At 42.9% G+C, this 123081-nt stretch overlaps 2 protein-coding genes and 1 non-coding gene across 3 annotated transcripts; 1 reads left to right on the plus strand and 2 right to left on the minus strand.

Moving 5' to 3' along the window:
• Positions 1 to 14884: 14884 nt before the first annotated feature.
• On the minus strand, positions 14885 to 15796 carry LOC145394683 (protein Star-like). The gene has a single exon (XM_080268459.1). The coding sequence runs from the start codon at positions 15794 to 15796 to the stop codon at positions 14885 to 14887; it is 912 nt and encodes a 303-aa protein (XP_080124585.1).
• A 16331-nt stretch (positions 15797 to 32127) lies between these two features.
• MED14 (mediator complex subunit 14) lies at positions 32128 to 101126 on the minus strand. The gene is made up of 25 exons (XM_080268609.1): positions 100939 to 101126; positions 99676 to 99808; positions 90674 to 90815; positions 78461 to 78618; positions 76582 to 76743; positions 74384 to 74515; positions 73108 to 73305; positions 72076 to 72223; positions 71683 to 71890; positions 70552 to 70711; positions 68048 to 68252; positions 59280 to 59443; positions 55795 to 55968; positions 55320 to 55551; positions 55017 to 55205; positions 52805 to 52992; positions 52078 to 52272; positions 48323 to 48532; positions 43967 to 44258; positions 43251 to 43360; positions 43034 to 43138; positions 42373 to 42531; positions 42029 to 42163; positions 34572 to 34706; positions 32128 to 34068 (listed from the first exon to the last, which is right to left on the minus strand). The coding sequence occupies exons 1-25, from the start codon at positions 101124 to 101126 to the stop codon at positions 33121 to 33123; spliced, it is 5070 nt and encodes a 1689-aa protein (XP_080124735.1). The 3' UTR covers positions 32128 to 33120.
• Positions 83242 to 83360, plus strand: LOC145394867 (5S ribosomal RNA). The gene has a single exon (XR_013896511.1). It is a non-coding gene; the product is annotated as a 5S ribosomal RNA (ribosomal RNA).
• Positions 101127 to 123081: the final 21955 nt, after the last annotated feature.

Below are 123081 nucleotides of genomic sequence, written 5' to 3' on the forward strand. Positions count from 1 at the left end.
CATCTTATTGTTCATTCCAGTTTGGTTGTGAGGTGTTTGGTAGCTGTGTGAGTGAAGATGATGATGATGATGATGGAGTAGTAGTAGTTGTAGTAGTAGTAGCAGTGGTAGTGGTAGTAGCAGCAGCAGTAGTAGTAGTAGTAGTGGTAGTACTAGTAGTAATAGTAGTAGTAGTTGTTGTTGTTGCTGTTGTTGTAGCAGTAGTAGTAGTGGTAGTAGGAAAAGGAGGAGGAGGAGAAATAGTAGTGGTAGAAGTCGTAGTAGTAGTAATAGGAGGAGGAGGAGGAGGAGGAGGAGGAGGAGAAGAAGAAGAAGAAGAAAGAAAAAAAAAGAAAGAGAAGAAGAAGAAAAGGAAGAAATGGAAGAAGACAGAAAAGAAGAGAGAGAGGAAGGCACAAAACACCATTCCAACACACGACTGAGGCACCGGATATGTGTGCGGCCCCGGGTGCTCCTCCACTGCCTTTGATCTGATAACAATTGTAAAATGAAATAATATCTGTATGGACTGACTTCACCCTTCCCCCCCCCCACCGACTGTCACCACCAGAGAATGTGTATTGATCAAAAGACATTACTACTACTACTACCACTACTACTACTACTACTACTGCTACTACTACTACTACTACTACTACCGCCAGTGTCACCATCACCATTACTACTACTACTACTACTACTATGACCGATAGTGTCAGCATCACTATTACTACTACTACTACTACAACTACTACCGCCAGTGTCTCCACCACCACTATCATTATTAATATTATTATTATTATTATTACTACTACTACCTCCCGTGACACCACCACTTTTATTATTATTATTATTACTACTACTGCTACTACTAATAGTACTACTACTACTACTACTGCTACCGCCAGTGTCACCATCAATATTACTGCTACTACTAGTATTACTACTACTATTACTACCGCCGGTGTCACCACCACTATTACTACTACTACTACAACTACTATTAATACTGCCAGTGTCACCATCACCACAACTGTTACTACTACTACAACTACTACTACTGCTACTATCATCATAATGACTACTGATACCATTGCCATCACTACCACCCTCTCTCTCTCTCTCTCTCTCTCTCTCTCTCTCTGAAGAAGGTACTTGACAAGTCGATAAGTATGTAAAGAAAACTACCGAATCATGTGTGTGTGTGTGTGTGTGTGTGTGTGTGTGTGTGTGTGCTTCTAACCTACCACCGTCCCAACTCCCAACATTCAGTGGACACAGTGCGTGGGTGGGAACAGGGATGTCTTTACGAAGTGTCAGAGGGCAGTCAAGTGGTGATGTGAGAGGCACTCGCTGAAAAGGCTACAGCACGGTAAAAAAAAAAAAAAAAAAAAAAAAAAGATTTTACTATGAGTTACAGTTTGTTGTTTGCTCAGCCGTCCTCATATGTACCGTTTTCTGCGACAGATGGCGTCCAATTGAGGCAGGACTATTCTACAACGCGGATTATATTTTTGAGCATATGGGTGGTTGAAATGTATCTTTGGGGAGGTGCTGGTGGTCATATGGTTAGAGTAGTGATCCGCTGTCTGAAAGAACGTGAGCTCCATCCCAGGCTGGGGCAAGGAACATTTTGATTATTTCAGTTTCAGTGGAATATGATTTACCGATATACAACCCGCTAATACCATCACGTCGTTTGCGAATGACAGCCCTAACTTGTGTTCAGTAGGGACGGTGGGTATTGGGTCGAAGTGGTGACACGTCAAGGTGTGGGGCAGCAAAGAGAACTTCCCGGCCAGAGGCAACACCATCAAATCTACACTCAGTCCGACCCACCCACCCCACAAAAAAAAAAGTGTTGCCAAATAACGTAACCTGTAAAGAAGAGATCTCAACATGGTCCGCCATGTATATACTATCTATCTATCTATGCATATATATGTATGTATGTATATGAGAGAGAGAGAGAGAGAGAGAGAGAGAGAGAGAGAGAGAGAGAGAGACAGACAGACAGACAGACAGACAGACAGACACAGAGACAGACAGACAGACAGACACAGACAGAGATCCCTATTCTTCCCTCCCCTTCCCCAGCTTCACTTGTTATTCATCTCTTCGTCCCTGGCCAAGGCAAAACATGAACATTACCCTCACCTCCCTGTCCTGCCTTACCCTCCCTTTCTTCCTTCCCCTCCTTTTCTTCTCCCACTTCCTTCCCTCCCTCCGCTCTCCCACTCATTTTACTCTCCCCCTCCCCTCTCCCCTACCCTCCCCCCCGTCCTTCCCCTCCCCTCTCTTTCCCTTGTTCTCCCCTTTCCCCCTCCCCCTCTCCCCCCAGTATTCCTGCACCCCCTCCGTCTCCCCAGCACAGAAGCGGCTACCGTTTGCCAATCTCGGTCGCATCTTATCACACACATCTCTCAACCTACACCCCCTAGCATTAAGTTTTTTCCCAGAAATCTTGGCGTTACCGTTCTCTCTCTCTCTCTCTCTCTCTCTCTCTCTCCCTCTCTCTAACCTTCGAGAATACAGGCATGGTCTCCCCCTATCTCTGTGTCTATCTCTCCCACTCTTTACCAGGCGATACAATTAAGCCGCCTCTCCACAGAACAAGGGGTCGTCAGCCTGGCATTCAGTAGGTGTTTGGCCTGAGGTGCCCTTGGAGGAGGAGGAGGTCAGGGTGGCGGTGTGGCGGAAAGGGAAGGCGGGTTAGTGTCATTAGGGTTCAATGGTAAAGTGTTATTATCGGGGACCAGCCTCGTCACGCACCAATGCACCATCCCTCCCACCACCATCACCACACACGCTCTCTCTCTCTCTCTCTCTCTCTCTCTCTCTCTCTCCTGCGTGTGCTGCGCTATGCTGATGTCAACAAAAGGAAAGTGCTATAACACTTACTGGACGTTTGAAATGGCCAACCCAAACCCTAAATTACACTGGGTTGGGTTAGGTTAGTACTGGCAGGCTATATACAGTACTGTTTATGATTCGTAATATCGTTCAGTGCGAGTTATGAGGTGTGGTGAGATGAGGTGAGGTGAGACGAGGTGTGGTGAGGTGATGTAAGGTGAAGTAAGGTGAGGTGATGTAAAGCGAGGCGATGTAAGGCGAGGTGAGAAGAGGTGAAGTAAGGTGAGGTGAGGTGATGTAAAGTTGATTTGATTAATTTATTACGCCCGAAGGCGACAAACCTGTTACAGTGCCATGTAGATGAGGTGAGGTGATGAAAGGTGAGGTGAGATGAGGTGAGGTGAAGTAAGGTGAGGTAAGATGAGGTGACGTGAAGTAAGGTGAGGTGAGGTGAGGCGAGGGGAAGTAAGGTGAGGTGAAGTGAGGCGAGGGGAAGTAGGGTGAGGTGAGGTCATGTGGAGAGACATCTCGAGACACCTGTCCCGTCTGACCAAACATGTAAACAACCCGCCTCCTTACACACACACACACACACACACACAAGCTACAGTAACTACCTTTAATCACTGCGTTACAGCCGATAATAATGCAGCCTTTAAATCACATAGTCAATACGCACCTAAACAACACTTGGCCTACGTGTAAATGCCGCTGTGGTGAGGCTGAGAGGCGTGGGAACGGGACGCGTCGCAACAGGTCACACATCACCTGCCGCCTCCCCCGCCACAAACACAGCACTCACAAACATACAGCCTCCACCCACCACAGCCGCCCACCACCACAGCACGCCACACGATCTTACTTGCCACTGTGTAAACTCCCAAGGCACGACGGGAAAGTTTAGATTTGGGTTAGATTTCGCAAGTTTATTATTATTATTTAGACAAGAGTGAGAAGTGTTGATCCTCTGAGTACTAGAATCCACTGCCACAATGCACAAGCGATCAGGATGTGGACTATACACTATCTGCTCCATACTCGTTGAACTTCGGCTGTGGATTTTAAGTTGCATTCATTAACAGCATAAATTTCAGATACTGTAAGATGTATTAGCTAGCAAAATACGTGTACGAAATGACTCTTACTAACTCTGAGAAGAAATCAGGGTTGCATTTTGGTCAATAAACGAATCTTTCCAGTATCTCTTCCTTGCCAGTTTGCATATTCTGTGTGTGTGTGTGTGTGTGTGTGTGTGTGTGTGTGTGTGTCAAATACTATCATGAATGACATAAATAAAACAAGAAGGAGCATTCAGAGAGTACAACACCCACGCCCACCAACTGGCAGAAGGACCAAACATTTGCCTCTGCTCTGTGACAAAGTACTCTCAAAATGGAATCACTTGCTTTCTTGCCTGACCCCTAACACTTCCACCGGCTTGGCTTCAAACGAGATAAGAACCTGTCTGAACCGATTTTGCCCAGTAAGAGAATCGAATCCCTCTCTCCTTGCTTTGTCCTGAACCCTTCCACAAAGTTTAGTGTAGTAAGGATAAAAGCTGTCTGGGTTGATCTTCCTGTGTGACCTTGATCTTTGACCTATTTTAAAAAAATAATAGGTCAGCCTCGCGGGTCATCCTCAACACATCCACCAAGTTCGCTCCAAATCAGGTCAAAACGGCTTTAGTTATTTTGATCACACACAAACACACGGATTGAACTTTGACCTTGCCCTGTGACCCTGACCTTTGACCGCTTGTTCTCATGATCGGGTCGTCTTATTCCTGCCTTTTCTTAGACTCTGACACAAAGTTTGGTTTAAATCGGATAAAAACTCATTAGGTAGACCTTCCCCTGCGACCCTGATCATAGACTTATTGTCCTATATATATATATATATATATATATATATATATATATATATATATATATATATATATATATATATATATATATATATATATTTACTCCTTGGCTGATCCTGAACCCTTCCACCAAGTTTGGTTAAAACTGGATCAAATCTGTCTGAGTTCTTTTGCTACAATACAGACACACGGGTCAAACTTTGATCTTACCCTGTGACCTTGACCTTTGACTGTTTTCAAAACTAAATAAATCCATTCTGTAATTCCCCTTAATTCTACCCCAAATTATGGTCTAAATTGAATCAAAGCTTTGTAAGACAATTTTGCTAGGTCAGCTTTTGACCCTGACATATGACCTATTGTTTTCAAAACAATAGGTTTATTCATGGGCTGGTCCTCAACCCATCCACCAAGCCTGGTTAAATCGGATATACCTGTGTGAGTTATCTTGTTAAAACACACACACACACACACACACACACACACACACACACACACACACACACACACACACACACACTGCAAGAGGAATTAAATAAATTTCATGAATGGAGCAATAAATGGTAAATGGAATTTAATGTGGACAAATGGCATGTAATTAAGTTTGGCAAAAGTGAAAAAAAACCCAGCAGATTGGGATTATAAGTTAGGAAGTAAAACCCTACACATATCAGAAAGGGAGGACATAAGGGTGATTAGCAATAACAGATGATCTCCGGCTGACCACATCAGTGAGAAGGTACATAACATGTATACATTGCTTGCAAATATAAGAACAACATTCACATATATAAATGAAGACATGCTGAGAAAGACAATAACACCATTCATCAGACCAACCCTGGAGTATGCATCAGTAGTTTGGAATCCGCATCTCAAAAAACGCATAGATAAGACTGAAAACCTACAAAGGGCAGCTACAAGTTGGGTACCAAGCTTAAGTGATCTAAGCTACGAAAAAAGACTAGAAAAAATGAATCTACCAACACTACAGGAGAGAAGGAAAAGAGCAGACATGATTATGCTATATAAGTGTGTCTCAGGGAAAGACAAAATTGACATAAATGAACATACTGTATAACCTATGGGGAAGCATCAGCAAGAGGACACTGCAAAAAACTGCATAAAAAGAGAGGCGATAAAGACGTAAGGAAATTCGGTTTCCTAGATAGGGCAATTGGTCAGTGGAGTACACTACCGAATGAAATAGTGTGTGCCAAAACTATTCACAAATTTAAGGATATGTACGATAAAAATGGTTTAATACACGGGACAGTACGAGCTTGACTCATTCCTGTGAAGATACAATTAGGCAAGAACAATTAGGTAGGTAAGAACACACACACACACACACACATACATAGCACCCGCGTTCGGTCGGGTAGCGTGGAGTGTAATGGTATATGCGTAAATCCAATGACAGGGGATATGTGTTAGGAAACCTGCTTAATAGACGAGAATACGACTCACAGCACCATATTCAAGGCGCTTAAGTATCCTCCCTGACACCCCACCCTTAGCGATTAATTTGTAACGTGTGTGTGTGTGTGTGTAATTCACCGGGTCGGTCAGGATCACTTGATGGTCGTGATGGTCAGCTTTTACCCTCCCGGAAGGGAGCTGAGAGCTCATATAGTCCGATCTAAGGGCAAAGCTGTGACCTTCACACACGCACACACCCGTCCCCTTGCTCCAGGGGGACAATAACCACCCACTTCGTCAGTGAAACTTTTCGCAACCTGAACGAGGCGCGAACTCCCGTCCACCAGTTGGCAAGTGAGAACGTTACCACTGCACCAGCGAGCGGTGTGTGTGTGTGTGTGTGTGTGTGTAGACGCAAGCTTGTGAAGTAAGTGCGTGAGTAAGGCTGTTGTGGTGTTAGTGAGTAAATGGATGAGTGAGTGAGCAGGTGAATGAGTGGGTAAGAGTGCTGTGGCCTCCGTACCGCACCCCTCAAAACAGCCCCTTCCTCCCACCTGCTCTGGCCCCAGGCAAGGGATCACTGAGCTTCCTTACACACGTGGCCCACTCATACCACACAGCGGCAATATGGTCGAGTTTTACACACACACACACACACACACACCGGCAAGTCAAAACAAATGGCTGTTAAATGTCAAAAAACACACGGTAATAAAATAGGGAATAGACATGTTGAAGGCTGCTTGTAACTATGAAATGGAATTGTATAGAAAACGTATAATATATTGTGAGAGGCGCCCATCATCCACTCACTCGATGTGGTGAAGCCTGCATGTGATTCTGCTCTGAGTAACCGGTTTCTTGTAATTCTGGAAACCGTTTACTACAACTTTGGGTGATAACCATATAACTCAATGGACGCCTGGTGGTCTAGAGAGTTACGGTGCTCCAAGAGGATGGGGTTCGTGAGGGTTTACATCGGCAAGAAGCTTGTGGTTTACTCGAACTGGCCACATGATATCACTCAAGAGGCTTCCAGGCGCGTCACCCTCACCTTAAATGTTGGGACCAAATACAGTGGCCTAGACCCGGACCTGATGGGCACTGATACCATGATAAATAGATAGATTAATACACAGGCTGATAGAAAAGTTCACATATTCGTTGTTAACATTGGCCAAGTCTGATGCTGCCTGTCTCTGAGAAAAGCACGATTTAGGATGAACGACAAAAATATCCGTAAATTTGTGATGGTGGGCGTGACTAGTGTGGGAGAGAGATGAGGCTTGTGTGTGTGTGTGTGTGTGTGTGTGTGTGTGTGTGTTTACCCCATACAAAAATGTCACACACAAACATCATCACCACCACCTGCCCTTAGCCCAACACACCACAACCTGTCGTTTTGTTTACCACGTCTTTCCCACCGCCTCGGCCACGTGTCAGCCAAGCACGCTCATTGGCTCGCCTCAGAGGTGGGCGAGGCTTCGCTACATGTTGCCAGGCTTCACATTCTTCATTATAAAGCAAATATTACAATCATGAAATAGTACATGTTTTCGAACAATAGTGAGTATGAATACGTTTTGAAGCAGTTAAAAGGATAATGTACGATAATTTGTTTATTAATACATTAAGTGTAATGCAGTATATGGCAACAGGCTCGGAGCGGGGTGGTCCAGTAGGTAGCGTTACAACATTCCATATACATAATCTTATTACTGCAAAACAAATACAAATAGCTCTTACGGAGTATAAAAAAAAAACTCCTGTACGATATCCAGGCAGTTGAGACAAATCTTACATCAGTAAAAATGCAATATGCATATATCCTGATTAATAAAAAATAAGGTGTATTTCTTGAGGTGGAGCAACATGGCTGCCTTCTGGCCACACCGCGCGAGGGGCGCGACAGCCGCGACTTAGTGCTCAGTACTCACCAAAAATTTGCCTATAGTGGACGTGCAGGTAGTGAAAGACCTATGGACGTGTAGTGACTATGATAAACGTGATGATACAGGTTGCAGCGGTGCCTCTGTTGACGTGCGGGAAGGTGACAGTCACAGTGCCTCACTGCTGTCTACACGACCACAACACCCTCACATCAATGCACCACCACACCTGCCACAACGGTCAGTAGTATCAGGGGTCGTGTTTATAAGGCTTCGTTAGCTCCCTCTCCCCTTTTTCAGTAAACAAATCTCCACATCAGTTAAATATTACTGCAAATATTTAAGCTTTGCCATATTTGTCCTTACAAGCACAACTTCGCGCCAACGCACCTCTTCATTTGCCGCAGTGGTCAGTATTAACAGGGGTCGTGTTTATAATACTTCGTACATTAGCCAATAGTGTTCCGATAAACAAGGCTCCGTATCATTAACTGTTATCAGAAATATTAACTTATGTCATATTTGCGTTGGATTAGTGTAGTCATCTCTTACATTATTTCATTTGGTCTCGGTTGCTATCATCACAGGCTTCTATGACTCATTCTTAATAAAAATCATCTGACACTGGAATAGAATGCTAGGGTTGACCTGACCACGATAGAGTTATTGGTAAGAGTATTAACTATTGTCAGGCTCCTATGACTCAATCAGTTATATTTAGTGACCGTGCATTAGCTGGAAAAGAAGTCATAGCGCCTGCACTTGACAGATATCCCAAACTCGTTTTTGCTTGGTTGATCACCAAGTGTTGTCTGATTGAGGAGTTGGTTTGGCTAGAGACTCCTTCCTGCATGAAACCTACAGCTCACTGAATTTCATGCAACCACGACTATTTCTCATGAAAAAGTTGTGGGAGTGGGCCAGTCCCATCAAGGGAAGTCAAGCCCACTATAGGGTTGTCCCATGGCTTGCCCCGACTATGAGAGTTAATTCCAAATCGGTACTTATTCTTGCATTAATAATAATTTGAACGTATCTCAAACGCTTAGAGCTCATAAATTTTACACAATATTTTTGAGTCCATATGATGGTTGTTTCCCACACTATGTCCAGCATTACTGGATTTATACTTAAACACAACACTAGACTAGGGGTCGTATTTTAACTGACAGGAGGCTTCGTGCACCTCTTCCTTATCGATTTATCTTGCATATGACACCTTAGCATTCTCTTGCATAATGGTTACTTGCATTAATATATGAGGATATTGACCCTTAATGTGCAGAATAAATTGCTTAAAAAGATGTGCTCAGATGTCTCCGAAGCCACTTGAAATACCACCATGAATCAGATGTCCCAGTACTTACGCACGTACATACGTACCTGCTGACACATACATTCTGATTACTTTTTTTTTTTTTTTTAACAGGAATCCGCCTCCCCGACTTGGTGACCAGCAACTCTCCTCCTCCGTCGCCCTCAGCACGGGTAGGGGAGGGTCACTTCCCCTTGCTGACTCTGCCCCCACCCTCACCCTCCACCGCCACACCACCACCCACCCCTCCACCGCCCACAGACCCCACCATCGGCCTGCACAGAATCCATATCATACAGGACACGCTGCGGGATGGATGCTGTGGTGAGTGTGGTGTTGCTGATGTGGTGGTGGCGCCAGGCTCATTTAAACGTGAACCTGGTAGACTGCAGGCTGAAGTTGCTCACCTGCAGTCTGCCATCCTCCTTACAGGCGATAGAGAAGGAGTTGTGGGACATTCATTTGTATAACCGGGCAGTGAAGCCGCCCGGTTATATCGATGCCATCGCGTGAAGGCGTCCATCTTTAGTAGCGTTACGGATCATTGCTTAGTTCTGATATTTTTAGTTTATTCGTGTGTGTGTGTGTGTGTGTGTGTGTGTGTGAGAGAGAGAGAGAGAGAGAGAGAGAGAGAGAGAGAGAGAGAGTTGTGGTGAGCAGCTAAATCGTTTCAGTGGAGGGTTATTAACGTGTGACTAAATCTGTATCTTAACACAGGGCTGATGGGGCGGCAGCATCACCACCACCAGAGGCTGCGGCTGTGTTGGGACCCCGCCACCTGCCTGCACACCTCCAATCAACACGCCTCCAGGTAAAAAACAAATAAACAAATAATAGTCACATTCCCCCTTTTGATTAGTGGGAGCTCATGACTATTTTTTTTTCTTTTCTTTTCCTTTTTCTTTCTTTTTCTTTTTCCTTTTTCTTTCATGCTTTAATATGGCCTAAAATTGTCACATTTTTAAGTTGTAGCAGTTATTTGATACCAGAACAAGACGCTAATCAGGAAGAAAGGATGTAGAGCCGTAACTCTCTCTCTCTCTCCCCCCCCCTCTCTCTTTCTCTCTCTCTCTCAGCTACGTGAAATAGAGCTGCCAAAGGACGAAAACCTAGGCCAAGTTAAGATGAAAGAATTGTCATCGTAATGTAGTGTATATAAATGCCAGTATATTCAAAGGGATGATATGTTTCCTGAATGCTATGCCCAATTTCCTCTAACTTGACCTCAAACTTGCCACCTCTCACTGTTGAATGCCGAGTTGTGAGATTAACGCTAGATATACGATGCAAGTCACGAAGAAGTGCTATGGGAAGGATGTAGAGCCACAGTATTATCTTATTCTGCCACTTAACAAAAACTTATCCCTTAAACCTTTGCATCGGTGACTTATTTTTCACGTTTGCCAGACCACCAGGGGACAACTTTGACTTCAGGGAGACTACCACAACTACTGCTACTACTACTACTACTCTCTCTATCGCGTAGTCGATACGCATAAAACCCGTATTTGTAGGTGACTAGGAGGGTTCGTAGCACCATTTCGTCTTCACTTTATTTTGCATATCACACCTTAACATCCTCTTGTGTGGTATATGTCATTTTCATATCGGTTTGATTTTGTATCAGTAACATACAATGGGGTACGGAAATAAAATGTGCAAAATACAGGGTGACTCATATATAATGCTCCCGGGTAATTTCTCGTGTGTTGCGGGTACGGCTCAGTGCTATCAGTATCTACCCAGCATACTGAGTCATTTCTTACTCCACATGCCACAGCCACGCCCACACTAGCCGATTGAGCTGTCCCCGCAGCACAGGATGCTACCACGTGTGTTGCGAGTGAAACGCTGTTTATGGTGGGACAGATGTTATGAAGCCTTCTGTGCTACCCAGATTACGGCCCTAAATCTTACCTATCTTACTGGCCAGGGCTGAGCAGGATCGTGATGAAGCCACACGCCGCCACTGGGCAGAGTTTGGAGCTGACCTCAGGCACGCTGCTGATAGTTTCCACCTCACCCACACCCAGTCCACGGTAAGAGCTCAGTCGCCAGCTTATTTACCTTCACTTAAGTAGATACTGTATCGGAGGGATTAAACAATGGTAGATCTCCAAATGCAATGGTTGAAAGGTGGGTTTTACTCCATCACTATGACAGGCCTTCCTCAGGCTGAATAAAAACACCCCATAATTAAGTAGAATGAATAAACAACGTGACTGTAGTAGGTCTAAAGGTTAATATAATGATAATGTTTCAGTAAAAGTTGGTGTCTCTAGTGGACTTAAAAACTGCCGTACGAACTGCTAATGTTTACGTTTCATGTGATGTTTATGCGACATTAACTAAACACTGTACAGGTAAATAGCAGATAAAAATGTTTTTAAAAATGGATACAAAGAGACATTACCACAAATCTTCGTTGTATTCCCCCCCTCCTCCCCTCCTTTCTGGCCGGTACATTAATTATGTAATTACTGGGGACTCCTCATAGGGAAACACCTGCAATATATGGTCACAATCTACGAAGTATAGGTTCCATTTTCATACTAGAATGGTTGCTTCTGTTGTACTGTACAATGACACGTTCCTTGCTGTATGTTTGGCAAGCATCTTCTTCGGTCATCTTTTATAATGACTCATGCAGTTCGTGGTTCAGTATTTTTTTTTTTTAATGACATGTATTGCGACGTACAAAGCATTGCCTTCTCGTGGTGGCATCTATGTAACTGAACACTGGAGCTGCCCGGTTATATAAGCGTCCCTCAAAACCCTCCCTGTGCACACACACCACAAAGCCAGCCAGAAGACAGGGCGTGTGTGCTGGGCAATTCCCAGGCCCTGTCTTCCCCTTTATTATTTTTTAAGTCAACCCACACCCCTCTGACCGGGCGAATGTATGGGACGGCCTGCACCATACTGTAGGTGCAGGAAATCCTTAAACGAACGAACGAACCCTCCCTGTCCCCTGAAACGTGGTGGACTGCAGAAGGGTAACTCCAGCCTGCAGTCCACTGAGTTTACTCCTAGGGGCTGTATGCTAGTACAGTTAGGAAGCTTATTAACACCTAATCGTTACCGCTTTATTTCTGATTCTGCTCCGTTAATTCTATTCTTGTGAGTAATGCTATCTGTGTAGATATTGAAAAGGCAAAAGAACCAGGGGATATTAATGAGTAGTTAGGATAATAAATCGTTAAGGAAGAGGTGTTATGGAGCCTCCCTACCGGACGAGAATACAGGCCTAGATGAGCCTGGTGCCACAAGTGTTAAGTAATATCTAGTCATTTCTTGGCAGGGCAGAGGCGGGTTCAGCGTGAGTCAGGTGTGTGGTGCTGTGGTGGTGCCGGTGGTGTGTGTGGCGCTGCTAACACTGGCATTCAAGTTCTGCCGCACGCCCACCCCGCCATAGCAGCCCGTATACACCCATGCCCAGGAACAACACAGCCGCTCACCCTGCCTGCTCAAGATGTACACCTGATATACGGATATGCCTGAGAGTGAGATTCATCCTAGTCGGTGAAGTGCAAATTCTATGTCACTGATCTACTGTACGGGGTTCAGATTAGCGAACAAACTTAGCATTAATTCCCTGTTGTAATTATATGTTTACAGAAATTACATGGAAAATAGAGTGTAGAGTTTCCCCATATCTCTTGTTACTTCTACAGAAACAAATCTTAGTTCTGAGAGGATTACTATCGTAGGTTACATACATTTTCTGCAGGAACAGCGAGAGAAGTGTTGAATAATCACGTATGTCTACTTCGCCTAGAAATAAATTAATAACAGGGAATATTTGTTCGTTAATCTATAGACAGTGACTTTGTGTTCATCTCCACACCATTCGTCTTTCAAAACGCTAATGCAATATACAGGCTGGCCAGTAACGCTCCCTTTCCACTCCATTAAATGCTTTCTCGTGTGTTGTGGGGACGGCTTAACTTTATTAATTTCCAACGTGTATTTTCATTTCTTATTCTCACTGCCGCACGCACGCCCACACCAGCAGACCTAGCTGTCCCCACAACACAAGCGCTATACCCTGGTCACCCTGTACTGTATTTAACTCTGTACCTGCTAGAGAGTATCACAATCCCTTATCTCCGATGACGTGGTTTGTAGCTTTGTATCCTGTCTTCCTCTACACAATGTTCTTAAGCTTTCCAGACGCCATTTGTAGGATTGCATTGTAGAGATCGTAGCTCCTTTTTCGTGGCGATTTATTATGAATACTCCAAGTTAACTCATTTGTATCTTATACTCTTGACATTAACTGGGCGAGAGAGAAAAAAAATGCCGTCTCTCCATCTTTAATGCTTAAGTTGTAACAGATTAACACCAGAATATTTTACTAGTCACGAAGAAGTGCTATGGAAAGGATGTAGAGCCGTAGTATCGTCGTGTTATGCCACCGAGCAACAGGAGTTAACTGACCTGCTACGCCATCGCTGTGGAGGTGTGCAATCGAGCGTCATGAAGTACAAATATAGGTTAAAATAAGGCTGTGTGACTTCTGTTGTAAATACTATAATTAGAGGGAAAGAAAAAATATATGTAAACATTACTTGATTATTAAACACATGATGAACTTGGTGCCACAACAACAAGCCTAATTATCTCTATTTGTTGTGACAGGCCATACTAATAAGTAAGTTCATTTTGTACAAACCTGTAGATTATAGATTTTGTACGTGCCATCTACAATTAAAGAAAATAATTATACCACAGTTCCCATAATTGTCCATTTTCCCTGTATAATGCTTTAATCTCCTTTCTCTATAAAATTTGAAAGACTGTTGCTGTTGAGGATTTATTATACTGGTGTTGGTAAGTTTCAGTGACAAGGATTTATTTAAGAATTTACTTTTGGAATAAGAGTGCACAGTAATGGAGGTGAATTCATTACCTGTCTCCCCCATGCAGTAAGGATCCTGTTTATTGATTTAGTTATTTATTTATCTGCGGTATTTATTTTGTTGTTTGTTCATTTTTTTTTTTTTTTTTTTTTTTTTTTTTTTAATACTGGCATTGTGGTAGGTGGGGGCACTCACCATCCACTCACTTGATCCAGTGCTGCCCTCAATGTCTGCCCTTTCCTCTCCTCCATCCTGCTTTCCTTCCATCTCTTCTTTCTTTTTTCCCTTCATTCTTTCCTCGTCGTTCTGCCTACGGGTGACTTTACATCCCCTCTTCTGTCTTTCTTTCCTTCATTCTTTCCTCTTCCTTCAGCCTGTGGGTGACTACACTGAGTGACAAGCCAAATGGTTTCCTGTACACCAGGAAACCAGTTACTACGCTGGGTGGTAACCACAAAACCAAATATTGGCGCCTGGTGGTTTAGTGGGTAATTATGGCGCTCCAATTGGATTGAGCCGGTGAAAGTTTATATCCAAGGGGTGGCTGGGGTTCATTGCTCACGTAATGCCACTCAGTGATGAGTGAGTTTGGTCACTCATTTTAAATGTCAGGACCAACTTGCCTAGCCCCGGGCTACTACGCTCCTCACGGGGCAACGTAGGTTTGGATGATGGATGGATGGATGGATATTTACTGGCACTACTTCGTTTGTCGGGATGAATTAGTGGACTGATCTAAGGGTCCGTCTATATATATCGCAATCACTTTCACTCTCCCTATCACGGGATCGCTTTCTCGCACAAACACATAGTCCTCACCACGAAAATAAATGAGCTTGTATCCCTTAGTGCTCATGTACTCCACAAACTCCTTATCAAAACTCTCATGGAAGACGATTTCGGCCACTATAACCCTAATGTTTACTCTCTGCCACGGGATGCTCATAAGGACGGCCCTCTCAGCGCCTTGAATATCGAGGGAGAGGAAGTCGACTGTGGTAACGTTGAGAGCGAGGAGGTAAGACACAAGAGGAAAGCACTGCACGACTGAGTAGGCTTTGTCGGAGTTTTCGAAGATCGGATCGTATATATGGGTGTTCAGAGTGACCCCCAGGAGGTGAGAGGATCCGCGAAAGTCGTGCAATAGCCTCTCTACTTCCATTTCCTTCCGGAACTTCCTACTGAGGGAGACGATGACCTGTTCCTCAGGATAAGGGTTGGGAGAGAGGCACGTGTTGGAGATCCAGGCCTTACGTCTCTTATTTACTAGTTCATTATAGTTATACGGACTTGGCTCTATCAGAAGTCCGCTCCATCCCAGCTCCTGTTCCAGCCATAGCGTGTTTGAAAGTCTCTCGCCGTCAAGGGCTCCAGCCTCTATGAAGAATCCGCCTCGAGTTCCGTCAAAGAGGATTTTCACTTGCGAACGAATAAATCCCCAGCTGCCATAGTGCTTGATTTTCCCGTAGAGGGTGTGCGTGGAGAGATTATATGGTAGTGGTGATGGAGGTGTCAAGTATCGCCGCCGTAACACCTGCGCCACACGCGAGTCTTCCCCTAACACTGGGCCATGCACGCGAGCCTCTATTCCCTCCACGTCTGCACTCGTCATGGTTCCCCGGGTTGTCTGGTTAAAGATAAATACATAAAAATAAATGATAAGGTCACTGTCCTGTCAGGAAAATTAAGCTATTAGATTGCTGTGACGCTTTCATGTGCTGGCACCAATATAACCACCGGGCGCAACTGCCTGATGATACAAACATCCCACTGCACTCCTATCCCTCAAAAGGATGATGATATAATGCAGGGGAGGGGCAGCTAAAGCCTTCATTTCATCGGATTTACAACAACAACAACGATTATTGGATTAGGGCTGTATGTTTTATCTTTTCTATCTGATTGCCTTTGTATAACTGCCTGGTTGTATCGGTACCACCACGTGAAGGCGTCCCCCTCCAGCACAAACGTCCCTCAGCTCCTTCATAATTCCCAGATAGGACAGTGGACAGCTGGGGATAGAACTTCAGCCTGTAGTCCACCGGGTTCGCGCCATGATGAACTGAAGGCCACAATAACACAACACAACAACAACAACAATCTAGCTATGTATATACTTATTTTGTTCTTGTTACCACTGATGATTTTACGTAAGACACACATCCACACCCCTGCCTCTGCCTCTGCTTCTATCTCTGCCTCTGCCTCTGCTTCTACCTCTGCCTCTGCTTCCACCTGTCTCAACTTCTGTCTCTGCCTTTGCCTAAACCTCTGCCTCTACCCCTGCCTCTGCCTCCACCTGTCTCTACCTCTGTCTCTGTCTCTGCCTCTGCCTCTCAACCTTTACTTTTACTTAACTTGGCCCTAAGTCCTTTCCATAGCACCTCTTCGTGACAAGCATCATATTCTGGTATTTCTTATTACAACTAAGCATTCAGGAAGAAGAGATGGCAATGTTAGCTTAAGTTAAAGTGAAAAGAATAGATATACTTCCTGTATTTATCGGTGTCTCCATCTATCTATCTGTCTGTCTATCTATCTATGTCTGTCTATATATACTATCTATCTACCTATATTTATTAAAGTACTTATGTATGTATATGTATGCATGTATGTATGAATGAATGAATCTTTTTTTTATGCAAGGAAAGGGATTAATCCCCGAGCTAGACCTCATCAGATAATATAGCCCTGCTAGGGTTACAGGAGAGCTCTACCCCTCACAGCACAGCAGCCACCGGGCGAGGCGCGAACTCGCAACCTCACGAGTACGAGCCCGACGCCCTACCACCGATCTACCGAACTCCCCATTTATGCAAGGAAGAAGGAACCAAAGGCCAGGAGCCCGCAAGATTGTTCCCTCTAAGAAAAACAAAAACAACAGAGCCAAATTTAAGATCTATCTATTTATATCTACTTATCTATATATATCTATCTGTCTATCTATCTACCGTACAACCAGAAGCCTTAATCCTGATGGGGTGGCCATAAACAAATCACCTCCACATCAGTCTGTCCTCTGCAATCACGTTGTCCTATCTCCAACTCACACCACCGTCCAGTTCAAAACATTTTCACCAACCTGAATAAAATCTTGTGGTAAAGAAAAAAAAAAAAAAAGCACAAAATACACAATAGCGAAAGAGTCATAGCAGTCTCCGTAGCACCTCTTCCTTAGCGATTTATTTTGTACACTGATCTTGGCTCTTACCTTTTTACTGGCTATTTCTATCGGTATCGGTATAATTAGAGGTATGGTGTGAGGAATAAATTGCTAAGAGGTAAGTAACTGAGGTAGGTGACTGAGGTGTAGTGTGAGGAATAAATCGCTAAGAGGTAAGTAACTGAGGTAGGTGATTGAGGTGTAGTGTGAGGAATAAATCGCTAAGAGGTAAGTAACTGAGGTAGGTGACTGAGGGGTGGTGTGAGAAATAAATAGTTAATAGGTAGGTGATGGGCATGGACGCCTTCACGTGGTGGCAGTGATATAATTGGGTGACGCCACTGCCCGGTTATCGTTCCTCAGTATCTTCCCTTCCGCCCCAAAGCAGCACTGTGGGATAAGGGTGAGTTTAGCCTGCAGTCCACTGGGATTACACTTTAAATAAACCTGGAGCTGATACTGCTACTACCACCACCATTACTACCACTACTACCACCACCATTACTACCACTATTACTACCACCGTTACTACCATCATCATTACTACCAATATGACTACCACCACCATCACTACTACTACTACCACCACCATCACTACCACTACTACTACCACCACCATCACTACCACCACTACTACCACCACCATTACTACCACTACTACTACCACCACCATCACTACCACTACTACTACCACCACCATTACTACCACTACTATTACCACCACCATTACTACCACTACTACTACCACCACCATCACTACCACTACCACCACCATCACTACCACTACCACCACCATCACTACCACTACTACTACCACCACCATCACTACCACCATCACTACCACCACCATTACTACCACTACTACTACCACCACCATCACTACCACTACCACCACCATCACTACCACCACTACTACCACCACCATCACTACCACTACTACTACCACCACCATCACTACCACCACTACCACCATCACTACCACTACCATCACCATTACTACCACCACTACTACCACCACCATCACTACCACTACTACTACCACCACCATCACTACCACCATCACTACCACCAATACTACCACCACCATCACTGCCACTACAACCACCACCGCCAGGTACACTCTTCATCACAGGCTTTCAATTCCGCTGCCTGTCTATCCATCTATCTATCTCACTATCTATATATCTATCTGTCTACTAAATAAGCAGACGCCTTAATTCCGGAGGGGATGCCCACAAACAAATCGCCTCAATGTCACCCTGTCTTCCGCCATCAAACTGCCCCCTCTCCAACTCACACCCTTTGACTCCACCCAATCTCTCCATCTCACCCGCGATCTCCCCCTTCGCCCCTTCATCTCTCTCTCTCTCTCTCTCTACTTCTGACACTATCCAACACATCCATATTAGCACCACAGCGCTCCTTCACTTCCTCCTTTGTCTATCTGTCTGTCAGTCTCTACGTAACTCCAAATGCTCCTCTCACGTAACTCCTCTCCATTCCTCTCACACTTGACTTTCTTCCGCCATAACACTAAAGATTCGCATAATTATATACATTTCTATCTATTTATGTCTATCTTATATATCTATCGCCAGACACCTTAATCCCAGAATGAGTGGCCACAAGCGACTCGCCTTCATGTCATCCTGCCTCTGTCATCAGTCTGCCTTCTCTCCACCTCACGCCACTCTTGCTCATATACTGTACTTCACCCCATCCCTCCATCACACCTCCATCTGCTATTACTTCTACCACTACTACTACTACTACTACTACTATTACTACTACTCACCTCCATCTACTACTACTACTACTACTACTTCTGCTGCTACTACTACTACTACTACTACTACTACTATTACTACTACTACTACTAACATCCGTCTACTGCTACTACTACTACTGTACCACTACTACTACTACTACTACTACTACTACTACTACTTCTGCTGCTACTACTACTACTACTACAAAGTGGTAGGTGGTGGCGACCATCATCCACTCACTTGATGTAGTGCTGCCTACTTCTTCCTTACCTTTTATCATTCTTTTTCTGTGCCTGCCCAACTCTATTCCTATTTCTCCCATCTTTTCTGTCACTTCTTATTGCTTTTCTTTCCGTTACAGGTGGCTTTACATTGAGTGACAAGCCAAATGGTTTCCTGTAAGCCATGAAACCATTTACAACGCTGGGTGGTAACCATATAACCAAACCATACGTGCTCCCTACGTGTCAACATTTGGGTTGGTGGAGGGTTAGTGCCCCTCCCCGTAAAACAAATAACTCAGAGTCAAATGGCCACCCCTTACGGGATAGATAGATATAATAATAATAATAATAATAATAATAATAATAATAATAATGATAATAACTTATTTGTTGTTCATTTGGCCCAGCCTGTCTGGTCGACCAGACCCTCCAACCGCCCTTGCAGGTTGTCCCATGCAGTGAACAGATGTTCCCTTATGGCTGACTGTGCCTTATCTCAGCGAGGCGCGGAGAACAGTGTTGAGGTCTGGATTCTGGATGGATGCCGCATTTACGTCTCCACACAGAAAAACAGGGGCACTATAGTAGGCTCCACCTATCCCCACAAGTTAGTTATATGGTTACCACCCAGAGTTGTAAATGATTTCCTGGGTTACAGGAAACTATTAAGTCTGTCACGCAGGGTAGTTAGCTGAATGGAAAAGAAGAGTAATAAACAGTGACAGGAAGGACAAGCAGAAGTAGGAAGAGAGGACAGCAGACACAGAATGAGAAACCTCTGTTGGCATATTCTTCCAACCTCCAGACGATTTTAAGTAACCAGCGGGCAACTTCTCATAGTGAAGGGGTTGTAGTAGTAGTAGGGTTAATGGTAGCAACCCCAGGCTCATCTGGACGTGAACCCTGTGGAGTGCAGGCTGAAGCCGCCCTTCTACCATTCACCATCCTTTTCACGCGTGGCAGGGGATAAGAAGTTGAGGGATGTTTGTATAACCTGGCAGTGGAGCCGCTCAGTTATATCAGTGCCAATACATGAAGGCGTCTTCTCCAGCAGCATGGTGACGGGGTAAATGAAGGCAATATCCGACCCCATCTCTGTTACTTCCAACACTGCAACCCCTTATTCTCTGGCATGCTGTTGATGAAAACTAAGTCGATATTAAAACGATATAAATGAGATAATGTTAACGTGTAATATACAAAATAAATAGCTAAGGAAGAGGTGCAACGAAATTATGCAACTTAGAATGCGGGCTAGGGCTGTAAAGTGTCTGCAATAAGTAGCCTCCTCCTGTAATACAGGCATAAAGGAATAAATAATTGTACTATAAAGCCTCATAAATAAACAAGTAAGGAAGACGTACTACAGTTCTTTGACATTAACTTGGCCCAGAGTTCAGTCTTTGCAGCTTACTTTACAGAGGTTAGAGGGAGATTACGACAATGCTACGGCTCAGCACCTTTTCCATTGCAGTTATTCGTGACCAGCACCATATTCTCCTGTTAATCACTTGTTATAACTCAGCACTTACGGCGGAGAGATGGAAATTTTAGGCCAAGTTAAACTTAAAAGAGTATAGGAAGATTTCTTAACCTACGATGAAGCCTGAGATCGCCAATGGGCCTCCATTTTTCCACAATAATTTCTAAAGCACACGACAATGACAGAACGTATTTCTGCATCAGTACAACGTGGTCCATATGTAGCACGTCCCTTCCTCTCCGCCGAGCGAATTTCTCGTGCATTGTAGGGACGACTCGGCGCTATCAATATTTATCCTGCATCATGTATCAATTTTCTTCTCCCACAGCAACACCCACACCCACACCAGCAGACTCAGCCGTCCCCGCAACACAACATACCACCAGGTGTTTGTAAGAGAGCACTCTTTACGGCTCACCCTATAGGTGCTGACTCCACTCTGTAATGTGGGGTACAGATGGAGGTGTTCCGTCAATGACTAACAAAATCAGAGGCTTGCTTACACCTTTGAGATTTGAGGGTTTATATCACGAAACTACAAGCGCCGTACTGGAATAGCCTTTGTACAGTACAGAAGTTTCGTCTGACTTCTCTATTAACGATTTTGCACAGTACACTCTATCATTCTCTCGTGCGCCATTTATATTGTTTTAATATCAATACAGTCTGCATTAATGGCATACAAGAGGATATTCAAGTGTAATGTACAGAGTAGATCGCTAAGAAAAAGGTGTTACGAAATCTGAAAGGCACTTACAATACGACTCTGACAGCGGAAAAAGGGGCATGTATTATGTTAATCTCCAAATGGCACAGGGGACGCCGCAGCACTCCTTAGCGATTTATTCTGCACATAACACCTAATGAAAAATTAATAGCAAAGAAAATAGTGCTACGAAGTCTGTTATGCCACCTAAAATAGTAGTCTAATTACCTGGGTGAGGAGAATCATGAAGGCAGCCAAAGTCAAAAGCAGCAACAATTTAGCGATGCGGCGGCGGTGACCACGCACTGGAACTGCCTCTCCTCTCATCATTCATGCACCTCTGATATGTAGTGTCCACGACTGATTATGATACTGCGGATAACTGCCTCTCCAGTTATAAGCACAGGTATTCATAGGCGTGGAAATCTGTTATTAAATGATCTAGAGACCAGAAGGAAACATCGGATTTCCAGCTTCAAACAAATTTTCTGTGTGGAAGCTCGTTATTTACCGATTCGAAGCTCCTAGAGACGTCAACAGGTGTGTCTTTAACTCTGCAGTTCTTCATGGGCGTTGACACGTGATTCACTGATAAGATCCACTTGAAGATAAGCTACGAACCTCCAGTTGTGAACACAAATCACTATATCAGCGTGGAAACTAATTATTTGCAGATAAGAGGCGCCTGAAGATAGTCATCCAGGACCTGCTTCGGCAGTTCTGAATAGTTAGGCCTACTTCTTAGGTGTGGAAACTCGTTATTCTTATAGGAATCACACAAGATAATGGACAGCGTTGTTTTTGTTGAGACGTCCGACCGAGTGAAGACGAGAAAGGGTTGTCATTTTAGCGTTTTTTTCTGCTTGGTCTGTTTCATTTCACCTATATTTAGCGGAAAATTTAACAGTTTGTGACAATAGATTTAACTATTCTATAGTTTTCACACGGTAGGCTATGGGGAAGTATTAAACATTCTAACATTTCTAGCGATATGACACTCGACATTTTGGTTTGTTTGTTTGTTTGTTTTTTTGTAACTTTAGCCTTATACGTGAGTGACTGGCTTTGGCAACTCTAGGCGCGAGGTAGTGGCGTGGCGGTCTGGCTAGATGCTTCTGGCACTGATTTTCCATCGTACTTTTCCTGTTACTGTAAACTCGGCAAAACAGTATCCAAACGCATCCGCCTCGGTATGATGTCTTTTTCATAGTCAACTAAACGATTTTCTTTTGCTTAGATTAGGTTTTTCTAACTTGAGTAATAGCATATAGGCCAAAGCCTTTAGTATTCGCTTCAGAGGAAAGAAAAAGTCTGTTATCAGTAAAATAATGCCTCCTCAGCTTTACTACACTGCCTGAGAAGAGATCTTGTATACATCCTATAGTATTCTCTTATGACGATTTTTTTTTTTTTCAGTCTAGCTCATTCTTCTCAGACCACTACGACACTGCAACCAAACTAAGACCTTGACTCATGGCTTCGACCATTGATCGATCTGCACCAAAATCTAATCACTTTTTCCGATCATCACAGTGTATTTGTCAACGTTTAGGTGCAGAGACCAATTATCATACTAGCATGGGTAAACCTTTCCACTTGATTACAGCTCTCCATGAGCCGTTATCGTACTGTCCCCAACCCTTAAAGTCTCTACACGTGACCTCAATCCACATCGTCCTTGATCTGCCTCTAGGCATTCTTCCTGACACATTCATACGGAACCTGGAGCGGTGGCGTCATCGTCGTGGGTCCACCACCCCCCAGAGGCTGTAGAAGCGGAGGAGAAGGACAGCATGGGGGCCAAATCACCGCAAACCCCTCCGGCCCCTCGCGGGACCCGAGAACCTGGGAGTGGCTTCGGTCGCCCGGGCAAGTATCACAACTTCCAACACAGCACACACAACAACACTTTTTTTTACATCGAGAATTGACTCTCCGGCGGTCATTTCTCGAAGACTTTTTCTAGCCGGTGACACTGACAGCAATACAGGATCCATCACCAAATACATGTGTCCAACATCCTCAAAACCCATCACTTGGAGTCGACAGACAAGGGGTTCAGTTCAGCGCTATTCTTGCAAGAACTGAACCCATTTCACCTGCGAAACTTTTTCATCCAGAGAACATTACACAAACACCTGGACCTGCTCCTTGTGCTCATTCGCCCCACCCTCTAACCCCCTTACCAGCCTCTCTCCTACATCCTCCAGACCTCTTCATCCTAATCCACCGATTCCTTCCGCACCATCCAATCCCTCAACCCCGCCCATTCCACCCCAGTCTAATGCACCCCAACCCTTATCTCTATCACAACCTTCTCCTACCCTTTCCCCTCCACCCACACCCCCACCTCCCCCCTCTCCGTGCTACTGCATCCAACATACATCGTACACACAGCATTAACATTCTTCAGATAAACATAGATGGCATAATTATACACACACACAAAAAGAAAAAGAAAAAAAACGAGAACTCACACAATTCATCAAACTACAAAACATATACATTGGCATCTTACAAGAAACAAAACTACGCAGAACACAAAAACCACCTACATTTAATAATTTCACCACCATTAGACAAGACCGTGCCGACGGCGGTGGCGGCGAACTCATCACCCTGGTACACAAATCCATCAACTTTTCAGATACCAGTGCATACACAAAGTTACTTCTCTTCCCACATGACATCACAACAGAAATACAATAATTTCAAATACGCACTGGTAACAAGTCACACATAACAATCGCAAATACATACTGAGCATCCCCCCCCCCCAATCGTCTCCCATAGTACCACACAATTACTCTCCTCAAATACACCACATCACTAACATACCCATCATCATCCTGGGTGGTGATTTCAACACCAAGGCGTCGGCCTGCCATGTCAACAACCCTGACACAGACAGAGGGCTGGTACTACAATCCCAAACAGATAATCTTTTCATACTCAATAATCTCCATCAACATACCCATATCCCACACCAAGCCCTCTTCCTCCCATCATCCCCAGACATCACCTTTTGCTCCCCAAACCGCGCCCCCACAACATCCTGGAGAGTGACCAAAACCCTTGGCTCTGACTACCTCCCATTCATCACTGCCTAAACCAGAATCACCCCAGCTGGTCACAGACACACTTACACTAACTGTAAGAGAGCCAACTGGAAGGCCTTCACAACTGAAACAGAGCAACATTTTGAAACAGTACACCCGTGCACATTTTCAATACAGTTATTCAAAATGCAAACAAAAGACACCTCCCTAGAGGTAACATAAGATACACAACCCCAGCTTCACCCCAGAATTTTCAAGGTCTCATCAGCCAACGCGACACACTACGATACTCCCCAACACCCCATACACAAGACACCGTACAACAAATACAAGAACTCGACACTCAGGGAGACAATAAAATATCAGAGCAGCAAATACTAAATTCAAATAATTATCTCCAAACATTTGATCACAAAACAGACATCATTAAACTCTATAAAGCACTAAACAGCATCACACTCTCTAACAGCAAAACTAAACAATCACACGATGCCATCACAACAACAGACACCATACGCTCAAACAACAAGCAAACACTCATCAATCACTTTTCACACGTCAGTCATCTAACCCCCATTGCGATGACCGATGTGTTATCCGACGCAACAGACAGTTCCCCACAGACGCAGACTTCGCACCCTTCACTTACACCCGGACGAAGCACATCATTAGCAAACTTAAGCACTCATCCGCTTGTGACCCAGACAACATAAGCAACATACACCTTAAACATCTTGGACCAAAAGCACTCACCAAAATATCAAATAACAGCTACTCACACAACATAATACCCAACATCTGGAAGCATGGCACTATCATCACTATCCCCAAACCCAACAAAGACCCCACGTTACCTTCCTCACACCACCCCATCACATTCCTCTGCATCCCCTCCAAAGTCACTGAACAAATGGTATTACAAATAGCAACACCTCACATTCCCCTTGCCCCATCACAACATGGTTTTAGGCCACTACACTCCACAAACACTCTTCTTACAGACCTTACACAGAGTTTTTGCTGGCATCAATTCAGCTGCCACCACACACAACACTCCTAGTCACATTTAAGTGATTAGTCATTAGTAAAGCTTTTGATGCCATCCCCCGCCACAACCTCACAAACAAAATATTCAGCACAAACATGCACAATATCACAAAAAGATGGCTGGCAAACTATTTAGCAGGCAGATGTGCACATGTAACATTTGTCGGTTAGTTATCGAACTTCAGAAACTTCACAAACGGCGTCCCACAAGGATCTGTCTTGTCCTCTACGCTCTTTAACCTATACATGCACAACATACCCACACCCCACACACCACAAATACAGTACATATAGCTTCCTAAGCAGATGACAGAACACTTGCATGTACAGCCGGGGAAAGTTCCGCGTTATACACTCGCTCACCGGTTCACAATAGTAAATGGGAGACAAGTGGTAGCGAATCAGTAACCAACATTCATCTATCTAGTAACTGTGTGAGAAGGATGGGGATAGAAGGGGAGGGGTAGGAACTACCAGCTCCCCCAGCTTCCCTCCTCCCTTAAAATCTCTCCTCCCACTCGGTGGTAAGACATTTGAGTGTCTGGCTACTGCTTCATTAGTGGCTGTCTCATGCATAAAGGTCCGAACTGGCAGGCAGCTGAATAAGGTGGAACTTTCCTCGGGTGTACACACCAAAACGCAAACACAGCCGCACACATCCTCCAACCTTACCTCAACACACTACATGAATGGTTCACCACAAACAGACTCACAATAGCCCCAGCCAAATCCACAGCGACCTTTCTCACAAACTGAACAGCAGAACATTGTCACATTCCACACCTCACCAGAAACAACACTCCCTTACCCGCCCCCCACAAAATCCTTGGTGTAACATACATCAATGTCATTTAAACATCACAAACATTAAAAATATATTAACATCAAAACTCAGTGCCCTAAGGTCACTTGCCCATACAAAATTTGGACACAACAAAGTAATCACCACCACAGTACACAAACAATTATACGTTCAGTGATAAATTATGCAAGCCCTGCTTGGGCTTCTAACCTCACTAAAACACACTACAACACCCTACAGACCATACAGAACAAGGCCCTAAAAATAATCACAGGCTGCATAGCTACTGTACCTACAGACTGCCTACACCAAAAAATCAAAGTCCTCAAAGTCAAGGATCATCTAGACATGAGAAGCACACAAATTCTTGCTACAACCTCTGTAAACCCACACCATCCACTACACTACATGGCAGCACACCAAGGAACGTCAAAACAACACTCAGCACACGATATCAATCATACACATATACTGTCATCTCTCCCCCCTCGCCTGTCTCAAACCAGCTTCCAGAAGCATATCCATGCTAAGATCACTCGCCGCTTCATTCAGTCATTCAAAGACAACACGCAACTGCATGCACGGCCTCCTGATATCCACCCTTCTGAATCCTACCTCCCTCGTGAGGACACGGTCCACCTGGTCAGGCATAGATGTGGGGCTCATCCAGCCCTCTTGAGTTATCAGAAGAGGCTGGATAACTCCGTCGCTGATGCTTGTCCAGGATGCAACACAGCACCCCATAGTATTAGGCACATTATGGAAGACTGCATTGTGCACAATCGCTTGCACCAACAACACAACATACACACCTTGAGAGCTCTGTGGGAAAGCCCGGTATCGGCCATGGCCTTCCTTAGGGACTCGAGGCTGTTCGGCCAGACTGCCTGGGGAACAACTACTACTATTACTACTACTACTACTACGTATTCATACTTTTGACCCTCCTCAGTCATTCTAAATCATATCAGGGATTTGGAACATTGTGCCCTGAACATTGACCTTGACTTCTGATCAAGATGCATCAAAAATTCTTCTTCCCAGACCCACACACAATGTGTTAATTTTGAGTTACATCATATCAGACACTCGGGAGATATTTGTCAACATACAAACACACAGAAACAGACTCATTTACAACAGCTATGCCTTTGGTGTTGTTATAACTGGACAGGAAGGCATCTATATGCAATATAACCACATCCTCAGAGGAATGATCAGAAGCACAAACCCAGTATACAGACCAGCAAGTACTGCATTCATAGAGTGGCCAGGTACACAACCTCAGTAAGGACACTGCATATGGCATCAATTCACCAGACCCAATATGAAAAACTATAACCTATACTAGTGTATGACCTAAAATAACATCCTGTGAGAGGCAGCCTCCAAGTGTTTCCATCCTTGCTAAGCAATAACACTCCTCACACAAAACACCACCATCTATCACTACATCCTGCACATTCTCAGCCATCTCACACTCTCGTACTTCCTAATCAACCTCTCATTCCTGCACAGTACTGTACACTGGGTCACAAAAGTATTGGTGTACAACATGCGTGAAACATTTGGGACTACAGAACGGTCACTGAAATATTAGTATCCGACCTACCACATGCTGGTAGCCCTGATGTCGGGAGGTGTTATATATCACCAACTAGCAATATCCTCTTGCAAACATATAGCAAGTGTGATGTGTATACAGACAGACACTGATGATACACAATGAGACATTGGTAATGTCAGCAGTTGTTCAAACCTTTTCGGTAGGCATTGCACCCCCTGTGCACTGATACTTTTTTGATCGAGTGTACATGTATTGAACACAAGTTCACTCTATTCAGAAAGCAGTTTTAACCACTACCATTGAGAAGTTGATAACACAGCAGACAGATACGGTACCAGGGAGAGTGTAGAAGCGAAGTTGGGGATAATACTGCTACAGACAAAAAAAAAATTAAAAGTAATCCCTCTAATATCCGGACGCCCAATAACCGAACATCCCCACTAACCGAACCTTATCGTCCTGGGATCAAACATTCCCAAAATGGTCCGAAAATCCAAAAAAAATGGAAAAAAAAATCGATTTTTTGCCGTCCGTAATTTGAACTTGCCGCGCGCGCCGCGTGAGAGCATTGTTTTGGTTCGTCATTCCTCCGACGTCCGATAGAGCGCCGCTGCATCCTCCCCACTTCCCGCCTGTCTCTCACCGCGACAAGACCTACGCTCTTCGTCATGGCTGCCCACGTGCTCGCTTTTGTGGTGGTGCCGTACTTGCTGCAAGGCCTCCTGCTGCTCTCTGCCCTACTCTTAGTGTGTGTGATGATGGCCCCGCCTCCTGAGAAAAGGAAGAGAGTGGTGTTGACTCTGGAGAAGAAACGGGAGATATTGGAGAAGGTTGATGCGGGTTGGTCTTCCTCTCGCATTCTCCGCGAGTTCAACCTGGCCCGGTCGACTTTGTTTGATATCAAGCGTTCCCGAGACAAGCTCATGCAGTACACGGCTGACTTCTCGTCGAGAAGCAAACGCAACGTGGAGAGGAAGGTTATGTTTACTCCCAAGTATGCAGAGATCGACCGCTCCACGTTGATTTGGTATCGACAGCAACGTGCAGCTGGTGTGATGGTACATGGAACGGAGCTGAAGGCTGCTGCTGAGAAGTTTGCAAGGCTTCATGACGCCCTAAACTTCAAGGCATCCGAGGGTTGGCTCTTCGCGTTCAAGTTGCGACATGGCCTTACTAACCGTAAAGCACATGGCGAAGCATTGGACGCTAACGAGGATGGAGTGGACGAGTTTCGGCACAAGGTGAAAGGCTTGATCGACAGGGAGGGCCTCACTCTCGGTCAAGTCTATAACGCTGACGAAACTGGCCTATTCTATCGCTCGGTGCCAACGAACACTCTCGCCGATGAGACGGAGAAGCGTGTACCTGGCCGCAAGCTTTCTAAGGAACGGATATCTGCTTTGTGTTGTGCCAATGCTAACGGCATGCACCGGCTTAAGCCCGTTATTGTTGGCCGTGCAAAGCAGCCTCGGTGCCTTCGTGGGGTGATGGATGTCCTTCCTGTCGTATGGTACCATTCTTTGAAAGCATGGTTCACAGCTGTGATTTTCAAAGACTGGTTTCACCATCACTTCGTCAAGGAGGTCATACATTACCAGACGAAGACACTGGGAATTCCTCGCGACCAGGTAAAGGCTCTCCTTCTCCTCGACAATGCACCTGCCCACCCGTGCGACAAGGACTTGGTTGCTGAGAATGGCCGTATTAGGTGCATGTTTCTGCCACCTAATACGACTGCTCTCATTCAACCAATGGACCAAGGAGTGATCGTGGCAACAAAGCGCCTGTACCGTCGGAAGTTCCTGGACGAGGTGATGGTGGTTCTCGAGGACGAGGACGAGCGCAGGGAAGGACGTGACACTCGAGGCAAGCGGACTTTGGAAAACCTTCGCCGCTACAACATCAAGTCTGCGCTGTACAACTGGGCTAGTGCATGGAAGGAAGTCCCTGTGAAAACTCTTGAAAATGGTTGGTCTCGTCTGCTTCTCGGAACAGATGTGGAGTACGATTTCCTAGGGTTTGACGTGGATGACTTCCATGCACGGCTACGTACGCACGGCGACGATGTTGATGTGGACGATGTTCGTGAGTGGTTGGACGACGACGAGGGCGATCCTGGGTATCAGACGTTGTCTGATATCGAGATCGCGTCTTCGGTTGCTGGTGTCAGTCCCGAACTTGAAGATTCCGACGACGAAGGCGATGATGATGCAGACTCCGCCCAGCAGGACACTACTCCAGCCATCCCCAAGCTGAGCGCACTCCGGGAACATCTAGAGTTCGTCCTAGACTACCTGGAACACCCGGACTGCGACAGGGAGATGGGGCCCTTGGGACTCGTGGAGGAAGTGCGTGCTTTCCGGCAGCGCATCATCAATCGCCAGAATCATCGGTCCTTGCGTCAGTCAACGATTGACAGTTTTTTCAGGCCCGTGACCCCCGCTGTGCCAAGCCCTGGTTCCACTCCGTTGCCTCCCCAAGACAGGCCCTCATGCTCCGAGCCACAGCCCAGCACATCAGCTACAGTGGAGTCACCGCTCGACGTGAGTTTGCGGCTGTCTTCAGAGTCTTCTGTAGTCGGTACGCCATCACCACTACCCACCGATGCACCCCTTGGACGCCTGCCAGTGATACTCTCGGGCTCTGACAGTGAATAAACAGCAAGAACTTCTCCACTAGACCACACGGGAATTTTGAGTGTTGTGCAGTGAAAAAAACGGTGTGTTGTGTTAAGGTTTTCAAGTTGGGAGAAAAGACTAAGTTGAAAAGAAATTTAACGTAACTAACCTTCTTTGTTTTGGCTTTGGAAACTTAAAAAAGCTTGGGAAAAGTTAATGTGCAACACTTAAATTTAATGGAACATTATTTGGACTAAAATGAACACTGTGAAAAGAACGGACTTCTGTGTGTTATTGACTAAGTTCAGTGCAAGACTTCAGGAAGAGTGTAGTGCAAGTGCTTCAGGAAATCGTTCTTACTGTCAGAGTCCGAGAGGAGGCGGTTATTCATCGAGGTGGCCAGGGACTTGCTGTAAGTAGCCAAAATGTTTCATGTTGTACTATTTTCCATACTATATTTACCAGAATGTTTCATATTGTATTTTTTCCCATACTATACTTACCAGAAAGTGTCATACTGTACTTCTTTCCATACTAAACTTACCTCATGCATGTGCAGTAGGAATGTGTTTTTCAGAGTTCGGTTAGGTTCGGTTAGGTTAGGTTCGGTTAGAGTCCATAAGTACCAGAATGTTTATTAATGTATGAACATACTTCTAAACCCACATTTTATGTGTCTATTGCATTTATTTCAGTCATTTATGTGCCTTATTGGTGTGATTTGGGTGTTAAATAGGTGCTATGCATGTCCAGAGGGAGTTGTATAGGTGTTTCTCTGTGTTAGGGTCCGTAAGTACAAGTCCATAAGCTGGGGCCCAATATCCGGACAAAACCAATATCCGAACCTACCGATGGCTCTATTGATCCGGATATTGGAGTGATTACTGTAATACACAATTAAGAATGATGAATGGTTGATGTAGGTAAAGATGATGTAAGGACAAAGCACCCTGGAGGCTATCTATCTATTACTCTATTACCTGACACCTCAATCCCATAAGGGGTGGCCACAAACAAATTCCCTCCAAGTCCCCTGTCATTTCACTGCCATTTCTGGAGGTATTTCTGTTTATGCCAACTCCAGTTACAAGTCTCCCAGGCGTTAAGAGATGGTAATGATGTAATGAGATTCTGCATTGTATAAAAATTTATTATACTGCTACAAAAACTGAATACATTAATCTATAAAAAATTATAAAGATTAATACCTCCTTACAGTCTGATACCAATACCAGTCATTAATACTAACACTTTGTTTTTAACCAGTCAATATGAAGCTGGGATTCTATGGGCTTGAATGGTAAAGAGAATGAGTGTGTGGTCCATTTCACTGGGCATGCTGTTGATTTATTCTCCCACTTTCCTTTTTCCTTCTTCCTTACTTTCTCATTCTACTTGTGGGTGAGAAAAAGAGTTGGGATGATACTGATGATGATGATGATGATGATATGGTTTTACATATCATAGCTAGATAGTTAAATGTACAAGGTGATGCATTTACTGTATCCCTTGTCAATTCTCAAGTGCTGCAGGGTCAACTTAGTTGCATTACCAATGTCTACCCTGCATAAATAAAGAAAAACTGCAAATCACTGTTACATATATAATAAGTAGAGGTAACCTGTTACTGGGGGCCTCTCAACAAACTTGCATAACTCATTCCCACATCCACATCAGCAAAGTGAGCTGTTTACACAACACATGAGAACTGATAAGAGGAATACAATAAATGGATCATTGCACTGTGTATGTTAGCCATGTACTGTAATATACAATACAGTTATTTCCCTACTCGGGGAACCTTTTAGTTATTAACTTTTTTCAGTGGCCTCTACAAAATACTGTATACTGTACAGTAGTTATTACCCCACTGTACCCAGGGATAATGTTTTTATTTTATTCATGAAGTTTCCTGACAATTTTATTCAACTCAGGTTAAGCTTTTCAAAATGGAGAGTTCAGATATAGCCATGATAAAGCCCTTCAATATGAGAGGCTATTGGTAAGTTGAATAAACTCATCTGGTAGCATCAAAATTAAATTAAAAAGATCATCATCCTGATTCAGAGGATTATGACCTATAACAGTGGTATTAATGATTAAAATTTACTTGAATCAACTGGTACAACAATGGTATTTCAGTTGCTACCTGTGTTCACTAATAACTAGTACATATTTAGCCTACAGTACCGTGGATTTCAATTTTAACTTTTAAGTTACAAACCAAGGCTCAAAAGCAATTAAGCCTGAAAACATTCCTTCACCAACTGGCCCTAACATACTGCTGTTTTTGTAATGGCCCTACACTCATTTGGACTTAAACCTGGTGGACTCTAGGCTGACGGTGTCCTTCTCCTGCAGTCCACAATCTCCCTTTCAGGGGACAGGGAGGGAGTTGAGGGATGTTTAAACTGGGCAGCTTGGCCACATGATTATGTCAGTGTCACCATGTGAAGGCATCCCTCCCCAGCACCTACCATAAATTTTGCTATCTAGTGCTACTGGGGCATCTGTCTACTGAACTGGCCCATCATATTCCCACCAAATCCACCCTGTCTGCTGCCTGGTCCACTTTGCATTCCACCAGGTCCACCTTGCATCCCTCCTGGCCCTCCCTGCATCCCTCCTGGCCCTCCCTGCATTCCTCCTGGTCCAGCCTGCATACCAGCCTGCATGCCACCTGGCCCTCCTTGCATACCCCCTGGACCAGTCTGCATACCACTTTGCATTCCACCTGGCCCACCTTGCATACTTGGTTGCATGCCACCCGGCCCTATAGTCATCTGTGGTCCTTGCATACCCCGTGGTCCAGGTTGCATCAGTCCACCAGCCATGGAAGTGAGAGGCTGCTGCATGTGGCCTGGACCTGGGCCAAGGCCAGGTCCAGGAGCAAGAGTTCCCATACCAGGCTGCATATGACCAACAGGCTTAGGTCCACCAAAATGTGGACCAGAAGTTGTCATAGGACCACCTGGACCAGCCAATGAGGATACTGTAGTTGTGCCTGTGGATGCTGCAGAAGACATCATAGTGGAGGTAGGTACTCCTCCTGCTCCAGTAGTGGCAACTCCACCTCCAGAGGCACCAGGAGAGGCCATGTGAGGTGAGGCCAGGTGAGGGGAACCCAGGGCTGGGGCAACAGTAGGTGCTGACGACACTGGTGCCTGTGCCTGAGGCTGTGGTGGGGTGGGAAGAGGGGTGCCATCTGGAGCAAGGGTCAGAGTCAACAACAGTTCCCTAATACATGGAAACAGTGACATCTCCCCAGGCTGAACAGGTGTGCGAGCCATGATGTCATTGATAACCTGTGTGAGGGCAGGGGAAGGGGTCTGGTCCCGCCGTTCTGCCATCTGTGTCTTGTTGGTGACACTGTCGTACACTACTGGTAGCATCAGACTCCCTCCCTCACCCTCACTCCCACTACCACGACCACGTGTCAGCTGGAACTGTTCAAACACTTATTATTCACCTGACCTCAATTAAGAACACTGCTAATATTAAAGACCTCATTTAAGCCTGATTCACCTGATATCATAACCTTTAACAGCTGAAATTACAGAACTCTTATCAAAATATTATACAACTTGCATAAAAACATAATTCACATGACACTATATCCAGTACATTGCTGATACAAGCTACAGAACTCATATAAAAGCCTCAGTCATTTGAAATCATATCATGAACACTACTGACATTCCAGAACAAACACAACAAAACTTTACCCACCTGAAATCATACATAAAGTTTTATATCACCTAATATTATCCCTTAAACAAAGTTGCCATTACAGAACTCACATAAAGGCATCATTTTTAACCATCTCATGGTCTGGGCATGTAACCTAAATCCAAAAAGATATAGCTACAGTTTTCAACTGTATCTTCATCTCAGTTTATTCAATACATCACTTACATTTCACTGAAACATAAAATATTAATATACTCACAAAGAAAAGTATTTTGTTTTTTGAGACCATGACAGTGAAGAGACCTGGTGGTGCAATCTGTGAACCCATGGGTGGTTTGGTCAGACACCACTGCAGTGACCACTTCATCTGCTGCTGCTGCTGTGCTGATGGCATCTGTACCAAAGCACGAAACACTAAACACTACAAAACAAAACTTGACTAATAATAATGTGGAAAATACTGTACAGTAGGGTGGGTCAAAAAGGAACCAACTTAGGATTGCCAGGTTGAAACATAGTCAGAATGGTGCTCCATCACAATCCCAATAACATTACGAAAAAATGTTTCGATATATACATGCCCATTCCAGCAACTTGGATCTAAAAACAGAGTTATTTCTTTAAAAAAATTAGAAACACATGCTGTTTTTTCGGATGAACTAAAATGCAATTTGTGTTAAATTTCAATATTAAAAATAAAAGTAACAGTTAAAATATATGTATTCAAATCATATGAAAGGCATTAACTAATGAAAACAAAAAAGAACAGTAGAAATGGCATGAACATTTGAATACATCAAAACCCTTGTTCAATTTCACGATTCGGAAACAAGCTGCGAGATCACTTATGTTGGATGAGCATACCATGATGCGATTCGTGCCCAAATACTTTACTTGTGGTGGATGTGACATCCCTGATGCAGTGTTTCACTCCTTGGGAATGGCAAGGGTACAAGTCCGGTACGATGGGTTGGCTTTCGTCCATTTGGTCCAGTCTGTTCTTCAGCAACAGAACTGTGGCAGAAGAAAGCTCTACCATCTCAGTGTACCTCTTGGCATCGAAGTTTATCATCAGTCGACTTTTCAAATATTCTAACTGAGTCTTGGCCATCATTCTCATTTATCTGTGCTTGTTTCATCAACTTGATCGCCATCGAGCGTACGCCAACATCTTCATCAGCAACAGCCAATAGAAGTAGCTGTTATTGGCAAGCACAGGGCAAATAATTGCCTGATCCTCCAACGGCAGATTTTGAAGAAGCTCCACCATGAAGAAGAAATTTTTGGCTCCATCCTGACACGAGCTGTTGGCTTTCACCCTGAACCACACAGGAGCGTAGTAGTTCACAATGAATGAAACGAAATGTTTTAGGGTTGGTGATGGTTGCTCCTTTGACATGTAAAGTCACAGTATGCAATTAACTTTCGTAAGCCACTTGGCATGATTTAACGGTCCTGGTTGTGCAGATGGTCCCATGCACACCTACATTATTATCTCCACTTGGCAATTGCACTGCCAAACATGCATGGCACAGGTAGCCCTGATCTTTGCTGAGATCACTTACAACTCTTCCTGGTAAAATACAAGTTTTTCCAGCAACACGTTCATAACCAACAACTGAAGATCTTATGGGTCAAATTCAAGTGACTGACCTACTTCTCTGCAGCCTCGTGGACCTGTTGTCGAACCATCAACTGCCTCGAAATACCTTTGGAAAATTATTTCAACAATATGAAACAAACAAACAAGCCACTGTTGTGGTCTGCCACGCTGTGTTTCGAGTTCACGGCTCACTCCATCTCTCTTTTCAGTATTGACATTTGTCCCATCACAGACGATAGCTTGCAACGAATCTGTTGAATCTGTTTCTCGAATGACAGACATGACTTCCTTGGCAATATCTGCTGCTCTTCCACTTTCGGGAAAAACGTGGTCAATATAAACGGCGTCAGGAATAACAACTACTGAGTAGTGATCTTCCTTCATGATTCTCTGACCATATGGGGTTTTCTTGAGCGTTTGATAAATTTTTCCATCGAAACCGATGCAAACGATTTCCTTCGTCATTTTTATGCTGTTACAATGTGACATCTCTCCAGTATTTTCTCTGATGGCAGGGTTTACTGGAATCAACTTTACTTTCTTCACAAAGAATATTCATATCTGTCAGTAGTGCATTCACAATGGAGCAGATGTCTCTATTGCTTACTTGACATCGATCAGCTACACGACTCAGCTCAGGATAGACTAATCTGTTCTGACTGTTTGCTTCCATCTACTTCTGCAGTATCATCAACAACATACTGATCAGATAGTTCATCACAGGCATCACCGTCGCCAATACATGCTGTCATTATCTATGTATCTATATACCTAGGCTGCTTCCCCCAAGGAAAGGGAGGTAGCCAGGACAGGACGACACACTCCCCACTTACTCATCCATTCAAACACATTCATTCGCATCTTAGCCCCAAAGAGGAGAAGAGACAGATCCTCACCGCACCACACTGCACAAGGGTCAACTGCGCAGTGCAATCAGTGACATCCGCAGCAGGGCCCGACAGCAGAGCTGGTTTACCCCTGCCACATCATAATAGACCCATCTCCTTACCCGCACCTGACCTGACTAGCTGATCAGACCGAATGCGGGAGAATATCCCCTCAGGGCTGCGTCATCATTTATTCATTCACAATTTCTCTCCATTTATTTCTGTCACTCACACCCACTCTTCCTTGCTAAACAGACATCCCTCTCGCATTCAGCGCTCTCTTAACACTGTCCATCCATCCAATTTGTGGTCTCCCTCTCAGCCTTACACCTCTCACATCAGATCTAGTTATCTTTTTCACCAATCGCTCATTATCCATTCTCTCAATATGTCCAAACCATCGCAACACCCTCTGCTTAACTCGCTATCTCCCGAACAACTCCAGTTCTCCTTCGCACTTCATCATTTCGCACTTGATCCATACGCGTCACTCCACTCATACTCCTCAGACACCTCATCTCCATTACATTCAAACTTTTCCTCTCTGCTACCCCCATATTCCATGTTTCAGCCCCATATAACACAGTCGGTACCACAACACCCTCATACAGCCTTCTCTTTACATCCATTCTAAGCGAACGACATCTAAACACTTTTTTCATTCCTCCCAGCACCTTTCCTACTTCATTCATTCTAAACTTCACTTCTGCATCTATTCTTCCATCCACAGCAACATGTGACCCTAAATATTTAAAACACTCTACCTCCTCAAGCAACTCACCATTCAAAACTACATTCATCCCCCTACCATTTACCAACCTCGTACAGTTCATCACTTTACTCTTATTCTCATTTACTTCCAATTTCCTCCTTTCACACACCCTTCCAAACTCCTCTACCAACTGTCTCAATCTCTCCTCTGAATCAGCCACCAGTGCAGTATCATCTGCAAACAGCAGCTGCTTCAGATTCCACTCTCCACCATCAACATTCACCAGACTCAAACCTCCACCTAAAACTCTTGCATTCACCTCCCTTACAACACCATCCATGTAAATATTAAACAACCAAGGTGACATCACACATCTCTGTCGCAGCCCCACTCTCACGGGAAACCAATCACTCACAGCATTTCCCGCTCACGCTCTACTATTTACATAAAAACTTTTTACCCCTTTTGGAAACTGCCATCAAGTCCACACAATCTTAAAACAGTCCACAAAGCCTCCCAATCAATTCTATCATATGCTTTCTCTAAATCCATGAATGCCCAAAACACATCCTTGCCTCTTGCTAAATACTTTTCACGCACTTGTCTCACAGCGAACACCTGATCCACGCATCCCCTCCCTCTCCTAAAGCCACACTGCTCATCACCAATCACTCCCTCTGTACCCTCTCTAACTCTCATAATTAACACTACTATACACCTTACCTACAACACTCAACAGACTTATACCCCTAAAGCTAGTACATTCACACTTATCACCCTTGCCTCTATACAACGGAACCACACAAGCACTTGCCCAGTCAATTGGCACCATACCTTTCACAAAGCACACATTCAACAATCTTACTAACCAGTCAACAATAGTCACTCCACCACCCTTCAGGCATTCCACAGCACACTCATCCATACTTGCAGCTTTCCCTGTTTTCATCTCCTTTACTGCCTTCTCCACTTCCTCCTTCGTGATCAAAGAATCATTCAACTCTCTCAACACATTTATTCCTTGCACCTTTCCACCCGCCACAATCTCAGCCTCCCTTTCCTCCTCTACATTTAACAATCTTTCAAAATACTCTGCCCATCTCTTCCTTACTGCATCCATCTCAATTAACATCCTTCCATCCTCTGCTTTTACTCGCTCTTCCTTCCCAGTCTCTCCCTTTCGCACCCTTTTAACCTCCTTCCAGAACATTTCCTTATTCTGTTGAAAATTCTGTCAGTCGCCTACCCCACCTCTCATCTGCTGCCACTTTAGCATCACGCACAGCCCTTCTCACCCTATTCCTCTTTTCCTTATACCTCACATATGACACCTGATCCTTCCTCTGCAGCCACACTTCATATGCACGTCTCTTCTCAGCCACAGCCATACTTACTTCCTCGCACCACCATTCACTTCCTTTTCTTACACCACCACCCACATCTCTTCTCAGCCACAGCCATACTTACTTCCTCGCACCACCATTCACTTCCTTTTCTTACACCACCACCCACACGTCTCACACCACACACCTCTTCTGCATGCCCCACCACAGCACTCTTAAACAATTGCCATTCCTCCTTCACACTGCCATTTTCCTGACCTTTCACTGCATTCCACTCATCTTTCAATTTCTCCTGATACTCTATCATTTTCTCTCTTTTATCCAACTCACTCACTTTCAAAACCTCCCTGCCACACCTAACCCTCCTAGCTCTCATCCATCTCTTACGTACTCTTAAATTTCCCTCCACCAGGTGATGGTCAGACATACCTCCACCCTTCCCTCTCAGAACTCTCACATCCAACAATCTTCCTATTACATTCCTAGACACAACCACATCACCCTCTATCAACTCTATCAATGCTTTACCCACAACCATTCCACCCTCCTGTCTCACCCATGTATACTTATAAATATCTTTCTTCTCGAACAGCGTATTTCCAATCACCATCTCTCGCTCAACACACATCCCTATCATTCGTTCCCCATTTTCATTTCTTCCAGGCACACCATGCATACCAACTACACCTTCAACTGCTACATTTCCCACTCTAGTATTCAGATCTCCCATCATTACCACATTCACATTTACTCCAAAACTCTGCAGACACTCATCAACATCATTCCAGAAAGACTCCCTCTCTTCTTCATCTCTCTCACTACCAGGCCCATATGCACTCACAAACACCCACAACTCACGTTCAAATTTTGCTTTCACCCACATCAGTCTCGATGACACCTCCTTCCATTCAATCACACACTGGGTACTTCCAGACTCACTAACAAGGCCACACCTTCTCTTGCCCTTCTCTATCACCACCTGACAATCTTCCATTCACACTTCCAAACATACACTCACCCTTCCCTTTCATCATTGTTTCACTCAAAGCTAACACATCCAACTTTCTTCTCACAAACATTCTCCCAATCTCCTCCCTTTTAGCCTCAATCATACTACATCCACGCACATTCATAGACCCAATCTTCAGGGTACAGAGATAACTCAATCCCCCATCCCTTTCTCTGGCCTGTCTCTTTTTATTTTGCTTAGTATCTCTAGTGGACTCTTCATAAAGCTGCCTTTTCATCACTCTATTTGCTGCACACTTGTTCTGTGCTGTCTTCTTCCAGTCTATTCCACCAATATACATTTTCCTGCAATTATTTTGGTCAACCCAGAAAGCCCACTCCCCAGGTGATATCTCGTCTGCTCTAGCGCACTGACACTCAGACCTCTCACGTGCATTGAAGTTTTTGAAACATTTGTAACGAATAATGTCAAGTAAGGTGTCAAAGCTGGCGAGTTTCTCTATGTAGGTGTTGGAAGTCCTTTTGCTCACTGGATATTTCCTAAGCTCCTGTGCCTTTGCTATCAGGTGTTTCACACGAATAACAACACTGGCTTAATCAATAGTTGAGACGGAAGCTTTCTCGTAAATTCCTGCTACTTCAAGTGTGGCAGTTTCTGCATGGGCTTGGGTGCTCAATGATGGATTTGTGGATTTATGTTCCAAATACTGTATGCCCTTATGACATCACAGCTAGTGGGCAACTGATTTACCGGAAGACTGCGTGATGAGCCGAAAACAGATTCTTTCATGCTTTCTCATGTGCTGCAACTGGCCATGATTCCGGTAAAATACGCAAACTCATACAAAATTCAAAACTGTAAACCAGTACCAGTTCGTTTAGTTAGTAACAGAAATGCAAAACAATGGGTTATCATTTATAGAGTTGCCAATCACCGGTAATCACTGAATGCTTGGAGAGTCAGTGCTGCAAAAACTAAATTGAAAGTTGCTGGAGTACCACTGACTCATTTTTTAAAATACAGTTGGTTCATGTGAAAACATACTATAGGTCATCAAAATAGCCATGTTTCGTCGAATTTTAAATTTTTGACCCACCCTACTGTACAGTGGGGCACCAAGTTTCATGACAACAGGTTTCGCGAATTCAACTTTCACGGCACTGACCAAATATTCCCAAACTTCCACTTTCACATGAAAAAAATCGAGTTTTGAGCACAAATTTCGGGTTTAGGGCAATATTTTGAACTTTGAATTTTCCGTGCCGCCCACCTGCAACCTGCCGCCATCTTGAATGATGTCATGTCAAAACCCAACCTACCCACTTCTGCCATTGTGTACAAATGCCGCTGGCTCCATTGCGATGGATTCTCATGGTTCAATGGCCTCTACTATACCTGACGGTGTGGGGAAAGGGCCTGATGGTGTAGGGGGAGGGCCAGGAGGTGGTGGTGGTGATAAAAAGTGCCCGGGGCCCTTCAATATTGGGAGGAAAAGCTAAGGCAAAATGACAGTATCGTGTTGGAGTGAAGAAACGGCAGTATGATAATGAAATAAAATGAAAAGCACCTAGCACAAGAGGAAATTCAGCACGAAGTGGAAGTGTTGCGTCGTGGCATCTGAGGAGGCAGAGAGAGAGAGGGAGGGTGGTAGTGAGGCAGAAAGGGGTGACGGTGAGGTGGTTGGCAGTGAGGCAGCGAGAGGTGGTGCTGAGGTGGCTGGCGGGACCCAATAACCCCGCCACGAGTCTTGGATACTTACCCCCAGCATCCATTAAACACCTCAACCTGGTCTCTGTGGTATGTTTCTCCTCATATAATGTGTATTTATTGTTTGTATCTCACAATGCAATGTACAATATTGATCTGATGTACTGTACTGTATTGCAAGTGAAAATGAAAATCTGGTGTTACTTTACGACAGCAAGGAACCAATTGGCATTTTTGCCATAAGGACAATGCCCCAACTTTCGCAATTTCAACTTTCGCACATTATTTTTGGTCCCAATTAGGCGCGAAAGTTGGTGCCCCACTGGACAACAAAACAAAATACAGTCTATCTAACAATAACTGGCTGATTAAGAAAACTGTTCACTGCAGGAATAGTTAGATGTTTTTTTAATAAAGGTTCTTGGGCTGTACTAATGTTCAATGCAGTAATGAATAAAATTTTTGTAAGATGTGAGTATGGTCACATAACATACCAGCTCTAGTTGCATGATGCGTATGCAGTCTCTCAACACTCTGGGAGAAAACTTGAGGATGCTATTGAAAGACTGGGCAGCGTAGGGACGATAAGGCGGTACTGGGACTTTCACACTAAAGAACTTTTCCACAACCTGGTAATGTAAAGGAAGTCCTTGATATCAGAATGGCTGTCCAATGCATACAGGAATAACTGAGTAATATACACCCTATGAAAATAGGTGCTATAGGACTAATGGTTTGAGTAGTGAAGATTTATTCCAAAGTTTTCTCCACCAAGAAAAAGAAGAAACCTTGCACTGCACTCATTATCCGTCTTGTCATACATGTAAAAAGCACCAACCTGGAGCTGTTCTGGACACCATTGGTCTGTGTGGTCTGGCAGTGGTTGCAGCTTCAAACTGAGGGTGTATACTGGGCTGGACTGCACTAACAGTTGGCAGTTCAATGTATCTGTCTTAAACTGTATACTACCTGCCTCAACACCACCCACTGCCTTCATCTGGGAACAACATTAAGACTGTTATCATCACCATCATTACTGTCATCACCACCATCATCATATACACACTGTTCTTCCTTCTCTTGTTCATATTTCTGAAATGATCGAAGAGTTACATTCTCAAACTCCCTACTTCATATTAACAAACTGTTTGCATGATGATGATTAACAATATAGTACAATACTGCAATGAAGCATATTCAACAGATTTAGATTTCATATGAAACATTTATAAAAAAAGTTTATAGCAATAATGCATGTCAAAGTATTGGTAATGAAAGTTCACAACTACAGTCAGTCTGTTTTCACTTGCTGTAACTTAGTCACTTACACAATTTGAATACCAAGTTGTGGTACCATGAAATCCAATGAGCCTTAGATATGAGGTAGGAATGAGTCTCCCTGGTTGCTAATCATAATGACACTCAAACCTGAGTATGTCTGAACCTAAACTGAGCTGAAAGGGGTTAGGTTAGCTTAATAAACCCACTAGAGTACTAACCATCTCACAGCCTTCACACATCTGCTGGAAGTGACGCTTGATGTATGTGATGCCCAAGAATTGCTCCAGTAGGCACTGGGGAGTGCTTTCACTCCCTTCATCACTCTGCCAAGGAAAGGGGATAGAAAATGCAGTACAGTAGGTGCTTGCTATACATGCCAGTTTATTTTTACACTGTTTTTGGTAGTACGTACACCATAAATTGCCTGTGACTAACCGGTGCTGGAGAGCAGAGTGTGAGGAAGGCATCGTGAGTTAGTGTGGTGGGGACGGCAGCAGCGTATGGTCTGTTAGGAAGCACACGACCTCCACCATACCCTCCTCCACCTTCACAAGAAAAAGCATGCATATTCATCATCATCATTATAACTATATATTTTTAGAAACTAAATTTCTGGGTCCACATTATCAATAAGTTTTACTGCAATACAATAAGACTTCATTATAAGCTGGCTTTTAATAATTCTTTTTTGCTATTAAATTCAAAGTTAATTCCCCCCAAAAGGCTTATTATAGTTCCACTGCTACCAATAAAGCTGATTTGTATGTTTCAAACCAAGTGACCACATACATTACCGTAAGGGAAAAAATAAATAAAAACAAACAAAAAATAAAAGGGAATTAGGCCCTTCGAGGCTCTCTGAAACTGACTCTATCGGATATGTTTATGTGAAATTATAGAACATAGTGAATGTTTTTGACGCATCCGATAGAGCTAGGATTCCAGGGACTTGAATGATGAGTGAATGGATGTGTGGCCCATTGGACTGGGCAAATCTGGGCTGTGTGGACACTGCTACTCCTCACCCTGTCCTAGGGTGAGAAAGGAGGTCCGGATGATGATGATGATGATAAAAAGGAATGTCTTTCTGACCTATAACACGGACTGCCTGTATTTTAAACCTAACAGAAAGTACAGACTGGGTGTGGTACCTTGAGAATGTACAAGCATTGAGGCAGGTGAGTGCATGGGTACTGAATGTGGACCAGCTGGCGACGGGACCAGGAACCCACCAGGGCCGGGGGATGCCACACCATGCTGCTGGGCTGCTGAAGGTGAGCTGGATGAGAGAAAACCTCCCCCGGCACCCCCTCCACTGCTGGGTGAGGGGTGGGGCAGGATGGTGGCAGGGGATGGGTTGGGGTTGAGGATGGGAGGTGGGGATGCCAGGGAGAATCCACTGGTGGCTGGGCTGGACACAAAGCCACCATGGCCACCACTACCCTGTTACAAACACAGTCATAAATAACAAAGATACTGAATCCTGATTGCACAGTGCTGTGAACTGTTCAACAACAAGAATTATCATACACAAACAAATAAAAATAATTTATATGAGGCATACAGAACCGTAGGTTCCAAACCCTGTTTTTTCCCACTATCTTGTTCCCACAAGATCCCTCTTTCATAGGTATGTACTGAATGTACTGAAGCTGCCATTAGGTTAATTCTCCAGTTTGTTTACACTCAGTTTTTGCCAACACCTCATGGAAGAGAGGGAAGAGCACAGCTCTGATCCAAAAGATACATTTCCCCATTATTATTACCATTTTTAACAGAATAGATAGCTGATGATGCATGGTGATTTAGTGGGTAATTAAGGCGTTCCAATCGGACTGAGCCTGTGTTTGATTATATCCAAGGGATGGTTGGGGCATATTGCTCAAGTAATGCCACTCACGGATGAGTGAGGCTGGTCACCCTCATCTTAAATGTCAGGGCCAACTTGCCTAGCCCCAGGCTCCTACACTCCTCATGGGGCAACATGGATGGATGGATAGCTGAGTGATGGTAAAGTTTTGTGACAGCCTTAGGAACATTTTTATTAACGTTTTTCCCTTTATTATGCATTTATCATGCCCTGTAGTCTTCCTCTTTACTATCCTTGTCTTATGCTAGTAGTTTAGTTACTCTTGAAGGAGCTGCCAAGCATGGGCTAACTGGCCTGCTGCTGTAATTCTCTCATGATGTTATTCTAATTTATTATTTTGTGTTATTCCTTGACTTTTTGTATTCATCTGTAAATGAATGCAACATTATTAAGCATGAAAAAGAAAGTAACTGCTTATCTGAATGTGAGTCATCTAGACATACTGGTAGTGACACCCAATGCACTTTTTTTTTTTCTTTCTTTTTTTTCCCATCCATCCACCATCCAATCCTATGTTGCCCCACGAGGAGCATAGAAGCCCGGGGTTAGGCAAGTTAGTCCTGACAGTCAAGATGAGAGTGATCAGCCTCACTCATCCCCGAGTGGCATTACATGAGCAATCAACCCCAACCACCCCCTGGATATAAACCTGCACTGGCTCAATCCGATTGGAGCGCCTTAATTACCCACTAAACCACCAGATGCCAAAACTTGGTTATGTGGTTACCATCCAGCACAGTAAATGGTTTCCTGGTGTACAGGAAACCAATTGGCTTGTCACTCAGTGTAGAGTCACCCACAGGCAGAAGGAAGGGGAAATAATGAAGGAGAGAAGACAGAAGAGGGAGTGTAAAGTCACTTGTCAGCAAAAGGATGAGGAAAGAATGAAGGAAAGAAAGACAGAAGAGGAAGGATGGAGGAAAGGAACAGGCAGACACCCAAAGCAGCACTACAACAAGTGAGTGGATGGTGAGTGGGAAAAAATCACATATCACCACAATGTACAGTAGATTCTTTGACTTCAAAGTTCAAGAAACAGATTAAAAATCATATGGCTGGATTAAGAATTATAATGATTTTAATGTTATCTAACTCTTTATCACTATTATTTTTATTTTTTTATTTTTTCTTAAGAAACAATGGAATATACCTTTTGGTACTAAGCACCTCACATATTTATTACTTACCCATATGTGGATATATTTCTTCCACAAAAATATTGTTGCATGAAACAACACATGACACCCTTTTGTGATGAGGATGCTGTTGAAAAAAATCCATCACAAAACAATTTACCATATATCGAGACACTGATAATATACATTCAATTGGGATATATTTGTGGTCAAGGGTCACCCATGCAACGAGAGTCTCCAATTCACCTAAACTGGTAGTTATGTCATTTCACTTGTTGCTTACCACCAAAATTATGTCTAAAAATAAGCTTCCAACGCACCTAAGCTGGTAGTTATTTCATCTCAATGCTGCTTCAATTGCAACAACACACTACCGTTCCATCACTGACACTAACGCACCCAGTAGTGACCATGTTCAAAGGCCATCTTGGAACAAACAAATGACCATAAGCTTGCGTGTTGCCATTCGTAATGGCGAAAATAGCAATCATACATCAACCAGTGAGGCTTCATGCTGGATCATAATATTGTACATCCAAAAAAGGTCCTAACATTTTGGTGATTCATTGCATACCAGTTAACTGTAAAACGAGGGTTCGCTGTATTATACTTCAGACTTCATCACCATTCTCTGGACCTCCTTTCCCACCCTAGGATAGGGTAAGGCCAGACAGCCAAAGTTTGTCCAATTTAATGGGCCATGATTCCATTCATTCATCATTCAAGCCCTTGAAATCCTGGCTCCATCAGTTAGGCCAAAAAAATATTTCACCACGTTCTGTAGTTTCACATATACCTATATGATAGAGCCAAATCCAAATGTTGTCAAGTTAACAAGGGGTGCCAATTCCCTATTCATGTTTCTCCGCACAATATTTATCCATGCAGTCCAGTCTCTTGTCAGTCCCTTAGCCTCACCAACTTCCTTACCTTTCTTCCTCATACATCCATCCACCATATCAGTCCACTTTCTTCTTGGACTGCCTCGCCTCCTCATTCCTTCAGATTCGCTAAGCTATACCATTTTCACCACTCTATTGTCATCCAGTCTCTCCACACGGCCAAATAATCTCAAAACACTCTCTTCGATTTTGGTGTCCACAGACTTCCTCACCCTGCATCTTTCACGTACCACATTATTCTGTATCCTATCCACACTCCATACTCCACATACATTCCTCAGCAGTTGCATCTCCACTGCTCTTAAAATGACTTTTCATTTTCATGCTACACCATAGTCTCACATCCATATGTTAAAGTTGGCACTGACACTCCTCTATGAAAGCCTTGCACAGCTGCAACACTCAAAACTTTGTTTCTTATCAAGGCCTTCATGGCACCAGCTACTTTCCTTCCTTGTGTCACTCAACTTTCCACTTCTTTTGCACATTTTCCTCTCTTTTCTATCACTGCACCCAAGTATTTGAACTCTCTCACCAATTCCAGTCTCTCTCAATTCGCTGTAACATCACATTGGGAGTTGCCTTCTCTCTCAGTAACCATCAATTTACTCTTTTCTACATTTACTCTCAAGGCATGACGCTCACAGACATCTACAAAACTCTGCACTAGTCTACCAAGATCTTGTCAGGTAATTGCAAGTAGCACTGCATTATCAGCCTACAACAAGTTTGAGATATTCCATCCATCACCACTCATTACCAATGCCATCCCCCTCTCCATTACTCGTGTTTTCATTTCTCTCGTCACCCCATATATATGTATATTGAACAACCACAGGCATCACGCAACCTTGTCACACACCTACACTGATCATGAACCATTCACTTTGATGCCCATTTACCCTTACACATCCCTCATTACCATCATAAAAACTCCTAAAGGCACCTAGCAGCTTACCATCTACACCGTACATGCGCAAATCCTTCCACAATCTTCCTCTGTCTACTTAGTCGTATGGTCTTTCCAGATACATAAATGCCATAAACACACTGTCCTTCTCACATGCCTTCTCCACTATCTGTCCCACTGCAAATATTTGATCCACACCTTCTCTGCCACTCCTAAAGACATCCTGTTTGCCACTCACTAGGACTTATATCTCTCTCACTTTATAATTCTTCCATATACCTTCCTTACTACACTCAACAGACTAATGCCACAATAGTTCTTGCACTCACTTCGCCCACTATAATTTTTGTATAGGGGTACAATCACTGCTTTTCCACTCTACTGGCACAGTTTCACTCATCCATGCCTACTTGCCTATCTCCAACAGGCACTTCATTCCACTCTCTCCACTACACTTCATTTCTGCATACACCTCATCAACCCCAGCTGCTTTCCTATTTTTCAGCTGCTTCAGACTTTAAGGTAATAAATGTCTCAATTTCCAAAAAAATAATAATAATAATCCATCCATCCATCCATCATCCAATCCTACATTGCCCCATGAGGAGCATAGGAGCCCTGGGCTAGGCAGTTGGTTCCGATATTTAAGATGAGTGTAATAATAATACAGTAATCCTAAAGATCATCACCTGTGTCATGGCTACGGGATGTGGGCTGGCTGGTGTGTGTGGGTTGGAGGAGATGGGTGGTGTCATGGGGCCAGGTCGTGCTGGTGATGAAGCCTTGTGTGATGGCCAAGGGGGGTCATCCAGTGTGATGGGGGTTGGGGGGTTGTCGTCATCACTCTGGGACCGACGGATGTTTATGGCCGTTTCATCCACATACTTGCTAAGGAATGCCTGAAAAATGGAGATACTGTATGATAAATCCTCTTTCTAGGTAGTCCTTGCCAAAAAGGATGAGTTACAAATTACAACTGTTTGCATGCAATTGCTCCTGTAAATTGGGAAAAGTTGAAAATTCAATTTCAAATGAATAAATGGAACTTTGATAGGCATTTTTCCTTTAATTTACTAATGACTTAACAGCAAAAAATGTCAAAAAGACTCACTTAAAAAAATGACTGTCTTCATATGCTGTCTATTTTTTTTTCTTTTCTTTTTTTTCTAAGAGAAGCAGTCAGGAAAAAAGACTGAAAGTCAAGCACCTAAGGATCAAAGACGTGGCAGATGAATATAGGACCAAAGTACGGGAGGAGTTAGAATCAGTAAGCTGGACTGAAATGGATCTGGACAGCCTGTGGAATGCATATAGGGACTGCTTAGTTAGAAATGCTAAAGCGGTGTGTGGTGTGGCAAGAGTAACAACAAAGATGAAAGGTATGGCATGGTGGGATGAAGAAGTTAAGAGAGCAGTGGAAGAAAAGAGAAAGAAGTGGCTAGAGTGGTTACAGGACAGGAGTTCAACTGAAATATGAACTGAATATTTTGAGAGCAAGAAGCTCGTAAAGAGACTAGTGAAGAAGAAAAAGAAGGAAGTAAACGATGATCTAGGAAGAAAAATGAATGCAAATTACTCTGAAAATAGGAAGTTATTCTGGAAAGAGGTGCAGATGTGTAGAAGCGAAAGCGGAAAGAAATGTGATGGTGTGAAGGACGTAGGTGGTAGATTATTAACCCATGCGGATGGAGTAAGGACCAGATGGAAAGAATATTTTGAAAGCCTGATGAATGGGAATAGAGAGAGCAGAATGGCTGTAAACATGACTGGTTTTGGGGGTGTCCAGAGAAGGAATGCAGTGCCAGGAGAAGTAACACTCACATAGGTGAAACGTGCACTGATGCGGCTGAAAAATGGGAAAGCAGCTGAGGTTGATGAGATGTATGCACAGATGATTAAGTGAAGTGGAGAGTGGAATGAAGTGCTTGTTGGAGATATGTAAGAAGGCATGGATGAGTGAAACTGTGCCAGCTGAATGGAAAAAGGCTGTGACTGTGCCCCAGTACAAATATAATGGTGGGCGAAGTGAGTGCAAGAATTATCGTGGCATAAGTTTACTGAGTGTGGTAGGGAAGGTATATGGAAGAATTATTATAGAGAAAGTATGAGAGATATCAGAATTCCTAGTGAGTGATGAACAGGGTGGCTTTAGGAGTGGCCGAGGATGTGTGGATCAAATATTTGCAGTGAGACTGATCGAGGAGAAGGCTTGCGAGAAGGACCATAAGGTGTTTATGGCAGTCATGGATCTGGAAAAAGCATACAACAAAGTGGACAGAGAAGGATTGTGGAAAGTTTTGTGCATGTACGGTGTAGATCGTAAGTGCTACGTGCCATCAAGAGTTTTGTGATGGTAGTGAAGCATGTGTAATGGTTAATGGGCATCTAAGTGAATGGTTCACAATTGGTGTGGGTGTGCAACAAGGCTGTGTGATGTCCCCATGGCTGTTCAACATATATATATATATATGGATGGGGTGACGAGGGAAGTAAAAACACGAGTAATGGAGAGGGAGATCACGTTGGTAATGAGTGGTGATGGATGGAATATCTCATATTTATTGTATGCTGATGATGCAGTGCTACTTGCAAATACCAGACAAGAACTTGGTAGACTAGTGCAGAGGTTTTCTGATTTCTGTGAGTGTTGTGCCTTGAGAGTATATGTAGAAAAGAGTAAAGTGATGGTTAATGAGAGAGAAGGTGACTCCCAGTGCGATGTTACAGTGAATGAAGAGAGACTGGAATTGGTGAGAGAGTTCAAATACCTGGGTACAGTGATAGAAAATAGAGGAAAATGTGCAAAAGAAGTGGAAAGTAGAGTGACATAGGAAGGAAAGTAGCTGATGCTATGAAGGCTTGATAAGAAGCAGAGGCTTGAGTGTTGCAGCTGCACGAGGCTTACATGAAGAAATGTTACTGCCACCTTTAACATATGGATTTGAGACTATGGTGTGGCATGAAAATGATATGTCAAGAGTGAGAGCAGTGGAGATGGGACTGCTGAGGAATGTATACAGAATGCAAGGAGTGGTAAGGATACGAAATAATGCGATTCGTGAAATATGTGGAGTAAGGAAGTCTGTGGATACCAGAACTGAAGTGTACTGAGATGGTATGGTCATGTGGAGAGAATGGATAACAACAGAGTGGTGAAAAAGGTATATCTGAGTGAATCAGAAAGAAGGAGGAGGCGAGGTAGGCAAAGGAGAAGGTGGAGAGATATGGTGCATTAGCGTGTGAGAAACAGACATTTGGAAGTCAGTGAGGCTTGGGAACTGGAAAGAGATCGACCTGGCTTGATCAATATTGTGAGAAGTGCACGATCAGGGATCTGGCACCCCTTTAAACGTGACAGCATCCGGAATGATTCCATCAGATACTTTTATGTGAGGCTACAGAATGTGGTGAATGTTTTGAGGGTATCAGATAGAGCCAGGATTCCTGGGGCTTGAATGATGAGTGAATGGAAGTGTGGCCCATTGGACTGGGCAAATTTGGGCTGTCTGGACACAGCTACTCCTCACCCTGCCCTAGGATGGGAAAGGAGGTCCAGATGCTGATGATCATGATGATGCAATTATTACAGAAAAATTGCCTATTAAAGTTTGACTGGTATCTATAATAATAATCTGCCAGTTTCCCTCGATGTTTTTTCTGTTTCAACATCATGCTCATCAAGGAATGCCTGCAAAATAGAGATACCATAACCTTTTGTTGTATGATGCCTTTGTTTATAAATGTACTTTTTTGCTGTTAAGTCACTGACCCTGAACAGTATTACATGAGCACAAAAGCCCCAACCACCCCTCAGATTTAAACTGGTTGGAGTACATTAACCACATGAATCTGGAGACATATTTTACCAATTCATTTTGCTAATTCCAGATGACTGTACTCAGCCTGGGGGAGAGACTTCTACTGACGAAGGGTAAATGAAGGCTGTATCTAATACCCCTAGTTTCAAAAGTGTCTCCTAAGCTGAATAAAATCATGTGGTCATTTGGAAAGGGTAAGAAGAGAATAAAAAATGCATCACCAACTTGAATAAGGTTGGTTAACACACTTGACCACAAAGCATCCACTGATCATTAAATATCTATTATCTATCTACTTATCTATCTATAGCTGCATCCCTTCATTCCAGAGGGGGTGGCCAAGATCAAACTGCCTCCATGTCACCCTGTCCTCCTCCATCGGGCTGCCCTCTCTCTAACTCACACCACCCTTCATCATATACCTCTCCTTCCCATCCCTCCACCTTATAATTGTCTTGCTCTCCCCCTCCCCTTTCACCTTATGCACATGCACTCTCCTAAAGCAACCTCTTATTCTCCATTTTCTGCACATGAACAAGGCATCTCAGGATATTTCTCCAACACTTTATAGCACATCCACAACACTCCTTAGCTTCTGCATAAAATAATACACTATACACAATCACCTTAAGTCCGTGTATCTGTATAAACTCATCTATCAGCCTGGATGTGTCAAAGGAACTGTAAGCCCCATCTCGTACAGCCACCAGGCCATGAGGCAACAGGTCCACATTAAGGCAGTAAACGTTGCGATAAATCACTGTCACACGTGTTGCTGACTGCGGCACCAGAGTGAAATTCTTGACTGGCTGGTGTTTATGCTGAAGGCGAAAAAGAGAGCATCATTAGGAAATATGTTTCCATAATATTAACTACCTAATCTCACAGCAGTGATATATACAAACAATACTGTAACATGCTGCTGACTGCCAAACAAGAGCAATATTCCTGAATGGTTAGTGTTTATGCTAAGGGCAGACAAGAGTGTGTAGTACGGAAGAAAAAATTAATAAAATAATGGTACTTACTCAATTTCACAGCAGAAATATAGCTAACTCTCTAGTATTGTACTGTATTCTTAGTGACTGAAATGATGTGCAGTATTCTTAGGAGGCTTATTGCAGCTTTCCTTTAGCACCTTATTTTCCTTTTACACCTTGACATTCTCATATATGTTATTTAAAATATCTTAATACCACCAATCTTAGCATTAATAATATACCAGTACAAATGAATATATGGGGTAATGTGCACAATAAACTGTTATGGAAGAGGTGCTACAAAGCCTCCTATGCTACCTGGAACACATGCTAATAACTACTGATTACCATTCTATTTGTAGCACTTACTCACCTTGTCAATAAGCCCCATATGCAGTGTGGATGACAGCTGACACAAGGCCAGGAGGGGTTGATATGTATGGTGCAGCGTAGTGGCCAGGTCAACTAAGCCCATTGTGCCATTCTGGTTTACTAGGTCCTGCAGCTGCTCGGTCATCATTGTGTGTGGGTTTGTCGCCCACACACCCTCGCCACTCATACCTACACACAAACCACACAGATTTAGGTAGGGTAGGGTAGGGTAGGGTAGGACAGGACAGGATAGGATAGGATAGGATAGGGTAGGGTAGGATAGGGTAGGGTAGGGTAGGGTAGGGTAGGGTAGGGTAGGATAGGATAGGATAGGATAGGGTAGCGTAGGGTAGGGTAGGGTAGGGTAAGGTAAGGTAAAGATAAAAGTAACAGTAAAGGTAAAGGTATAAGAAAAGGTATGGTAAAGTAAGATTAAATACAAAAAAGTAAGGTAAGGTATGGCAAAGTTCAAGCTAAAGTTTAAGTTATGTAAGATATGGTTCAATAGAGAAAATCTATCTCCTCTGGTGCAAAAATAAGAAATCAACACATAAATAAATAAATCCATATATATATATATCTATTTTGAGGGGGTTATACTGGTTCACTGAGAAAATAAATGCTTTAATTTTAAAGTCAATAAGTGCAACAGTTTAGCCATTACAGTGTCCTGCACTCACACATTTTTCTCATCATATACCAATTTTAAGAGTGTAAGATGGATGAGGGGATTCTGAAACATGGGTAGGCAAATATTTACGTTAGCATATGCTAAACATCAGTTGTAATAAAAATAAAGAAAAAGTAGAAAAATCTAATACAATTTGTCTCCCTGAGGTACAGTATGTCACAGTCTAAGAAAGATCCTTTCTAAAGGTAAATCACAGTTTATGGGTTCCAAATGAACAGGATGAGAACAAAATGAAACAGCAACACGAAGGGTCGTTAGGTTAGAACCATTTTGTTTCACTTCATTTTTAAAGGCTCCAACATGCTTGCATGCATCAGCCTTGGTCACCTAATGGTGGCTCTGCATGCTGCTCGATCTCTGGCAGCCTCCCTATTCAGTCACTTATCCCTGAGGTCACACTCAATTACCTCAACCCATGTCTTTTTCAGTCCACCTCTCACAACCCTACCCTTAACGTTAAGATTTCTCATTATCCGCACCCAACCATCGTCCCCAATCCTCTCAACATGCCCAAACCATCTCAATCTACCTCTCCTCATCACAACACCAATACACTCCAGTCCCATCCTACCTCTTAACTCTTCCATCGTAAACCTAGCCCCCCCAGGCCTCGCACTCAAGGACGCACCGCACATCCACCTAATCATTGTCATTTCTGGACATTTGAGCCAGTGAATACCCTCTTCCTTTACTGCTCAGGTCTCACTACCATACAGCATTACTCCTAACACATGCCACATAACAAAGATCCCTTAGCATGGAGGGAGGGCCCTCTCAATGTCAGGATAGGCAACAGCTCCCTGAACTTCTTCAAACCACTCCTCACTCTAGCCACAGAGCTAGCTTGGGTCCCACCTTCAGCACATAACAGGTTTCGCAAATACCAAAGCTCTTCCACACACTCAAGAGACTCTCCAGCAAGATCAATCCTTCACACCTAACAATCTCCACATGCCTTCCCTGACACACCACACACATGAAATCAGCTGAGATTAATTATCAGTCTCACTGTGAGCCAAACTGAGAAAAAAGTACTGCGTGAGATTTAACATAATTATCAAGAGAAATGATGCAAACTGACAGGCACAGTGGGTCTGGATGCTATAAAAGGAGGGAAGTGGATGACTGGCTGAGCATGGTCACAGGAGTGAATGTGGAGGGAAGTGCACCCTGCCTCGCAGAATAAGGACGTACAATAAGGTCCTTCATGGAGACCTCTGGGTTAGGGAACTGAGCATGGAAATTGCTCAAGATCATGAAACACAGAAAGCTGTCATCAGGTATGGGTATTAGTATGAAACTAGACTGGTGTGTAAGTTAAACCTATTATACTGTAAATGCAAGATGAAAGGACCTTCACAGGCTTGCATGGCCAACTAATCATACATATAAGACAGTGAATTATGGGTGCCTGAGACAGTAAAGACAAAAAATTTTCTTCCCTCTTTCTTGTAACTACAGGTACTGGTACTGAGAATCTATGGTGTAACATATTGACACAATAATATACCCTCTAACTTACCAAAACTAAGAACAAATGATTTCTTTTCTGAACTGTAGCGCAGAATGCAATAGGCATCAAAGCTGAGGCCATATGAGAGGGTGATGCTCTTGTAGTTAAAAGAACGCACACGCACCATCTCATTCAGAGTCTTAGGGTTTGGAACGTTGCTGCTGCTACTGCTGCTACTCCCTGCTGATTCAACCCCAGCTGTATAAGGATAAAAAATTAGTCAAGGCTACTCAGCTGAGTAACAACTTACTGGATGAAACAACTTTAAAAGACTGATTTAAAAGTAAAATGCAGTATGATCATAAACCTGACCTCGAGAAGCTGAAAGTTGTGCTGCAAACTGTAGAACAAGCTGGTAGAGCCGTGCAATGGAGTTAAAGTCTGCCAGAATAGCATCCACTGTACTGGCCACTTGGTCTGGAGGAGCCACTTCGTAAGTGTAGTACACGGCCCGACGTGCACCCTGCTCCCTTGGGTGCTGTGACCACACTGGACACTGGCTGAACAAGTACTCCACACCAAGCACACGTGACCCTGTGAATTGCTGGACACAACGTAACACCATTAGTTACACACGCATGCACACACACAAGCAAGCAAGCGAGCGCACACACACACACACACACACACACACACACACACACACACACACATTTTTTCATACTACCATGGATAAGATCTGCCTCTTCCATCATTACCCTTCATCTCACTTTCAATGAATATTTGGCAAATACATGGTAAGAATGACAAAAAAAAGAAGCAACCTTGAAAGAACTGTGAGACTGACCCAGGCCACTGCGACTTGCATACGGATGGTGGCGGAGAGCAGGTGTCTGCGTAGTGTGGTGATGGTGTGTGGGGTGAGCTGGTCGGTGGTGGGTAGGTCAATAAGCCGTAATAACACACCCATCCCTCCCTCCTCTATCTGTTCCCCAGTGTTGAATACCCCTCGCTCACGTAGCTGTCAGAAAAAATTCATCAACATCATCACCTCCATCATCATCATCATCATCCCAACCCCTTTTTCTCACCCAAAGATTGGGTGAGGTTGGGGTCAGAACACAAGTAAAACACAATGGTGGGACAACTAATCAACAGGATACCCACACACTCACTCACTCATCAATCAATAAAAAAATACCGGTAACAAAAATCCATCGACCCATCACAGAATCCTTTTTTGTCTTACAAGATGTTGGAATAAAATATATAAATAAAAATAATATACAGTATATACGACATATATATATACTGTATATATATATATATACAAATACTGTACATATATACACAGTACATACATTCGTTTTCATCATTTTCGTTTTTGAAGACTCCAACATGCTTGCATTCGTCGGTCTTGGTCACCTAATGGCAGCTCTCCATGCTGCTCAATCTCTGGCAGCTTCCCTATTTAGTCCCTTAACCCTGAGGTCACACTCAATGACCTCATCCCAGGTCTTTTTTGATTTACCTCTCATTACCCTATCCCAAACATTAACACTTCTCACTTACTGCACCCAAACCACCTCAATCTACCTCTCCTCATCACAACACCAATACACTCCAATCCCAACCTACCTCTTAACTCTTCCATCATAAACCTAGCCCCCCCATGCCGTGCACTCAAGGACACACTAAACATCCACCTAACCATTGCCATTTCATTACATTTGAGCCTGTGAATATCATCTTCCTTTACTGCCCAGGTCTCACTACCACATAGCATTACACTCCTAACACATGCTGCCTACAAGGATCCCATATCATGGAGAGAGAGCCCTCTCAGTGTCAGGAGAGGCAACAACTCCCTGAACTTCTTCCAACCACTCCTCACTCTAACCACACAGTTAGCTCCTGCCCCACCTCCAGCACATAACATGTCTCCCAAATAACAAAACTCTTCCACACACTCAAGAGACACACCAGCAAGCTCACTCCTTTCATGTCTGGCAATACCCACATGCTCACCCTGACACACTGCAAACATGAAATCAGCATTATCTTGCAGTCTACCTCTAATACCACTACATCACTTATGCACCCACTTATCACAAACACTGCATAAGATGGAATTACTTCCCATGCCCTTGTGAAAAATTGCACACAGTCACTCTCCTTCTTTGACAGTACCCCCCCCCCCTCCCTAGATACCATCACTTTTGTTTTATCTGCATTTAATCTTAAGTCCTTGTGCCCCATTCCATCTCTCCACTTCCTAAATCTTTCCTCTGCCTCCCTTTCATTCTCTGCAACCAACACCAAATCATCATCATCATACATCTCACACAGGAGTCCATTTCTGAATGGGGTGATGAGTGAAGTACTAATACAAGTAATGGAGAGAGGGATGGCATTGGTAATGAATGGTGATGGAGGGAATACCTCAAATCTGCTGTATGCTGATGATGTAGTGGTACTTGCAAATACCAGACAAGAGCTTGGTAGACTAGTGCAGAGTTTTGTAAATGTCTGTGAGCATCGTGCCTTGAGAGTAAATGTAGAAATGAGTAAAATGATGGTTACTGAAAGAAAAGGCAACTCCCAGTGTGATGTTACAGTGAATGGAGAGAGACTGGAATTGGTGAGAGAGTTCAAATACCTGGGTAAAGTGATAGAAAAGAAAGGAGAATGTGTAAAAGAAGTGGAAATAGATTGACACAAGGAAAGAAAGTAGCTGGTGCTATGGAGGCCTTGATAAGAAACAGAGGCTTGAGTGTTGCAGCTGCACGAGGCTTACATGGAGTGTTAGTGCTGACTTTACCATATGGATGTGAGACTATGGTGTGGCATGAAAATGAAAAGTCAAGAGTTAGAGCAGTGGAGATGGAACTGCTGAGGAATGTACGTGGAGTATGTGGAGTACCGAGAGTGGATGGGATATGGAATAATGTTATTCGTGAAAGATGCAGAGTGAAGAAGTCTGTGGACACCAGATGCAAAGACAGTGTACTGAGCTAGTATGGTCATGTGGAGAGAATGGGTAACAACAGAGTGGTGAAAAAGGTATATCTGAGCGAATCTGAAGGAGGGAGGATGAGGGGTAGGCCAAGAAGAAGGTGGAGGGATATGATGGATGAGTGTGTGAGGAAGAGAGGTATGGAAGTTGGTGAGGCAATACGACTGACGAGATTGAGCTGGCTGAATGAATTTTGTGCAGAGAATTGCATGACCAGGGATTTGGCACCCCTTTCAACATGACAGCATTCGGACTGGCTCTATCAGATAGGTATATGTGATGCTACAGAATGTGGTGAATTATTTTTTGGGCCTATCTGGTGGAGCCAGGATTTTGAGGGTTTGAATTATTAGCGAATGGAAGCATGACCCATTGAACTGGGCAAACTTTGGCTGTTAGGGTGCTGCTACTCCTCACTCTGTCCTAGGGTGGGATAGAGTTCTGGATGATGACGATGATGATGAAAATAATAATAAATTTTTTATTATAAGTAAAAAATATCACAACCTTTTTTATACAGTACGGTAGCTATAATAAAGACTTCTTTCTGACCACATCTTCCTCTGACTAAGAGGGAAATACTAAAAAGATTTTGCAACAAATATATAGTTACTGAAAAAAAAAAAAAAAAAAAACAAAAGGCCCTGATATGCCTCCATTTCTTCTTTTTGACTACATCTTCCTCTGACTAAGAGGGAAATAATAAAAAGATTTTGCAACAAATATAAAGTTACTGAGTAGGAGTGGTTTAAAAAAGGCTGTGATATGCCCTCGTTCTAAAAAAAAAAGAGCACACGGAGAGCTCATACTTTGGCCAAGGCAACAACATCTCCTCTTTTGACCTTCATTTTTAACCTATTTCATCCAATCTTACATCTAATCACTTGTCCCTCTGATGGTCATCAGTCATGAATTATTCCAAATTTAGTACAAATGCACAAATTTCTTTTCCCATAATGCTGAAGACAGACAGATGCAGACAGACAAAAAACCAAGCAAACTAATATATTGCCAATACTGTGCCAGGAATCAAACCCAGGACTCTTCAATGGAAGGCTGCCTGCCTCTTATCTGAAAGCCAAGCCAAGAATATAACTTCCTTCACAGATTTAATAAAATGAAGTTAACAGTACAGTAGTCAATCTTATATTAACCTCTTTGAAACTGTACCCTAAATGACAGATGTTTTAGGGGAAGCTTCATGTCACTCACGACCATACACTGGGCCACATCAGGCAGGAAATACACCAGTACCTACATGGATAAATGTATGTCTAGGTATACAGACAGATGAAGACACATAAACAGAACTGCACCTTAAGAGACAGATGTGTGAGAGGCAGCTTCATGTCACTCATGGCCACACACTGGGCCACATCAGGAAGGAAGTAAGCCGGCACTTTGACTCTCTTGCTGGGCGGTTCACCACGCTGTAACACCTTCCTCTTACACCCCAATGCTCGTTCTCCAGGCTCCACAACTGTCAAAGAATATCAAGCAAAACTATTAAAAGTATATTCTTTTCACTTTAATTACAGCATATCTATAACTTGATGCCTTAATCCTGGAAGGAGTGGCCATGAACAAATCACCACGCCATCCAATCCTCTGCCATCAGGCATCTCTCTCTCTCTCTCTCTCTCATATACCACTCCATCTCATCATAGGTGGATCTAGAAGGCTATTCTGGGGTGAGCCAAGCAAGAAAGGGGTGCCATAGTTGGCTATTCTCGGGGGGGTGGGGGGGCAAGCAAGAAAGGGGTACCCGCTAGTAGCCAGCTTATTTAAATTTTCATTACTTATTACGTATGTACCTCATTCTTATAAGTAAGTTTTGGAAGGTTAGGCCAGACATACAGTGAACGTTTTCTATAGGAAAACATTCACTAACATTCCCATTTCCACACATACACAAACACATGTGTTAAAAGATACTTTTCGTGTGTGGCATCTATACGTTTGGGTGAGGGTGAGGTGCCCGACACTTCTACTTGCCTATGGCCCTAAGAGTTGAAAGGAACAAGAGGCACAGCAAACAACTGGAAGGAATTAAAGAGGGACACCAACATACCTCCTGGGGGGGCCACGGCCTCAAAGGCACCACCTTAAATTTGCCAGTGCATCTCATCTCTCTACTTTAACTTGGCTTAAAATTGCTATCACTCTATACCGAATGCTTAGCTGTAACAACAGCTAAACACTAGAATATGATACCATAAACAAAAACCTGCTGTGGAAAAACAGTGGAGCCATATCACTGTGTTTTTTCTGCCAATAAGCAATGGGAACGCTGCACAAAAAAGAAAAAGAGGACCAAGTTAAGTGAATGAGCCACAGCACTACATATCATGCAGTATTTCTACTCTGCCTTGGAGATTTCAGAACACCTCATCCTTATTGACTGACACTGCATTATTACACATAAACATCCTCACAAATGCTACTAATACAAACTACGTTGACAGTCAAGCAATATAAATAGCATACAAGAGAATGTTTAAGTGTAACATGCAAAATAAATCACTAAGGAAGAAACACTACAAAGCTTCCTATGGCTAAAGTGAGACTGGTGATGGTGGGCAAACAAATGGCTTCTTCAGCTGAGTAAGACCTCCAGACAGAGTTCATCCATCCATCCATCATCCAATCCTACATTGCCTCACGAGGAGCACAGGAGCCCAGGGCTAGGCAGTTGGTCTCAACATATAAGATGAGAGTGATCAGACAGAGTTAAGCTAAGTTAATTACCCTCCTTCATCCACCCTCTCATCCATTATTACCCCACCAGAAGTGTAGGGGCCCAGGGCTAAGCTACTTAAAGGAAAGGGTGAGCAGAAGCTAGCCTCTGAAACATATGAGAGCAATAAAACCCATTCACCTCTTGGATGCAAACCTTTATGGGTCTTAACCAGTTCAAATACTTTACCTCAACAGACAATGAATCATTTAAATTTGTTGACTATAAACAATTAAAACTTTCCATCCATTTTTCTCTAGTGTCTAAGTACAAAGGAAAGACTTGAGAGGTTGTACAAGGAGATAGGCACTGACCCATGGATATGACTGATACTATAATCAATCAATCAGTCAGTCAGTCCAATATAATGCAGGGTCCCAACTGTGAAGGAAGGAGTTATGCGGCACACAGTGGTATGCATGCAAATAGGGCTCTGGTAGGGATGTCCACATACCGTCATCATCAGAAATATCTTTAATGCTGCCTTGAAGTACAACCAGGGAGTATAAACTGGTCTTATCCCTTCATCTCATCCTCAGACACCCCCTCTCCCTCCTCCACCTCATTCACACACGCTCTCCTAGCCAATCTCTTACTCTCCACCCCAGTCTTCCATTTCATCCTTGGTCTCCTTCTCCTCCTCCTCTAAACTTTCACTTCACTCACACAATCACTTGATTATCTGAATGCTCCGTATCCGCACATGCTCTATATCCGGGCATTAGGCCTTGGCTCTATTATTTTCATATCCAGTTGTCCGTATCCGAACATAAAATTTCTGACATTACTGGCAGGGTGGCCTACAAATTAAAAAAAAAAACTGGAAGGGAGGCCAGCCAGCCTCTCTTGCCACGCAAGGGTAACAGATCGCAACCCGCCAGCTCAGCAAAAATGGCTGTCCACCACCGAACAGTCAAAGTCCCCCAGCCAACCGGATAACTCAGATGCTACCGGCCGCACACGAGTAATACAGACCCTAACCTACCAGATGAGCAAAAATGGCTGTCTGCCTCTTCACCGAACAGTCAAAGTCTCCCAGCCGCCCAGATTACTCAGACGCTCCCGGGCACACGCAGCCGTCTGCCTCCCTACCACATGGTTAAAGTTGCCTGGCCGGCAGGATTATTCAGACACTCCCTGAGGTCATGAGGTATGGTGAATCCAGTGTTCTTGCCACATGGCAACATTTGCCTGGCCAAGCAAAAATGTCCCTTGTGCTCACAGGTCAGTTTGGTGCTTTTTACTTGTGTGCTCATAGCCAAGTGTGGGTTGAGACATGGTAGCACTGTGTTCACTTGGTGGTACTGAACCTCAGTTCCCGCCTTTGTCTCTCACGAGTGGGGATGTGCTTGGCCATGTTAAAACAATGGCAGCTTCCACTGTTGCATTTGTAGTGGTTCCCTACATTCTTTAGGCCTTGATTTTCCTCTGAGGGATTCCTGTGTGCATGATATGGCCCCACCACCACCTGTGAAATGATAAAGGAAGGTTTTCACTCTGGAGAATCCTGAGATATTGAGCAAGGGACACAGGCTGGACCACTTCACGCATGCTGCAGGAATATGATCTGGTGTTTGACACATGTTAAGTGATTTTGTTAGCCACTAGACCACATGGGATTACTGCACACCAGATGGAGGCCAGAGGGTTACGACGCCTGTCCGCAGTTGCGAGTAGTGTACAGAACACTAATTTATTAACATTCTTTTTGCAACCTTCATCTCCTTCATTTATTTATTTGTGGATATTTATTGTTTCTGCATTGTTTTCTTAGTGTCTAACTTTATACTGGATTTTCCCACATGTGTTTTGATGTCTAAATAACTGAAAGACCAAAGAACACTGCCACAATTAGAAGGGGCACTGTACATATAGGCTGGGTATAGGTAGGTAGGGTACTGCTCTCAACCCAGATTTCGTCCGTATCCGGAGGTACTGATGGCTTTATTACGTCAGATAATCGAGGGATTGCAGTACATTCTCCTAGTCAATCTCTCATTCTCCACCCTGTCTATCTATCCCATCCTCGTCTCCCCCTCACCCTCTAACCTATCCTCATTTTCCCCTCCTCTTCTCCCCTCCATTCTCCACAAACAGAATTAAGTCCATACACCATCATTCAACATGTTGTGGTTATTGTAAACCATGGGTCATTTGGATGTGAGTCCAGCTGACTGCAGGAAGCTAAAGAAGTGGCCAGCACTGCAGCCCATTATCTTTCTTTCAGGACATGGTGGTTGGCAGGGGGATGAATGCAGGGTGAGTGAGGAAATAATGGAGGTGGTTCTTTCATACTTAAACACCTCCATTATTTCCTCACTCACCTCACACTCTAGCTTCACATCTAGTCCTTCCTTAACCACCTTCATTGCATCATCCTTCCCATGTCTCTTAATGCCAAGCATCCACCTTCATGCACAGCCCATGAAAACATAAAGCAGGAGTTCCTAACCTTTTTCCCCTGCAACTTCAAATATACACCTCAAACCATGATTACAACCTCACTGGTGAACTAAATAGGGAAGCTGCCAGAGATCTAGCACTGTAAAAGCTGCCATTATGTGACCAAGGCCAACACATGCAAGCATGTAGGAGCCTTTATAAACAATAAGATATGATATGGTGGGATGCAATGGGAAAAACAATGCGCATACCAGTACTTATTACCATAATTTACTTACCTATTACTGAACAATGTAAAAGATTTGTAAGTTAAGGAGGCTAAATTATCATGGTTCCATTTTCTTCTAGTTAATATCATAACTGTTTTCAATATCTTTAAACAAACTTTGAAAAAAAAAAAAGTCTACCTCAATGATACGCTGAACTAAAATGGTTTTCTTATATTCCATGATGACAAGCAAAAGATGACAATGTTTCTAATTAGCCTTAAAATCAAAGTTGTTAAACTGACCTAATGGAAGCCTCGATCCTGAACCTTGCTGGCAAGTACAGGTAAAAATACATTACAGTAATTTGATAAAAGAGGATAAACAAGTGGGGCACACTTCATATCACTGCACACGAAGCAGTTCGAATGGTGGAGAGACAAGGTGTATGAGTATATAGACTAGGTATATAAATACTTGTTATGATAATGATAGTGTTAGGTTTCCCCCTTGTAGTCAGCCGCTTCATTAGATTACCGTGACCCACTACAAGGGGGAAACTTAACACTATCCGTTCCCACTCACAGTGCCAATCACCAGCCAACGGCCATACCACGTTGAGTGCACCGCTTCTTGTCTGATCAACAAAGTTAAGCAAAGTTGGGTCTAGATAGTACTTAGATGGGTGACGGACTGGGAACACCAGTCTCTTCGTAGGTCTATCTATCTATCTATTGCCAGACACCTCAATCCCATTTGGGGTGGCCACAAACAAATCGCCTCCAAGTCGCCCTGTCCCCTGCCATTTCACTGCCCTGCTCCCAACTCACACCCCCCTCTCTCATATACCTCTCCACCCCATCCCTCCATCTCATCCTCGGCCTCCCCCTCCCTCTTCCCCCCTCCACCTCACTCACATACACTCTCTTCGTCAGTCTTTCACACTCCATCCTCTCCACATGGCCAAACCACCTCAGTGTGTTCCTCATAACGCTACCTATCACATCCACATCAACACCACAACGCTCCTTTATACCCTCATTCGTCAGCCTGTCTCTCCACGTGACTCCACAGGCTCCTCTTAAATAACTCATTTCCACTGCTCTCACTCTTGACTTGTGTCCTTCCAACAATGTCCAAGCTTCACTTCCGTACGTTAGAGTTGGTATCACAATACTGTCATGTAGTAACTTTTTCACTTCCATGCTCACTTCCCTGTTTCTTATCACTGCTTTCAAAGAACCAGCAACCTTTCTTCCCTGTTGTACCCTTTCAAGCACTTCACCCTCCAAACCTCCATCCTTACTCATCACACTACCCAAGTACTTAAACGTACTCACATTTTCCAATTCCTCACAATCCAACCTCGCTGTACATTCACTAACTTCACCTCTCTCAAAGACCATCACTTTACTCTTCCCTACATTCACCTTTAGATTCCGTTTCTTACACACTCTCTCAAACTCATCCACCAAGCCTTGCAGCTCCCCTTCGTCTTCACTCAACAACACAGTATCATCTGCAAACAACAGTACAGGGAGTTTCCAAACACTATCCTCTCTCACCAGGGCCACTCCAACATCCACTACCCTACCTTGTACCTCTTTTATTACCCCATCCATATACAGATTGAACAACCATGGAGACATGACACATCCCTGTTTCAAACCAACTTTCAAAGAGAAAAATTCACTTAGTTCACCATCCACACGCACTGCAGCCTTCGCACCATCGTACATACTCTTCACAGCATTCAACAACTTCCCATCTACTCCATATATTCTTAACACTTTCCACAATCCTTGTCTATCCACCCTGTCATATGCTTTCTCCAAATCCATTCGGAGGTGTGGGTTCAAATCCCACCACAGCCACCAATTTGTTTCATCCCCTCTCGTATCTCCAGTTAGGAGAAATCCAGAGGTCTTGAGTGATATATAATGGAAGTTTATTTGAAGAAGACAACCACAGGTCCAACCTGTTCTATGCCAGCCCCTCAACTGGCTACTGAGACTAGTTAGCGTACAGGCTTGCTTGCTACACAGTTTTTGAAATCAGCTGATACATGCATTGTTGGTCAGGTACACAGGTTTAAGACATTATGAATGTATGGTTATATATACAGTAATCCCTCAACTATCCGATGTAACAGAGCCAAAAGCATGTCCGGAAAGTGGGCCCCTAGCTCCTGGACTGGTACTTAAGGACCCAAAACCCAGCCTAACTTTGAAAGCCACCTAAATAACTCCTTACCAGACACGCACAGCACCTATTTAAGACCCTATTCACACCAATAATGGACATAAAGCATGAAATAAATGAAAAGGAACCAAAGAATGAGGATTTAGAAGTGACTGTACCTCAGCCAGGGTACTTACAGCATGTTTGTGGCCAGCTTTTCTAAGGTTTTGGCAGTGTTGAAAATGCTCTTGAAGCACGTACAGTAATCCATTGTTGTGCTGCACTTAGTTCTTTGCACTGTGAGTTATAATTGTTTAACACTGCACATTGTTCCTAACTGCATCACGCCAGTTTCAACCGCCAATTTGCACTCCACAGTTAATCCTCTGCACTCTAAATTCTAATTTCTTAACACTGTATAACACTGCAAATTCCCGTGTGGTCTACTGGCGAGGTATTGCAGTTTACTCACTGTTTATCCACAAAAAATGAGCACGTGTGGCTTCCATTGCGGTAGGCATCTACTCACCATCGAAGTCAGGCAGTAACTGTTGGAGTGTTGATGAGGAAACAGAGTTGCCAGATCGCAACGACCACATTACCAAACTCCTCAATTTTCATTACCAAATTTAACTTTTCATTACCAAATTTGTAAAGCTAGCATTTATTCTTCACTAATTATATATACAAGTGGAAATACATGTAATCACTCTTCTCATAATTAACAGCATGTTGATTATTTTCACGCTATGTTGGCTAGCAGATTAATCAGAGAGAGCAAACAATCCACCATCTCCATCCTGTGTAACCTCATACATGTGAAAAATCCGTTTGGTAATGTATTATTCTGATTCATTACCAAACGAATTTTTAATTACCAAATTGGCACACATTTGGTAATGAAAAATACCAAATGGCAACCCTGAGAGGGGAGGGGGGAGGAAGGAAGGGGTGAAGGGGCCATGGTGTAAACCAGCTGTTTGCCGCGCAACAATTTCAAATTATGGGTGGGAAAAAATTCGGATTTGGGGGGGATTTTTTTCTTTTTTTGGCCATTTTTGGGTTCCAAAGGTCCAGACCCACAATGTCCGGTAAGTGGGGTGTCCGGAAAGTGGGCGTCTGGAAAGTACAGGGATTACTGTATAGGGTTACAAGGTATGGGTAAATAGTATGGTTAGAGTTACATAGTATGGTTATGATAACATAGGATGGTTACACTATCAAATGCGACACATATTATTCAGTGTTGGATGTTCATCATCATCATCATCATCATCATCAGCATCAGCATCATCATCTGGACCTCCTTTCCCACCCAAGGGCAGGAAGTTCACTAACTCTACACAAATGCATTAGAACAGATACACAAATACAATGTTCCCCAGCTTATCAAGAGTATTATTATACCTCCAAATAACCCTAGACACTGGCTGGCTGTATTTTTATGCAGCTGAATATTCAACAAATACTGGCTTTTAATTCATATAAAATATAAGCTGGCAAAATCTGATTTGTGAATTAAACGTGCTTGATATTTTGAGGGATTGCTGAACCTAGCAGAAATACTTTGCAACCCAGTTTGGGGTCGCCATCCCAAGGTTGAGAACCACTGGTGTAAAGGAAGGATTTGCAATGTGCAAGGTGGCAGACACAACCACAGGACTTTTGTAGGGCTGTTTATATATTTTCATCATCAGGATTACCTCCCACACTGGCTCAGTGCACAACCATGAAGTATAAATTGATTGCTCTTCTCCTCCATCTCACTCATATACTCTCCTATACTTGGTCTCCCTCTCCCACTCACCTCCACTTCACTCATATATACAGTACTCTCCCATCCTTGGCTTCCTCCTTCTCCCTCTTCTCTTTCATTTCATCCTTCATCTCCCTGACATTCACATATATTTTCCTAGCCTAGGTCTCCCTCTCCACTTCAATCACACACACACTCTCCTACTTAAGCTCTCTCTCTCCATTCTGAACAGACAGAGTTGTGAACAATCACCTGTTCTTACAAACCCACACTTATCTGGATGTGACCCCAGATGACTGCAGGAAGAGATTAGTGACCAGCACTGCAGACCACCATCATCATTTCAAGAGATAGGGAGTTGAGAGACAAATGCAACGTGAGTGAGGAAATAATGGAGGTGGTTCCTTATTACTTAAACATTCATTCATCATTCATTCATTCACTCACCTCACATTCTTAACTTGACACACAATGGTAGCCACCTTGATGCACAGTATAACAGTGTAAAGGAAGCAGCTAAGAGGTACGACAAACATTAAAAATAACACACAAGAAAATACTGATGTGAAGAGAGTGGAACTGGTGACAGGATCCCATGTGTCCTCTTAAAGCATCCTCATCTAATAGGTGGACATAGTACAGCTTGAAGCTGAAGCAGGTACCAAAACCAGCTAATTACTTCCATAGAGATGCTAATAATTGGTGATGGTGGACAAAAAGAAAAGACCTGTTTAACTACATCAGGAAAACCTCCAGAAAAAGTGTGGCAAATTATTTACCAAAATGACACATAAAACTTACCATCCACCTTGGTACAAGGTCCATGAGTGCAGAGGAAGGAATCAAGAGGTACAAGGTGGTATGCACGCAGGTAGGACTTTGGTAGGGATGTCTGTACACTGTCATCATCGGGGTTGTCTTCAATGCTGGCTTGGCGCACAACCATGAAGTATAAACTGGTCTCAACCTCACAGGGGTTTCCAGCACGCTCTCGTAACTCTACAATCTGACAATGTGCCAAATAAAACATGTAAATCATCATCACCATTATCATTACTATCACCATAACTATCACCATCCAGACTTTTTTCCCATCTAAAGTTGAGGTGTGGCAGGACAGAGGGAAAACTAATCAACAGCATGCCCAGTGAAATGGGCCAAAAAAATCAAGCACAAACTAGTCTCAATCTCACAGAAGTTCTCATTAAGCCCTCACAACTCTACAATCCAACAAAGCACAAAATACGTAACAAAATCAATACTACAGTACCAATACTTTACACGACAGAAACATATGATAAATGTCACATAATTTTACACCACTGCCTCACAAGTCTACATCTAATGCTGTGGCCATTGTAAAATGTTCTGTTGTTGTGTTTAAGTAGTCCCAGACTCATCTGAACATGAACCCAGTGGACTGCAGGCTGAAGATGTCCTTCTGCAGTTCACTATCCTCTTCCAGGGGATGAGGAAGGACGTGAGGGATGTTTGAGTAATCAGGTGGCAGCAATACATGGTCTGTTCAGAACGTAACCGACCTTAGGCTTTATAAAAATAAATAGCTAATGTGTTGAGCTAGAACACTAATTCCCTTCAAAGAAGGCCCCTTCTGACCTGACATACATAGCCCAGCGTTCTTTCTACTGCCTGAAACATTTTTCAAAAGTGGTTTTCGGTACCTCCTGAAGATGCCTCGTGGCACTCATCATGATCTCTTCCCTTGTCTCAAATGGGAACCCTTCAGCGAAGTTCTGAGTTTGGGGAATAACCAGGAGTCGCATAAAGCAATGTCTGGCGAGTAGGAAGCCTGCCGGTCCTGCGGGATGTTGTGTTTGGACAAAAATTCCTGAATCAAATGAGACAAATGAGCAGGGGCATTGTCATGATGCAGCTTCCAACTTGCCACTTTCCAAAGGTCTCGAAGACGACAGATAAACTCAAGGTAGTAATGTTTGTTGACAGTCTGACCTTCTGGTGCATATTCACGACAACACCATGGCAGATGAAAAACCTGTCAACATGCGAGTGCATTTCACCTTCCTGAAGACCTGTCGTGCTTTTTGGCCGAGGCAACCCTGCATGCTCGCACTGGGATGACTATGCTTTGGTTTCTGGGTCATACCCATACACCCAAGTCTTAACTACTGTGATTTGCACACTCCAACGTGTCTTGAGCAATGTTCATCCAAGAGAAGAGATCATGACAAATACAATAAAGAACCTCCAAGAGATACCGAAAACCGACTTTGAAAAAAGTTTCAAACAGCGGAATGAATGCTGGGCTACGTGTGTCAAGTCAGAAGAGGCCTACTCTAAAGACGATTCGTGTTCTCGCTCAACAGGTTAGGTTTTTTTTTTTTTGAGCCTAAGGTTGGATACTTTCTGAACAGACCTCATACATTACCATCCAAGCTATTCTGGAACTCAAGCATAATATACATGCTCAACAAATCATGCATTCATCATTATCATCAACATTATCATCCAGACACCTTCTTTATCAATGCATGGGGCAAGGTGGGGCCCAAAGGGCAAGAAAATCCTGACAGAAGAACTACCCAGTCTGCACAATTAAATGGGCCACATTCTCAGTCACTCATCAATCATACCCCCAAAATCCTAGCTCAATAAATCAAACAATATACTGTAATAAAGGTAATGTACAGTACACCAGTTCCACACCCACCACTACATATCCCAGATGCTTGTGGACTGTGGTGAAAACCTCATGTTTGCTGAGTGAGGTGCAGGCATACGAGGTGTAGTATATGAGGGTAAGGAAAAGGTGCCGAAAAGCCTCTATGCCACCCAGAATATGACCCAAAGAAAAACCAAGGGTGGGATTCCTGATTATTTTTACAAATGATTCCCTCTTGTATCTCTATTCAGTTTTTGCAAGAACTAGAGATGTGGGAAGCGGTGGCTGAATCAGAAGAGAGGTAGCCTACAGTCCTAATGGGCCCAGGTTCAAATCCCCGCTGGGGCAGGGAACAGTTTAAGGATTTGAATTTCATACAACAGACTTAACTGATCTACCAGAAGACCTGCCAACATGTTGAAAAAATATCCCCGCTAATACCAATACAACAGTCCTGTATAAGACAGCCCTAGCATGTATTGAATATGGACGGTGGGTGATAGCACCAAAGTGGTGACATGTGGAGGTGTGGTGTAAGGTATGTAGGAGGACTACTGGGCCATGGGAGCAGGCTGTAAAGCCTATGCCCAGAGTTATATAAAAAAAAAAAAAAAAAAAAAAAAAAAAAAAAAACTATTTTCTTCGTGCATGCTAAAATACCCACCACGACATATCCTGGGTGCTTGTGGAATGTGATGAAGACCTTGTGCTTGCTGAGTGAGGTGAGGGGATGCGAGGTGTAGTACATGAGGGGAAGGCGTTCATGTGCAGTGGCTGGCAGGTGTTGAAGGGTCTTTTCTGTACGACGCACCATCAGCCAGTATCTGTAAAGAAACTAACTTATCATCATCATCATTACTCTCAGTGTCTTCATTAACATTATCAGCACTGTTGTGCCATCAGACTCATCTGATGTGAACTCGGTGAACTGCAGCTAAAACTGCCCTCCTGCTGCAACCCACCATCCTGTTTTTGAGGGATAAGGAGGGAACTGAGGGATGCTGTATAACTGAGCAGCAGAACCACCAGTTTATCTTTGCCAGTTTATCTTTGTGCCAATGTGTAAAGGCACCCTTCTCTAGCACACATTATCATCATCACCATCATCATTATTATCAACCCAAACTCCTCTTCATCATCACCATCATCATGATCCTACCCATCATCATCATCATCATCTCTGACTCTTTATTCCCTCCCAGGAACCCATTGACAGGGGATGGCCATAACAAAACTGCCTCCAGGATATTTGTCCTCATGTAACACTTTCACTCTCTCTCAAAACATTCCTCTTGCCCTTCCTTCTCTCACACCAATATACTGCTTCACACTCTTTGTAGCACGTAAGGTCAGTTCTTGTTCTTGCTTTAACTAGACTATTTCATCTTGCATGAGGGAACTTACCAGGTTACACCCAACCCTCACTGACCCTTCACAGTGAGAGGTCTCTCAAAAGCTGAGTAAAATGATCTGTAGCTGGCAAGAATAACACAGGCAAAGTATGTCACCAGCTTGGTGGAACTCCATCTACTGGACTAGGCCCCTACACATTGCTGTTGTTTCTGCTGTGGCCCAAGATTTATCTGATAATGTGAATTCGGTGGACTGCAGGCTGAAACTACCCTTCTGCAGTTCACCATCCTCTTTTTGGATGATGAGAAGGAAGCTGATGATGTTTATATAACCAGGCAAAGGAGGTGCCCAGTTATATCAAAGCTACCACAAGAAGGTGGTCTCCAGCACCATATATGCCTCAAAGGAGAGAAAATGGGACAAAGTATCACTTTTTTCATACCTGAGCTCTGAGATGAGGTCATCTAGTTTGGAGTTATCTTGATTGAGGGCCTGCTGGAGATCTGGCATGAGAAGACAATTAGGGTACTGGGGAACATGAGGTAGAAGAACACCTGTGTGAGTGTCAACAGCCACTAAAAGTTGTTCCGAACGCAGGTTGGGCTGTAGCACCGGCACATGTAGCACGGCAGGAGACCCACTTAGCTGGCCTGTGTAAATGCACTGTCATTAATATTTATTATCACTGTCACCATCAACAGCAACATCCACTGCTATCTGATTTGCCAGTTTACCTCAACCTACACTACTGGTACCAGCTGTATTGAGAAAGTTGTGATATTTGGAACACATCCCTGACTTACAAGACAGCCTGTACATGGTAAAAATGACTAACATTTTTCAGCATCAACTCCCAGTTTGGTGTCCATCTCCTGCTTCAGATCTGAGAGGCGGGTCTTGGTGCGAAGGTAGATGGTGTGTACCAGCAGCCGCTCCATGGACAAATGGTCTGTGCGAATGGCTCGTTCAGCTATCTCAGACTCCTGGCAGTTAAGTACCTTTGGTTAGCTTAATCTAATTACATTTTAGCTTGGTTCAAGTAAAGGGCATCATCATTATCTTTACAATTATCTTGATCCCTTTTTCCTACCTAAGGATGGTGTGAGGAAGAGTCCAATAAGTAAGGAAAAAGAAAACATGACATAAGGAGACAGAATTAACCGTATGCCTGGTAAAACAGGCCTCACACTCAATCATTCACAATTTCAAATCCCTGAATCATGGCTCTATCTCACACAATGAAATATCTACAGATATTTTTAAACTAGAGAAGCGAAAGATTACAATATTATAAGTACCATACTACGTTTGCTTCTCAAAGGTCATGGGGCACACCCATTATAGAGTTTCACAGCAAGAGAGCAAGAAGTATCCTCCTCCCCCTATAGCCAGTGACTAGGTGTTGAAGGGAGGGCACAGCCTTGTTGTTGTTGTTGTTATTGTTCTACTTCTTCTCCTTCGTCTTCTCCTTCTCCTCCACTGTCTCCCTTTCTTTCACTTCAATGACAAAGTTTATAAAGTGCTGGCACTGCTAGCCATGATGCTACCAGCCCAATAGTACCTGGGTTCAAATCCTGATGCAGGCAGCTGATGCCACTCCATTCGGGTGTCCACCTACCCATTGTGTACTGGTTTGTAAAATATGGTAAATACCCAGAATAACACCAAGGGAGTAACCTGAATGATGTGTTGGCCTTGTATCCCAGGATGATGGGTGAACAGCCCATCACACACTCAAAGACTTAAATTTCAGGAGTGGGCACCTCACCTACAGGAAGTGCCTCATGGCATCCACCAAACCTATACCTTTGCTTTTTACGTTAAATTCTAATAAAACTTAGTACCGGTAGCTATGAAACATGATTACCTTGTTGCCAAGAGAGGGTGTGTGTAAGACAGTGAGAGGTCGTGAAGGGTGTGTAGGGTCAACCTGCACAGTGAGGCGGTACCCAAGCTGAGAAGCCGGGTCGCGCTGTGTCAGTTCCCGCCAATAGGTCAGCGTTAGAGATCGACCCTGTAGATACTCCTCAACGCGTATGTGTGAGTCCAGGCGTTCCTCCAACAGCTGAAACAGGGAAAGGAAAATAGTTATGGCTGTATCATTAAAAATTAGTGCACTAAGATAAAACAATAACTGCCAATCCCATATTACCCCAGTCAGAGCATAGAGGACCAAGATTTGGCTACCACAGTCCAGAGTATTTATGGATAGGAAACCATCCTATGCCCCTGTATTATCATCACACACTTCAGAAATTACCAAAAAATACTGGCCCATCCACACTTTTGCACAATTACCTTTAATATGTGCATACAATTGTTTTTATTAAAACTGTGATAAATCAACACCTTTTCTTTAATTGAAACTGCTTAATTAGACTAAAAACTCTTATATCCAAAAATCTGGTTTCTGAAAACCTCCACTTTCCAAAATGCTTTTTCATGCTACAGGAGGCTACTGATATACCCTGTCCTCATAAAATCAATGCACATCTAAGTACATTCTTTTTCCTTTTACATATAACAACAGATAACAATCTACTGTTACAAGGTATTCACTATAATTACTCTTAATGGTATCATTGGCTATATACTACTTGATTTTCTCCTCAGTTATCATTATGATTTTACATTCCAAAATCTTTTTAATTTTCCATACACTCCCTCTTCTGTCTTTCTTTCCTTTATCCTTTCCTCTTCCTTCTGCCTGTGGGCGACTCTACACTGAGTGACAAGCCAAATGGATTCCTGTACACCAGGAAACATTTACTACGCTGCATGGTAACCATATAACCAAATTTTGGCACCTGGTGGTTTAGTGAGTACTTGTGGCACTCCAATCAGATTGAGCCGGTGAAGGTTTATGTCCAGGAAATGGTTGGGGCTTGTTGTTCAAGTAATGCCACTCAGGGATGAGTGAGGCTTGTCACTCTCATCTTAAATGTAAGGACCAACTTGCCTAGACCCGGGCTCCTACGCTCCTCATGGGGCAATGTAGGATTGGATGATGAATGAAATTTGAATGATAAAGTCATTGGACATAACCATTTTAGATTTGGGAGTTTGTACTGTAATTAATTATGCTGATGATGAACTAACACCTTTTCCTCAATTTTAATTAAAATGGTGAATTTTAAGCTTACCTTTTGTGTCTGAGCAAAAAGCACCTCCAGCTGAAGGGCCTGACAGAAGGAATGAAGTACCATGTATGTCTCCTGCAGGGGGTTGGGATTGTCCTGTAATCTTGACTGCACTAATTGCTGAATAAATACAATCTGTAATAGAGAAAAAATTAAATAGTACTGTACTGTACTATTTGATATGAAGGGCACCAGGGGAGAGGAAGACCAAGACTGGCAGTGGACAGATAATATGGAGAGGCACAGCATATGAATGAAGGTGGTGTGTTGGAGGGAGGGCAGCGGAGGACAGGGTGATATGGAAGTAATTTTTTCATGGGGACCCCCCCTGGGATTAAAGCATACCAAAACTGACAGAAAGACCTACTGACTATTACTAGCATAATGTTATACATTATGGTGCATGTAACTCTAGTCCACCTATGTGTCATATTTAGAACACGTTTACTTATATAGCAATAATCACTTGATTATCCAGACGTTCCGTATTGGGACGTGTTCCATATCTGAACGTTAGGCCTTGGCTCTATTATTTCCGTATCCAGGTTTCTTTGTCCGTATCCGAACATAAAATTTCTGACATCACCAGTTGGGTGGCCTACAAATTCAAAAAATCAGTTCGGTGGCCGGCCAGCCTCTGGCCACACGCGGGTAATAGACCGCAATCCACCAGCTCAGCAAAAATGGCTGTCCACCTCTTCACTCAACGGTCAAAGTCCCCCAGCCTCCCGGATAACTCAGACGCTACTGGCAACACGCACAGCTGTCCGCCTCCCTACCGAATAGTCAAGGTTGCCTGGCCGGCTGGATTACTCGGATCCTCCTTGAGGCTGTACAGGGATCCGGTGTTGCTACCACATGGCAACATTTGCTTGGCAAAGCGAAAAATGTCTCTTGTGCTCTTAGGTCAGTTTGGTGCTTTTTACTTGTGTGCTCATAGCCAAGCATGGGTTGAGACATGGTAGCACTGTGTTCACTTGGTGGTACCGCACCTCAGTTCCCGCCTTTGTCTCTCATGAGCGGGGATGTGACTGGCAGAGTTGTAACCATGGCAGATTCCACTGTTGCCTTTGTAGTGATTCCCTACAATCTTCAGGCCTTGATTTTCCTCTGAGGGATTCTCATGTGTATACTGCACACCAGCTGGAAGCCAGCGGGTTATGAAACTTGTCCGCAGTTCACTGAGTGGCAAGTAGTGTACAGAACACTAATTTATTAACATTCTTTTTGCAACCTTCGTCTCCTTCATTAATTTATTTGTGGATTTTTATTGTTTCTGCATTGTTTTCTAAGTGTCTAACTTTATACTGGATATTCCCCCGTGTGTTTCGATGTCTAAATAACTGAAAGACCAAAGAACACTGCAATAATTATGAGGGGCACTGTACATAGGCTGGGTAGAGGTAGGCAGGGTACTGCTCTCTATCCAGATTTCATCTGTACCAGGATGTATCGATGACTCTATTACATCAGATAACTGAGGGATTACTGAAGTTGTAACCCCAGGTTAGTCTGAATGTGAGCCTAGTACACCTCAGACCAAAACTGTCCCCCTCCTGCAGTCCCATCCTTTCTCAGGGGACAGGGAGGAAGTTGAGAGGCATTTGCATTACCAGGTAGAGGAGCCACTCAGCTATGTTAGTGCCATCATGTGAAGGTGCCCCTTGCCAGCACAAATAATACAGTAAACCCTAAATTGAAAAAACTAATTGGGGAAAAGGATGATGATAATACATTATATCTGCTGTCCTGTAGAGGGGATATAATGAATCCAATTTCAACATTCTATGGGTTTCAACAGTACCTCGATACTGCACAAGTAAATATTAAATACTTTCTATCTATCTATCAACTGCCAGAAGCCATAATCCAGCAAGGGGTGGCCATCTGTGTTTGAGTTAGTTGTTTTATAGGGAGCAGCACTAACCCACTGCCAACCCACTTGGTAATTAATATACCATATAGTGTAACAGAAAAAAATAAAATAAAAGTAAGCAATTATGTAACTGTCACTCACATGGCCAGTCTGTCAGCTACTGCATCACTTCATTAAACTGACCCTTTTTTCAGTTTCTGTGAAGTCTGTCCGGTAGAAACCAATGGTCATTATTTTCAAAGTTTGGGTCTTTGAGGTTATGTACCGTATAACAAGAGTTTACTGTATGTTGTGCTTGTCCCTTGTGTTCAGTTATATAACTGACCTGCATAGGATGTACAAGAGGTTTGCCATGACCAGTCTCCTTGTCCTCCACCAGCACCTCCACCTCCAGCAGGCGCCAGGGCTCATTTGCACCATCACCCATCAGAGTCAGACTGACCGCAAACTCATGCTCCACTGTGAAACGCACTCGGCCATTCTCAATCTGTAAGGTCACAAAAGAGTTTACAGAGGTGATGTACAGTCTAAGAAAAAGAGGTTACCAAAAATTTAGCCTCTTCTACTTGCTACCTTCCTCTGCTTGATTCCTTTTTTTTTTTTTTTTTTTTTTTTTTTTTTTTTTTAAGGTGAGGGCACTCACCATCCACTCATTCGATGTTGTGCTGCTTTGGGTGTCTGCCCTTTCCTCTCCTCCTTCCTTCCTCTTCTATCTTTCTTTCCTTCATTCTTTCCTCTTCCTTCTGCCTACAGGTGACTCTACACTGAGTGACAAGCCAAATGGTTTCCTGTACACCAGGAAACCATCTACTATGCTGGGTGGTAACCATATAACCAAATTATGAGGCCTGCTGGTTTAGTGGGCAATTAAGGCGCTCCAATCGGATTAAGCCAGTGCAGGTTTATATCCAATAGGTGGTTGGGGCTTACTGCTCGTGTAATGCCACTCAGGGATGAGTGAGGCTAGTCACTCTCATCTTAAATGTCAGGATCAACTGCCTAGACCCGGGCACCTACGCTCCTCATGGGGCAGCATAGGATTGGATAGATGGATGGATCAGAGATACAAAAGCACATTTAATATTTCACCTCTTAGCTTCTAACTTTCCTCTGCTAGCTAATGTTCCTAAGCTGGGAGAGGCTTGGTATATTTCTGTGCCCACAAGTGATTCTCTTTGATATGGTGCATCATGGAAGAAAGTGACAAACATGCCTTAAGTGTGACGTGGAACAGTGGAATATTAAACAAAATTTTATCCATGATAATCAAAAATATTAAAGCATGTTTTTGCTGGAAGTACATTAACCTTTCTTTTTTTTCTACTGTTCTTATACAGGTCTCCCTCGTTTTACAATTGGTATGCGTTCCTAGAAAGGCAATCGTAAACCGAAATATCGTAAAGCGAAATTAAGGTTTAATGGGATAAATAGGGTTGTGTTCCTGGACTCGTGTAGAAGGAACCCCAAGACCCAAACAAGTGATCTAATATGCAATAATATTGATGATGTTTTATGTATTGTTGAGTCGTGCTTGTCTCCCCAGCTTTCTTAATGTTGACACCATGCTTTATAACAGTCGATACAGTCGACTGTGCAAGACTCATGGAACGAGCGATGGAGTTTGCCACCTCACCTGCTTCGTGCTGCTTCACAATATTAAGCTTAGACTCCAGGGTTAAGGACTTTCTTGCTTTCTTTGGCTTCATATCACCTGCACCAGATGTTGCAGGGCGTTTACAAGACATCACGGTGGTGGCACTAGGGGTGCAAAATATGAAGAACAGGAGAAATAGTAATATCATGGGTACTGATGCACACAGATGCACAGAGGTTGTGTGCTGAACAAGCATGAGGGTGAGACTGGCAAAAGCGCGGGAAACTGTGTGGGTGGGGCGGGTATGCAACGCATCTCTCAGCTGATCTGCCTGTGAGTGCAGGATTTCCACATGCCCAATCGTAAATGCGAGGGAGCTCAATCGTAAAATGAACACTTGGTACTAAAGAAGAAGGATCGTAAATGCGAAATATCGTAAAACGATACAATGTAAAACGAGGGAGACCTGTACTTGTTAAAAAGTCCACAATAAACTACAGAAATAGCATCCAAGTTCCAATGCTACCTATAAAGCTGATTTGCCAGTTTCATTCAATTGACAGCAAGTATGCAACTAAAACAAAAAAAATGTACCACTCTCAAAACCTACCCTGCTGGTTCTCATTTGTGGGGGCAGATCTGACGTAACGAGGCGGTGCTGTATGATTTGCTCCAACCGTGTCAGTGTCATGCGTCGCTCAGCAGGTGTTACCAGCTCTGGTGGCAGGATGCGTTGCCGGATGGTCAGAGGCAGCCGGTCATAGCAACCTGTCCATCATCAACCACTGTCATCATCATCATCATCATTTACCATCACCATTATAATCATCAACATCATGTGTATTCATAAAAAAATACAACAGTCAATCTCATATTGCTGCAGTCCAGCATTTCTGGGGGAAGATCAGAGAGATTAAACATGGGGATTTAGGGCTACAGGTAGGTGCAGCAGACATAGCTCTTCAACATTAGAATATGGTATTAGCAACTTGTAATGCCTGAAAAACATCTCTGGGGCCAATGTGGCTACATCAGCAGCAGGACTGCCAATTCTGGAGTTTTATTCTAGACCTGACAGACTTATTAAAGATTTCTTTGGGAGCTTTACAAATCTGAGCAACATTCCAGCAATTTAAACCATTTTCTTAGCATTTTCTAGATACTAGTACTGTACTTCGTGACAACAACTTTTGAGTGCAAGTTTAGCACTCTTTGTCTATCTATCTATCTATTGCCAGACCCCTTAATCCCGTAAGGGGTGGCCACAAACAAATCGCCTCCATGTCGCCCTAACCCCCACCATTTCATTGCCCTGCTCCCAGCTCACATCCCTCTTTCTCATATACCTGTACCTCTCCATTCCATCCCTCCACCTCATCCTTGGCCTCCCCCTCCCTCTCCCCCCCTCCACCTCACTCACATACACTCTCTTTCATTAGTCTCTCATTCTCCATCCTCTCCACGTGTTTTTGTGAAGCTGATTTTTGGTTCCTCTAGTTCACAATGTAAAGGATAATTCTTTAACTACTGATATATATACCAGTATATACAAATAAATACTGTATATATAGACTGTACATAGATAGATAGATACAGATAAATACATATAGATATACTGTATATATACACATATATAGACAGATAGATAGATAGATACATATAATTATGTACATAATATATATATATATATAAATATATATATATATATATATATATATATAAATTGGAATGAAATGGATCTGGACAGCCTGTGGAATGCATATAGGGACTGCTTAGTTAGGAATGCTAAAGCGGTGTGTGGTGTGGCAAGAGTAACAACAAAGAAGAAAGGTACGGCATGGTGGGATGAGGAGGTAAAGAGAGCAGTAGAAGAAAAGAGGTAGAAGTGGCTAAAGTGGTTACAGGATAGGGGTTCAGTTGACATAAGAACTGTATATGTTGAGAGCAAGAAGCACGTAAAGAGACTAGTGAAGAGGAAAAGGGAGGAGGTAAATGATGATCTAGGAAGAAAAATGAATGTGAACTACTCTGAAAATAGAAAGTTATTCTGGAAAGAGGTGCAGAAATGTAGAAGTGAAAGTGGAAAGAAATGGGATGGTGTGAAGGACGCAGGTGGTAGATTATTAACCCATGGAGATGAAGTAAGGACCAGATGGAAAGAATATCTTGAAAGCCTGATGAATGGGGATAGAGAGAGCAGAGCAGCTGTAAACATAACTGGTTTTGGGGGTGCGCAGAGAAGGAATGCAGTGCCAGGAGACGTGACACTCACACATGTGAAGAGTGCTGTGAAGCGGCTGAGAAATGCAAAAGCAGCTGGGGCTGATGAGGTGCACGCAGAGATGCTTAAATGTAGTGGAGAGAATTGAATGAAGTGCTTGCTGGAGATATGTAACAAGGCATGAATGAGTGAAACTGTGCCTGCTGAATGGAAAAAGGCTGTGATTGTACCCCTGTACAAAAATAAAGGTGAACGAAGTGAGTGAAAGAATTATCGTGGCATAAGCTTACTGAGTGTGGTAGGGAAGGTATATGGAAGAATTGTTATAGAGAAAGTAAGAGAGATATCAGAAGCCCTAGTGAGTGATGAACAGGGTGGCTTTAGGAGTGGCAGAGGATGTGTGGATCAAGTATTTGCAGTGAGACAGACAGTAGAGAAGGCTTGTGAGAAGGACCATAAGGTGTTTATGGCAGTCATAGATCTGGAAAAAGCATACAACAAAGTGGACAGAGAAGGATTGTGGAAAGTTTTGCACATGTACGGTGTAGAGGGTAAGCTGCTAGGTGCCGTCAAGGGTTTTTATGACGGTAGTGAAGCATATGTAAAGATTAATGGGCATCTAAGTGAATGGTTCACGATCAGTGTGGGCGTGCGACAAGGTTGTGTGATGTCCCCATGTTTGTTCAATGTATACATGGATGGGGTGATGAGAGAAGTGAAAACACGAGTAATGGAGAGAGGGATGGCATTGGTAATGAATGGTGATGGATGGAACATCTCAAATTTGTTGTATGTTGATGATGCAGTACTGCTTGCAAGTACTGGACAAGAACTTGGCAGGCTAGTGCAGAGTTTTGCTGATGTCTGTAAGCGTTGTTCCTTGTGAGTAACTGTAGAAAAGAGTAAAGTGATGGTTATTGAGAGAGAAGGTGACTCCCAGTACAATGTAACAGTGAATGGAGAGAGACTGGAATTGGTGAGAGAGTTCGAATACCTGGGTACAGTGACAGAAAAGAGAGGAAAATGTGGAAAAGAAGTTGAAAGTAGAGTGACACAAGGAAGAAAAGTAGCTGGTGCAATGAAGGCCTTGATAAGAAACAGAGGCTTGAGTGTTGCAGCTGCACGAAGCTTACATGAAGGAGTGTTACTGCCAACTTTAACATATGGATGTGAGACTATGGTGTGGCATAAAAATGAAAAGTCAAGAGTAAGACAGTGGAGATGGGACTGCTGAGGAATGTATGTGGAGTACAGAGGGTGGATAGGATACGAAATAATGTGATTCGTGAAAGATGCAGAGTGAGGAAGTCGGTGGACACCAGAATTGAAGAAAGTGTACTGAGATGGTAAGGTCATGTGGAAAGAATGGATAACAATAGAATGGTGAAGAAAGTATAACTGAGCGAATTCGAAGGAGGGAGGAGGCGAGGTACGCCATGTAGAAGGTAGAGAGATATGGTGGATGAATGTGAAAGGAAGAGAAGTTTGGAAGCCAGTGAGGCTAGGGAACTGACAGGAGATCAAACTGGCTGGATGAATTTTGTGAGGAGAAGTGCATGATCAAGGATTTTTGGCACCTCTTTTTAATTGGCACCGTCTGGATTGACTCAGTCAGATACGATTGAGTGAAGCTACAGATCCTGGTGAATGCTTTTGGCGTATCCGATAGAGCCAGGATTCCGGGGGTTTGAATGATGAGTGAATGGAAGAGTGGCCCATTGGACTGGGCAATGTTAGGCTGTCTGGACATTGCTACTCCTCACCCTGCCCTTGGGTGGGAAAGGAGGTCCAGATGATGATGATGATGATGATTATATATATATATATATATATATATATCTATTGCCAGACGCCATAATCCCGTAAGGGGTGGCCGTTAGACTTTGAGTTACTTGTTTTACGGAGAGGGGCACTAACCCTCCACCAACCCACTTGTTGACACGTAGGGAGCACGTATGGTTTGGTTATATGGTTACCACCCAGCGTTGTAAATGATTTCTTGGCTTACAGGAAACCATTTGGCTTGTCACTCAATGTAAAGCCACCTGTAAAGGAAAGAAAAGCAATAAGAAGTGACAGGAAAGATGGGAGAAATAAAAGGAGAGGAGGGCAGGCACAGAAAAAGAATGATAAAGACTAAGGAAGAAGTAGGCAGCACTACATCAAGTGAGTGGATGATGGTCGCCACCACCTACCACTAAAATATATATATATATATATATATATATATATATATAGTTTTGTTTATATATATATATATATATATATATATATATATATATATATATATATACACAATATATATAATATATATACTTGTATATATATATAGCGGGTGGAGGTTGTCAGGCGTGGGGGGGTTGAGCTTGCTGGTGAGTCTCTTGAGTGTGTGGAAGAGTTTTGTTATTTGGGAGACATGTTGTGTGCTGGAGGTGGGGCTGGAGCTAGCTCTGTGGCTAAGGTGAGAAGTGGTTGGAAGAAGTTCAGGGAGCTCTTGCCTCTCCTGACATTGAGAGGGCTCTCCCTACGTGCTAAGGGGTCTTTGTATGCAGCACGTGTTAGGAGTGTAATGCTGTATGGCAGTGAGACCTGGGCAGTGAAGGAGGAAGATATTCGCCGGTTCGGACGTACAGAAATGACAATGATTAGGTGGATGTGCAGTGCGTCCCTGTGTCCAAGGCCTGGAGGGGCTGGGTTTACGATGGTAGAGAGGTAGGATGGGACTCGAGTGTATTGGTGTTGTGATGAGGAGAGGTAGATTGAGGTGGTTTGGACAAGTGGAGAGGATGGGGGATGATAATTGGGTGAGGAAGGTGAGAAGTGTTAATATTGGGGATGGGGTTATGAGGGGTAGACCGAGAAAGACATGGGACGAGGTCATTAAGTGTGACCTTAGGGTTAAGGGACTGAACAGGGAGGCTGCAATGGATCGTGCAGCGTGGAGAGCCGACATTAGGTGACCAAGGCCGACACATGCAAGCATGTTGGAGCCTTTAAAAACGAAACGAAACTATATATATATCTATATCTATATCTATATCTATATATATATCTATATAATATATATAATATATATATATATATATATATATATATATATATATATATATATATATATATACATATACATATATATATACATATATATATATATATATATATATATATATATATACGGCCATGCCACGTTGAGTACACCGCTTCCCGTCCGATCAGCGAAGTTAAGCAACGTTGGGTCTGGTTAGTACTTGGATGGGTGACCGCCAGGGAACACCAGATGCTGTTGGCATCCCTACGTGTCAAGTGGGGTTGGTGGAGGATTAGTGCCCCTCCCTGTAAAACAATTAACTCTAAGCCCTTGACCGCCCCGTTTGGGATACGTGGCATCTGGCAATGGATGGATGGATATATATATATCAATCCATCCATCCATCATCCAATCCTAGATTGCCCCATGAGGAGCGTAGGAGCCCGGGGCTAAGCAGTTGGTCCTGACATTTAAGATGAGAATGTATATATATATATATATATATATATATACATACATACAGTAGACTCTCGATCTTTGATTAATCTTACTTCGATATTTCGTACTTCGATCAGACTCGCCTGCTTGTCCAAAATTCGTGCTTCGATTTCAAAAGTCGTGCTTCTATCACTCAAGCCGGGTTGCAAGCGCAAGTCGAAGCTCATCTGTTCATCTGTCATGCCACCTACCGGCCACTTGGTGAAGCTTGCCCTCATTCAAACGTTTGAAATTTTTTTTGTGATGGAAGCAGTGAAAGCATCAACAGCAGTGGCCATGGTGATTGGGAAACGGATTAGGAAGCAGGTGTTCACTAAAGCGGAGTTGGGGCGAGCGCGAGTGATGGCAGCGAGGGTGCCAGTGGTGGCTGGCAACAGTGAATCAACCACCGCCTCGGAACCGGTCGGGACAATTCGCCGTCAACATTTTTGCCATCATAACGATAACAAAATAGTTCGCTGTCATTAACCCCTAAAACGCGGGGCATCACGTTTGCAACGCTCGCCAAAAAGGACATAACGGTGGATCGTCGCATTTGCGATTCGAGTTAATTTTGAATAAACGCGGGCAAGGATGTTCCAGCTGATAGTGTCTATCAGTGCCACCACCCTTTAGCTACAATTAGCATACTTTACCTTTGTACTACTGACCTCCGTTGTTGCCAAGTATCGCGTTTTTTCCCCCCTCCCCCCCCACCACGGCCCAGCCAGCCTGGCTGTGATACGTGGCAGTGCTCTGACTGCTCAGAACTGTAAATCTGCGCTCTCCTCTCACAAGCAGTTTATGCTAATAGGAAACGCTTGTTTCCCCAGTTGTCACACTAGCTTTTTTTCGCACAGTTTGCCGCTGTTTAGCGTCAGTTTACCGCAGGCTTTCAAAGTGACATTATGGCGAGTTCTAGCTCTTCCGAGTAAGTGCGAGTGGCCGACAGGAACGAGAATAAGTGACGGGCATAAGGCAGAATAAAAAGTGCGCTGCGGTGATCTTTTGGGAAGTAATATGATTGAAAATAATGTAGTATACATGTTTTTAGCTGTGAAAATGGAAATGTTTGTTGAGTGACGGGAAGACCGCCGCCGTGCTGCACGTCGGCCGTACGCTTCATTGATTTTAGCCTTATTTTCAGTGCTTATTGTACAAATACGGATTCCAAACTACCTGTACGTTGTAGTATAAAGTTTACTGTGACAGAATGAGGCTGTGGTAGAGGGGAAACCGGGTTGCTGGAGGTGTGAAAGTGAAGATTTTGTTACCCAACTTTGCAAGTCTCCACAAGTCCTTGGGTGGTCCACGAAGGCTCAACACCTGTCTCTGGAGAAAGCTGAATGTAAGTACTATCTGCCATAACAAGTATAATGTTCTAGGGTTAATCTCTGATTTTTGGCTATTTTCCTACAGGTACTCAGACCGCGATCGAACCCCGCCACCCGGGGGGGGGTCCGCCGTCCATTGTCCGTGCATTAGGGGTTAATGAAGACAACTATGAGTGATGCTAGAATATAATTCAAAGGCGACTACAGTGAGGAAGAAACAAGTTAATTACTGACTAAAGGTGCAACTAATAAATACTGTAAAATCCAAAGCCTATGCTATTGAACGTAGACTCTGATGGATCCCCCTGAAATATAGTTACCCCCCCTGGGGGTAGAGAGGTTTCAAGAATACTCCCTCAGTATCCCTGCTTGTTGTACAAGGCGACTAATAGGGTTGGTGGTGGATTAGTGCCCCACCCTGTAAAAAGAACTAACTAAACAAGCGAATAAAGTGCCTCGGACCAGGACGGACCATACGCTGACGACTAAGGAACGGACAAAGCACATTCTGAGGGTGGGAACATGGAATGTGAGAGGAGTAAATGATGAAGTGAAAGAGAGAGAGATTGTTCAGGTGCTTGGGGATGCAAGAGTGGATATATGTGGATTGACTGAAACTAAATGGCAAGGTGAAAGGGTGAGAGAACGGGAATATGGTTTAGGTATAGGTGCAGAGTTAATGAGAATGAGAGGGCAAGAGAGGGAGTATGTCTGATGATAGGCAAGAAGTGGAAGGAGAATATATGAGAGTATGGAACAGTGGGTGCAAGGACTGTATGGGTGAGGATGAAAGTAGGTATACATGCGTGGGCAATTGTATGTGTGTATGCTCCGACAGAGGACAGAGTGGCAAGAGTGAAAGATGAGTTTTAGGCGAGAGTAGAAGCATGTATGGGCAAATCTGAGAGGAGTGAGAGAGTGCTTTTGATTGGAGACATGAATGCCAAAGTTGGGAAGGTACAAGTGGATGGAGTGGTTGGTCAGTGGGGTGTGCCAGCTGAAGTAGATGGGAATGGTAGTGCTTTGGTGGACATCTGTGCTGGTAAGGGGTTGCCAATAGCCAACACCTACTTTTGGCATAAGATGATCCACCGGTATACATGGAGAATAATGAGGAGGATGGATGGTGAACTTGTTGAACGAAAGGCAATGATAGACTACGTGTGTGTGGATGAGCGAATGAGAAGACAAGTGTTGGATGCAAGAGTGTGGAGAGGGTGAGGGAATGGAGTCTCAGACCATCACTTAGTGATGGCCAAGGTAAAGCTGCAAAGAAAATGGTTGAGGAGACGAAGGGGAAGACAGGAGGAAACAGCTCCTGTGAGAAGAGTGGAGAATTTGCAAGACAGTGAGAAAATTGCAGAGTATAAGAGCATAGTGGAAGAAAGATTGGGAAGGTATGAGCTAGAGCAGATGGAAGATGTGGAAGACGTATGTAAGACATTCATGGAAGAGATAGACGCAGCGTGTGAGGTGGTTTGTGGAGTGAGGAGGAGATGCAAGGGTGTGCAAGGGACAGCATGGTGGAATCATGAGGTGAAACGAGCTGTGGAACAAAAGAAGAAGGCATATAGTGAATGGTAGGCAAGTAGAGGTAGGGGAGAAGATGAGAGAGAGAAGAGAGAGGTATATGTGAGCAGGAGAAGGGAGGTGAAGAGACTGGTGAAGGAGAGTAAGAAGAAAGTGGATGAAGAGTTTGGGAGGAATCTGAGAGTGAAATGGAGGGAGAGTAAGAAATTGTTTTGGATGGAGGTAAAGAAAGTAAGGCAGTGTGAAAGGGGAAATAGTAGGGGAGTGAAAGATAGGAATAATAGACTGTTGGTGGAGAAGAGAGAGAAATTGAGGCGATGGAAGGAGCACTTTGAGAATTTGTTGAATGTAGAGAGTGAGAGCAGTGCGAGTATAAGTGGTTGGGGAATGGCTGGGAGAAGAAGAGATGAGAGGAGGGAGGAAGAGATCAGTAGGGCAGAAGTAGTGGAAGCAATGAAGATGATCAAGTTGGGAAAGGCCCCAGGAATTGATGGAGTGTGTGGTGAAATGCTGAGGTATGGGGGTGAGATTGTTGTGGAGTGGATATGGAAGTTGTGTAGATTGGCTTGGGAAGAGGGAAGGGTTCCAGAGGACTGGAAATCAGGTATAATTGTTCCTTTATACAAAGGAAAAGGAGAGAGAGAAGTATGTGGTAACCATAGGGGTATTTGCCTTCTTAGTGTGACTGGTAAAATATATGGTAGAATACTCATTGATAGGGTTAGACATATGACAGATGAGTTAGTTGGAGAAGAACAAGGGGGATTTAGGGAGGGAAAAGGGTGTGTAGATCAGATATTTGTTCTAAGATGTTTAGTGGAGAAGTATCTAAAGAAGGGAAAGAAAGTGTATGCTGCCTTCATGGACATGGAGAAAGCCTATGACAGAATAGATAGGCAAGGTATGTGGAAGGTATTAAGAATATATGGAGTGGAGGGGATATTGTTGAGTGCTGTGAAGAGTATGTACAAAGGAGCTAGGACTACGGTGCAAGTGGATGGTGAGCTGAGTGAGTTCTTTGCTCTCAATGTGGGACTGAAACAGGGTTGTGTGATGTCTCCATGGCTGTTTAATATATACATGGATGGGGTTGTAAAGGAGGTGCAAGATAGGGCAGTGGATGTGAGGGTGGCCCTAATGAATGAGGGTGAGATTTGGAAGATCCCGGTGTTGCGTTTGCTGATGATACAGTATTGTTGAGTGAAGATGAATGGGAGTTGCAAGGTTTGGTGAATGAATTTGGGACACTGTGTAGGAGGAGGAAGCTGGAAGTTAATATAAACAAAAGTAAAGTTATGGTGTTTGAGAGGAATGAAGTCACAGAATATACAATAAGGTTGGATGGCGAGGATATGGAGAGTGTGAGTGCATTCAAGTACTTGGGTAGTGTAATGAGTAAGGATGGAACTTTGGGGGATGAAGTGCATGAAAGAGTACAGCAGGGAAGGAAGGTAATTGGTTCACTGAAAGCAGTGATGAGAAATAGGGAGGTGAGTATGGAAGTTAAGAAGTCACTGCATGATAGTATTGTGATCCCTACCCTGACATATGGAAACGAGGCGTGGACCTTGCAAGAGGGGAACAAGTCAAGAGTGAGAGCAGTGGAAATGAGTTACCTGAGAGGAGCATGTGGAGTGACATGGAGGGACAGGTTGACGAATGAAGAAGTGAAGGAACGTTGTGGGGTGGACGTGGTTGAGAAGATTAAGAGAAATACAACGAGGTAGTTTGGACATGCGGAGAGAATGGAGAATGAAAGACTGACTAAGAGGGTGTATGTAGGTGAGGTGGAGGGAGGGGCTGACCGAAGATGAGGTGGAGGGATGGAGTTGAGAGGTATATGAGAGAGGGGGGGATGAGTTGGGGGGAGGGTGGTCAAATGGTGGGTGACAGAGCAACTTGGAGGCATTTTGTCTCCGGCCACCCTTTGCGGGATTAGGGTGTCGGGCTATAGATAGATAGACAGACAAATATTTATAGAATGACGGGGAATCGTCCAGGGTGTGAATTGTCCTGACGGGGAATCGTCCATGTTTTGACGGCGAATTGACTTGACGGTGAATTGTCTCAGAACCCAACACTCACCACATGAGTTTCATTCTTTCTATATTAAAGTGTGTGCAGCCTGTATTTCTTGCTTTTATTGCTAATAGTAAGTATATACCTGTATGTACTAAATAAAAGCAAATCTATGGCTGTGTTAAGATTTTGGGCGGGTTTAAGTGTATACATAAAAGTTGATGTAGGTTTATCGGCAACACACCGGTCTCATTTATATTTTTATCTATAAGTTTATCAATTCGCACTTCGATAAATTGCATTTCGATTGTTTTTTTTTTCAGTCCCAAAACCGATCGAAGATCAAGAGCTTTCTGTATACTGTGTGTGTGTGTGTATATATATATATATATATATATATATATATATATATATATATATATATATACAGTAATCCCTCTAATATCCGAACGCCCAATATCCGAACATCCCCACTAACCGGACATAATCGTCCTGGGATCCAATATTCCCAAAATGGGCCAAAAACCGCAAAAAATTCGAAAAAAATCTGACTTTTTTCCCTCCCATAATTTGAAATTCCCGCCTGGCGCCAAACAGCTGTTACACCATGGTCCCTTCACCCCTTCCTTCCTCCCCCTCCCCCCTCCCCTGTCAGGTTGCCATTTGGTATTTTTCATTACCAAGTGTGGGCCAATTTGGTAATGAAAAATTCGTTTGGTAATGAATTAGAATAATGCATTACCAAATAGATTTTTCACATGTATGAGGATACACAGGATGGAGATGGTGGATTGTTTGCTCTCTCTGATTAATCTGCTACCCTACATAGTGTGAAAATAATCAACATGGTGTTAGTTATAAGGAGAGTGATTACATGTATTTCCACTTGTATATATAATTAGTGAAGAATATATGCTAGCTTTACGAATTTGGTAATGAAAAGTTATATTTGACAATGAAAGTTGAGGAGATTGGTAATGTGGCTGTTGCGATCTGGCAACTCTGTTACCCCACCAACATCAACAGTCACAGCTTAACTCCGATGGAGAGCAGATACTCATAACAGTGCAAGCCACAGGTGCTTGTTTTTTGTGAATAAACAGTGAATAAACTGCAATACCTTGCCACTAGAACACACGGGAATTTACAGTGTTGTGCAGTGTTAAGAAATTAGAATTTAGAGTGCAGAGGATTAACTGTGGACTGCAAACTGGCGGTTCAAACCAGTCCAAGAGCAAGGGACTTGTAAGTACCCAGAATGTTTAATATTGTATAAACTCACCTCTAAAACCTCATTTTATGGTTCTTTTGCATTTATTTCAGTCTTTTATGTCCCTTATTGGTGTGATTTGGGTCTTAAATAGGTGCAATGCATGTCCAGAGGGAGTTGTATAGGTGTTTTTCAGAGTTAGGGTCCATAAGTACAAGTCCATAAGCTGGGGCCCAATATCCGGACAGGACCACTATCCGGACCTGCCTATGGCTCTATTGATCCGGATATTGGAGGGGTTACTGTATATATATATATATATATATATATATATATATATATATATATATATATATATATATATATATATATATATATATATATATATATATATATATATATATATATATATATATATATATATATATATATATATATATATATATATATATATATATATATATATATATATATATATATATATATATATATATACATATATATATATATATATATATATATATAAACACAATAATATATATATATATATTATATTTATATACACACACACACACACACATCAGTATATGTAAACTCTCAATTATCCAGTGTTATTCAGCCAAGCGCTACGCCAGGTATTGCAACACGCCGGATATTGCATAGTACCCCCCATCAGCTCAGTATTTGGCAGTGAGCCAGATACTGCGTTATTATGTCTCAACTTTCTATCCCAAAAACTTTCCCATGAGTAACAGATGAAAATTAGGTAAAAAATACAATAATGATAAAATACAGTAGTAAAGTGATGGTTGGCTACCATTAACAAGCCAGCTGATATATCTCGATGCTGGATATTGCATAAAAACTCTGGTTACAACCCATTTCGGCAAAGGATATTGCATAATTTTGCCGGATACTGCATTAATAGAGCTGAGCCAGCAGTGCCGGATATTGCGACAACAGGTAACTGAGAGTTTACTGTACATATAAAACTGTATACAAACCAGTAGTGAGTGTCTCAACAGCAGCGGGGATATGGAAGTGAGGCAGGCGGGCTCTCACCAGGCTCTCTTTGGTCATATGATAAAGCTTATCTGCTGTGTCAGTAAACAGGCTGTTCTGCTTCTCTAGGAGTGCCATGATATGCTGAAAATACAATATACACAATATAATTATGTACTGGAATTATGCAAATGGATAATTATCATATCTCATTATACAGGAGAGTGTTGATTAACAGTACAAAATATACTTAAGGCAATGTACTGTACTAGGGTAAACTCGCCAATTCGGATGCAGCTCTCCTATTACCATGCATTTTTGGTAAAACAAACTACCCACAAAAGAATACAATAGTTTGAATACTCAGTTCAGGCTAAAAACCAACCTTAACTATCCTGCTATGTGCCCACAAATATGCTATGCAACAAGTAAGTTCTCATAGTATTGGCACTGGATTTTTTTATCCTCAAAAAAACAGTTTTCGGCTATTTCTTATGAAAAGCTAAGGATGATGGTTCTGGGTGAACCTCAATCTGGGCATGTTTTTAGGACTTATTTTGCCTGTCTTCATTTCAGGTGGACTAGGGAGGTGTGAAACTACTGTCTGCATGAGGTTTGAATGACCTGCCATACTTCATGGGAATGGGAGGGATGGGGGTGTCCTGATTGGTATGCTGTAGACACTAACAACCAACTGGCACGTACTTTTTCAGATCTGTGCTAGAAGGTTGTAACTCACAGATAGTACTATTTCAGTCTCACCCCTATTTGCCTGATATATGGTGGTGAATCTCCTTTGAACCGTTTCTGGGTAAAGCAATTTAGGGTACAACGCCACCAATCAGCACACACATCTGCTCCCAAAAGGATGCACACGTAACCCAATTGGGACGTGTGTGCACGTGCTACATTAGGCAGTGTGTCCTAACTGGTTATAGAGACTAATTCAACTGTTTTCTTTATTAACAGAGGCCAAGGAAGCAATTCTAGTAAACTATATAACCTATCTATCTATCTATTTATCTATTGCCAGACACCCTATTCCCATAAGGGGTGGCCACAAACAAATCACCTCCATGTCAACCTGTCCCCTGCCACTTCATTGCCCTTCTCCCAGCTCACACCCCTCTCTCTCGTATACCTCTCCACTCCAATCACGTAAACTCCAATCACGTAAAAGGGACCACCCAGTTACCAAGACATGGCAACAGTGCATCCCTCTCACATCTGCACATTCCCACAGATGCAGTCAGACATACTAGTGTGAATAGCTGTGGAAATATGAACAACTGTATGTACTACTTACACATGTAAATTATAACAGCAGAGACACAAGATAAAAATTTTATATACTGGTACATATAATGTGTAGTGTTCAAAGCGCACCATGAAGACACAGAACACTGTACAATATAAGACGAAACTATCTTCCCGCAGTTTGACGAACGTATATGGGAAAAACTGAACCATTTGAAATACGCACAAGCAGAGATTGGGTTTTTACTGAATTCTGCCAGGTGGAACTTTTCATCAGACAGAACTGGGAAGATAGTGGTTAGGCTGTCATCATCATCATCATCTCAGGGCTCTTGTTTGGCGAGCCACAGCTCGCAAATGCAAGTACTTTTTCCTTTCGGCAAATAAATTTTACATTCAAGTCGCCTTTTGGCAAGTAGAAAATACATCCACTCCAGTAAACTACAAATTATGTAAACCTCACTGAAAGGAACAAAAAAGCACGTTGTGATTGATAATCAAGTCTTTCCTTGCCACCATTGTGAATGTTTAAAACCTCATTATATGATTCTAATCATCAAAATGTGTAAATAAATAAATATGTTTACTGCATGTAAAATATTTCGGCTCATAGTCAGTTTGGCTACTAAAAATTTATTTGGCTCGTAAGTCTGAAACCTTAGGAGCCAAATGGCTCATAACCATCGGCAGTTAGCAAGAGCCCTGCATCTGGACCTCCTTTCCCAACCTAAGGCAGGGTGGGGAATAGCAACACCCAGACAGCCAAAGACTGACCAATGTAATAGGCCACACTTCCATTCACTCATCATTCAAGCCCACAGAATCCTGACTCCATCAGATAATCACAAAAAAAAAAAAAAAAAAAAAAAGAAAGAAAATCACCATGTTCTGTAGCTTCACATATACCTATCTGACAGAGCCAATCCAAATGCTGTCACATTAAAAAGGGATGCCAAATCCTCAGTTATGCACTTCGCACAATATTCATCCATCCAGCTTGGTCTCTTGTCAATCCCTTACCCTTACCTACTTCCATACCTCTCTTCCTCACACATTCATCCACCATATTCCTCCACCTTCTCCTTGGCCTACTTTGCCTCCTCCCTCCTTCAATTCTGGCGTCCACAGACTTCCTCACTGCACATCTTTCACAAATCACATTAAGGAGAAAAGAAGGCTTTTCCGGGAATGGAAGAAGGGTGGTAGCAAAGAGGAATATTTGGCTGCCAAGCGTAGGGCTAGAAGAGAGGCATACAGGGCAAAGTCTGAGTCACAGAGACTATTACTTGATAACCTAAATCATGGGGAAAGGAAAAATATGATATTTAGGGTGGCAGGTCAAGTGAAGAGGGATAATCAGGATATTATAGGTGAGCAGTGTGTGAAGAATGATGAAGGAAGGGTAGTGGTGAACAGTGAGGATATTAAAGATGCATGGAGAGAGCATTATAACCGGTTGTTGAATGAGGAGTTTGACTGGGACAGGGAAGGTTTGGAGTCACCAGATCCATGTGTGCCCTTGGCCTTTGATTGATACTGCTACTGTGAGTGAGGCAATAGGCAGGATGAGGGTGGGGAAGGCAGCAGGTGTCTAGGTTGACTGCCGAAATGTTGAAGGCCTCAGGCGATATAGGGGTGAGTTTAGTCACTGACCTGATAAATAGGATTATTTATGAGTGTGTTGTCCCAGATGATTGGCTGAAGAGTGTAACTGTAAATGTGTATAGAGGGAAGGGTGATGCCCTGGAAAGAGGAAATTATTGAGGTATAAAGCTTTTAGATCAGATAATGAAGGTAATGGAGAGAGTTTTAGAAGGTATGATTAGAGAAAGAGTGAATACTGATGAGATGCAGTTTGGGTTTACGCCAGGTAGGGGGACCACTGATGCTATATTCATTGTTCGACAGCTTCAGGAAAAATATATTGGTAGGAGAAGGGATCTTTATTTTGTTTTTGTTGATTTGGAAAAGGCCTTTGACAGTCCCTTGAGAGGTGGTGAAGTGGGCAATGAGAAAGCTTGGCTTGGAGGAGTGGCTGGTTAGGGTGGTTATGGCTATGTATGTGGGTGCTCACACCCAGGTAAGAGTGAATGGTGATCTGAGTGATGAGTTTTCCGTGAATGTTGGTGTGCATCAGAGGTCAGTCTTGAGTCCCATGTTGTTTATCATGGTACCTGAAGCCCTTTCACGTGACTTTAGAAACGGACTCCCATGGGAGTTGTTGTATGCTGATGATTTGATGTTGATTGCAGAGAACGAAAGGGAGGCGGAGGAAAGGTTTAGGAAGTGGAGAGATGGTATGGGGCACAAGGGTTTAAGGGTAAATGCAGATACAACAAAAGTGATGATATCTAGGGTTGGTGGCGGTCCTGTCAAAGATGACGGAGAGTGGCCATGTGCAGTTTGCCACAAGGGCGTGGGAAGTAATTCCATATTGTGCGGTGTGTGTGATAAATGGGTGCATAAGAGATGTAGTGGTATCAGAGGTAGACTGCGAGATAATGCTGATTTTATGTGTACGGCGTGTCGGGGCGAGCAGGTGGAGATTGTCAGACGTGAAAGGATTGAACTTGCTGGTGAATCTCTTGAGTGTGTGGAAGAGTTTTGTTATTTGGGAGACATGTTGTGTGCTGGAGGTGGGGCTGGAGCTAGCTCTGTGGCTAGAGTGAGAAGTGGTTGGAAGAAGTTCAGGGAGCTCTTCCCTCTCCTGACATTGAGAGGACTCTCCCTATGTGCTAAGGGGTCTTTGTATGCAGCATGTGTTAGGAGTGTAATGCTGTATGGTAGTGAGACCTGGGCAGAGAAGGAGGAAGATATTCGCCGGCTCAGACAGACAGAAATGACAATGATTAGGTGGATGTGCTGTGCGTCCCTCCGTCCAAGGCCTGGAGGGGCTGGGTTTATGATGGAAGAGTTGAGAGGTAGGATGGGATTGGAGTGTATTGGTGTTGTGATGAGAAGAGGTAGATTGAGATGGTTTGGACATGTGGAGAGGATGGGGGATGATAATTGGGAGAGGAAGGTGAGAAGTGTTAATATTGGGGGTGGGGTTATGAGGGGTAGACCGAGAAAGACATGGGACGAGGTCATTAAGTGTGACCTCAGGGTTAAGGGACTGAACAGGGAGGCTGCAATGGATTGTGCAGCGTGGAGAGCCACCGTTAGGTGACCAAGGCCGACACATGCAAGCATGTTGGAGCCTTTAAAAACGAAAACGAAAATGAATATCCACTCTCTGTACTCCACATACATTCCTCAGCAGGCCTATCTCCACTGCACATTACTGCTGAATTTTCATTTTCATGCCACACCATAGTCTCACATCCATATGTTAAAGTTGGCACTAACACTTCTTCATGTAAGCCTCGCACAGGGCAACACTCAAGCCTCTGTTTTTTTATCAAGGCTTTCATAGCGCCAGCTATTTTCCTTCTGTGTGTCACTCTACTTTCCACTTCTTTTGCACATTTTCCTCTCTTTTCTATCACTATACCTAGGTATTTGAACTCTCTCACCAATTCCAGTCTCTCCCCATTCACTGTAACATCACACTGGGAGTCACCTCTCTCAATAAGCACTGCTTTACTCTTTTCGACATTTACCCTCAAAGCACGATGCTCACAGACATCTACAAAACTGTGCAGTAGTCTTAGATTGCACATAATGTAAAACCAATATTTTTTAATCTGTTGTTACAAATATGAACAGAAAACGAGACTCTCTGCCCGCCTGCTCTCAGCCACCACCCACTGAGAGTGACCTTGACACAATAACACTCTTCTCACTCACCTCTCACCACCACCCGGACCACATGCAATTTGAAGCGAGTAACATTACAATATTTTTTCAGCTGTTCTGATCCATCTATGAATGTTTTCCCGGATGTTACATGAGAAAGTAGCCCACCTTTCAAGGGTTAAATGCCAAGACCTTTAATTTTTTTTTTCCTCTATCATATAAAATACCTATGTTACAAAAGCATTCTGCAAAAGAAACTTTATACACCAAAACAAGTCATGAGAAACAGGCTTGTAACATATTTGTAGGTCACCATGAAATTTAAAATACAAAGGGGATTTAAATGGCTATGCATGCTGTTGGGAGAAGGGGTCATGCTATTCGGGGAGGAAAAAAAAAAAAAAACAGGCACCAGGTTTTAAAAATTCCCCCCCAAAAAATTCATGGATGTATCTTGGTTTCCCTTCTACATGCTAAAGAACAAACATTCCTTAATACTGTTTACTGAGCCTATAACTAATAACCTAGACTTTACTAAGTTCTGCTGATGAACTGTTAAAGCAAAAAAAAAACACTGATTTGTGCATGCTAATTGGCAAGTTTACCCTATACTCCAAGCCAGCTCAGTATATGTAGAGCCGTACCCTCCCAGCCAACAACTGAGCAGTGAAAGAAGGTGTGAAAATTCTAAATAAATATGAATCTATCAAGTGACAGATCACCATTTTATGAACAGTCAGAACTCTGCATTAGCCAATTACAAGCAACTATTAAAATAAGGTATGAATCTCATGTAGGTGGGGGTGCTCACCATCCACTCACTTGATGTAGTGCTGCTCTTGGGTGTTGGCCCTTTCCTCTCTTCCTTTCTTTTTTCCTTCCTTCCTTCCTTCCTATGATGTCTTTATTTCCTTCACTCTTTCCTTATCCTTCTGCCTACGGGTGACTTTACACTCCCTCTTCCGTCTTTCTTTCCTTCATTCTTTCCTCTTCCTTCTGCCTATGGGTGACTCTACAATGAGTGGCAAGCCAAATGATTACCTGTACACCAGGAAATCATTTACTATACTGGGTGGTAACCATATAGCCAAATTATGGCGCCTGGTGATTTAGTGGGTAAATAAGGTGCTTCAATTGGATTGACCCTGCATAAATTTATATCCAAGGGATGGTTGGGGTTTATTGCTCACGTAATGCCACTCAGGGATGAGTGAGGCTGGTCACTCTCATCTTAAATGTCAGGACCATCTTGCCTGGCCCAGGGCTCCTACGCTCCTCAAGGGGCACCATAGGATGATGATGATGATGATGATTGTGATGAATCTCAGGGCAAGCTGGCTGGTGCAGAGTACAATACTGTGCTCAGAGGACAATTAGATGAATGATTAAATGAAGCACTGTACAGTAATTTCTTAGATTCTACATGATAAAGATTCCGAATCATGTTTCGCATGCATATACAATCACATGCTGTCAGTGTCAATGCATTGTAGTTCAAACTTTGGGTCAGGAGCCATCTGAAACATTTACAAAGTCCAAATACAGTTTCCAGTGTCCAGTAAGAATAATGAAGCTGAAAAAGAAGCAGATAAAACTGCAACTAGTAACAGGAAAGAACTGTTTTGACACACATGAATTAATAAATTCAGACACAAGAATATCAAACCCAGCAGCTCTCAACGATATTCCTATAACCACTTACATTCATGGACCTCACAGTCTCTGCACTGTCCAGTATATCTGTCTATTCAACTTACCATCATCATCTTCTACATACAGTACTTCTCTCTTAAATCTCCTTAGAATATTCATCATTCTTGTGAGCTCCTTCCCAATTGATGGTCTCCACTGTCACTGGATTGGTACTGGTCTTTTTGTCCCTTAGTAAGTTCGGAGTCAACTAATGAATTTGGCATATTATACTGAATGAGATGTAGCCCGGGTTTATTTCAGGCAAAGGGACCACTGACACAATTTTCATTACCTGATAGCCTCAGGAAAAATATATAGGAAGATAGAGAGCTGTATTTTGTTTTCCTAACTTGGAGAAGACTTTCAACAGAGTGCCCCGGGAGGCAGTGAACAATGAGAAAGCCTGGTAATACGTAATATAGTAACGTGTGTGGGTGCTAGTACCCAGGTGAGAGTGACCAGCAATCTGGGTGAGGGATGTTTCATGAATGTTGGTGTCCATCAGGAGCCAATTTTAACCTCCTTATTGTTTATTATGGTGCTTGAAGCTCTCTCATGTATACAACTTCAAAACTGGACTCCCAGGGAAGCTGTTGCTTCATGATGACTTGGATTTCATCATCATCATCTAACCCAGCGCTGCCCCATGAGGAGCATAGGAGCCTAGGGCTAGGCAAGTTGGTCCTGACATTTAAGATGAGAGTGACCAGGCTCACTCATCACTGAGTGGCATTACATGGGCAATAAACCCCAACCACCCCTTGGATATAAATCTGCACAGGCTCAATCTGTCTGGAGCGCCTTAATTATCCAGCAAACCACCAGGCGCTATAATCTGGTTATATGGTCACCACCCAGCGCTGTCAATGGTTTCCTTGTGTACAGGAAACCACTTGGCTTGTCACTGAGTGTAGAATCACCCTAGAAAGAATGAAGAAGAAAGTATCAAGGAAAGAAAGACAGAGGAGGAAGGAAGGAAAGAAGGAAGGAAGAGAGGAATGGGCAGTCACTCGAGAGCAGCACTAGCTTAAATCGAGTGAGTGGAGGGTGAATGCCCCCACCTACCACTTGGACTTAATCAATGGAAATACAGGGTAGAAGAGGAAAGATTTAGGATGTGGAGAGATTGTAAGGTGGGTACATGGGTTTAAGAATAAACACAGACAATGCTAAACTGATGATCTCTAATGCAGGTGGTGATACTGTCATAGCAGAAGTATGGTCATATGCAGCTTGCCACAAGAGTGTGGGAAATAACTCCATTTTGTCAAGTATCTGTAATAGGTGGGAGCATCAGAGATGTAGTGATACTAGAGGTAGGTTGCAAAACAATCCTGACTTTGAGAGGTACATAAAGCAGACCAAAAAGAATGAGAGGGGCAGGAAAAAATTAATTGTGCTGAAGAGCCTCTTCAGTGTGAGAAGCTCTGTTATTTGGGGGACATGATATGTGTGCAGGTGGGGTTGGAAATAACTCAATAGCAAGAGCAAGGAGTGGCTGCAAGAAGTTTAGAGAGTTGTTGCCTCTCCTGACACTGAGAGGGCTCTCTCTCTGTGCTATGGAGTCCTAGTATGCAGCATGTGTTAGGAATGTAATGATGCACAATAGTGAAACTTGGGAAGTATAGGTGGTATTAACAGAAATACTGCATTCTGAGACTGTTTGGACATGATATTTTGTGCATTAGGAGAGGATGGAGAATAAGAAACTGACTAGTGGAGAGTTTGTGAATGCGGTGGAGAGAGGGACGGGATGGGGGAGACTGAGGCCGAGCTGGAGGCATGTAATGGAGAGATACTGAATAATGAGCAATTGGGGAATGAGCTGGAGGGAGTGCAGCCAAATGACAGAGGTCAGGGCAACATGAAGGCAATTTGTTTGCAACCACCCCCTACTGGATTAAAATGTCTGGCTACAGATAGACAAACAGCACTGATCTTATCTTATTTGCTTTACTTTTTGTGGTTCACTGCTATATTGCATTAATACACATAACAGTGTCACAAAAGTTGGAAAAATATAGGGCACAAATTATTCAGAAGTTGGGAACCACCTAACTCTAATCAATTTTCTCCATGAGAAGTTCAACTTAAATTTATGCAGATTAAATTACTGTACCAGGTTTTTAAGGGTACCAAATACTGCGAAACATGGGAAACTACGATAGCTAAGATCACTCCCACAGCTCTTGTTAACTTTGAATGCTTTGGCACCCATCTGACAAGGGCAAGAAGACAGTCTCTCCAATAAATTTTCATGTTGAATACATTGTCTGGTGATAGCAAAATGGAAATGAAAGCAGTCAGGATTACTCACACAGCACTTGTCAACTTTGGATGCACTGGCCGCCCATTTAACGAGGGCCAAGAGGCGAACATAAAGCTGTCGGGTTTGTTGGGCATACTGGACAATGTCTACCTTCTTCTCCATGTCACTTTTACGTGGTAAGCTGTCGGAGGAAAACACAAAGATGAACATAAAGTACAACAAATTATAGATAACTTCTCTGACTCATTGCTGCAATTAAGTCTACAGTAAATTACCAAAAAGGGTCTGTTTCAGTACCACTGCTGCCTTTGAACCTGATTTGCTAGTACCCCCAATTTACAGCACCAGTTGTAGGGATAATGTTGTAATGTAATATATTGGAACATATCCGTGACTTATAATGAGGACTGTCTATGCATCCATCATCATCATAATAACCCTCTTTCTCACTTAAAGCAGCCAGTGGGATCCAGAAACAAAACAGGTCCACCAGTCCTCATATTGTAGTATCAATCAGTTCAATCATTCACTGAAATTATGCTATGCATCCTCTTAGGAGAAATCCACACTGAAGTCAACCAAAGTGGAGTTGAGGTTTTCTACGGCCTGGATGTTAAACTGAGTGTCAAATCCAACTCAATGCTGGAAAGTGTCAGGAAAAATAAATAAGATTTGGAACAATGTGTGAATTCACTTTGGATTGACTCTATTTACTTATAACTGCATTTCTAATCTAAGTGATGACAAAAGTTTAATACCATACTATACTGTATTATACTTAAACCTCCTCAGGATGAGGCGATTCAAGTACATCCTCTAACCAGTGTACTTTATGAGAACACTGACTCATACATGGCCCTCTAAACTAGCCACCCATTGAATTTAAATACTCTCCAGTTGGAGCACCTTAACCAAACCATTAGGCATCTTTGCTGTATGAAATTTCAATGCTGCAGCGATCCTATCCAGAATTATGGCATCTGGATGGGGTACATAATCTCGACAGATAAACAAACTAACAGATGCAGAGTCAGTCAGTCTATCAAAGTTTTATTTAGTAAACATTGTACAATCACAAACTTTTGTATAAAGTATACATTTACACATACAAAAGATACAAGCAGAAAATGCATACCAGTATGGCCCTTGCTGCAGGGTGGACAGATGGACAGACAGACTGACAGACACAGATTGATAGACAGACAGACACAGATAGATAGATAGACAGACAGAAAGACAGACAAACAGACACAGATAGATATACAGACAAACATATATAAAAGGAGAGAGAGAGAGAGAGACTATACTCACATCTCTGCCAGGTTGAGTAGATCTGAGTATGTCCTCTGGTTGATGTACTGTATGAGGACACCAAGGGATATAGTGCCCATCTGGCCCCCCAAGCCACCTCCGACCCCATCCATGGCCCCTCCACCCCCTGCCCCGCCCCCACTGCCCCCGCCACTCTCCAGGGGCGTTGGGGCGGGTGTGGGTGTCATATTTACACCCACGCCTCTTTCACGAATTCTCTCCAACTGTGGGAAAAAAAGGAATTATTATATCAGTGAAAGGAAGACAATGTGCTATAAGAGACTGGAATTAAAAGTATTAGAGAAGTGATGTGAACCAGTAGACTGAAATAGTTTGGTCAAGCTGTGAGGAGGGGGGGGGAAGGTAACTGACTGAGGAAGGTAACAGTTCTGTAGTATATGGAGGGAAGAAAGCCAAGTGACAGACTTAAGATGATGTGGGATGAGGTCCTGTGTGGAGACCTCCGGGATATGTGAATGAGGAGGGAAATAGCTCAAAATCACAACATATGGAGAACTGCCATCAACTGACACCTATAAATGCTGGAGCAATCACTGGTATCTAACCATTAATGTACAGTATATTGGGGAAATGCGTCAGTTTTGGCCCAACCTGTGTGCATGAACTCTCTTATGCACCTCCAGTACAGCCTAATTTCAAGTGAATTAAACTGTCTTGTGTTTGCAGGAACAGAATACTAAAATGATCCAAACACTGAGGGGATTCATGTATCATTCCAGGCTTCTGTGACTCACTTTCAACTGAAAAAAATAATCTGGCATTGGACAGAACTGAATACAAATGTGGTCTTGACAGTGACGAGGTTAGCCAAACAATACCAATATCATGATCAGGCTCCTATCAATCACTCTCAGCTGAATCATATCATCTTGTCTTAGATGTAACAAAATAACTACTAGAGTTGCTCTGACCTTAAGTGGGTTAATGGTATCAGTTAGATGAGAATGGGAGTGCATTAGTGGACATTTGTGCTGGGAGGGGGTTGGTGATAGCCAATACCCTCTTCAGGAATAAAATGATCCACAGGTATACATGGCGAGTGATGAGAAGGGTGGGTAGTGAACTGAATGAAAGGAAGGCAATGATTGATTATGTGTGTGTGGATGAAAGGATGCGAAGATGTGTAATGGATGCAAGAGTTTATAGAGGTTGGGGGAGTGGACTTTCTGACCACTACTTGGTGGTGGCCAGAATTAGAATTCAAGTATGATGGAGGAATAGAAGAAGGGAAAGACGAGAGGAAGGAGTAGTTGCAAGGAGAGTGGAAAGGTTACAAGAGGATGAGAAAAAGGCAGAGTATAAGAGAGAAGTGGAGGAACGATTGGGCAAATATGAATTGGAGCAGATGGGAGATGTGGAAGGTGTGTGTAGGATATTTACAGAAGAAATATGTGCAGCATGTGACGTGGTGTGTGGAAGGAAGAGAAGACGGAGGGGGGTGCAAGGAACAGCGTGGTGGACTGAAGAGGTGAAACAGGCTGTGGCACAAAAGATGAAAACATACAATGAATGAATGAGAAATAGGGGCGTGGAAGAAGTTGAGAGGCGGAAGAGAGAGTTATATGTAGAAAGAAAGCCAGAGGTGAAAAGATTAGTAAGAGAGAGTAAGAAGAGAGTGGATGAGGAATTTGGAAGGAATTTGAGTGTAAAGTGGAGGGACTGTACGAAAATGTTCTGGAAAGAGGTGAAAAGAATAAGACAGGGTGGAAGTGAAGTTAGCAGGGGAGTGAAAGATAAAACTGGTAGATTACTAGTGGAGAAGGGAGAAAAAGTGAGCAGATGGAGAGAACACTTTAGGGAACTGTTGAACGTAGAGGATGGAAGTAATGCGAGTATAAGTGGCTGGGGAATGGCTGGGAGAAGGAGGGAGGTGAGAAGACAGGAAGAAATCAGTAGGATAGAAGTTGTGGAAACAATGAAGAAAGTTAAATCGGGGAAAGCCCCAGGAATTGATGGAGTGTGTGGTGAAATGCTGAAGCATGGGGAAGAGATAGTAGTACAATGGATGTGGAAGATGTGCAGATTGGCCTGGGAGGAAGGTAGAGTCCCGGAGGATTGGAAGTCAGGTATAATTATTCCCTTGTACAAAGGAAAAGGGGAAAAAGAAGTGTGTGGTAATCATAGGGGCATTTGTCTTCTTAGTATAATAGGAAAAGTGTATGGTAGGATACTTATTGACAGAGTTAGAGAAAGAACAGAGAAATTAGTTGGAGAAGAACAGGGAGGTTTTAGGAAGGGAAGAGGTTGTGTAGATCAGATATTCATTCTTAGATTTTTAGTGGAAAAGTTTCTAGAGAAGGGAAAGAAGTTGTATGCGGCTTTCATGGATTTGGAGAAAGCATATGACAGGGTGGATAGACAAGGATTGTGGAAAGTGTTAAGAATATATGGAGTAGATGGGAAGTTGTTGAATGCTGTGAAGAGTATGTACAATGGTGCGAAGGCTGCAGTGTGTGTGGATGGTGAACTAAGTGAATTTTTCTCTTTGAAAGTTGGGTTGAAACAGGGATGTGTCATGTCTCCATGGTTGTTCAATCTGTACATGGATGGAGTAATAAAAGAGGTACAAGGTAGGGTAGTGGATGTTGGAGTGGCTCTGGTGAGAGAGGATAGTGTTTGGAAACTCCCTGTAATGTTGTTTGCAGATGATACTGTGTTGTTGAGTGAAGACGAAGGGGAGTTGCAAGGCTTGGTGGATGAGTTTGGGAGAGTGTGTAAGAAACGGAATCTAAAGGTGAATATAGGGAAGAGCAAAGTGATGGTCTTTGAGAGAGGTGAAGTCAGTGAATGTACAGCGAGGTTGGATGGTGAGGAATTGGAAAATGTGAGTACGTTTAAGTACTTGGGTAGTGTGATGAGTAAGGATGGAGGTTTGGAGGGTGAAGTGCTTGAAAGGGTACAGCAGGGAAGAAAGGTTGCTGATTCTTTGAAAGCAGTGATAAGAAACAGGGAAGTGAGCATGGAAGTGAAAAAGTTACTACATGACAGTACAGTATTGTGATACCAACTCTAACGTACGGAAGTGAAGCTTGGACATTGTTGGAAGGACACAAGTCAAGAGTGAGAGCAGTGGAAATGAGTTATTTAAGAGGAGCCTGTGGAGTCACGTGGAGAGACAGGCTGACGAATGAAGATATAAAGGAGCGTTGTGGTGTGGATGTGGATGTGACAGGAAGCGTTATGAGGAACACACTGAGGTGGTTTGGCCATGTGGAGAGGATGGAGGGTGAAAGACTGACGAAGAGAGTGTATGTGAGTGAGGTGGAGGGGGGAAGAGGGAGGGGGAGGCCAAGGATGAGATGGAGAGGTATATGAGAGAGGGGGGTGTGAGTTGGGAGCAGGGCAGTGAAATGGTGGGGGACAGGGCGACTTGGAGGCAATTTGTTTGTGGCCACCCCAAATGGGATTGAGGCGTCTGGCAATAGATAGATAGATAGAACTTTACATAAATGTGAATGACAGCCGTTTTTTTTCAATATAGCATACAGATTGAATTTTTTACAGCATATGAAGCACACTATCCACTGAGTGATATCAGTAACTGCCCTATGAGAAAATGCACATATGAACAATGCTCACTTTCTAGGGTACCATACCGTAGGTATACAACGGCAAATCTCATGTAACAATACAGTACAGTACTGTAGAGAGATGTCTTCATGCGATGGAATCAAAGTAACTGGATGGCTCCACTGCTTGGTTATACAGATGTTCCCCAACTCTCTATCTCCCAAAAGAAGAATGGTTACTGCAGGTGAAGAGCTACTTCAGCGTACAGTCCACTGAGTTCCTGTCCTGATAAATTTTGAGCCCCAACAGTAACTTAAAAACACACATCCAACTGCTACAGGTTATGAATACTGACTACCAAAGGTTTTATTTGGGGATTACACCCAACAGACAAAGACTGAAGTATTGTACAGTAATATGTTCACCGATCAGTTTATACACTATATGCAATTTGAGGCAATTTCTCTTCTGGTCACATCTTTTGCAAATACATTTTCTAGTATATATACTCAGTACCTGACTAGTTGGGGAGCGGACTGTTCAGATACTTTACAATACCATATACTTACAAGTAGGTTAGCCTTAAACTCAACACCAAGACCTAATTCAAAAACAGGTTAGATTAGGTTCCATCTGGTATGGTCAGGTGAGGTTAGGTTAGCTAATTTTGAACATACTGGAAATTCAGTAACACATGGATATAGAAGCTGGGGAATCTCTCAGACCAACTTATTTACCACATGCATAAACAATGCACTTGCAATGGATATTTATGGAAGAGAAACTGGAGTTGTTATTAACAGAATGTCTGCCTCTGATGCCCAAAGGCTGCAGCAGCACGTTAACATATGATATATCTTGCTAACTGCATACCTCAGTGCATCCTAACCTACGCCAACCTATTTGTCTATCTACTGTATCTCTAGCCAGATGCCATAATCCCATAAGGGGTGGCCATTTGACTTTCAGACAGTTGTTTTACAGGGAGGGGCATTAACCCTTCACCAACCTACTTGCTGACATGTAGAGAACACATATAGGTTGATTATATGGTTACCATCCAGCGCCGCAAGTTTATCTAACCGAAGGGTTTCATCTTCACACTCCCCCTAATTTTAACCGCTCAAAATTACCACTAAACCTAAACTTGAAAGCCCTCAGTACCTAGGCAGCATCAGTATTTTTTTTTTACATTAACTCATCATGGTCCCACAGTATTTTCAGGATGTTCTATGACATCTCATCAAATTAGTGGGGTGTTCTCTATGGCATTTCCTTTGTAAATACATCTTTCTGAAGGTGGTATGTTCGCCCTAAAATGAAGTAACTTCTGAGATGGTAAGCGCATCAAAAACTGTAGTGGTTTGCTAGATTACTGGTAGGTTTAGCCTAGTGGCAGTCCAGATGGTTGATGCCATGGGTGGTCTGGGCAGGCATAGTCCCTCTCTGTTAAGTACCAGTATGTGTTTTTCTGATGGTTATTGATGTTTTGATTTTTTTTTTTTTTTTAATGCTTATATTTGTTTGAGATGCCTTATTTTGTTGTGGTGATGGTGGGGGAAGGAGGAAAAGAAAATAACAAATCAGGGCAATACTCATAAAACTGAACATCAGAAACATTCAAAACACATGAAAATACATTAGTAAAATCAATAGAAAATTAAATGACTAAGTATAAAAAAGAAAACTATCTATCTATTGCCAGACGCCACAAACAAATCACCTCCACGTCACCATGTCCCCCGCCATTTCACTGCCCTGCTCCCAATTCACGCCCCCCTCTCTCATATACCTCTCCACTCCATCCCTCCATTTCATCCTTGGCCTTCCCCTCCCTCACTCCCCCACCTCACTCACATACACTCTCTTCGTCAGTATCTCACTCTCCATCTTCTCCATATGGCCAAACCACCTCAGTGTGTTTCTCCTAACACTTCCCATCACATCCACATCCACACCACAAGGCTCCTTCACTTCCTCATTTATCAGTCTGTCTTTCAATGTGACTCCAAAGGCTCCTTTCAAATAACTCATTTCCACTGCTCTCACTCTTGACTTGTGTCCTTCCAATCCAAGCTTCCCATGCGTTAGAGTTGGTATCACAATACTGCCATGTAATAACTTTTTCATTTCCATGCTCACTTCCTTGTTTCGTATCACTGCCTTCAAGGAACCAGCAACCTTTCCTTCCTGTTGTACCCTTTCAAGCACTTCACCCTCCAAAAGTCCATCCTTACTCATCACACTATCCAAGTACTTAAATGTACTCACATTTTCCATTTCCTCATCATCCAACCTCACTGTACATTCACTGACTTCACCTCTCTCGAAGACCATAACTTTACTCTTTCCTAAATTCACCTTTAGATTCCGTTTCTTACACACTCTCCCAAACTCATCCACCAAGCCTTGCAGCTCTTTCGTCTTCACTTAACAACACAGTATCATCTGCAAACAACAGTACAGGGAGTTTCCAAACACTGCCCTCTCTCATTAGGACCACTCCAACATCCACTGCCCTACCTTGTATGTCTTTTATAACCCCATCCATATACAGACTGAACAACCATGGAGACATGACACATCCCTGTTTCAACCCAACTTTCAAACAGAAAAACTGCCTGCCATTAAAGGCTGCCACCAGCCATCATACCAATTTTGCCAAGAATTGCTACTGATGCTATTGTCATACAAATTAATAATAATAACTGCACAAAGTGAAACTACTGTAATTCTAAAATGATCATGGGTCATCAACAATGAAGAAGAAAATACAATAATATCATCAGCTGGCAAAATATCAATAATTTCCAAAATGGGCATATCAAAATAAAATTTCAGTGTCCACTGGTTGGGTGTAGTTTAGAAAATTTTTCTACTAAACATCCAGGGTAAATGTACAGTTTAGTTTATGCAGCAGAAATACCTTACCAATTCACTTCTCTTGGATTGTTTTCTGTATTTTTCTAATCATTTTTTGGTGGTAAATAGTTGCTTACTGTTGATTTTCTTATCTATCCAGCCATCTATTGCCAGATGCCTCAGTCCTGTAAGGGGTGGCCACAGACAAATCATCTCCACGTTGCCCTGTCCTCCACCATTTCACTGCCTTCCCCCCCAGCTCACACAACCCTCTCATATACCTATCCACTCCATCTCATCCTGGGCCTCCCCCTCCCTCCACCACTCACATACACTCTCCTCATCAATCTCTCATTCTCCATTCTTTCCACATGGCCAAACACCCCAGCATATATCTCCTAACGTTTTCTATCACATCCACATCACAACTCCTTCACTTCCTCATTTGTCAGTCTGCCTCTCCATGTAACTCAACATGCTCCTCTCCAGTAACTCATTTCCACTACTCTCACTCTTGACTTGTCCTTCCAACAAGGTCCAAGCTTCACTTCCATACATCAGAGTTGCTATCACAATACCATACCATCATGCAGCAACTTTTTCACTTCCATGCTCACTTCCCTATTTCTTGCCATTGCCTTCAAAGAACCAGCAATTAAAATTTACTGTTACACCTGTGTTATTGTGGACTTCCATAATCATAGCCTTGCCTAACTTGACCTAACAAAACAATACATCCTCACCTGACCAACAATAACCTAACCTAACTAATCTAATCTAACCTAACCAACATAACTACCTAACCAATAGTAACAACAAAACACACCAAAAAAAAAAATAATAATAATTTTGGTAGGTACGTGGCTTTTCGTGTGTTGGCCATTACCACTAAAAAATAACGTCAGGAAAAAAAAAAATGGATAAAAACATCTGGGAAATATAATCACCAAGAAGCAATCATTTATCAACAAAAAAATAATCAGAAAAACATGGAAAACAACCTGTAAGAATAAGAAGTGAACTGGTAAGGTCTCTTTGCTACTTTACCAAAAACATTCTTAATCTTACAAGACTTAACATTGTCACTGTGACTCACACCCGGCTCAGAGGCAGAATGAAAGTGTCTGGCGTTAACTTAACTACAGTACTAATGTTGTCCCCACCAACAGTTAATGTAAACCATGTGCTGACTTGGGCTCCTGTAATTACTGAAGAAAATCGCCTTGCATCTGCTGAGTAGTGATGTCCCGGTAATATGATGGTAACGCTAAGAGTTCCAACTGAGCAGGAACCCACACGTACTAATCTGTTTGCTACCTTACACAGCCCGAATTCCCTTAACAACATACCTTTCTGGACGATATATGGTGACCCTCCTAAGGTTAGAAGGAACTTAGTCTAAATTAAGTTGAACCACCACCGACAACAACATCAACATCAGCCGCACACCAGATGACGATCACAGTTTGCGTACTATACTCTCGGACTATCATTGTGATAATTTTAGATTTTACCACCGTTTCTCCTTAAAAAAAAATTATGCTGACGCATCTATTTGGTTTTATAATATAATTCTCGTTTCATTAAAATCTTCAGCGAATGGTGTGCTAAACATCCCTAAAGTGAGATTATTCGTCGAATTGTATCCGTTTTCTTTTCACCACTGCACCATAAACTTAATGGGAAAAGTTAAGAGAAAAAATACGGCACTGAAACAAGCAAAAAGTATAATATGAAGGTATCTTTAAGTCTAAAGAAAGTTAATACTGCAAAGAAATGCATTGTTTAAGTCTGGCAAAGTGCAAGGAACAGACTAGAAGAACTGCATACCCTGGGTTGACTGTATAAGAGTGAGGCGGAGGAGACCGAGAATGAGATGGAAGAATGAGATTGAGAGGTGTCTGAAAGAGGGTGATGCGAACTGGAGGGAATGTCTGATGGTGGAGGACAGCCGGACAGGGTTACATGGAGGTTATATATACTGGCCACCCCCTCCGGGATTAACGCGTCTTAACAGACATACAGACCTTGCCTAATGTGTATGAGGAAAAGTTAGTGAGGACTTTGCTTGTTGTAGGAACCACGGAGTTAATGGCCCGTATTCTCGACGTAAGTCTCTCAAACACCTCTTCCTTTGCGCTTTTTGTTTGGATATGGCTGGTTAATGAAATTCTGTACATTATTTATGAAGAGTACATTGATATTAAAATGGAAAATAACACAGAAGAGGATAGAATGGACAATAGGCCAAATAAATCGCTTACCAAGAGTTAGGAAGCTTACTTAACCGACGAGAATACTGGCCATTGTCTTTCAGCCTGTCCTAAACTGTTTTAAAGACGGATAGGATTTTAGTCAGAGAAGCTAGGGTTTGATCCATGGAGCTTAGCCTGTATTCACTCTTTATGGACAATAATTCAATGGAAGAATATATATAACACACTGGTCGGGGGTAAACATACAAGAGACAGAGGTCATAAAAACTAAGTGAAATGTGAGACGTATTGAACTGCAGGTATGTTCGTTGACTATGTGACCTGCGTCCCACTAAGAAATAATTAAAGGGGTGGGGATAAAGAAGAGCGAAGGATGCGGGATTGGTTGCAAATTTAGTAGGCTACGTGGTGGGCTGGGACATGAAAACATACCCTGTCATGTAAGATCAGTAGTTTTGAGCGCAGTGAAGGTGTCTTCCACACTATTATCTAGGAATGAAAGTTTTAGAGTAAAAAACAAAAAACAAAATGGGCGTGGAGGAATGTGAAATGAGTGGTATGAGCCGTAACTGTAGTGGGGGTGGGAAGGAGCCATAGAATTAATAACTAAGTGAAGATGTAGGCCTATTTGTATTTTTCTCCCATAAGAGCGATAACTTTGCACTGCTTTCATACAGGCCTACCAGTAAAAAGGGATGATGAAGTTTCACAAGCAGCCAACTTGGAGTATTTGTGATCTGCTTAAATCCTTCAACCAGAGAATGTATTTTGTATTTTATTCTTTATTGCCAGGCAGTTTTATTGAACTTCGAGTGTACTTCTCAATTTGCTGAAGGAGTGCAGCAAGACCCCCACCTCCCTTTGTTGTAAGCTATATTATGTACTCTATCCTTCAATGAACATTGCTATCAATCATTCAGTCTAGGACTAAGGTTAGCCTGTGACTTTGAACTCAAGCGGTTAGAGTTAACTTCCAGTAAGACCTCCATTATTTAAAAATCTTTAATACATTCTCGTCTAGAGGTAGCTAAAATGATCTCGAACATCATGTCATCAGACCTCACAATATACGTTCGAAATCAGTACGGATACGTTTCGCCATAATCTAATATAGTGTCAGCTGACCAAGCTTTTTGCAACCTTAATGCCTTTTTCTTCGTTAAAATCTTGTACAAAAATAACGCCCAAATAAATAGTGGAGATTTCATCAGTCAATGTGTGAAAAAAGTAATTCTTAAACTCAGTTGATCTTACCACAAAAAGCATATACAGTGAGAAAAAGGTAAGAACTCTAGCATTTGGCACCTGTATAGTTCAGTCAGTGTTCACATGTTGCCAATCAGCGTTTTTCAGCTTGGTTCGCTTTCATTTAGCATATTTCAAAGCCTCAGATGAAAACCTAGTGGCATTTAAATTATTTTTACAGTGTGTTGTGACAAGGCGCCTTATTGTGATTTCTACATTGTTTTTCTTATGTCGGGAAGCATTTTCTTCCCTTAGCAAATTTAGTGATATTCACTAGCATTTAGCATGTTTTCAACGTCCAGACATTGAAATACTTTTTCTGGCGATTTCTGGAGTTACCTATTCTCTGGTGGCATTCTAGCATCTTTTTTTAATTTTTAAAGCAAGTTTAGCGTCATATGTGACTTTGGTAACTACAGTTAATGAAACGTTCCGCGCCTCGAAGGCTCTGTGTGTGTGTGTGTGTGTGTGTGTGTGTGTAATACCTCTCTCTCTCTCTCTCTCTCTCTCTCGAAAATAGGGAATAAAAAGAGAAATAAGGATGGGGTACTGAAAGAAGATGAGGTCACTACAGGTATACTTTGTAGCACGTCTTCCTTGGCGATTTTCCAAATTATACAAATATTTTCTTGAGTGTTAAGCCTATCGCGTTAACATCGACATAGTATCAATAACATGCAGGATACTTGGGTGTAGTCCTGGATGGAAAAAAATAATAATAATAACTAAGGATGTTACCATGATCACGAGAAATTCGGGGCAACCAGTACTACCATGACTGAAATGAACCAGCCTACTTGAGGTGCTTGTGATCTGTTTACCTCCTTCAACCAGAGATCGTATATTGTATTTTATTCTCGCTAATGCCAGGCAAGTTTATTCAGCTTCGAGTTGGTTAACACATCTCTATTTGCTGAAGGTGTGTCAAGACCAACCACCTCCTTTTGTTACAACTTACATCAACACCTCCATTGCTTTACCGCCTTCATTGTTATCGTCGGGTAGCAACAAGAATAATCTAGAGTATTACATCAGAGAAAAACCAATATAGTTATACATCCATACGTATACGTATCGTCAAAATCTGGAGGTGCCAGCTGAACAATTCTTTCCCATCTTTAGTTTTTTGTTTTTAAGTTTATAAGAACTGGATACTGAAATGCATGATTCTGAGTTTATCAGTCAGTCGGTCAATCTTATCTCAAATGCTCGTATACGGCGCGAAAATAGAAAGAACTCCTGCGTCTGGCAACTGTGTGCTTAGCGGCGCATACGTATGTGTCGTCACAAGTTCATATGTTGCCAATCGTCGCTTTTCTGCCATCTATTTGTCTTTAGATAAACAGATAAATGGATGGACGGATGGATAGATATGATATTATTTTAGAGACAGTCTAGATATTGTATAACTTTTCTGGCACGTTTCCGGAGTTATTTGTATTGGGTGGCAATTATGCCTTTTTTGAGACCAAGTTTAGTGATCTTTGTAACTGGCAACTACAGTAATGACACGTACGCACCCGCGCGCGCGCGCGCGAGAGAGAGAGAGAGAGAGAGAGAGAGAGAGAGAGGGGGGGGGAAGACCCAAAAAAAAAAAGAAATAAAAAAGTTGAGGTAGAAACAGAAATAAGGATAGAATAGTGACATAACACTTCATTGCACGGCTTTCTTAAACGCGGCTTTCCATATTACACTTTCATTACTTTTTTTTTTTTGGGGGGGGGCCATGTGGGGATGGAGATTAACAGATTATAACGAGGAGTGTCTGTGAATGTGGTGGAAAGGGGGAGAGGGAGGGGAAGACCAAGGATGAGATAGAGGGATGGAGTGGAAAGGTATATGAGAGGTAGGGGGTATAAATTGGGTGGAGGGCAGCGAAGTGGCAGAGGGCAGGGCGACATGCAGGAGATTTGTTTGTGGCTGTAGATAGATAAAAACTAGTAGATGCCTGACTATCTACCCTTGGAGTGCTACCATGAAATACAGCTATAAGTTCGACCACACATCCATCACTGTAGCCACGGGTTAAATATTTGAATTATCTCAGTGAAGAAGAAAAGAACAAGTAAAATAGAATAGTAGTAGTAGTAGTAGAACAGCAACAATAACAACTACATCATCAGGTCATGCTTATTTTACAAGGACGTCCAAGTGTGATATCATTCTCATTTACACCAAACAAGTGTCAAGTCATGATGCTTCCACAAGACCTACGCTTTTTATACAGGCACACACAAACCAACTATAGGCTGTTATAGTGGATGACGTTCTCATTTACCTCCCTCCTTCCTTTCCTTCTTTCCTCCCTCATTCCTTCTCCCTCTCTCCCTCCCTCCCTTCTCTCCCGCCCCTTCCCTCCCTCTTCTCCCGTCCCTTCACTCCCCCTCTCTCTTCCATGGACCCACCCCTTCCCTTCCTCCCTCGCTCTTTCTCTCCCGCCTCTTCCCTCCCTCCCTTCCTCCTTCTCTCCCGCCCCTTCCCTCCCTCCCTCCCGCCTCTCCCACCCTTTACGTGTAAACAAACTCGTGTGGCTTAAGGTCGTATGCTTAAACAAAGATATAGACACCTCGAGCCACACAAATCCCTCTCTTCCCTCAGCTCCTTTCCTCCCTCCCTTCCTTCTGTCTCACTTTCTCCCTCCTCCCTCCCCCCTCCCTTCCTTCTGTCTCACTCTCTCCCTCCTCTCTCCTCTCCCACCCCCTTCCCTCCCTGCTTCTCTCCCATCCTTTCGCTCATTCCCTCCTTCTCTCCCACCCCCTCTCTCCCTCCCTCTTTCTCTCCCGCACCTACCCTCCCTCCCTCCTTCCCTCTTTCTCTCCCATCCCTTCCCTCCCTCCTTCCCTTCTTCCTTCTCTCCCGCCCCCTCCCTCTCTCCCTCTCTCTTTCCTTCTCTCGAGTCTTTAGTTGTGGAATCGCACTTAGGAACCTCTTGCCACCTTCCACAACATATTTCAGGTAATCTGGTTCCTCCATATTAATTCTCTTGACCTAGCCTCCATCCTTCTACACACAAAAGGTACAAGCCGGAACCGATTGGCTGGGGACCCTGATATGAGGCGTGCGTTATCAGTGACAACCTCGACGCGGTGGACTGAGTGAAAGCAAACATTATCATCCAGCCCACTGATATGTAACAAAATATGCATTCTGACTGATAGTTGTAGGCATTAAAATAAATGGAGAGCACCAAAACAGTTTTTTCATCATTATATGTGAGGAGCTTGACGCTTGAGAGACAGCTGAAGAGGGGCCACGAGTATGTTAAGATTCCCACAAGTGGGGAATGAAGTGGAAGTTTAAGAAACATTGGCTTATACAAACATCCCTCATATCCCTCCCTAACCCCCGAATGGAGGATGGTGCATCGCGGAACCCAATCCAATGGGTTTGCGTTCAGATGAGCCTGGGTTGAAACTACTACTACTATTACTGCTTATAATAAGAACACCAAACAACAGTAATAATAACAGTAAAATAATAATAATAATAATAATAATAATAATAATGATGATGATAATAATCTATCCATCATCCAATCCTGCGTCTTTCCCCATGAGGAGCGTAGGAGCCCGGGGCTAGGCAAGTTGGTCCTAACACTTAAGATGAGAGTGATAGTAATAATAATATCCCCAGACGACTACCGATGATATTTTTGCTTGGCTTCGGAATTTTGTAACGTCTCTTCATTAGCGATTTCTTTTCTTGTCAGCCCCTGATATTCCATGTGTATATTATGGATGCAGCCTGTGTTGATATTAAGCATTTATATACGGAACATACGTGAGAAATTAAGGAGTAAGATGGAAAACAAATCCCTAAGGAAGAGGTCCCACGAAGCCTCCACTGCCACCTGGAAAGCGGCTCTTATGTGTAGACGATATTTGGAAGTCAGTGCTTTTCCTATCTCCTTTGGCCACCAGTTCTAAGCTGAGCAAAAACAGTGTTACCACCCCAACTATACAAGAAAAAATGTAGAAAGAAAAAAATCGCTCCAAACGAAACAGGAAATGCCTCAGCAATATCAGCAGCAGCAGCAGCGGGGGCGGCCACAAAGACAACGGCAGCAACATCAGCAGCTCGAGCTGCGGGAACACAGAATCAGGGAAGATGGTGAGGAAATGGATGAGGAAGCACCACCATCCCAGGAGATATTGGACAGTGACATAGGAATACATATAAGGGGAAATTCCATAGAGGAAACTTAACACCAATTATTGTCGAAAAAAGAACTAAAAAAAAAAAAAAAATCAGGTACACTTACTTAGACGAGGACACTGAAGAGAATGGAATTTTGAAATTAATCAGGAATAATGAAACTGCCCTTATAGGATGACTTAGATTAGTTGATGACGGAATGTTTAGAAAAATGAGATCTAGAATTGTCACCACCTGATGAAGGGATAACAGAGTAGGTAAAACTTCTCGATAAACATGATCCGATATACCATCACAATCGTTGACCACAGTGCACTCTGCAGTGGGGGAATGGGAGACATAAACTAACTAGTATTTACAAAATTATCGATCCAGACGTATTGCTGTTGGGACCAGTAAGACACCGACAACCAGAAACACATGGATACAAAATATGGCAGTCTGTTATCTTTTTATTGTTTCTTGGAGGGAACAACCTTGCGGGCTCCTGGCCCTTGGTTCCTTCTTTCTTGCATTAAATACACACACACACACACACACACACACACACACACACACACATACATATATATATATATATATATATATATATATATATATATATATATATATATATATATATATATGTGTGTGTGTGTGTGTGTGTGTGTTAAGAGATGACCTAAATGATCACTCACGTGTACTAATCAAGAAGCGACTGAAACATAAATTTGAAGATAATTACGTAACAGGTATTATAAACACTTTAGAAACCTCATCAGGACACACATTTGAAGATTATTGCGTAACAGGCATTATAAACACTTAGAACCATCGTTAAGACACGTTAATATATCACTATGTACTTGTCACCGAGAAAGTCCCGATTTTCATAAACTACTGACTAATATCAACCCCACATATATTATCAGAGACGTGATTGCAAAACACCGCATTTTGTAAACAACACTGTGAACAATGTGGTGCGAGGCCTGACAACACTGCATGAGGCTAGCAAATTAACACATGTATAGTCCTGAGGCTACAGATAGATAGATAGATAGAAGTCCTGATTTTCTAACTATGGTAGGAAGCAATTCAGCCATCTAGCCTGACACTATTCTTGCCACCAACGGGACTCAACACAGTTTAACCGTGACTCCTGGACCTCTCACATCTCATCACATTTCCATAACAAAACCAATATCGTCTATTTGGAATTCAGGTTCAGCTGGCTGGGAATCATTTCGTAACCATATCAGTAATAACCAAAATGAAGTACCAAATCTGGGTTTACATACTGGGGACACTGAGGAGTCGGAATAGATAGCAAAGCATAGTGACAACTGCCATTAAGTTATATATATATATATATATATATATATATATATATATATATATATATATATATATATATATATATATATATTTCACTGAGAAAACTTACAACTAAAGCAAAATATACATCACAAACCATCAAGGCTATAAGAAAAGCTAACCAAAGCCCATATATTAATGCTATAATGAGCGGTTGGACAAGGCACCAGTATGCATGATTCAAACAATTATAGATCACTAGCAGGGGTGGCCGGCGTTGCCTGGGCCAAAAAGACGAACACTCTAATGCTATTTTTTTCTAGTTCAGTCTTTCATTTTACTCCAGAACGACCAAGTACCTCTTGCGCTTTTGAAGAGGGGTTATAAGAGGTCCAAGAACTTTCTGTTTCAGTTTTCACAGACTAACGCACAGTATTTGTGGGCATTTGTTTAACATTACCGATGACCTCATATGACTTCCGGCCGGTGGCCTCAAATGATCTCGGAGGTCAACCTCACATAGTCAATGTCCGAACTGGACTCCATGTGAGTCTCCATGCCAAAAATTGGGCTGCTGGGTCCAGTCGTTCGAGCGTGTATTACCGGTGACCTCAAAATTATGACCTCCCACCGGTGACCTCAAATGACCTCGGAGGTCAACTTCACATAGCCTATGTCCAAACTCGAGGTCTCCATGCCAAACATTGGGCTGCATGGGTACCCGGCGTTGCCCGGGCCAAAAAGGCGAACACTACCGGTGATGTCAAATGACCCAGATCTGAGTTTTGACCCCCCCTAAACCACCCTTGGGTCACCCTGCTTCAGCATATATATAGGTCTGGGGGTGTCTGGCCCTTGGTTTGGCCGTCATTGAAGGACAGACAAACAAACAAACAAGGCGGCTTTTTTATATAAATTGATGCTAAATGAGGAAGGCAGAAAACAAGCAAGTGAGAACTGGAATAATAATATCCAAATCATGATCACCGTTTACAAACAACTGAGTAATTCTGGGAGTGGAATAAGGGTGGCCGAGGGAGCAACCACCTGAAATTTACCTGGCACTGCGAGCAATAGGTCAGCATAAAAAAAAATTAAATGTAAATATGTGGTTATGCATTGAGAGAGAGAGAGAGAGAGAGAGAGAGAGAGAATGAGCGAAAAACAGCTGCGGGGGGTTGGTGTGTGGGTGAGGAATGGGTGGTGTGAGAGAAGGGGCTGGAGGTTATGTAAACAGTATACAGTATATTGGTATGTGCGGGAGAAGCATTGATGTGACTGTGTGTGTGTGTGTGTGTGTGTGTGGCAAGTGTAAAAAGTATATATAAAAAACTAAAAAACTAAATACGTAAATGAATGAAGACAAAAAAAAATAAATAAAATGAGTCGTAGCAATGCAGGTTAAGTAACATTCTCCCACATAGTCACAATATATACGTGTTAAGTTTCTAGATGACATGTGCTACGGGTTTTAACATCACAAGCTACCTACATGAAGACAAATAATATGCCTACGGGAGCGAGAATAGCGAGACACGGAAGATATTAATTATGAAAAAAAAAAAATGCAGAAAGGTCACAGTCTAAAAATTCAGCTCTTCATGTTAAAGAAAAATAGCATGTGTGTGTGTGTGTGTGTGTGTGTGTGTGTGTGTGTGTGTGTGGGTGGGTGTGGGTGGTTGGGTGGGTGTCAAGAACTCGCTAAGACAGTCATCGTAGTAAAGTGGTCAATAGTAATTAACCATTTTAGCAGTGAATACAACCACATTTAAATAATACTAAATCTGAGTTTTCCCAAAAATTCACATAGAGGGTAAACCAGAAATTACAACTTTGATAATGTATACCAGGCAAAGTATACGGTTGTTGTTGTTGTTGGTGGTGGTGTGGTGACATGTTAGTGGTGGAGGTGGTGGTGGTGTAAATTAATGATACACCGACTCTCCATCATGCATCCGACCACACCACACATACAACATCCTGGGAGGGGAGGCTGTCACCTACTGTATATTTATGCTCAGGTCCATGTCCTAGGTTAATTTTAGTTGTGGCGGGAGGAATATGAGGCATCGGGACACTGCTGTTCTCATTTGTCCGTCATGGAAATCGCAGCTACGACGGAGAATTGAGGGAGGGAGGAAATGAACTCCAAGTTCCAGGCAGCAAGGATCATATGGCACTGTGTTATGATTTGAAGGTACAATAAGGAGCAGGAAGGACGCGGCAGAGGATAACTGGACACTAACGAAGAGATTTTGGATTAGGTGAAGGATATGGCGAGAAAGAAGGAATAATGAAGAACTAAATGCATTTGTTAATCTGGTTCTTGCATACCTTACTGCATATCAGTTGTCACATTTCTGAAGAACAAGGTGGCTTATATACAACGTTCCTCTTTCAAACCACCTGGCGAATTCTTGTGTTGCGGGGACAGCCTAGTCAGCGTTACGAATATCTACCCTGCATCATTTATTCATTACCTACTCTCACTACCACACGCCCACTCCAGCAGACTGAGCCGTCCCCACAAAACACAATGTCAGTGCAGACATGGGGTCTGTTACTGGGCTTCTATTACTATTACTATTAATTTCAATTGCTCTCTATTATATTATTATTATAATTACTTTAGTGGTCATCTATTACTATTACTATTACTAATACTTGGTCATCTCTTAGTATTACTATTACTATTAATATATTATTTATGATAATCTATCTATCTATCTATCTATATACCTAGGCTGCTTCCCCCAACGAAAGGGAGGTAGCCGAGACAGGACGACTCACTCTCCATTTACTCATCCATTCAAACACATTCATTCGCATCTTAGCCCCAAAGGGGAGAACGGACAGATCCTCACCGCATCACACCGCACAAGGGTCAACTGCGCAATGCATGTCACTTTATGATAATGGTATTAATTAAATTGGAAATGTTTTTTATTTTCATTATCGTTGGGAAGCTGTTCCACTGAATGCACAAGTGTGTCTAGATCACCTGATGGCCTGTTGACCACTCTCCATTCTGCACGGTCTCCTGTGGTGTACCTGCTGCTTGGAGAGCAGCCAACACTTAACCAAGGTGAGAAGGCTGTTTTTACTGATTATGGTAAACGTTTTGTGATAGGTGGGGGCGCTCACTCTCCACTCACTCGATGTAGTGTTGCTCTCGAGTTTCTGCCCTTTCCTCTCCTCCCTCCATTCTTTCCATCCTCTTCTGTCTTTCCTTCAGTCTTTCCTCGTCTTTCTGCCTACGGGCGACTTTACACTCCCTCTTCTGTCTTTCATTCCTTCATTCTTTCCTCTTCCTTCTGCCTGTGGGTGACTCTACACTGAATGGCAAGCTAAATGGTTTCCTGTACACCAGGAAACCATTTACAACACTGGGTGGAAACCATATAACCAAATTTTGGCGCCTGGTGGTTTAGTGGGTAATTATTGCGCTCCAATCGGACTGAGCCGGTGAAGGTTTATATCCAAGGGGTGGTTGGGGTTTATCGCTCACGTAATGCCACTCAGCGATGAGTGAGGCCGGTCACTCTCATCTTAAATGTCAGGACCAACTGCCTAGCCCCGGGCTCCTACGCTCCTCATTCGATGATGGATGGATGGTAAACGGTATTAAAGAAGTGTCTGTAATGGTAAAGTAATATTCAATGGTCTATTACTTTGCCTTCTATTACTGTTACAATTACTATTACAGCCAGGAACTTGTGATCTATTACTATTACTATTACTTTGAAAACCCTGTAATAGTCTATTACTATTACTATTACATATTACTGTTACCCCATGTCTGGTCAGGCGACGTTCTAATGAGCTTTAATTACGGGTCACCTCGTATCTTGAAAACCCTTTATAATATTCGAACTATTCCTGCCAACCACCTGAGCCCCCTGCCACCCTCAGCACTTACCACCATCGACCCTCCCTCCAGCCAACGTGGCATCATCGTGACGTCATGGCTCTTGGAACGCTGATTGGCTGCCTGGGGTGGCGAGAGGACGGGTCATTGGCTGCAGGAATAAGGCCACACGCCACCGTGTCCTGTTCCAGGAATATGGCGGGATGCGTAGCGCCTTCTTCTTGGCGATTTATTTTGCATGTGAAGAACAAGTTCATCCTGCTAAAATAAACATATTTTTACCTTTTTTCTCTCATTACTTATTTTATAGAGATAACGAGACATAGTGTGTCCATATCTTGTCCTTCCTATTTAAAAAAAAAAAAAAAAATAGTGTGTTACTGGAGATAATCATGTGAAGCCTTTGACTGTTAGGATTTCTCTCAGGTGAGTAATTTACCCAGGTGCATCACCTTCACCGACAGGGCCTGAAGTATTTGCAGGTGTAATAACTTCAAATGCGACTGACGTATAATACCAGCTAACCAAGTACGTAAGCCAGACGCTGATGTGTTCAGAAACTTTGTTACAGACCAAGGTAAACATTACATTCTCAACGCGTAAAGCACCGTGACGCAGTGCGTAAACAGGACTGACATTTCCAACACCCAAAGTAACATCAGGCAACGTGCCAGTAGTTTTCAGCACGTAAACACCGTACAGCGAGACGTCCACCAACGTAAGCTATGTAAACCAACGTGTTCAGTACGTAACTTTTTATGTTGTCAATTCCTTTGCGATGATGAGGTATTTTTACACATGCTTACGGTGGGAGAATGAGTATTATGTTTTAAGTGTGTGTGTGTGTGTGTGTGTGTGTGTGTGTGTGTGTGAAGAAAATTATTCGAAAAAATTTTATCCGATTTTATTTTTATTTAGTGGAGACACAGAGGTGCAGATAAAGAACTGACCCACCTACTATGTTAGAGAACAATAGGTCAAGGTTACAGGACTAAATCAAACGTTCACATATCACGGTCGAGTTAAACCATCTTTATCCGATCTAGATCAAACTTGGTGGGAAGGTTTAGGGTAAGGCAAAAACAAAGGAGTCGGCTTCGGCAACAATCTATCAAGGGTCAAGCTGAGAGGACAAGGCCAACGCTGGACCAGTGGGTGTGTGGAAAATAAATAAATAAATAAAATAAGCCGTTTCTGTGTGAACTGGAGTGTAAAGACTGAGGGTAGGCTCACATGACTGACCTATTAATTTATGAGAAGGGGTCAAAGGTCAAGGTCACATGGAGAGGGTCATTTAAAGTTTCTATATAATTAACAACAAACTTTGTGAAAGGAAAATAAAACAAAAAATAAAAATAGTGATTCAATTTTGAGAACAATTCGTGTAAACAAAAGGTCTCAGGGAAAGGTTAAAAAAATAAATAAATAAATAAGGTCCCAAGATAAGGTCAGGACTCCGAAAGTTTTAACCGGATGTGGACAAAACTTGGTGGAAGTGTTAGGGATCAGCCAAGAATGAGGTACTTCGATGTTGAGAGTAATAGGTCGTTGGGTAAGGTCACTGTGGAAGGTCAAATGTTCACCTGTTTTATTCATTCCAAGTGATTTTATTATTCGACCTTCTTATTCGACTTTAATATTTGACTTTATTAAACTTTATTATTCGACTTTATTCGACCTTATTATTTGACTGTTATTATTCGACTTTATTATTATTCGACTTTACTATTGGACTATTACTAGGCTTTACTACCCGACTTTCGACTTCGTTAATATTCGACTTTACTATCAACTTTATTATTATTCGACATTATTATCGACCTTATTATTATTCGACTTCATTATTATTAGTCAACTTTGTTATTCGACTTTATTGCTCGACTTTAATATTCGACCTTATTAGTATTCGACTTTCTCAACTTTATTGCTCGACTTTATCATTCGACTTTTGTTACTCATTATTATTATTATACTTTATTGCTCGACTTTATTATTCGACTTTTGTTACTCATTATTATTATTATACTTTATTGCTCGACTTTATTATTCGACTTTGTTACTTAACTTTATTATTCGACTTTATTGCTCAACGTTATTATTCGACTCTATTGTTCGACTCACGAGAGACCGTAATAGTACAGGATCTTTTGAACAAATGTAACCCAGTCCTGTACCAAAAATGTATACGAAACAAAGAGGTGAGGAGAAGGCAAGACCAGAGTATACAAAGAAGTCATGGTAGTGTAAATGTGCCTATGACTACAACCATGACTACAAGGAGACAAGATTAGGGTATACATGGCAGTTATGGTAGTGGAGATGTGACCACAGCGCCATTACTATAACTATGACAACATCCCTTTCCTTAGTGATTTATTGCTTAGCTGGGGATCTCTTAACACCCTTTCCTTAGTGATTTATTGGAACTGGGGATTTCGTAACACCCTTTCTTTAGTGATTAATTGGAGCTGGGGATTTCGTAACACCCTTTCCTTAGTGATTTATTGGAGTTGGGGATTTCGTAACACCCTTTCCTTAGTGATTTATTGGAGTTGGGGATTTCGTAACACCTTTTCCTTTGTGATTTATTGGAACTGGGGATTTCTTAACACCCTTTCCTTTGTGATTTATTGGAGCTGGGGATTTCTTAACACTCTTTCCTTTTTTATTTATTGGAGTTGGGGATTTCGTGACACCCTTTCTTTAGTGATTTATTGGAGCTGGGGATTTCGTAACACCCTTTCTTTAGTGATTTATTGGAGCTGGGGATTTCTTAACACCCTTTCCTTAGTGATTTATTGGAGCTGGGGATTTCGTAACACCCTTTCCTTAGTGATTTATTGGAGCTGGGGATTTCGTAACACCCTTTCCTTAGTGATTTATTGGAGATGGGGATTTCTTAACACCCTTTCCTTAGCGATTTATTGGAGCTGGGGATTTCTTAACGCCCTTTCCTTAGTGATTTATCCT

Source organism: Coenobita brevimanus, chromosome 28 (assembly GCF_032717465.1).
Source record: "Coenobita brevimanus isolate Jiangsu-jjx chromosome 28, ASM3271746v2, whole genome shotgun sequence".
NCBI lineage: Eukaryota > Metazoa > Arthropoda > Malacostraca > Decapoda > Coenobitidae > Coenobita > Coenobita brevimanus.

Coding starts and splice junctions, on each gene's coding strand:
- LOC145394683 (XM_080268459.1), bottom strand. CDS start 15,796: ATGACGAGTGCAGACGTGGAGGGAATAGAGGCTCGCGTGCATGGCCCA.
- MED14 (XM_080268609.1), bottom strand. CDS start 101,126: ATGACACCCACACCCGCCCCAACGCCCCTGGAGAGTGGCGGGGGCAGT. Junction 72,224..73,107: donor CACCCTCTCTTGGCAACAAG/GTAATCATGTTT, acceptor CTTAACTGCCAG/GAGTCTGAGATAGCTGAACG. Junction 43,361..43,966: donor AATGCTTGTACATTCTCAAG/GTACCACACCCA, acceptor TTTCTTGTGAAG/GTGGAGGAGGGTATGGTGGA.